This window comes from Uloborus diversus, chromosome 5 (assembly GCF_026930045.1).
Source record: "Uloborus diversus isolate 005 chromosome 5, Udiv.v.3.1, whole genome shotgun sequence".
In the NCBI taxonomy this organism is placed as follows: domain Eukaryota; kingdom Metazoa; phylum Arthropoda; class Arachnida; order Araneae; family Uloboridae; genus Uloborus; species Uloborus diversus.
Window position 1 is genome coordinate 95986208 of NC_072735.1, and position 119217 is coordinate 96105424.

Here is a 119217-nt window from a genome sequence, read left to right on the forward strand (position 1 = left end):
CAATGTTTAAACATTTTATTATTTTTCACACTTGACTAATTAAATTTCAAGAATTTTGTCCCATTCCTCCCTCCTGGGTGGGAGGCATAGGCGGATTTAGGACTGAGTTCCTGGGGGGGCAGCATTTTTTTTTTTTGGAGCAACATTTTTAATTGCCCTCCCCCCTCTCCCATGTTTTGTCTGTTTTCTGTGATGCATAAGGCCATTCTTTACTTTTTATGTGTCGTTTTCATTACTGTATGTAATCATGCTGTCCTTTTTGAATTGACCTTAAAAGAGAGGGGGCTGGTATTAAGAGAGTGACGTAGGGCTCCCTTTTAAGTAGGATATAGACTATCTCTAATTTAGGGGGCCCGGGGGTTACTCCCCCGGAGGAAATTATATAAAATGGACATAAAATGCTGCATTTTGAAGTCTGATAAGGGTTTTTTTAAAGTTTTGCGCTTTAAAAGTGCTTTATGATGCAAGTTAAGACTTTAAAAGAAATGGTGCACAGATTTAGAAAATAGGTATCAAGAGAGTAACATACCACCCATTGGAACAATTCTTAATTTATACACTTGATAAGAAATAAAATTGAAGCACACTTTGCTAAGGAGTTTCAAAGACTTGTCTAATTATTTTCAAGGTTTGGTTGGTTAGATTGGTTTTTTGTTTCACTGTTACATACATTCGTTGAGTATGGTGTTAACTGTTACATTTGATAGTATTTTGCTGTACAAAAACCTTTTAGCTATGTACTTCTTTTGCAATAGCATACATTTCAAATCAACCAATTTCATTTGAACGTGGGAATCCAGTAGGTTCTTCAAAATCTTTCGTCTGTAACAACCCAAAACATCTAGTTTTTGAAATCACGCAAATTGAAAAACATTCTGAAAAGAGGGAAAACAAATCATAACGAGTAGATCGAGTCAATTATTATAAGTGTTGCAGTAGAATGCATAGCTCGTTTAACCTATATTTTCATTCATATACTTGCCCAAATGGTTTTCAGTCCAAAATAGTGAATGTAGACACATTTTCAGTACCCTAGTGACAGCTGTACTATTTGTATTTAATGTTCGGTTTTTTCTTTTTCTTTTCTCCCTTCAGAAAAGTTTTTTTGTTGTAAGATTTTGGAAGATAAGTTGTTACTATATAAACTCCTCCCAAAACTGGGGGACATTGCCCCCCCTTCCCCCCCCCCCCCTATAAATCCACCCATGCTCTTCTGAGCTATTCAAAACGGAAAAAATGCTGATTTTTTTTCTTAATTTTTGGAAGATGTGTTGCTACTACATAAACTCCTCCCAAAACTGAGGGCATTGCCCCCTTTGCCCCCCCCATAAAGCCACCCATGCTCTTCTGAACTATTCGAAAACGAAAAAATGATTTTTTTTTAAAAGTTTTGGAAGATGTGTTGTTACTACATAAAATCCTCCCAAAACTGGAGGGGCATTGCCCCCCTCTGCACCCCCATAAATCCGCCCATGGTGGGAGGAGTGGGACACATTTGAAAATTACAGAAAAATTAGCGAATGTCATAATTAGAAAGGTCCACATTAAAAGAAAAGCAAGACTGTGCTCTACTAGTCCCACCAACCAATTGTGGTGGCGGTAATTTCATGATATATCTGTTTTATCTATAATGCAACAGTCATCCTGTTGAGGAAAATTAAACTTTCATGTCCTTTCTCATAAATTTTGCATTGTAGCTTTAAGTATCATAAATGTTCTCCACCCTTGCAACATAGTTGGAGGGGGGGGGGGTAAGCAATTTGCTTATTTTTGCTGACAAGGGAAGGGGGGATGTTTGAGTGATACTTACGTAAAACATTTTCACAAATCTTAAATTGTAAGAAAAAAGAAACTAGAAAAAAATTTAAAATGGCTAAATTCTTTTAAAATTGTGATGTAAGAATTTTTCTTAAATAAGGAAATTAAACAAGCAGTTTTTTTTTTTAAATTAAGTCTCAATTTTTTTAAATTGAATTTTTACTGTTAAGAAAAGTGGGGGGGGGGGGGGTGCATTTGCTTATGTTATTATTAAGGGGGGTTTGCGATTTGCTTATTTCTGCTCTGGAGGAGAGGTCAAAAATTGATAAAAACATGCTTACGTAATATTTGAACAGCCCCTTTACAGAAGGGACATATTTATGGGGTATGTCCCATTCCTCCCTTTTCGGAGTGTCCCATTCCTCCCTCTACACATTGCTTCTAAAAAATAACTTGTCACATAAACCATGCTGGTTTTAGGCTTAATTAAATTGCAGATAAGCATACATTATATACTTAAGATTACAATGATAATATATTATGTTAGTTTTACAAATTACATAAATAAAGAAATAAAACTAAAAATAGATTAGAAACTTACTTTGGAGGTGAGAAATTTAACTTTTTCCAACTATTAACTGAAACTTCCTGCTGGATAAAATGCAAGTATGAAACAAAAAGAAGCTATAAACAGGCCCTCTAGTGGTCAAACTGACAATAAAATAAAGTGATTTATTTTGCCATAATTTTAACTGTCCCACTCCTCCCACTATCCCATTCCTCTCTCCTCTCCCCTGTGGGCTTGACAGGAACTTTTCAGGACTTCTTGGGAACGTCTTCCCAAATCCTTACAATTGGTCATTCATCAGTTTCTCTTTCATCTGTCAATGATGATGTCTTTTTCTGTCAATGTTAGGCAATCAAGCAAAGCACATTGCCGCCTCAAAACCGTATTTTAGCAGAAAAAGTACAATGATATAAAAAGTATAACTAAGTTTCGCGCAACAAAAAGCTTTTGGTTTTTTTTTATACTTTCATGAGAAAATAGTGAATGACTGAAAAAAGATTTTGTCAAAAGAAAACCGAATTCGCATTTGTGTTTCAGTGATTCTTTAAACACTCTTGAATTTACACATATTGCATTCATTTTTTACTGCATAACATCTAATCTAAACCCTGGTGAATAAGATTTTTTTTTTTTTTTGTATGTTTTCAAAATAATTTCTCGCATAGTTTCATCTTAAATGTATGTTTATATGTTTACAACTGAGCTTATCTCTAATTAATGACTATGTATGAAAGTAAAAAGTTTGCATTGATAGATTTTATAAAATGTGTTTATGTTTTATTGTATCAAGGAATTAACGCAAATTTTGAAATGTAATTACCTTTTTATGCCACATTTTCAAAGTGAGAAAAATTACACTTCACTGCTGCATTAAAACTGTGATGCATAAATATTATTATAAAATACTCATTTATGCAAAAAAAAAAACAAACTGTATGACTAAAAAGTGTGGAACTCATAGCAAAACATGTTATGCCCAATCTTATTTTTTCTGAGTGTTAAGTTGAAACCTTTTAGCACTTGTAAAAGTGCAATTTCTTTACTAAGTGATTGATTCAAGAATGAAATTAATGCATATATGCAACTAGCTTATCAAATGATCATAAAATTGATCCTGTACACTGTAAAAACGATTCAGAAACGTTCCTGGAAAATAATGGGCAGCTGATGTGCCCAATTTCTGTCAGTAACATATCTTGTAAAAACCAGGAACGTTATCCGCTAAAATTCAGTAACCCTCCTGATATTATCCTGGAAGCTTCCTGAAAAAAATCCGAAATCTTCCTGTTTGAAGCCAGTCGTGTATCTGGAACTTTAAAGTAAACATAGGTACGCATAATATAGTAGCGACGTAACTTCCTGATTTATCAAGAAAGTTCCAATTGCAACAATGCAAACATGGCCAAACATAAGAAAGAATTGCAAGCAAGTATCATGAATTTTACTCGCCTGCAATTCTTGCAAAGCTACGCAGACCATAGAGGGGAACCCAAGTTTTGGGTGCTGTTCAACATTTACGGTGCCCAAAAACTGTGCGGGCAATCGACGGCACCCAACTTTCTCAGCACCCAATGTTCTCGGCGCCCAATATTCCCGGCGCCCAATATGCTCGGCACCCAATCTTCCTAGAACGACCCGGGGGATCAACTTTCTCTGGATGATACCATTGGTATACAAAGAGACATCGATGCTATCATTGACGACATTCCCCCCTCAATGACAATGTACCCCAATTTGTAGCTGTCAGTCTATCAAATGGTGCGCTGGTTATCCATTGCATCAGTGACTTCACTGAAGTATGGGTACAGTCACACTTCAATGGGACACTGTGGGTGACTCTGAACTTGAAGTGTTGCCCTTTAAAGATCTCCTCTACACCTTGGAGCAGGACAAAGTCCTTAATCGACTTGCTTGATTCAATCCTGGCCTCAATACAAGTGGTTGGAAAGCAAGGGACAAGACGGTTGTGAAAGACACCTATATCAGGTGGATCTTTGAGGTGGACTCTGGTTCAGCTGAGTTCATCAAGAAGACAAACCTTGAATTGCTTGTTGGGGATTTTGGCAAGGGTCTGTAAGATCCTGCACGATCCCAACACACAAAATTCTCTTTGTGCAGAAACTGCCTCATCCAAGGACTCTGATGCTTAATTGGAGCAAAAGGACAATATGGAGGCTGCTGAAACTCTTGCTGGCGGCCATGATCTGGATTCTGCAGCGATGGAAGGGGTGAAAACATCAGTGGTTGGAACACCATCCGGATCCACTCCTACTGTAAGTATTCAGAGCAAAAACAATGTTCCTAACGCTCCTAAATCCATTACCAGTTTGATTTCGAACTTTTTGGAAAACCTTGACGTTTCAGATGTAGATTCCGACGTCACGCTAACAGATGTGACCCCCTTACAGAATACTTATCCAAACAAGGAAGCTGCCCTGCAGCGGGTCCCCGCTCTCTGTGATGGCGGTTCCTGGGATTATTGTTGTGCAGCTAAACCTTCATCATTGCCAGTTTGCTACTGATCTTCTCAGTAAAGACTTGGTCGTAGGAAGGATTAATATTGCCCTAGTACAGGAACCCTGGGAAAATCCTCAGTGTGGGTAGCTGTGGAAATCTCTTCTGTGATCTAACTTGTAGTGGACCGAAAGCCTGCTTAGTTGTTAACAAGCGTTTGAATGCTCTCCTGCCTACTGGAGTTTCTTGAGGGTGATAACATCGCTATCAGAGTATTTAAACATGGTGCTTCGGCATGTTTCATATCGGCTTATCTACCCTATGAGGATGAGATTCCTTTAGCAACGTCAGCCAGGAATTTTGTGAAATTTTGTGTGCATGCCAGGCTGAAGTTCATTATTGACTGTGACGCTAACGCTCACCACATTGTATGGGGAAGCAGTGATTACAACAAGAGAGGTTAGGACTTTTTAGAGTACTTGTTGTGTAACAACCTATTTGACCATAAACTAATCCTTATGTCTTTTTCAGGTCCTGCACTAAGCAAACTGCAGGAGGAATGGAATCCCAAACGAACATCTTGGGATTCCTATTGGGAAGACATGAGAGTCTCCCTAGCAGGTAAGAAAGTTAAACGTACTTCGTTGATAGACTTGGAACTAGCTGTTGATTCATTTAAACAATTTATACTCCAATCTTGTCAACATAATTGCAATTCAATCTCCACTAGTTTACCACTATAGTTTCTGAGTGGTGTAAAGATATTAGTGGGTTAAGAAATAATTGCAGGAAGCTTTTTAATAAGGCCAAAAAACGGGCAATTGGTCTTCGTACCATGAAGCTCGCAATAATTACAATAAGGCAATGAAAGGAAGTCAACAGGAAACCTGGAGATAGTTCTGTAGCCATTTGGACAGCGTTTCTCATGTAGCTAAACTCACGAAAATACTCTCTAGAGACAATTTTTGTCAACTGAGTTCCATTGAAAAGGAAAATGGTTCCTTTACTGATGACAGGGAAAGCACAATAACAGAAATGTTTTGGGTACACTTTCCTGGCTCTATTATTAAAGATGATGAAAGTCATCATGATATTCCGCTAAACTTCATACGTGGAAATAAGGAAAGGTGGAAACTTGAGGGTGAAATTGTGACCCCTGTCAGGATTACAAGGGCCATTAATTCATTCAAGCCATTTAAATCTGCTGAACCTGATGATATTATACCAGTTCTCCTATAAAAAGGTATGGATATTATTACACCACATCTCTGTAGGACAGGGCCGAATTTAGCTCCATGTCGTCCCTAGGCAGATCTGAAATCTGCCGCCCCGTCCACCATAAGAGAAGCAAAAACTGAAAAACAAGCAAAAAAGTGCTCCCGAAATTTAAACTGTCGAGCTTATGAAGAAATGATGACGTTTCACATTCAGGAGCGCCCCTGATGGGAAATCACTGTGAGCTCTCAAAAAATACCTTATTTAGCTTTTTGCTGTCGATTCGGAAAATTTGGAGATAACATTGCAAAATATTCTCTTTTTAATTTTTTAAAATTCTTTTTTTAATAATACCTAACGTTCCTTCTCATTAGATGTTATGTACGTATGTATGATATGCGTGTAAACTCGTGTGTTTTATCATTCGGTAAAATTAAAATTTTCCATCTTCCAAAAGTTTTAGTTCGATGCGCCTCTGTTTATATTTACGCTGATCAACCATGATTGAAAAACATTTGATTTTCATAGGATGTGTGAAATAATCATAATTAAATTTCAAGAAAAAATTTTCTCTGTGAAAAATAAAAATATGCTAATGTTTTACTTTCAAGAATAAAAAAATCATTAAAAAAGTGTGGATAAAGCAAAATTTGCCGTCCCTGAAAGGAGGGATTCAGGGACTCTCTTACATCAAATTTTTCAAACTTATAGTCCCAAAATCACTATATTGGACGATCTTCAAAAATATTGGAGAAAGAGGGGGCGGAACGCTGGCTCTCCCCGAAATTGAAGCTTTGAAGATTTTGAAATTGAAGATTGAAATTGATCCCTCAAAGGGCACTCAATACAGCCTAAAGAAGTGTTTTAAATATTTCAGCATCAAAAAATTTTCGGAAGAAAACTCCCGAACCATTTCCTCTAAGTTCACCACAAACGCCCTTAGTTTGAGTTTTTAAGGTTTCAGTTTCTCAACTTTTTTCAAGGAACAGTACCCCCTTTGCCTATGTACATGACTTATGACCTAAAAGTTTTAATACTTCAATTTTGGAAACTTTTGACAGAAGCTTCCAACTCCCTTCCCACTTAAGTCATCCAATGATAGACCAAAAAAAGAGTTCTTAAAACTTCAGAAAAGAAAGTTTTTCGGGCTTTGCGGCCGAATATCCCCCTCTCCTTGTGTGAAGCAGGCACACTAAAGGCAGTGTAAATTTGTTTAAAATTCATTTTTCTATTGAAAGAGCAACTCCACTTCCCACATCGCCAAAGACAATCCAAAGTTTTAAGACTTAAATTTCAAAAATGTTTCGAGAACGATTCCCGAGTTCCCTAACTCTTAACTCACACAAAAATAGCCAAAATAGTATTTCACTACTTCAGCATGGAGAAATTTTTGACCCCCCCCCCACTTCCCGAACTCTTTCCCTAATTTCGCTAAATTTGACTTAAATTTGCGGTTCCCCTTTTCATCATCTAAGTTTTAAGAATTTTAATTTCTAAAACTTATTGAGAGAAAGCCTTCAAATTCCCTCTTTTTAAGTCCCCCTAAGATTACCTAAAGCAGAATTCTGAATACTTCAGCTTGAGAGGGATCCCTAACCCCACCTTCTGCCTTTATGTTCATTAAAGATGGTCTAAAGTTGTGCTTTTAAAACTCCAGTTTCGAAATTTCGCCTAAAGAGAGCCCCCTCCCCCCTTGACATTGCCAAAGACAGCCTAAACGCTTTAAGACTTCAGTCACAAACATTTTTCGGGAGAAGGTCCCAAATACCATTTGTATTAATTCATTTAAGTATAGCCTCAAATAGTTATAATACATCAACTGCAAAACATTTTCAGGTTAGAACCCTCCACTTTTTACATCATTAAAGACAGCCTAAACATTTTTGACTTTTTTTTTCAGAGTTTGCAGAGGAGAAATCCCGAATCACTCCTAGCTTCAAAAATGGCTTACAATTAAGTTTTTCGATTTTTTATTCTGGGGCGCTGGAGTGCCTCCTCCTCCCCCCCTCCTTAGATTCTCCAAAATATAAATGTTTTAAGACTTCAGTATCATGGGATTTTCGAACTTACCCTCTTTGCAGGAGCAGCGTTTTTTTCGCAAACTCGTGCCGCCGTTATTATTATTTTTTGTCTCCTTTCTCTCTCTCCGCTCCCGCCCCCCCCCCTATATTTCCATTCTAGCGAGTGTTAGATTGAAAGTCATTGGAATTTAGTGATTTTTTAAATCTTAGAATATTTTACCAGAAACATGTCAAAAATGCAGAAACAGTTGCCCATCGGTGTTTCAAACCAGCTTGACCTCCGATTCTTTCCAGAATTCCCAATCTCACTAAAATCTTCAAAATCCCTGACAGTTCCATTTTACCTGGTATGTGGACGCCCTTTGATGTAGCGTAAACATTTCATCCCGTCAGCAATCATTCTCTACCGGTGAATGGTCACCAACTCTAAAACAATTTAAGAGCGCAGATAATTTTCATTTATGCGTGTAAAGTTTCCAAAAAAAAAAAAAAAACGCAAATGAGAAAAAAACGAAAGGATGATCGAAAATAGCAAATGAAAAATCGTAACGAAAGGCGATCAATCCGAAACGTTGGCGAGAATAGCGAGAAACTCCGCGGTCTGCAATGCAGTGAGTTGAAAATAACAGAGCTACCTAAAAAAAGTCAAACGGCACGAGTCTAAAAGCCACTCCTCCAAAAGCACGTTGCAAACAAAACAAGTCTATGGCGGAAAACCGGGAGAATGTTGATGTAAATTCGTGGTTATGGAAAGGTCCACTTATATTATAGCATATTTTTCAAACACTCAATTTTTTTAAAAGTAAAACTGAAGGACAGTAATCGAATTTCTTTCCGTGTCTACCTCCGTCTAGGAAATTTTGTCCAAGACGGAAATCCGTCCTGAGACGGAAGTGTCTTGCACCCATGCCACAAGGCACTGGTAAGAATAGCTGGCAGTAATAAGGTTTCCCTACACTGAGTTCCTGGTCACCGTGACATTGTAGGCAATGAATTGGTAGATCAATTAGCAAAGCAGGGTTCCGATTTACCATTTGTGGGACCCGAGCCTTCCAACTGTCTGCCCTACAATGCAGTAAGGTTTACTGCAAAGAACCTACTTATGGGTGAATCCTGTGGTCGGTGGCTGTAATTCAACTATCAAACACAGACCAAGACAATCAAGCAGCAGCCTCCCTGGTTTAGATCCAGAGAACTGCTTAATTTGAGTAGAAATGAGATCAAAAGGTCTGTTGGTTTACTAACTAGACACTGCTCTCTTAATAGCCATCTTAATCTGATGGGTGTTACTGACGATTCATCGTGTAGAGGATGCCATATGGCTGATGAAAGCTCAATTCATGTGCTGGGTGAATGTGACTTCTACTCTGTGCAGAAATTTAAGCACTTAGGACACCACTGCGTGGATCCCGGGGAACTGCCTAATATATCGATTAGGCAACTGCTGAAATTTGTTCCAGTTATTGGGTTTTACTAGTGGTCAAAGTGATGACAGTACAATAGACCAGTGTTCTCAGTGCTTGCATTCGTTTCACAAGCGCCCCCTTTATATAACTTCATACTTCATATCTATAAAATTTAATGTACTTCAACAAAACAATAACCTGAATATTAGGGGGGTTTTTTTTGTTTGTTTATATGTTCTATTTAAGATTTTAATATTTCATTTTATATATTTTTTGAATGTTCTTTAATTTGAAGCAAAATTCGTTGGATGGAAAACTGGATATTATGCAAATAGAACTATTTTGCACAAAAACGATAGAAAGTGTCAGAAAAGTCCAGTTACAATGAGTCTATCTGAATGAGGGTAAAAAGTAAAAATTTGATGCACTTGTTTTGATCATTTCAATGTGACTCGATGTGTGCTTAATTTCAAGGCTAACACACATCTGCAAAAACTAATAAATATGTTCATTCCCGCCAGTAAACCTGATGTTAACCCTTCCATCTCATTGGTGGTCAGACAGTATGTGCTGTGTATTAGCCAATATAGGTTAAGTATTTGGAATGCAGAGGGCTCTCTTTATCTAAACACTCCCTAATGTGAACACCCAGATATTTTGAGCACATTTTGATGGTCCCGGCAAAACACCAAAGACCTAACGTAGGATGCACTCTGAACATCCTATACATAAACACTTCAGTATGAGCACTAAATTTAGAACCCTGTGGATTATTACCTCTCTATACACTGAACAAGTTCACAATCTGAATTCAAGAAGTCCCATTACTCAAATTGAAAAAAAAATCCTAAACGGTTCTCAAGTTTTTTGTGTGCATAAATTTATTTTTTCTCGGAATCTCGCTTTCTCCTCAAGCATGGGGAGGGGTCAGAATTCATTAGAAATACATAGAAGAAAGTTTCGTGATGGCCACAAGATACTAGTTTCGAGATGTAGAGATGAGATTTTTGTATAAAAATCAAACACTGTAGTTCCGCTGCTCAAAAGCCAATGAGTTTTATGGATTTTGGAAGAAATTCAAAGAAACAAAGCAAAGCGTTTGCGATAAAAATGGTTTTAAAAAAATCAATGAAAGGGTAATGACGTGGGCTGGTAGCGTGATGGTAAGGGGCAGGCCTTTTACACCTAGGACCCGGGCTCTAGCCTGCTTAAGGTGGCCAGTCTGTGAATTTTTGAGACGCAGAAAATTATCAGCACCCATGCCGTATGATTATGCGGCATATAAAAGATCCCTTGGGTATTCATTTGGCTTAGAATTCCCTTGGCAAAAATTTAAATCCCTTTTGCAATTTCACATCAACATGAGCCCAGGTGTCTCCATCAGGTGGAAACTGGGCGTCAAAAACTACCTGTGTCATGCATCAGCGCCTTAATGGCGCATGAAAGACTTATGCCTTGTCGGGGAGCGCACTATGTCTGGTTACGGCCAAATGGCCTCTTAGACAGCCCCACTACGAAAGAAAATAAATAAATGATATGGAATGTAGTATCTTTACGATACTTCCGGGATTCATGCAGGATTTACCTAGTAACCAATAACCTGGCATAAACCAAGGGAAAAAGAAAGAGGTTGCAAAAGTCACTTAATCATTAGCAAAGATTAAGACACTCAATGCAAGACACACAATTAGTAATGCAAAAAGAATTTTTTGTAGAATTTCACATTATTACCAATTAAACAGCAGGGTGCACTGAAGTGTTTGTGTTGTTTGGTAGGGGAGAGGGGTAGGGGGTGGGTGATTGAGAGAAAGAGAAGAAAAACAAAGCATATCAGAAAAAATAAAAGGAAAAGAAGAGGGAAGACAGAAACCAAATGGACGATACCACTGACGTTTGAACAGATCTATATCTGTTCAGCGGCTAATCGAGTGGGACAGTGAGTAGGCAATGGGTGCCACAGGAATCAGGTTGATATCCGAATCCACGGTGCATAGAGTCAAAAGTGGATGGAGCTGTTTCTGAAGGACGAGAGGGGCCCCTGGCTTAACAGTCAGTTCCCGGACATGTCCTATATGGTGGTGCAAGGTGCGGGTCCCTTATTGTGTACCAGGACTATGGTATTAAAACACGAAAAAGTACAAGAACTCTGGTATATAATCAAAGCAATCTCATTTAGGACTTTCAATCCTTTGATAATGAAGAAAAATGAATTAACACTTGTTGAAAGAGTAAACAAAAGAGTCGCAATCAGTAGTTGCAGAATCAATTTATATTTTAAATTATCACTTAACAACAAGACATTAGTAAACAACTCAAATTGCAAATGAGAGAGAAGTTTGAACACAAAAGCAACCGACTGTCTGTTGTAAAAATTTAAGGCTACTGTTAATCAAGTCAATAATGGAATGTGTCAGTATTATAAGTAACAAAATTGGTTCAAATGATTTTTGGGCTGGTTTTCATACCTTTTCAGCCGTCCTTTTCACCTCCTTTTTTTTTTTAACCTTTCAGTTGGTTTTCATACTTTTCCTACTCACGAAGATGTTTCTGATTCCCCTTTGGTTGTTATCAAGGGGGCCCATATGCAAAATTGTAAGGGGGGGGGGGCTCAGATATTTTCCCCATGGTTTAACAGGATATTTTCCCCATGGAAACTGATTTTAGTGCAGATTAGAGTGATTAAAATTTGATGTTTTTAATAACTTATTCATTAACGGCTGAAGAAGAAATGTTTTCACATTTTTGCAAAGAAAAAAGTACTAAAAGCAAGGAAGTTCTAATTTCAAAGGGGGGGGGGGAGCTTGAGCCCTCCCTTGCCCCCTATATTGGCGCCCTTGGTTGTTATGCCACCTTAGTCACATAAATAATTGGAAGTTCATTGTATTTCAAAGCAAGGTTTCAAAACGTTAATGCTTTGACTTTAATATTGCACCTCTACTCCAGCTATATTTTCCCTACAAATATCTAACTACAGCTTTAGAGTTGTGAGTAAAGCACAGCAAGAATGTATATAGAAATTTATTTTGGGGGTAGCCCAGGTCAGAAATAATAACAATTTTCCAAATTTGTTTTATTTTGGGAGGAGACCGAACCCCTTCAGCTTCCTCCTTAAACATGCCTTTGACACAGTGTTATTTAGTGATAGTAGAAGGCAATCATAAAAACAAACTTATTTTTCCTCACATAAGGAATATTAACTAATTAAATGTGCACAGAATACTTTTCAGCACTAATGATGTAAAAATATCTTTTAATATCTCAAAAAAATTGGCAAAATTATACTTACATTTCATACACTAAAAATATACATATTTTACAGATATATACATATCATTCAGGAATTGTTGAGAGATGAATTGCTGTTCAGATATATAAATGTTGATACAGCATTGCAACATTCATAAATTTATATTCATCTATCTGTACAATTAACTTTCTCTAGAATTTACAAATAACTTATTCTTCTTGCAAAGAAAACATTAGAACAAGAAGGAAAGTCTGTCAATTTAAATTCTTTCACTAATTAAAGGACACTTTCAAAATCCTAAAATAATAACTTACAAAATTTACTTTTCTTTAAAGAAAGTTTTTCGGTTTCAACACAAAGCACATGGGTAAAGTGGAACGATCACTTAGCATGGTATAAAATGTTATCAGAAATGTAATGTCACTAAATTATGATATTACATTAGCAATACATATTTACATACATATATATATATATATATATTACTAATGCTCATTTTGATAAATTAAAATCAGCCTCGAACTTGGATATTAAAAACATTTCCAAAAAGAGATCAATTAAAATATTTGCAAAGGCTTTAGGATATTTTCAAGACATAACTTTATCAATAAAATTTAACATAAATATACTTTTTAACACACAAAAACAATCTCTTTTTGTCGCTTATATAATAGATAAAAAATGGGTAAAACCAAAAAATTGAATTTTATAAACGTCGATTCCTTTTCCGTATTAAATAAATCAACCACTGCACAATAAAAGGCCATGCTAAAATGATTAGAGCTGCTTTTGGTGAAATTCCAAACAATGACCAAGGGCTGCGGTTTCTTGCAATCTAAAAATGAGAAGTCAAAAATAAGCAAAAAAGAAAATACAATAAAAACAAGGTGAAGGGAGGAATTCAAATAAAAGCAGTGCTTTTTAACTTGACTGCAAACTTCTAATTTAAAACAAAGGAGAGAGCACAATTAGAGAACTCTTCTTTTGAGACATTTTTTGAATGCATCTTTTTCATAAAATACTTTTTTTAAGAGCATGTAATACACTCCAACCCTGTCATCTGGGTGATCAGATTTTAAAAACATAGTGAAAATAGGCAGTTTTGTATGCATTTGGTTGTTTTTTCCCTATAAAATGTATTGAACACAAAAGTCTCTCAAATCCCCCCCCCCCATGAGAATAAGATCAATTCAATATGACTTAAAAGTTAAAATAAAATATAAAGTGAAGCACCGTTTGTACGCTTCTCTTTTATACGTTTTTATCAATTATACGTTTTTTAAATTGGTCCCGGCAGAGCCTAATACACATTAACCTATACCTATTATACATTTTGTCATTTGTACTCTTTTTTTAATGCAGTCCCTTCAAAAATGTATAAATGGTGCTTCACTGTATTGATCCTCTGCTGTTGGATATGAATATCGAGTCACAAACGATAAATATTGCACAAAAATAGAAAGTAGAACTAAATGTAAGACCAAGTACCTAAATGAGAGCTTATGACCAGAAAGAATTGACCATAGTGAGAGCTTGGTTTACCATTTGGCATGGTCAAGGGGCCCCAAAAATGATAGACTACATAGAAAATTAAAACAAAATAGGGTTTTTATTTGTTTATAAAAATCATGAGCAATATATTTAAAGTGTATAGCAAGGTAACTTTTAGCACAAAAACAGCCTTTTTTGCTATTTATCATCTTTTAAGGTGATACCTTGGTTTTATTCTATGGCAGAAGGATGAAAGTTCATTCATGTCCACCAGCAGTGGAAAAGTTATTCTGAGAGAGACTAACACTGTACAACTGTGCACTTCTTTTTCATCATATGCAATGATGAAAAAGGAGTGTGATTGCAACTTCACAGCCCTTTCTTCAATAAAAATTATTCAATGGACCCCCACAGATGTGTCTGTTTTGCAGGCCTAAAATTTCTAACTCGGGCCCTGCTCATAGTCAAGAGGCAAAGTGTAAAAAAAAAAAAAAAATTCTCAGAAATTTAATTCCTATGAGTTTAATTAATGCCATGAGCAAAACCTCATAACCTGTTTACTAGTAAAGAAGCGCGTTTTTCACACTATGAATTTAGTATTTTTTACGCTTTTATTCATGGTTTGTGTTGCCTAAATATTAATCATGAAAAATAAATGCCATAAAAGGGCAGTTTTCTTGGTTCTTAATTGATATTTTCACTGTCTGAAGCTCTACAGGGATGACACTGGGTGAAATGCCTTTCCTTGAGTTGCTCAAATCAGATGATACTCGTCTTGAATTCTCAAGCAAATGTCTCAGACAGATCCACATACTGTCGCCTCAGAACAGTATGATATTGTTCTGTAGTTTCTGGGCTTAGATGTCTTACTGTCTCTGCTCTGAGGCGGCGATATATACACAAATAACGTGACATAATATGCCCAACTTTGAAGTCAACCTTCAAAGTTTTTATAAAAGCATTTGTACACAATAATAAAAATAATACTTTTACATAAATTTACCTGCATTGTAGCTGGATTCCCTAATCTCTGAGCAATTATTGTTTCTAAAGATTCCAAACGCACAATTACTTGTTCCATTGCATTATGTAAGCGAATAATGGCCATTGCCAGTTGTTCATTGGCATCAAATGCAAGCTCAGGAGGTAAGTTACCACCACTTCTTCTGCTACCACCAGATCCACTTACATTATTGTTTGAAGAATACTGTAAGGGATTGTCAGAATCTAAAAGAAATATTGCAGATTTTAACATAATTTTTATAATGTAATATAAAATTAAATTTCTTTCAGTTAACATACTGTTTAAATTTTGAACTTCAAGCATTTATCTCACTATAAATCAGGGATCAGAGTGGAATAATAAAACACTATAGGTTATAGGAACATTTTATACAAAGATGGGACAAAAAAAAAAAAAAAAAAAAAATAATAATAATAATAAAAGTAAATAATTTATTTTCCACATCATTTTCTTTCCTGTAGAACTTTAATAATTTGTAGTTTACAATTGGCAACTAACAAATTTAATCTATTTCAAACTTTCTAGATTTAGTATTTATTTTTAAAAAAAGAAAAATACTAATCAATAAACTTTAAAAGGCATTTTTCATATAGTTCCATTCTGAGCAACATCAATGCTCTTGAAAAAATACTTTTTTTTTTTGTTTAAAAACCTTAATCTTTTTCAATTTTTGAAGAGAAATAAAGAAAGTTATCATCTTCAGTCATTATAATCATAGATTTCAGCCCATATTTACAGCAAGCTTTCCTTTAAAAAGAAGAATAAAAAAGGATGCTTACTTCTTGCTTGTCGTGACGATCTACTGCCACGGTTACCAGAAGGACCAGCAGCAGGTGAATTGGTATCGACTGCTCCAACTCTTTGTTCACCGCCACCTCTGACGCTGATAATATTTGATCCTTTCACTTCAGATACAGGATTATTATTTCCAGCATATGAATTTGAAGAAGTCTTCAGAGTCTCATCAGTATCACTCTAATAATATTAAAAAAAAGTTAATAAAGAAAAAAATAGACTTAGAAGTGAAAATATTGTAATTATAAAATATTTTCTATCAAACACTTTTGTTGGATCACTCAAAAGTTTCTAAAAAGAAACATTACACAGTTACAAAAAAAAAAAAAAAATAAAACTCTCGGGAAAGGGAAGGTCAAAGTAGCAAGGATTGCATAGAAAATAATATTCAAGCACTTCTGCAGTTATAAAACAGTTCAGACTTGTTTCAGATCTAATGTATGTAAGATATTACAAAGTCTTACTGTAAAAGCATTTATTTTTGCGAGCTCGTCAAAATTGCGAAAGTTTAAGTCACGCAAAATATTTCTACGTGGTGGATTTTTCCTATTGGCTATGTTCATATGAAATTCGCTAAACTTTCAGCACACGAAATCACTGATATTTTTATTTTTTTAAGTGCTTTTCTAGTACCTTGCAACCACACGCAAACCACATATATATATTTTTTTTATATCAAATAAAAATACCACGAAACTAGGGGCAAATGTCAAAGCTTTTAATTTCAGAAAACTTTGCTCTGCACATTGAACAGATACAATTCAAAATTAATCATTAGACGTTTTAGAAGTCAATATTTTAAGACATTTTTTTCTTTAAATTTAAGTTCTTTTTCAACCATAAAAAACTTCTTTTGGAGGAATATGTGCTGTTCACAGAAAATGACTCTAAATTAAGCATTAAAATCAGAAATAATAATAACAATAAAAATAAAATAGATTTTTTTTTTCAATTATATAAAAAAAAATAATGATAAAAAACGGATGAGCTTTTACAGAACAAACAATTTCTTTAAAAAAAATTCCGTTAAAATATTAATAAATTCAAAGATGCGTGCAAGTAGTAATAAAAAATCTGTGTTAAAGGTTTAGAAGGTATTTAAGAAGCATCACTTACAGAAGTACATAGACTTTATCAATGCTCTAAAAGTACTTGCTTCACAATCACACATTGAATAATGAAAAAAATGATAACAGATTCAACTACTTTGACGTTTTTTAAATGTTAAAAACAAAATATCTTTATTAAGTACTTAGTTTCAAAGATTATGAAGCATTAATTTAATGCTTCTTCATATAACATTATTATTAAAAATAATAATTACTTCATCAACTCTTTCAAGAGTGTCTGAAAATTCCTCACTATCACTTTCATTACTGCCATTCATGTTGTGTCCATTAACAGCAGAAGGATACTTGTCTGAAACATGAAATATTATTACATTTAGAGATGAAAACAGTCGGGAAAAAAACGAAAAAAATGTGTATTTCTGTCAAGCAGAAAAAGAAGATATGTGGATAGCATATATTTTTTAATGCTTAACCCTGTATATGTTACAAGAAATGCAGAGCTATTAAGAAACCCAAAATTTATTCATAAAAAAATCAAATTTTCCATTTTTTCCAATTTTTCCAGAAAAAACCCGGTAAAAAAACGTTTTTTTTTTCCACCACTTCAAAATTTCTGGAAATTTTACATCTCTAATTACATTTAAAATTATTGTCAATCAGAATGCAATTGATTTTATTGAAAATGAGGCATAACTTTTAACTTGTTTAGATAATTTCTTAACTTCTGACCCAGACACAATCTCGGTTAGGTTATTAACCATTCTTACATTAAAAGAAATATTTCATGTGTTATCACAATTCAAAATTACACATAATGTAAAGTTGTGAGAAAAATATGATTCTGTATATCAACTAGATCAACAAGAGCATCACGAAACATCTAACCAGATTGCAAACTTAATTGATAAAATATGAGTAAGATTTAAAGAAACAATTTTTATAAACAAGTTATCATTAGTATATATGGCAACTTGTTTGGTGATTAATAAACAAAAAAGCTAATTGATAACACAATTTATTTTGTTATTTCACCCTTTTAAATAAACTATATTTTACTTTCAAATCATTATATGGAGATAAGTATCAAAAACTTTATTTGGTAATGCTAGGTCTTTCAAAATAACCGTTTACACTTCAAAACCCTTAAATACAATACTAACTTTCTTCAATGATGATATCAATACTGGATAATATAAAACAAGTAAATTTATTGCCTGAAAGTAATGTACCCCCCCCCCTTTATTTTTTTAAAATACTGTACCCCAAAATGACTCTGGAAACTTTTGTAAGAGCATTTAACATTTTAAATTAAACACCCCCTCAGTTTTATATACTATGCATCAATATGGTTTCCATCAGAGATAATGGTATTTAGCAATAATGACCAGAAAAATCAATACAAAAATCTGAAATGTAGCAATTCTGTAACTAAAAAGAACTTAAGTTGGAATTCTACAACTTCAGATGTTTTCACCCAGCTAATATACAGTAACAGTAATATACAGTACACCCTTAACACCGTTTTTATGTTGAACTTTGTGACAGTAACTGTGTGATTACTATTAATGCATTTAACTCAAATTTACAAAATAATGTGAGGCTTAGTTTGGATAATAATAATTTGCATTAACAAAGTCCGGACACTTTTCATGATGTACTACTATAATGTTTGGTCGATTGAATTTTGGCTAGAAACAATTTGGCTATTTTTATATTTTATACAACTTAATATAATGTTTAAACAAGGCATTTATATTTTGATGGAACTAATTATTACAATTTGAATACCAAATTAATATTTTAAAAAATGCTTTGATAAATGAATACTTTTATAGAAATGGATCAAAAACTTCGCTACAGAATGACTATTTAAGAAGTACACCGCTATGCTTTTGCACAAGCTCTGTAGTTGGTTAAAAAAGTTTCTGAGAACGCGCCTTTTTACTTTGTAGGAGTCATGGTTGAAAAAAATTTGTTTGCCAAAAAAGTTCAGCTGAGATTACTTACACCGTCTCGGTACCTTACTCATGCCATATACTAAGTTCAATGCCGTACTGCCACAAATTCATAAACGTGCACACCTTATATTAAGAGGGGTTTGATTTCAGCATTCTTCTTCCTCTTTTTTTTTTTTTTTGGAATGTCCACATTAAAATTAACTTGGTATTAAAATTCAAAGTATTTTATAAACATTATATACTAGGGGTCATTAAATAGCGAGACAGAGGCTATAAAACAGATTTTCTTACATACTAGCTGCGTGCCCGGCGTTGCACGGGCTACCTAAAAAATGTAAGAGCAGTCAAGTTGATGCTTTTGTAGTACACTGACACTAGTTTCTAACGCATTAAGGAATAAATAAATGCGCGTAAAGCAAGGTTTGCAAAACACCAGTAAAACATATTTTTGCCAAAACACCTCATCAACGTTAATAATCGTTATCAATGATACAAGTTATGAGTACATTTTCAGTCAGCACAAAAGGGGAAAATATATGCATTATCAACTATAATCTTTACTCACGTTAAACTGAATTACATCTGATAGACTATATCGGAAATATTTATGCACAATAACAATCCGCTTTTTACATAAAATAGTCCACTACCCGGCGTTGCCTGGGTGTTTATTAATGCAACATACCACTCAGATAAATATTTGGATGGATTCTATCCACATGGTCGTACAAGAATTACATCAATCCGTTTTCCAGGTACAAACCCTCAAAGAACTCAAATAACTTGTAAATCACTCATTTACTTTACGACGTGCACGGTCCTCCTCGAAAATGAAAGTTATGTCATGTGACACGTATTTAACAATCAGGCTTGAACAAAAAAAAAAAAACCAGCAAAATTTTGCTGCAGATTACGGCAAAATAATCGAAAAGTAAACAACTTAAACACCCTGATTACAGGAAAAGCCTTAAAACAAAAGCCTAATTTTATTTCTTTATATTCGAGAAAAAGAAATGGCAACAGATCTTTCATCTCAATGATTTTCTTCACGCTGTAAATTTTAATAAAAGCATTCATCCGGAAAGTTGAGTTGAAGCACTGAATAATAATTTGAATGGAGGAAAGCCTTCGAAAAATATGGATTTTATTTTGAAATCTAAGAGTCATAATTAATAATTTTTAATTGATATCTCCGCTAATTATTATCGGAGGATTATGTTAAATAGCCAAACATGAAGACGGGAAGATGACGAATCCATCGATACCTGGTTCGATGGTCAGTTCACTGTCGTTCGGGAGAAGAAGCTTGGACATAGATAGATAGATAGATACTCAGATTTTATATGTATAAGATTCTTCAAAAATTCTGACCAAAATTGTTCAAAAACTTATCTCACTGGGAAAGTAGTCCCATAATTCACTGCTCATAAAAGATCTTTGGCTGCTGCTGGCACCAATTACGCTCGCATTCCTTTACTTCATTGTCCGAATGAAATTGTTGTCCCCGAAGTACCTTCTTGAGTTCCCCAAAGATGTGGGATCACATGGGATAGGTCTGGACTATAAGGTGGGTAGTTCAAGATTTCCCACTTAAATTTCCGTAAAAGTTATTTTTTTGCATTGGCTGTCTGTGGTCTACTGTTGTTGTGCAACAGGATAACAGCACGCGAAAGTTTACCAGAACCACACACAGCCAATGCAAACAGCGACTTTTACAGAAATTTAAATGGGAAATCTTGAACCACCCCCCTTATAGTCCAGATCTATCCCCATGTGATCCCACATCTTTGGGGAACTCAAGAAGGCACTTCGAGGACAACGATTTTATTTGGACGATGAAGTAAAGGAGTGCGAGCATAATTGGTGCCAGCAGCAGCCAAAGGACTTTTATGAGCGCAGAATTTTAGGACTAATTTCCCAGTGGGATAAGATTAAACGATTTGGGTCAGCATTTTTGAAGAATCTTATATAATTAAAAACTGAGTGTATGTACCTATGTATCTATGTCCAAGTTTCTTCTCCCGAATGACAGTGAACTGACCATTGAACCAGGTATTGATGGATTTGTAATCTTCCCCTCTTTATGTTTGGCTATTTAACATAATTCTCTGATAATAATTAGCGGAGGTATCATTTGAAAACTATTAATTATGGCACTAAGATTTCGACATAAAATCCCTATTTTTCGAAAGCTTTTCTCCATTAAAATTATTATTCAGTGCTTCATCACAACTTTCCGCAACAATGCTTTTATTAAAATTTATAGCGTGAAGAAAATCATTGAGACGAAAGATCTGTTGCCAATTTTTGTCTCGAATATGAGCAAATAAAATTCTGGGTTTCGTTTTTAAGGCTTCTCCTGTAATCGGGGGATTTAAAATGTTTCCTTTTTTGGTTATTTTTCCGCAATCTGTCGCAAAATTTTACTGTTTTTTTTTTGTTTTCGTTTTGTTTAATTAATTCTGATAGCTGAACATGCGTCACTTGACATAACTTTTATTTTCGAGGTAGACCATGCAAAGCCGGCCGACGTAGCTAGTATCAAATAAAATTTTTTTTATAGCCTCTGTCTCGTTAGTTATTAACTGCCCTTAAAACAAACCTTCATCATCAGATTCTTCATTTTTATAGCCTTTCAAAGGTTTACTAGGAGAGGTAACATTTTTCCTTTCATTAAGATCTGAAAGAAAAAGTTTGGCCATTTTTCATTAAAAGAAATTTAAGGAATGTATCAAATAATGATACAATCAACTAATGGTACAACATTTCATTTAAAGTATACATCATTTTAAAAAGAAGAAAGTTAAAAAGAAGAAAATGTATGTAATCTGGAAATTACTTTTTAAATTTGCTATTTTTAAAATGTTATTTTATGATACAAAATAGTGTATTAAGTACAAACAGAAACACATGTGGATATAATGTACAACTTAAAAAAGAGAAAAGAAATAACAGGGTAATTTAGAAAGTTATTTACTGGAAACTTCAAATAACTCTCCTCAATAGTTTTCATTCTAAGTTGTATTCAGCTGAATAGTTCTTTTTCTATGTATTGGCATAGACATATTTTAAACTCATAATAAGGCACCTAGGAGATTCCATGGCGATTTTGAATCGATTTTTCTCATAATTTTCTGAGTATTGCGTCGTATTACTTTAACCACGTAAGGTACTAGGGGTCCTCTTTCACCACAAAAAGAATTGACACAAATCTCCGACCCGACGGTCATGCCGTCTCCTTGTTAGACAATAAGTTTTACAGCAGCAAAAGATTTCTATTTTCTGATTTTAATGAAAACCAAGTTTTTAGCTACTAAAGAAATATAACATAAAGTATAAATGATGCTCTTCGGATTAAGCGGAACCTCGAACTTTCGAGACTCTTTTGTATTTCCATAAATGTGAGCCTGGTTTTTGATGTAATGTGCACAAATCATATACACTTTGGCCCCCTGGAAAAATTTCAAAATTATGGCCTTGGATGGAAATACTGAAAGTTTACTTGAAAATAAAAAATAATTATTCACTTTCACATGAAAAACAATTTAAACATGTGATTTTAGCAAACAAGGTCGTATGACTGAAAATGACACACCCTTTTTGTCACATCTTAAGTCATGAATTATCATCCCTTGCACTGGGTTCACTCAATCATTCTCCATATCATTAATGTATTTCCATTTCTTTTTACTCTCAAATTTAATTTTCTGTGCTTTATGATTTGTTTCTAATTTCTTCCTTTCTTCTCTTTCTCCCCTTGACTTTTTTTTTTTATTTCACTTAAGTTCACATTAAAAAAAATTATTTGGCAGAAATTCCTTTTTTTTTTCAACTTGACTTTTACACTCAACTTCACTTTCGCAAATAGAAACACTACCAAGTTTTATTAATTTTTCAACAGGGGACTTTTTTGAACTTTTGGAAAGTAAGTGACCATGACGATTTTCTACAATATTACTACTAAATTGTAAAGTAGATTGATGTTACTTTTCTTACATGATATAAAAAGTAAGATATTTTAGATTTTCCCTTAAGGAAAAGTTATTAAATTTGGAATAAGAACAATGAAGTTATATCCAAATGGAAAAGAGCTAAAACCTTCAGATTTATCTCCAATAAGCTTGGCTTTTCCATTCAAAAGAGTTTTCTCTCTGTATTCTTTGGGAGCATAATGAATATAAGGTCCCATTATATGAATATAATCATCTAAAACTTTGGGATCTTCAAGTGGTGTTTCTTCTAATATCTAGTGGAAAAATATAAGAAGATTAAAAAGAGAAAACACAAGAACAATATACTTTTGATTTACTATACAGAAGTATGCATCTGAAATTTAACGTACATCTTTTGATTAAGAAGTAAAGAAAAAAAGAATGGGGTTGTTTCCTTCAGTCAAAAGTAGTACTTTTAGTCACTGAAACTGATAGAATAAGCTAAAAAAATAACATGGACCCAGAAAATTATTTCATTTTCCCAACAGTTATTTTTTAATTAATTTTGTAAAATGTTCGATTTTTCAAACAAGATGGGTCTAGATGACGTCACAAATGATGCTCTTTGGCACATTTTGTACCGCATTTCCACGTTATGATAATCAAGAAGTGAATTAAAATTGTGCTCTATGCTTGCTATCAACTATATTGTTGCCAATACACGTGAGTAAAGATGCGAATTAAATATTTTGCTCTGAGAATGGCAACACAGAATGGCATTTCAGCATTTGTAATGTCATCGGCAAGAAATGTAAACAATAAAAGATCATTGATTTAAGTAATCTTTGAAAAATATTAAACTTAAACAAATTATTTAAAAAATGGTTAGATCCTCTGTTTTTAAGCATGTTCTTTCAGAAAAAAATACTTTTTTAAAATATTGGAAATGACCCTATTGCTATATTAAGTTCTTTGAATGTGATATTCTAACTGTAGAGACAATACACTTGTTATTTGTCAAAAATAGGTTTTTGTACATTAAAAAAAAAAGTAAGTACAAAAAGAAGCTGAAAAAATTAAATTTGAAGGGCTTGGGGCAAAAATGTGATATGCCACATGATATGAATTCTTCAGCAGGCCAATTTCCAACTTATAAAAAATATTTGCAGAACCTTTCAAAAGTCATGGTTCAGACTGCTCCATTGAAATTTTTAGGGAAAGGGATGTTTTGAGGAATATTTTTTTCCATTCGGGGGGGGGGGGCTCTTGCTTTTAGGGGGAGTCTACGACTTTTAAGAGGGGATGCGCCCTTGCAAAAGTATTATACAGTCTATATTCTGCAATACTAAAACTTGATATGTTTTTCCCAAAATGACATAATCCATTGTCATATTTATTTCAATTTTAGTTATGAGAAACAAAAATTTTGATCAAAAAGTCACTCGTTGTGGCTTGCCACATTTCTGCAACAAGCCCTTCATTTAATTGAAAAATTATTTTAAATAGACTGAAAAACTGAATTGAGAGAGAAAAAAAATTCTTTCACAAACATAAAATATTTGGAATGAATCAAATAATGGAAAAGTTTCACCATCTAGGAAACAGCAATTTTTCTGGCGTAAAAAAAGATTCAATACAGCTGAGCACTTACATGACTCTACTTTCTATCATATGACATTTGTTACAAGGTAGTTATCAGTTCACTTGAATAAAAAATGTTAATGATAAACTTTTTCTAGAAGAAAAATATCATTTAGAAAGGGACAAGTAATAGACAACAAGTTAATAGACCTAGCACTGAAGTTATGGTCAAAGTTCTGTTTCTTGAAATTCATTTTGTTGGGGAAATGGATAAATAATGGATAAATTTATTTTAAGCGGAAAGCAGATGGAGAACTTTGAAATTCTTTTGGATAAATTAATTTGTAAACAAATTATTTACAAAATATGAATGGAAACTTTAGATATTTTTAAAGTTTTCCATTTTATTTTATTAATTTTTTCACATGGTTTCGTATACTTTTCATTTATGGAATTTTTAGAGTCATCTAGATCAGAGATTCTCTACCAGTGGTTCAGCGGACCCGTAACGGTCAGTAAAAAAATTTGACCGGTTCCAGATATTTTTGCTCTTTTAGGATAAATTTTTTTTTTTTTTTACAATATTCAAAATACTGACATTTCTTTTGTGAATTTTGTGACTAACTTTTAAAAATTAAACAGAAAAGATTAATTTTCTCAAATGCTTACTGTCTTATGTACTTCTTACAATAATTGGCTATTATCTTTAATTTTAAAAGTTTTGTGACAGTTCTTTAATATGAAGTAAAGTTTTACTTGTTTATACATTTATCTATGTGTAAACTTTGTAAAACAGAGCAAAAACCTTCATCGGCACGCTAACTTGTTGCACAATGGTCCATGAGTTGAAAATTTATTTTCTGCATAATTAATTTTTTTGCCAAAAAAAGGGGAGGGGGGGGACACCCCCAGTCTGATTTTTTTTCCATTTGTTTTTGATGCTCTATGAGTCAATTAAAAAAATAAATAAATAAAGGAAAAATCTTATTGGTCCCGGAAATTTTTTTAAAAAGTTTTGCCAGTCTGCGGGTGAAAAAAAGTTGAGAAATGCTAATCTAGATAAAATATTACATACATAATTTTAAAAAATAAAAGAAAATAAGCTAATTTTAACAAAATAAAAATGTATGATTAAAATAACGAAAATGAAATTACCCGAACAAATTCTTGAACATAATTCGTCATAGCTTCCTCTTTTGACATATTTCCTAATCTGTTCCAAGCATCCCTGTAATATTTAGAATCACTCTTCAGAATCTTCTAACACAAGTGGTGCATTATACAGTAACCCCTCGTTATATCGCGCTTTTCGGGGGACAAAGAAAAAGAGCGATATATCTGAAAGCGCGATATAACAGAGGTCATTAAAAATAGTTATAAGTCCAATACATAAATAAAATAGCATTCGTTCTTTTTGACATGATTTTCTAATGGTTTCGATGTAGTTCACGAATGTACTATCACACCTATTGAAATTTAAGTAAATTTTCACCGTCAGAAAGTTAAAAACATCAAATGGTGGAATGAAGACGATCTTTTTTGAGCTGGCGGGAGATAAGAGTGAGCATTCTCCAATACCCTCTTATTCCCAATAGACTTTCTAATCCGTTTGACTTGCTGTAGAAAGGATGTGAAAAGTAAAAGTAACCCCATTGTTTACAGAAAACTCTTTTGCCCATCCATATCATTCTTTTTTTTTTTGATACAAATCCCGGTTTGTGCAACCAAGCACAAATCTTTTCTGTACTAAATGAAGGGCGTATGTGCTCTTCTACATGGGCTAGTATGACACCTGCTTGATGTCTCTCACTGTAAAGGCAATGTATCAGTACAAAAGAAGATGTCAAGTAGTTTACAGACTGATATATACTGCGCGGGTACGTACATTTGGATAACAGGTATTGCTGCCGCTTTTCCAGTGGATTCTGAAGAACAGCTTCTTTCTGTTTATTGACAAAATAAAGAAGAAAGAGCCCTTATCTGAGCAATACCATATGTTTTCAGAAATGGTTTCAAACTTAAAGTGAAGTTTTTTTTCTTAGACTTTAATATTTCGGGAGACAGCAGAAAAGAGCAATATATCCGAATGAGCGATATAACGAGGCGCGATATAACGAGGGGCTACTGTACTTATATTTTTGCCATCAATTTATAATAATAATAAAAATAAATGATTTAATAGCTATAAGTGAGGATGAGGACATATTAATGCATAAACAATAAATTTTTGTTACAGAAAAAATCATTAGTATTCATTTGTCTTTCCTTTCCAGTCATCTAATATAAAATTTAGTCGATGTTGGCTTTCATTGCACACAATAATGTAAAAATTATATATTTTGATGCTCAAAAATAAATAATTTAACTAATTACTCAATTAATTAATTAATTAACTTTAAAAAAATTTACAAATTAAAATAAAATCCTAAGTCTGATGATCATTTCTGGTCATGTTTTTGAAACACAGACACTCATTATTATGTCCTTGTCCATTTTTACCATGTAATGTTTAAAAAAAATTGTATTAAAAATGTGTGCACATGAAACACCAAGAAATATTTTTTTCCCTTTTGAACAAAGACTAATTCTCTAGCAAAGTGACTCAATAGTGTAAGTGAACTCAAGTAAAAATTTTGGAAGACTGGGGAATTTTCGGAAAGTATGGTGAAGTTCTACCCCCCCCCCTAAAAACTCATTCAATATGCATACAAAAATAATTGAAATCCTTGGGGAGGGGGGGAAACATTCCCCAAAAAAAATTTTTTTCTTTACAAATAATCTTTCAATTATAAAATGTTTGTCAACTCAAAATTTTCGGAAACAGCAAGCCAAAATTTTTGGAATTTGCACATTACAAACACTTCATGTAACATAGACATTTTAAATATCAATGTCATTTAACAGTATGTTTGATAAATGATAATCCAGTTATAATTTTCTAGACAAGGTGAAAGAGACGTGCATGAATACAAAATATATTATCAATAAGCTATTAGATAAATAATGGAATCCAGAATACCATACTTTGCATTTGTTGCCTAAAAAGTAGTGATCAGTGGCGTTTTGCTTGCCATTCAAAGTTTAAATGGAAGTTACAAAAATAAAAAAATCGAAAATTAAATATGCAGATACGTTGCTGCACAAGCTACATTTTAATTATTATTTCATTTTGAGGCAAAAAATCATAAAATTTTTATTAAATTTAAGTATGTGTGATACTTATCACCCTTTCTTCCATTGAGTGAATAGTTAGAATGCATACCTTGTCATCGCTTGGCTCATAGTGAATCATAAAAATAGTGGTTTAATGACATTTTACGAATGAAAATTAAAACTGCAAAGGAGGTAATACATGAATTTCAAAATTTATGTGTCAACTATATCCCTTTACCATGCGTTACGTCAGCTATTAAAAAAAAAAAATTGAAGGGGGGGGGGATACAGTTGAATTCTAGAGTTTTATTTATTTTCTATGGGAGAAACCCCTAAATTTTGAAGGGAGGTATAGCCCTAAATACCCCCCCCCCCTAAATATGTTCCAACATCAATCAAATTCTGTTAACATGCACTGAAGGCAACAAACTTTAGCCAAGAGTCAAACATCTGAAGATTTTTACAAGAAACCAAATACGGCAACCCTTTCATTATCAAGAGCACACAAAATTTGTGTGATTGGAATACTATACAGTCCTGATTACATCCCTTTGCGTCGAGTATGCTTTTGTAACCATAAGCTGTTTCAAGTAGTGTTTGTGCATCGCACGTGCGATACAGGATAAAGAGCTTTAGATACCAACAGTACTTTAGCTATGTATTAGTTTAGTATATGCAATGTACCAGACAGTCCGGTTGTTACATCTAGAGACTGCAGGTATGGTCTTATTAGAACTCTTCAGTCTGGGTTAGTGAATAACCAAGCTAGAGGTTGGTATATTGTATGTAGTTCTGCCTTAACCCTCTGGCTTAGGGGCAGCAACTTACTGCTAAATAAGTTACCGCAACTAGTTAATATTAAGCTTAATTTTATTTTAAATATTTTGAACAATTAGTCAAGTACATGCAGGGCAAAGTGGATAGGGCATAGTAAAATACTTTATTTTGTTTACTCACTCAATCATTTAGGAAATCACTTTGTATTCATTTAAAAACTAATTCATTTACATTCCTTCATTTAGTAATTTAATTATTTATTCATTCTTTGATCTCTTTTCTTATTCATTCACTCACTTATTTTTGTTCATATTATTTATTTAATTTTTCCTTTATTGTTTCAATATCTTCTCATTTATTCATTCAACCTTTCATTTATTGATTCATTTGAACAAAAATATTTTTTTTTATAACCGAATAGAAAATATTTCATTAGAAAAATATTTTATTCTTCTTTTTGCCCATGAAAAAAAAAGTGAAAGTTTCCCACGTTTTTTTTTTTTTTTTTTTTTTTTTTTGGAGGCGCAAATTTACTGTCAAAAGTATTTTTAAAAAAATACTGTTTCGATGCAAGCTTTACTATAAAATACATTGTTCTTTCTTTATGTACTGCAATTTTCAAAACGAATTTATTTGTTCATTTTGAAAAAGCTACATCATCTAAACTATCTCACATTTCCCCAAATTCCTCTACTTTGATCAATTTACCGAACGATTTTAACAAAAATTAATATTAATATTTTAGTATAAATAATGAAAACAAGAGTGCGAAGATATCACTAAAGTTCGCAATACCATTTAGCTCGGTTTACTACATCCCAGAAGCTGGGCTTCGGCAATTCACATGGTCCATCTGTTGCTTGCTTAAAATATGAATAAAATTTAAGCTTCAGTTCATTTGATGGTTGAAAGGATCCTGGAAGAAAACAATGACACATAATATTAGGGTGCTGATAAACTACAAAAATAAATGATCAAAGACAAATAAACTGTTAGAATTTTGTAATATTTTTAATAGACACGTGAATGATAAGGAATTGTACAAATAAAACTGAATAAAAGCGCAATAACCATTATAATAAATTGATCTTTTTAAATGATTTATCTTTATGAAAAAAAAAAACATTTTTTAAAATATGCAGTAAGATCAAGGTAATACTTAAATTTAAAAAAAAAGTGATTTAGAAGCTAGCTGAGTATTCTTGAGCAGAGCTACAGGCTGCAATTCAACTCACTTACTTAATAAAAGTTAGGTTAATACTAGGTCGAAAGGTTTAAAGTTGCTAACTCCAACTCAAAAATTAAAAAAAACCACCGACTGAGTCGCAACTGTAGAATCAAGAGGAAAAATTGAAAACTCTTTTAAATGCCTTATACTATTAAAAATCAATTTCAAGTATTTTATTTGCTAACTAATAGAAACTGGCAACAGATAAAAATTTTAAAACATAGCATTTTCTTTGTAGGCCCACGATGAATTCGGTGATCAATCGCGTGAATTAAGTCTTAAGCCCTGGTTTCCTAGAAGCGAATCGTCTTCCTTCTACGTCGCTCCTCGCCATGACGCTGAAATCAAAGTCAAGTGAATCCGGCGTGGCCATTCACGACGTCGATTTAGCTCGGGCGCGCATGCGCAGAAGAATCAAGTTTTCGCCTTGGCGAGGAGCGACGCCGGCGATCGGCGTGTTCGCTCCTAGGAAACCAAGGCTTAAGCCGTTATTTAAATCTACTTTAAAAAGACGTTATAATTCGAATTCTATGAAACATAGAAGTTCCAAACACATTTTATCAGACACGGAAAAAAACTCTCTTTATTTTGATATTAAATTTAAAATTTATTAAATATGTTTTCACTGCGAAAATAGCGAAAAACTTTTTAGAGGTTTTTAATTAATATCATCGTTAATTAATATCATCCAAAGACGCAACCCAGCTAAGAACACTCTCGATCAAATTTCCTTTCGAACAAAAAAAAGTTTTTCGAAATCGGTCCATCCGTTTAGGCGTTAGAGTGCCACAGACAAACACACAGATACACAGACACGTCAAACTTATAACCTCTTCCTTTGTGTGTCGGGGGTTAACAAACTCAGCTCTATGTTTCACTACATTGCATAGATGGTCAAAATTAGCAGTCGCCATTGGCTACAAGGCTATAAAATGAAAAAAATTCTGATCAAAAAATTATCTGTTAACCGCTATTCGATCACCTTCTCAAAACCTTGAAAATTTCATGAAAATGTAACATTCATGAACACTCCACACAAGGAATAGTATTAAATTAAAAATTTAAAGCCAGTTTATCTTATCAGTAGCTACGATGTCACAGACATGCACACAGATGCACGCGTAAAAGTTATAAATCCCTTCGTTTTTGCAACGGCGCGGTTCAAAAGAAAAAGAAAATCTTTCAATGCACAAGTACTATAGCACGTAAAATATCGAATAAGTAATAAGTGTTGCACTTTTTTTTTTTAATTTTTAGCTGATAAGACCTTATAACCGCCCCTCACCCCTCCCATAAGTCTCAACTTAGATTGTCATAGAGAATCGCAAACCAGGAATCTATCACAAACGCAAAAACGAATCCTTTACGAAAATCGATATCATAAAAACGAACCATATACTACATATGTATTACTCTGTAAAGTTGCCTGTAAATGTGACTTTCTTGTGACGGGACAGTGCTTACAGTGAAGTTGTTTCCCAGCAAAAACATGCAGATGATTATTCAAGCTGGGGGTCTTTCCCTCCTTTCCATCCAGAATTTTCAAAAAAGAAGCATTAATTTTAACAAAAATCTTTTACCAAGAGAGTGAATCGAGTGACCAAGGGCAGAAAATCGTTACATTTCTATTTAAAGTCCAGATTTTAGACCGTGAATTTCTAGTTCCACCTTTGTCCTTTTAACCGAAATAAATTCTTTCCTAGATATGTATAAGTATATGTACAGCGGAATCTTGCCGCTAGTGTCTGATAGTGAATATTTAAATCATATTTTTCCCCTTCTAGATGCAAATGTTGTAAATCATATTTACAGTTAAGAGTTTAAAAGTTTTTCATTTTTTAAAAAGTTTGTAATTATTCTTTTCTTTTTTTTTACGAGAAGAAAAAAGCAATAGCATGGATTTTCGTCAGTGAACATTTTTAAGCTAAAAATAAGCAAAAAAATGAGATTTTGAGATTCGATGAAAAGTGAGGTTCGTTCTTGGGCGGGGGTGAGGCAGTGCTTTGTTATAATTGAGGGGGTCCTCTATCACTTTTTTGGGGAGAGTGTGGAAGAGTGCATATTTGATATCAAGCGTTTTCGCTCTTTCGTCCTATTTGATACAGAGAATGGATTTTATCAGCTTTTTATTGCAAAGCATCTTAAATTACACAAAAAGCAGACCTGTCATGGATTTTAAGAACATAATGTAATTATGCATTTTGCTCGTATTTTGATGCGTTTTCCCAATGAAATGTATTAAACATATACCCTTTGCCCCCCCCCCCCCCGTGGAAAATTTTGGAATTATGTGACACATAAAAAGTTACTGGAAAAGACATTATTAAAAAAATGAATGTTATTATAAAACAATACACTGGACGAAATACATCATTAGTAATGATTCATTACTAAACAATTAAGGTAAAGAGATCAATAAGCAGAGTAAATGATTGTGATTTATATGCTGTTGGATTACAGTATTGCGACAACCTTGTTACGAAATAATTGCTCCCACCGATTCATATAAAAAAATCTTTTTTACAGAAGTTTCTAAGTTAAACTTAGTTGATCATACATGGGGGTCAGCAATAAAACTTAGGGAAGTAATGAAAATCTACAGCATTGTAACAATACACTCACGTACGAGCCATTGTCTTGGTTAGTTGTCAAAAATATTCATCTAGTGTGAGGATCAAGGTGGCTGTGTTCAAGGTCTCATTAAAATCAAACGACTGGAAAAGAAATACGTCTGCTTAGTTAAAAAAGTGTTTCGGAAATATTGGCAGAGAAAAGAACTAAAATTTCAATCATATAACAAATTACGTTTGTTTATCGTGACGTTTAAAACATTTAAATATAGATTGAAACTGGAAAAAGACACTAGTTTTTATGTAAAGAAATAACATCTTTTTGTTTTCTATCATAACATTCAATTCAATATACATTAAAATCAAATAAGTTGCTTCAAGGCAGCATTAGAAATTCAGGTTAAAAAACGAAAGTACATGAAACGATCATCAAATGAGAATTGAAAAATAAGTATATTAAGAAAAATTTTGATGAAATACTCAGCTTGAGAAAATGAAATAACCTACAAAGCACTAACGCACTCTCATTTACAGCTTCAACACACTCAAAAAATAATTTAAGAATTTGGATGAAGTTGTGAGCGCATTGAATGCTAACTTTTTCGTCCAAACATAAATTGAGAAGAATAATCTCACCTCCACATAAAAATTTGAACGTTACATCTTGTGTATGAAGGATGGATCCAGCCTCTGGTTCTAGTGGAGGTCATTAATACAACCCTATATCGGGGGGGGGGGATAAGTGTAACATTCGGGAACAAGTAGATGATCTGATTTTTTTCCCCGGTGAATTTCTAAAATTGAGGCCTTTAATGATCACGCCAATCGAAAGGAAGGCTTATGCAGCCTCCTAGCCTCCTCCCATTTCTCCTGCCCAAGATCCGCGCATGCTGCAGGTATTTTTTTCTTTCTTTCTTTCTTTTTTTTTTCTTCTGAAAAATTATTTCATAGGAATTACAAGGCATACCTAATATAAAACTTTTTTTTCTGGTGTAACTTAACGAAACCGCTACTTTGAGATATTCCACAGCCAACTTGAATTTTTCGAATGGATCCCTCCTACCTCCCATCATTTTGACTAAGATGGGTAACTTAATTTTTTTTGCATTATTCGCATATTAGTTCAATGCTTTTTATGTAGTTTTGTTTGGGCTTGTTCAATACAAATGAAATAGTTTAATCAGAAAACATTTTTATGATTAAACTGTCAAGCAAAGCGCAACAATCGCTTCTGTCCTATCCGAAGGGTTAGTACAGAAAATTCTAATCTTATATTTCAGCATCATCTGCGTAAACAATGATACTTGGCACGAAACTCAAGTTATATACTCAAAGCTGCCATCGGACAGATATAAGTAATGGAGTCTTCCAAAACGTTTAAAATCAATTTTAAACAAGCTGATGTGTCAAAAAATCAGTAATCCAACGTCATTAAGCACAAAAATTGCAAAAAAATTGCAGACACGTGTTTCGGTGTTACAAGGAACACCTTTTTCAATGCAAAGAGGTGTGAGCTTCTGGATGAAAAGTCATCCGAGAAAAGCCAAGAAAGCTTTTCTCGGATGACTTTTCATCCAGAAGCTCACACCTATTTGCATTGAAAAAGGTGTTCCTTGTAACACCGAAACACGTGTCTGCAATTTTTTTGCAATTTTTGTGCTTAATGACGTTGGATTACTGATTTTTTTAATCTTCAGCACAAAGGTATTTATTCGTTATTTAAGTTGATGTGTGCATCACATGACTTCCTTCTACTCCAATTTAATGCCATTTTCCCATAATTGATAATTTTAATGTGATTCAATAGTTTACTCTCTAAATATCACCAACAGTTGCCTAATTAAAACCAGATTAAAAAACAAAATTAAATCGCAAAATTTGTCGCCAAGTTGGCGACAAAACTTGGCGACCAAAAGACTGGCGATATATCGCCAAGTGTCCGCCAAATTGTAACACCACTTGAGTTTACATCGAAATTAACAATGATTTCCCCCCAAAAAGGGACAAAAGACCCCCTTAGACACACCCGAATGCAACCAAAAAGGGAGGTGCATAACTAGACCTCACTAGGAGTCTACGTACCAAAAATACAGCACATACAAACGTCAATACGTACAGTACATACAGACGGCACGAGAAAACACGTTGTAACTAACTCGGGAATCGTCAAAATGGATATTTCGCGTGTCTATACGTTCTTAGGCACTTATCTACGTGTGGTCGAGTCGAAAAAAAACTCAACATTAATTCGGGGGGGGGGGGGAGCAAAATGATAATTAACGCCGAATTTCGAGTTAAAATTTTTCGCGAATACAATACTTCCTTTTTTGTAAAAGGAAGTAAAAATTGCTGATATTTTGTATGACTAAGTGCAACATGCTACAAATAAGGGTATTTAATGATTTTAAAAACAAGATTTATGCATCACTTGCACTGCTAAATATAATTGCTATTACAGTTTCGAAACATATGGTTTACGAATTTTTTGTAGTCAAACGCTCAATTAAACAATAGAGCAACGTTCGTGCGATTGTAGTCGTAGTTGTTTACGATTTATTTTCATAAAATTTTTCCTCCCGTCCTTTAGAGAAGGAAGTCAAAAAACTTAACAACGATTACAGAGGCTGCAGTTTTTTGAAAACATTTTAAGTAAGTCAAAGAAGAACAAAGGATAGCGAAATTGTTCTTTTAGAACTTTCTAGTAGACATTATTTTTTGTGTGATAGTTAACAGAAAAAGAGCATAAAACTTGGCAATTGGTTCGGAGAGTTAAGAGCTGTTCAAGAGTAAGAATTACATTTTAATGAAATTAAACGGAAACCATTGATTGAAATCTTCTAAATACAGTAAATGTGGGACAGCATTATTTGTTGTGTGCACTGGCTCGATAAATCCCCCCCCCCCCCCCCCAGCTTGGGTAAAAAAAAAGTTGTGATGGTTTTCCAAAAAAAAAAAAAACATTTGTTTTTTTTACGCTCGAAAAGGGAAAACAACTTAACACAAGTGGGCTCTTTCAAAATCCTTACTCAAAATTTTAATTTGCGCATGTAAACTAATAAAGCAATTTAAACTCATCCATGATGCAAACATAATATATCATGAGTAAATAATTACCAAAAATATAGGACGAGACTAAACTACCCATTGGGAAAAAAAACACATTTTTTTTCTTTCACACCCCCCCCCCCCTTTACTTTTTTAAATAAATAAAACAACTTGCATTCAGGGAAACAAAAGCATGTAAAAAAGTATCGACCTGTGAAAAGCAATGCCCAACAGTCACAAGAAAACAAGTACTATTAACCTGCCCTGTTAATGGCAGAAGTGGTGCGGATAATAAAAATCGGGGATAAACCGCAAAAAGGCTAAAATGAGGGACTGATAAAGAAAAAATTGTTGTTCCTCAAAAACTTGGCTGTACTGATGCTGCATAACACTTTTTACAAACAGTGAAAATAAATACAGTACAATAAAAATGCTTTGTATTTTTACCCAACAGAGCTTAACATCAATAAAGAAGAAGTGTATGTACGACGAAGAAAGCGGAATAAATAAATGAATAAATAAAGCAAATCTTTATCTTTATCCTTACTAATAATAAAGCTCAAAGTCTCTCTGTCTGGAGGATGTCTGTAGGATGTCTGGGTCTCTGTGACGTGCATAGCGCCTAGACGGTTCAGCCAATTTTCATGAAATTTGGTAAAGTTAGTTTGTAGCATGGGGGAGTGCACCTCGAAGCGATTTTTCGAAAATTCGATGCGGTTCTTTTTCTATTCCAATTTTAAGAACATTTTCCGGAGCAAAATTATCATAAGATGGACGAGTAAATTACGAAATTATCATGACGTGGAATGGGAGAGCGAGTGAACATAGCCAATTGGCGAGAAATTCGTCATTCATTATTTGTAAATATACAGGCGAACCGAATGATATTTTAATTTTCAACTACGGGCAAAGCCGTGCGGGCACCACTAGTAAATAAATAAAACAAAAACAACTTAGTTTAAATTTATGATCTTCGAAAAAAAAAAAAAAAAAAAAAACACAGCCATTGGTGTTTCCTTTATGCTACGAAAATACATGTTCCTGGTCGTATAATGACTCGCGGAAAATCAATCGGGAGTTTACTGTACATAAAATTTTATCGTTTTTAACATTTTGTCACTCCCGCTATTTTCGTGTAAAGCTTAATATTTCGGGACAAAATTCTTAACTTTATTAGAAAGAGGTGGACAGAATATTTTTCCCTGCTATATGAATCTCCCTAGGCGCATCCTCGAAGGCTTAGCAACGCTCAGGAGCGTTGTATGACTTTGGGCTTTTCCTTCTAAAAGCAAAAAAATAGAATTAAAAAAAAAGAGCCAAAGTCTAGCACGTTCGACGGACTTGAAGAATTAAGAGAATTCTAAAAATAACAGCAAGAAGCCCCAATTTCCTCATTCAAGCAAGATCACCAAAGGTGTGATTATGGCTCCATCATCGAGGTAATAAATAAGTGAAATAATTGTGTAACTCTACTATAGTGCCTCTACGCACAAAGTGACTTTTCCGAATTCATTCTCTGTGACACTCATTATGAAGATAAACGCTTTTCAATGAAAACGACAAAAAACAAAGAAACCTTGTTGAATTAAAATGATGTATTGCAACACTTTCAATTAAAAAACGAAACAAAAAAAAAAAGAAAAAGAAAGAAGGAAGTTGTATTGTTTAAAATATCCAATCACTGATGCAACGTTTACACTGATTAAGAACCCGAATCTTAGCAGACACAAAATGACTTTCTTCGCTCGACCGAGAACTGTAAACACCGAAACTTGTTAAACGAGTAAGTTTGCCAAAGGCCATCACTAGTAATGTTTCCTGATGTGACAGTTTTTTTTTTCTTCTTGAGTTAAGGAAATGAGATCGCAAACGGAAAACTTGAATTTCTTATTGTGATAGCCATTAGAAAAAAAAATTACACACTGAATTTTTTTTTTTTTGGCAATTTAAGTACTCTCCTAAGAAGTGGCGTCACTACGATGGGGCGGGGAAGGGGGGAGGTCCAGGGATTGACACCCAAAGTTGAGTTGCAAATTTCTGAAAAATATGCAGCTAAAATGAATTTTTAAGACTACAATTTTGAAAAATTTTCGGGGGGAACACCCCGGTACCCCTTTTTTTTCCATCTCAAATCATGGAGTGAATACTATACTCAGGATTAGGTTCATATTGACAACACTTAGACTGAAAATTATGAATTTCATGCTTACGTAGAATAATAAAATGGTTTTTTCCGTTTGTGTGTGGGGGGGGGAGGTGACACCACAAATTAGCGGTACGCTACTACTCCTAAGTACTGCAGCAGTACTCTCCTTTAAGTGATTAGTAGTTGCAAGTGCGCGACTAATTAAAATACATTCTAACAGTCAAACCGCTTGAGCATTTGGTATTCACAAGAAAATTTCTGACACGAGAAAATATAACGAAGTAAAAAAAAAACGCTATCGGGGCTCAAGTTGTTGGGGAAGAAATCCAAATGAAAGTGTGAAGAAAGTGTATTTTAAGGACATAATTGCAGCCTAACTGAAGTCACTTGTCAAGTTTTCTATTTCATCCTTGAGAGACATATTCTCACGTTTTCCTCAATTAAGCTTCATTCAACAAGGCTGTATTGAACATGGGGCGCATGTACAATAAAGAAAGGTTATCAATGAGAAAACTTACACCCAGTTAAAACTATTTGCAGAGTGATAAAATTGTTAGTTCTGTTATAAATACATCAATTTTCTGTTGCGTGCAACCCATACTTTCGTTTTTTAAGCTCACAAGTATTTTGATAGCTATTAAAAACTCACAATCACAAATTTTCCAGACAATCTGTAAGAAATTCTGAAGTTTTATAGGGCTCTTAATTTAAATGAAGCTTAGAGAAATTATTTTATACTTTAAAGTTCATTTTTAAAAAATGGTACTTTAAAATTTTTTTATTTCATTAATTATTTTTTAATATTCAAAAGTAAACTTAATGAAAGTAAAGAAATTTGCATTGTTACGGCAAAATATTAGTAAGTATAAGAATGAAGAATGACTGGAACTTATCAGGGCTTAGCGCCAGATATGGCAAAAATGAAAGGGCGTTTTGTCAGCGTTTAAAAGTGCATCATTACGCACACTACCAATCGAGCTTTAAACAAAAGAAGTTTCAGTTTTGGTTCTATCAGCAACATGATTAACCGAACAGGCCGACTAGGCCATGGTCTAGGGACTCCAATTTTTAGAAAGGCCCCAAATGACTTAATATTTTCAAGTTCTAGTCTGCTATTTAAGGAGAGAAAAAAATAAAATTTATAGTCTTTCCTTCATTTATTCCCTTTCTTTTTGCTTATTAAAGGTGTGAAACTCTCTGCACCCCAACAAATATTTTGAGAGAGCATTTGGACCCTCCAACTCCCAAATAAAATCAAACCGCAGACGATTTGTAATTATGAGGATGAAAATTTTGCTCAGTAAATAAATATTAAAAACAACAACCGTCACGGTAATCTGAAAAATCAGAGCAACATCAACTTTGGTACAGGAAGGATAATAAGCAATTCGCGATTGCTTTTTTTTGGGGGGGGGGGGGGGAATGCTCCACACGAAATTTCCTTCCCGCCTGTTTTTCAGTTTCAATCTAAGCTTCTGATATATGTAAGGGGGGACAAAATTTTAAATGTCTTTGAAACTGGAGGTAAACCGGGGGGGGGGGGGCTCGAAGTAATTTTGTACCAAATTTCCAAACGTTACGAAGCCTCTGAGAAGCAGGCACGCCACAGTTATCCTAATTTCTTCGACTTTACTTTTTTAAACATAAGTTTAAAAAAGGTCAATACTGTACACAGCTCAATGCATCATCAAATAATTCTGATGTAAGAACCCTTCTGACATCAGATTATTATATGTAATATTTTTCATGGTAGAAACCTTGTAACGCTATGAGGTGCAAAGGAGGAGTTTTTAAACATGTAGAAATTTTATATTCCTACTAAAGTTGCGCTACTAATTAATAAAATGATTTATTTTGCATCCCATTTCCGACGTCGTCACTCAAAGTTACCCTCAATGGCAGGATAGCTTTGAACCAAGCTAATAATTAATTCTAAATGGATTTAATAATTATTATTTCTTAATTGTGGATAATTGTACAATAATTTCGGAATGTTTCCTCCGCAAAAAACCAACACATACATTAAACCTATAAAAATATCAGTCGCAAGTTTAAAATAGGAAAATTGAGACTTAAGTTACCGTAAATTAAGTTACCGTAAATGATTGACTGCAATGCTTTCTTAAATGATACGGAATTATGCTTTCAACGCACGGCTTAGCCTGGTTGGACGTCTAATTGAAAAACGTAGCAGAAATTTCTGAAGTAGGTGAACGGAGGAGTTCCTACATTGCTTCTGGACAAAACGTTACCTAAATACGTAGTTCGAAATAAATTCTTTCATAAGAAAGAATTATTACAGAGAACAAAAAGAGCTAATAATAACAGATTATATGCCACAGCCAAGTAAACGGAGGTATCTGCAGAAAAGATTTTTCGAGATATTTGATGGAATTTCATTGGAAACCAAATAAGCAAACTAGTACAATAAAGCTCGTACAATACTGCCGTGGGCAGGTAAACGGCAGTATCTGCAGAAATGAGATTTCGATTCAGTATTAACAATAGGGAAATGTTGTAATTAGCCGTTTTTTTCGCGATTTTTTTTTTCAGCGGAAACCAAATAAGCAAGTTTGTACAACAAAGTTAACGTACAAGAAATGAAAAAAAAATGCAAAAAAAAAATGAGAAATGAAAACTTTGAAGTTACTGCCCTTTGCCTGCTCACGGCAGAATAGATGATAACAAAAAAATGAAAAATTTCTAGTTACTGCCCCTTACCTGCCCTGGACAGTATGGTCACCGATGTCCACTTTATCGCTGTTATTTGACAAATGAGAAATTTGGAGTTTCAAACTACCTCCCCTCCTCTCCCCTCAGAAAAAAAAAATCTTCAAAAAAAACTTTGGTTTTGTACGTAATTTAACTTTTTTCCGTTGTTAAATCTGCTTCGAAACCTGCATAATATTTTACCCTGACATAACTAATTAGGCATCGCTGCAAAGTGATACGAGAAGATGGTGATGCGTGGAAGGTAAGTTTTAGGGAATAAAAATTTCCGCACGCAGTGTTGACCTGAAGGAAATTTCTTCCCGTTGGCATTAACCCGGATTCGGTACATACAGAAGACCATCTTAGTAAACGAGTTCATCCACAGGTTAAGAATTATTATACGCTTCACATTGAGGTAACAGCACACAATGTATCTAAAGCAGGGGTTTCCTAACGTTCCGATTCGCGGCGCCATTTGAAGAACTGAAAATTTCCCACGGGCCCCTAGTTTTTATCTGTTACAATAAATATTGAATAAAGTGGAAACTTCGCGGCACTCCTGGACACTCACTGCAGCACACCAGGGTTCGGCGGCACCCACTATGAGAAACATTGATCTAAAATATGAATTGATGTACTACTTTGGAAAATATTTCATTCAAGTTTAACCAAAAAAATTAAAAACAGGTATGTGTGAAATGCAACCCGTCAGTCATACCCAACATTCATAAGGGTAAATATGAAAGAACTATTTCAAACGGGCCGAGTTCATATTTTATTCCTAAGATCTGACGAAACCAGCTTCAACACAATTAAAAATGTATGCTATTTATTTGTATTTTTCTGTCTTCATTATTTCTTTGTTTCCAACGGTCCTCAACAATCCTCAACAATCTACGGGCTTACAGTATATAGTTGGGCAAACATAACCTGGCAGCGTCGTAATTCTGTGATTAATTAAGTCGTAATTTCTATGCCTTGTCAGGTTTGGTTTGCCCCCAACTATAGACAATCTTCTCACAATTTTAAATTTATATAATATAAAGGTTAGCCAGTTGTAGCCATCAAGAAACGTTATTCTTTTTAATAGTCACATGCATGTTAGGCACTTACACATTATCGCATCCACCAAAACTTGGCGTTCAGGCAGCGTAAACCGATTTTTGCACAAATTCTAGCATTACTTAATATAGTCTAACACTTCGTAAGTGAAACGTTAGATTTCCCTTTCTTGAATACGACAGGTGCTAAAACTTGATCAGAACTACTCTCCATCAAGTTACGCATGTGTATACCAATTTTTATTCGAATCATTGCGTTACTTCTTCAGATAAAACAGTTACGTTAATTGAGAAAAACATCTGACTACTCCAACCTCTACCCTACGACCCCAAAAGCGAATAAACGCCAATTCACATGGAAGATCCGGGGAAGTTGTTTTTGCACAGATTTATTTAAATGTTACAAAACTCTTTCAATCAGGGCATTATATTTGTAAAATGTATCCCCCCCTCCCAAAAAAAAAAGAATATTAGCAGTTGAAAAGTTATCGTTAAAAAAGAAAAAATATATATACAGGGTGTTAACATGCAAGGCCTTTATTTCCACAACCTGTCCTACATGTATAAATCCAATTGCAAAAATGTTCAAAATCAGGTGCTGATTTCAGATATTAAAAGTTTGAAGAAAAATAAAAATAACTCAAAAAATACAAAATTTAACTTTTTATACGGGCTCCAAGTCTCCTAACTTATATTCAGGGAAAAAATCATCAAAAAATAATTCCAACACAAAAAGTTTGACTTTGGTACGTTCAATATTCACCGAGGTATGAAACGCAGCGTTTAGTGACTTACACCTTTTTTAACTCCCCGTCAATAACACCTTTTGGGGGAAAATATAGCGGTTTACAAGAGTTTAAAATTACATAAGTGCATAGAGTGGGGTTTTTCAATTTGTTCGAGGCTTTGTAGTGTGGTTTTGATATCATGGCATAACGTTCGCATTTATTTTTGAATAGCAATTAAATATATATATACTTAAAGTCAGACCAAACAACGTAAGTAGAAGCACAAATTTGTAAATTACAGCAGACACTTGTTTCGGCGTTACAGGGAACGCCTTTTTCAATGCAAAAAATAATGAGCTTATGGATGAAAAGACATCCGACAAATGTCTTTTCATCCATAAGCTCATTATTTTTTGCATTGAAAAAGGCGTTCCCTGTAACGCCGAAACACGTGTCTGCTGTAATTTACAAATTTGTGCTTCTACTTACGTTGTTTGGTCTGACTTTACTATTCAGCACAAAGGTATTTATTTATCATATATATACTTGTTTTTTTAACTTCGACAGCCAGTCAGTCTTCTAAAGGGGCGATAAATTACAAAATCTCTGTATTGTCCCTAAAAACTTTAAACTCTTAATATCTCCTTGAGTTTTGGTCGCACAAATGTCAAGTTTTTTGTGTCAGTAACAGTTCTCAATAGAGATTATTTCTCTAAATATTAGTTAGGGGAACTAGGGCCCGTATAAAAAGTTAAAATTTGTATTTTTTTTTAACTCATTTTTATTTTTACTTCAGACTTTTAATATCTTAACTCAGCACCTGATTTTGAACATTTTTGCAATTGGAAGTATACATTTAGGACTAACGGTTGCGAAAATAAAGGTCTTGCAGGTTAAAACGGAGCACCCTGTATAGTAGAGTTGCGACATCGATAGCAAAACATCGATGTTTCCAAACATCGATGTTTTAAAACATCGATATTTTTATCAATGTATAACATACATTTTTGAATATACTACACTAATTTAAGCAATACAAAAGAATACGTACCCGACGAACACATTGAAAATACTGGACCTCAAATCATGATATAATTTAATAAGAATAATTACGCAACATCTTGGTATCATAATAGGACAGAAATTGATAATAAGACAAGCACTGATTAATACAACTAGTTATAGTAATAAGTAGAGACGTACCGAGTAGCATTTTGGCCGAGTAGCCGAGTACCGAGTACTCGGCTTTTCACTACTCGGCCGAGTACCGAGTTACCGAGTACTCAGCCTTTCACTACTCGGCCGAGTTACCAAGTACCAATTATATTTTAAGAAGAACCACCGACACACATGTGATGAAAATTTTGAACTTATTGGAATAGTAGTGATATGTGAGCTAAATAATGTAAAGACATTCGACAAAAAAATCTGACTTTTGTCAGATGCCTTTAAATCCACGAGCTCACATTTTGTGCATTGAAAAAGGAATTCTTTGTAACGCCAAAACACGTGTCTGCAGTGTTCCTGCACTGTGCTTTTAACGTTGTTTTATTTCCTTTTATTTTTTAAGCAAAGGTATTTTTATATTTTTTATAACTAATTTTTGTTTGTAGCAAAAATCCACTTTTTATATAAAAATTCCATATTTTCTACACTTACCTTTTTTTGCATAATTTTTTAATAAATAAGTTTTATTAACTTTGGGGACATTAAAATAAAGATTTATTCCATTAAAGCATTACAAACTTCATTATTCTTAAAATTTAAATTTGACTTATAAATTTTAATTGCAAATGATTGCAGAATATAATGCTTGCTCTTTTTTAATGAATTTTAGTATCTGTCTTGGACAATATTCAGCTTTTTGCAACTACTCGGTGTTGGCCGAGTATCTGATCAGAATTTGGCCGAGTACCGAGTACTCGGCAAACTGGCCGAGTAGGCCGAGTACCGAGTAGTTACCGAGTACTCGGTACGTCTCTAGTAATAAGGAAATATTTTCAAACTGAATGAAACTAAAAGTACATTTACATCAGATAAGAATCTAAGAAAAAATGTATCATATTACTTACCGTCAGTTGAATGAGAGAAAAAGCTGTGCTAATTATTTTAAAAATACAATATTCATTCTAACAATTATTTTTAAGAGCAAACAAATATGTGTTGTACTGTTAGTTAATAATTAAACACAAATTGTAAGCAATAGAGGGACGACTTGTTGGGGGAAGTTGATAAGTAACCCATTGAACTATAAGTTAGTTATATATAGTTCAATGAAGTAACCCCGAATATTGATGTTGACAGTTTGGAGAAAAAGAAATTTGTTTACTTGGTCCCCCAGAAGCGCATTTCTCTTTTCGCAGATTGTCCCACCAGTCAAAGAAATATCTCTTTCCGATGGAACAGAAGTTGCCATCACTATCAAATACTTTAAAGCAACTTTTACCAGCTCTGAATTTTTAAAGTTATAATTTTTACCGTAGTACCGTATATGATTTTCCTTTATTAGCTTTGAAATATACTCCAAGTTCTGGCACTAGACTACCAGTGTCAGGTTCTTCCAATAGCTTTGACATCTTCCTCACTCTCTAGTTAATCTTCTACTATTATCTTGTAGTGATTTTCCGAAAAATCATCCTCTACACAGAAAAATTGACCTTATGAAATGGGTGGAGAAAAATGATTTTTTTTTTTTGCAACTCCATGAGTAAACGTAATTACCTAGCAAGAAAATTGGAGCAAATTTAATGATAATTTCAATTAAAATGCAAAAACATCAACATCGATAAAACATCGAAACCAAAACATCGATTGTCCAAAAACATCGAAAGTAAAACATCGAGGTTAAAAACATCGATGTTTTAACAAAAACATGTCGCACCCCTACTGTATAGTGAAATCTTGTGATTTATTTATTTATTTTATTTATTTATTTATTCATTTTTGAAGTATTAATCAAGAGGTCTTTCTTATTTTGTTTAGTAAGAACATTTTAGTTCTTCATCTTCGCAACAAACAATGAGTTTTAATTTCTTTAACGAAATGTAAAAAACTTTTATAGAGTTCAATTACACCACCTTCCCGTTTGATGATAAAATGAGTACATATATATAGTGCTCTGTATTTTCTCTCATAAAATCAACCACTAAAATAAAATCGATTTAATGCCTTTATAGAAGGTCGGAAATGAGCTAAACTCAGGAAACTTACAGAAAAAACATCGAACAATATCGGAAAAAAGATTTAGTACTTTAAAGGAAGTTCCTTACTCTTCCAACAAATCCTTGTACTAGACAAAAAAAAAAAAAAAAAGATTCTGCAATATCAAAAATATTAGGATGAATAATTAACAAACTTTTTCCCTGACACGAAATTTCAGACTTCAACTGCACAGCACTCATAGCACGAAAAGAAAATCACATCTTTTATTAGAAACATCTAATGATCTGAATGTATTTTTCAAAAGATTGATACGTGTCGTATATATTGGCGAACTTCAAAGAGCAAATGAAACATCAATACATACGTACGTGCAGTATGAAAAAAATGTATTAATATGTGAAGAACAATGCTTCCAAAATGTCATAATGACGTATTGTACGAAAGAAACATACAGAACTCCGTGTAATAAACGTTTAATACGTGAGTGTTTCTCAAGGAATTCTTCTTACACATATGCTGATTTAATCATTAAAAAAAACATGGGGGAGAAAGCTTCAAACAAAGGAACATATTTTTTACTAAACGAAAATTTTCGAAAATACTAACGGTATTTTTCAAATAATTTTAAAAACTTGGTGTACTTCCTAATAGAGCACATTTTCTGCTAAGGGATCGTCCGCAAATGATGTTCCACTTTGAAAGGGAGGAGACGGGGGGGGGGGGGCTGTAGGTGAAATTGTGACAAGGAGAGGGATAACAAGAAGTGTGATATCACTTTTTTATTACAATATGCTAGTGAAAAACAGCATTACATGTGACACGAAATAGAGAGGGAGTGAGGTGAAGTGTGACACTTTGTGACAAAGGGAGAGGTGAACCAAATTCATTGAAATAAGTGTGATATCATTTAGGGACCGCTCCAAAGCTGAAATAGCGTCTTTTACATATGTCCCTCCCTCCTTTATCAAATGAAGTAATGCGTAAGTGCTGTAGCAGTGAGTTTTAAGATGTGAATAGGAAACATATTTGAGCCATAGAAGTTGTTTAAACGTGCAATACTAACACTATTATTATTTTATGCAGTAAACTCTTGATTATAAGTGGGCAGCTTATCCACGGTCAGGAATACTGCAATCTTTCATATTTTCAACAAAAAAAAAGAAAAGAAAAAAATTCTTAACGTAGCGTTGGGTGAAAGCTTGTCACCTCCTCCACGGTCAGAACGGCTCGTCGTTGCATGACACTGCAACGGTGTAATATGGCGGCAGGACGCAAATTTCGACAACTGCCTTCAAGTTTACTTAAAAACTAAAATGTTGTGTGAAATCATCCTCATATATATAATAGCCAGTGATCGAGTAACACGCGAGTTTCAACAATGAAATTCGCGCCACTGCATGATAATTTGACAATATGTTTTGGTCATGTTTAAAATGCAGGGAAAGGCTTTGTTGTGACAAGGCTGAACTCGATCCAGTCACTTAACTGTTTTACTGGTAAAACTCATTTCAGGGGAATGAAGAAACGAAAAAATGGTCAACAATGAACGCTACCTACTGGAGTTTAGGGTTCATCCACTGGACTTAGGGTTACAATTTCAACTATCAAAATATCACCTAACAGGCAATGGCTTCGTTCATATGTAGAAGCTATTTTCTAGTCTTTGCATATTCAATTTGAGACCTGTTTCGCGTCTGTCAGTTTCTGACTTAGTGTGCAATGCATCACGTCAGCATTGCGCTTGTGACCATATGTTCCCGTATGATTATAGCAAATTTAAACGCTTCCTATAACCCTTCAAATTTTTACCCATGAGTTTTGAAACACCCTGTATAAATAGAAGTAGTATTTAGTAACAACTGTACGAATCCATTCACGAAACAATCCTTAAAAATAACGCTGTAGATTTCATTAGTCACATGTAAAAGATTTTTCATATTAAGTCATTTTAACCACTCCTCATATATATAATAGCTGTTGCATTCTCATGGCTTATTGAAATTATACTAAAAACCTGTAGCTATACTTAAGATACTCGCAAAAGACTAGACTCCATAGTTATATGGCTAACAGGATAATAATTTTATTTACTCTTTCAACATTGCTAACTCTGCTCCCCAAATCATCCGAACAAGCAATTTTAAACCAAAGCTATTGTTAATAACAGGAAATATCCAACGTTGTTTAGCACAAATAAACAGATTTCAGAATACACGTGTTTCGAGGTTTCAATGAACCCCTTTTTCAATTCAATGGAGTGAGCTTCTAGATGTAAAGACACCCAGTAAAAGCAATGAAAATGGACAGCAGACAATTTAAATATCAAAATAAGCAATAACAAAAGCAAAACAAGACAAAACGGAACTCAAAGTCAAGATTTATTGCATGATTCCCTCCCAGAGAAAACCGTTAAGCAATTAATTTCAATAAAAAGACCCATAAAATACATGTTGCTGTCAAAATGAAACCGCTTATTAATAAATTAGCAATAAATTTATGTCCGAAAAAATTTTACTACGAATCAACTGCCACATTTAGCGAAAGGAAGAATAAACATGATTCAAGGAAACAGAAAGAGCTTGGAAAACAACAAAAAGTTAAACAAGTACAACATAAAACATGAAATGGAAACGTAAAGACAGAAAAAAAGTTCCAAAGAAAGACATTACCATAACCACCTACAACGCAAGGAAGAAAAAATATGAGATCAAAGAGGGACGAAAAAAGACTACCAATTAATGAATGGATGCCACACTGCAGAAAAATACGGAATGGATTTAAGATCGTTAACTAGATTAGAACGATTTTCTTCAGAATGTGGAAAGACTCCCAAAAATCAAAATCTGATGAATTTGGGCATTTTTGTATAATTTTAAATGAGTTAAAATCAAAGGAGTGATTTGAGTCTCAGCAGTGTTGAGCAATACTAGACTTATTGAATTGTTGTTTTCTCACATAATTTTTATGCTCTTTTAAACGAAATTTCAAAGAACGGCGGGTCTGTCCAATATAGGCAAGGCCGCAAATGCAATCAATTTTATAAATTCCACAATCATTAAGAGGATCAATAGAATCCTTAAGAGACGAGAATGAAAGTTTATTAATTGGTGAAAACACAACATGGAATTGGAAACGTTTAAGTATCTTAGCGATCTGAAAACTAACAGAAGGAAAGAATGGTAAAACGACCAAATTCTTAGTGATGTAAGTTCTTTTTAACATTATTTTCAGAACATTACTTTCGGATCTTTTAGAAAGCTTTTTATAAATGGAATCAATCAAAGTGAGCGGATAGTCTCTATCAATTGCCACAGCTCTAAGATAGTTAAGTTCAATATTAAGAAGTTCCTCTGAAGAACAAGTCTTTAAAGCACGATCAACAAGAGCATTAAAGGCAGAATATTTTTGATTAGGTGGATGAGACGATAGTCTATGAGGAGGTAAAGAAACAGCAAAAGGTTTGCGATAAACAGTAGTTTCAAAACCAGACTCAGTTCGAGAAACGAGAACACCGATAAAGGGAAGGCAGTTATTTTGTTCTAGTTCATACGAGAACTGAATATGAGAATCTATAGAGTTTAAAATAATCAAAACCTCATCAACATTAAGATCATTATGGTTCATAAGAACAAAACAGTCATCAACATAGCGAACATAAAATTGAAACTGTAATTTTTGGAACAACTTAACTTCAAAGTAATGCATGTAAATATCACTAAGAATGGGGCTAAGTGGGTTTCCCATAGCCAGACCATCAACCATAGTATAAAATCTGCCATTAAAAACAAAAGAACATTGTTTTAAACAAATCCGAGTAAGAAAAATTAACTCATCAATTTCCTTAGAAGTAAAATGAAATTCAGAAAGTCTACTCTTAAGGTATAACAATGAATCTTCGACCGGTACGTACCGGTCGAAGGTGCCCCCTTAAGATATTTAATAGCATTTGAGAGCCAGCATGACAGTTCTTCACATGTCCCGTCATTATGAGTCTTTTTACTGCTTATAAGCCGCTAACGATTTCAGATGCCTTATATTCTCATCATTAAAATATGCCATCTGGATAGTCTTCAAAATTATCTTTTTAGCTTCAGCGACTCCTTGATATGATAACTTGCCATTCATCCTGTCGCGGACGCCAAATGTTGCATTTTCATGCCTTAATGAAATTATAATAAAAACCTGTAGCTATACTTAAAAATACTTGCAAAAGAGCAAATAAAATTATTATCCTGTTAACTTTATAACTATGGAGTTTAGTCTTTTGCAAGTATTTTTAAGTATAGCTACAGGTTTTTAGTATAATTTCATTAAGGCATAAGAATGCAACAATAGCGAATGATCGAGTAACTCTCCTTACATCACCAACAATGGAACGCGAGCGATAGCTTGCGACACGGCAATACTTCATTGTTGCATCGCTTAAAATTCAATAATTTTATTAAAAAATAGATAACATTTTTAATAGTGTAGCCAACAGAGCACTGAAAATGGCGCATTAAAAGCTTTCATAAGTGTTATAATTGGTGCCAGGTTGTGTGCATTAAAATATGCTCTAAAATGCCCAAAATAAGAACTAAAACTTACATACGATGAGCTAACAGGGTCGGATTTAGGGGAGGACAAGCGGGGCTACTGCCCCGGGGCCTCCACAACAAGGGGGCCCAAACAATAAAATTTTTACAAAATATCCTAACTTTCACGGGTCGAAAATATCGGATATATACATATATATCAAAATATTCGGATATATATCAAAGTATCGGATATTTTCGAAAATATGATGATCTTTTCGAACTTTGATTAGGGGCCTCCACTCCTTCGTTGCCCCGGGGCCTCCACACTTCCAAATCCGGCCCTGTGAGCTAATAATATAAACATATTTTTTTACTAATGGGGAGTGAAACTGAACCTGGTAAAAAAAAACGAGCTGATGTGCGAGTGCATCACATGACTTCCTTTTACACCAATTTAATGATATTAGTAGTGCCTTGGAGTAAGCAAAGAAACACTTTAAATATTTCTGCCCCAAGTTCGTTGCGAACTGAAGCAAAAAAAAAAAAAACGTTTTAAACATATTAATTTTTCCAATATTGGACATTTTAATGTGATTCATTGGTTAACTCTCTAAATATCGCCAATAGTGTCCAAACTGAAACCAAATTAAAAAAAAAAAAGAAATTAATTTGAATTCTGAAATTTTGAATTCAAATTATGTTTTTCGCAATCACGAGTTGCGACAGTGCCCTAATCATTGGGGGCTATTGTTTCTAGAAACAGCTCCTGTCCCCCCAAGCCTACCCCTCCTCCTGGGCGGTTACGTATGTATAGTTGTGTGTGTGTGTGTGTGTGTTTGCAGGCGTGTGTGTATGTGTAGGCGCGCGTGCGTGCATGTGTATGCTTGTGTGTGTGCGTAGATCTGTGTGTATGCACGTAGGCGTGTGTGTATGTGTGTAAAGGATTGTGTGTATGTGTGTGTTTGTGTGCGCGCGTGTGTGTAGGACATGGACGCCATCGACCAGGAGAAACGGATTCCAGGAGGCAGTGCTCGCAGTCGCGCCTGCAGAGGCCGGTGGGCGGTGGTGCTGATGTCCCTGGTCCAAGCTGAAAAAGGAACCAAACGCCAAGGACGGTCTAATGAAAACAATAAGCAATCGTGATTGCTCGAAAAAAAAAAAAACGCCATTTCGTCGCCAAGTTGGCAAAAAAACTTGGTGAACAAAAGTTTGGCGATAGGTCGCTAAGTGTTTGCCAAATTATAACACCACTTGAGTTGCATTGATATTCACAATGATTTTCCCCCAAAAAGATGCAAAGAACCCCTAAGGAACATCCGAATGCAACCAAAAGGGGAGGTGCACAACTAGACCCCACTAGGAGTCTATGTACCAAATTTCAACTTTCTTGGACATACCATTTTTGAGTTATGCGAGATACATACTCACATACAGACGTCACGAGAAAACACGTTGTAATTAATTCGGGGATCATCAAAATGGGTATTTTGGGTGTCTATACGTTCTTAGACATTTATCCACGTGTGGTCGGATTGAAAAAAAAAACTCAACATTCATTCGGGGGCGAGCAAGTGGAAATTAAGGCCTATTTTTGGGTCAAAATTTTTTCGGTACTTCGTAAAAAGAAGTAAAAAGATTGGAATGTCTATTATTGCATTTTGCAAGGCCCCTCAAATCCCAAGAAAAACGGAGAACGTGGCAGCAATGTATTACACAACATTAGAGATTCATTTTTCTGATTTGGTATGGTGCGAAACATTTTATTTTAACTTCCGAAAAAACTTGAATTCCACTGAATATCCACTCAATATGGAGGAGAGGTCATAAAGAGGTAACTGGCCTGGCAAGAGATGGAATATCAGATTCTCTGCAATGTGTTTATCATTTCAAACAACGAATTTTTTTTTTTTTTTTTTTTTAATCGAATGCATGAAGAAAAACTGCTGAGGGGAAACTATCAACTGACTGGCTATCATTATCAATATCTGATAACTCATATAATTACGAAATATGTTGGCAGTTGCAAGACGACTAAACAAATCTGCACTAACGATGCTGTAGATAATCGTGTTTCTCGAAAATGACTAAAATGAGCTTTCAAAACAAGCTTAGTTTTTTCTGTTCATAATCGAAAAACAAACACAAGAACTTGATGCCTCGAACATAGGCTGCTGGGTGCACCAAAAAAGTGGGTGGGGTCAAAAGAAGTGTGTTGGGTTAGGGAGCGCGGTCCCTCAAGCTGCTTCTTTTTTTTTTTTTTTTTTTAATTGAGCTACATTAAAGACTCTTACAATTACTGATTCTATGACCACCAAAAAATGTGGAACATGGCCTTAAAATTTGGGACGGATGGTCAACGTATACTTTCCCTTTTCAATTTAAAACTCCATTTTTATGAAAAAAGATGAGAAAGTCCAACTCTTTGGGGTTTTAGTTTTCCTTTCCGTAAAATAAATCAATCCACCCGAAAAAAATCATTTTTCAGTCTATCATTAACTTTTCACTCTAAAAGTAAGGGGGTCCTTTGCTTTTGAAAGTGAGGAGGTAGTCGCCCCCCCCCCCCTTTCCCGTACGCGCCTATGGCCTCGAATAAAAACGTAAATGTGAGAAATAAACAAAACAAATATACAGTGGACGCCGGTTAATTGAATCAACCGCTTTAATGAAATCAAATTGTCAAAAACAGAATAAAATCAAGCTTTATTGAATCAGCCGCTTTATAGAATCAAAACTGTTTAGAACAAACGTGATTTCATATAAGCGGCGGCTACTATACTCCAAAGAAAGTTTCGATTTAGCGAGCGAATGTTTTCCACATCTCAAAGAATCATTTTAAATCATACGATAAATGAAAAATAAAATTAAAAAAGATATCCTTTTCTATCGGAGTGTTCAAAAAACTCAAAAGTTTTTTTTTGAAAAAGGAAAAAAAGTTTTTTTTTTTAATTTTTAACGACTTTAAAACTTTAGTTTGAAATTAATTTACATATATGAATATAACTAAACCTGAAATTGATATTTTTTAAAAATAACAAAACTAATACATGGATGCCTCAATTGCCAAATCGGTTAACTCCACTTAAAAAAAAAAAAATAATAATTTGAATTCTGAAATTTTGAATTCAAATTATATTTTTCGCAATCACGAACTGAGACAGGACCCTACTCATTGCAGTTATTGTTTCTAGAAACGGCTCCTGTCTCCCCCCCAAGCCTGCCTCCCCTCCTGGGCGGTTACGTGTGCATAGTTGTGTGTGTAAGTGTCGCTTGTGTGTGTGCGTAGACCTGTGTGTATGCACGTAGGCGCGGTGTGTGAGTGTATGTGTGTGAAGTCGTGTGTGGTGTATGGTGTGTGAGCGTGCGTGTGTGTAGGACATGGACGCCTCCGACAAGGAGAAGCGGATAGCTCAGTACCGGAGCAGCCGCGCCGCCTGCAGAGGACGGTGGGCGGTGGTGCTGCAGAGGTTTCTGGTTCAAGCTGAAAAAGGAACCACAACATCATGGGATGGTCAAGTGAGGACAATAAGCAATCGTGATTGCTCAAAAAAAAAAACTCATTTCTGCTTTAATAATGCTTTATCAATGCTCAGCATGTGAATTTATATTAAAGTTTTGGTTCAGTACACTTCTGACCATGTGTTGACTGAAAATGTAACACGAGGTCCATTTTACTCCTGTGGATATATAACACCATCTTCTTCATAACTATTCTCTACTTTTTGTTTTATGGAGTTAGTCGATTTGGCAAGTGAAGCATCCATAGTTCAAATATTACTTCACCAAAAAACCTTCATAAACCAAAATCAATTTAATACAAAAGCATATGATTCAAATCAAATTCAATATAAATGATATTGTAGTACACTACAAATACGAATAAAAATATTTTTGGAAAAAAAAAAAAAAAAAAAAGAACTGACTTCAAAACTGCAGAACAAAATTTCTCTAAAAAATGAAAAATAATTTTATTGTTTGATCATCATCGATAGTACTTCTAAGCATGAGTTTTGAAGTTGGTGAAAAAACGAAAAGTAAAACCCTGTGTTCATATTTATCGGAATACATACTCAAAGTTAGGAAAGAAATTTTATACCGTTACACAAAAATACGCTGTCATCAATGTATAATGCATGCGAGTGGTATTGAAGCACATGAGTTCGTTTAAATTTATAAGTGTAGTTGAATCATGGCAACTAGAGACGTACCGAGTAGCACTTAGCCCGAGTACCGAGTACTCGGCCTTTCACTACTCGGCCGAGTACCGAGTATCAGTTATGTTTTAAGTAAAACCATCGGCACACACGTGATGAATTTTGAACACATTGGAAAAATAGTATAGACCTCCATGTCCATTCAAAGTTTTTTAAAACAAAATTCTAGCGGAAATTTAACTAATTATTGCTTAAAAATTTTTATTTAGGTCAAAAAAGTTTACAAAAATGCTATTTTTAAAATTAAAAGTAAACAAATAAATGAAAGGTATGACTAATCAAGTTGGAATTAAAACAAATTATATCAATCTATTATAGTGCTAGTCCGCCAAACATAAACAATTTTATAAAGCAAATAAAACAATGTTAAAAGCACAAATGTGCAGGAACACTGCTGACACGTGTTTCTGCATTACAAGGAACGTCTTTTTCAGTGCATAAAATGAGAGCTAATGAATGTAAAGACTCATCCGACAAAAAAAAAAAAAAAAAAAAAAAAAAAAAAAAATCCGACTTTTGTCGGATGTTTTTAAATTCAAAGCTCACATTTTGTGCATTTTAAAAGGCATTCCTTGTAAGCCAAAATACGTGCCTGCTGTGTTTCCTGAACATTTATTCTTTTAACATTGTTTTATTTGTTTTTATTTTTTAAACTAAGGTATTTTTATCTTTCGTATATATAATTTTTGTTTGAATCAAAAATCCGCTTTAATAATACAAAAAAATTTTGGCCCATTTTTAATAAGTTTAATTAACTCTTGTGGACATTAAAATAAAGATTTATTGAATCATAACAAACTTCATTTTTCTCAAAATTATAATTGGACTTGCAAATTTGAATTGTAAATGACTGCGCTATATCATATGCTTACCCTTTTTTACTAATTGTAAAATCTGTCTTGAACAGTATTCAATTTTTTACAACTACTCGGTATTGGCCGAGTACCTGATCAAACTCTTCTCGGCCAATTTGCCGAGTACTCGGTACTCGCCAAATTGGCCGAGTAACGAGTAGTTACCAAGTCCTCGGTACGTCTCTAATGACAACGAATAATGTTATCTATCGTGTTGGTACCAACTTCAAAAACTATGTTTTAAATATCCACCATATTTATAAAAATAATAAAAGTATTATGGATGGTATTCAAAGAATAAAATTATTTTTCACTTTTTAGAACAATTTTGATCTGTAATTTTGAAGTCGTTTTTTTTTTTTCTTTCACTCTTTTTAGTGCAGATGTATTTCAAAAACGAGCTGATGTGTGCATCTTTTAGTTAAAAGAAGCAGCTGCAGCTGTCAAGTCAAGACCGAAGACAATTTAAAATAACAAGGAAATCGAACTAAAAAAAGAACACAAAGAATAAATTGCTTGAACGGATATTTCACCGGGAAAACATTCATGGATAATCCAGGAAAATGAATACAATGGAAATTTCTTAAAACGACTAAGCGTGCGACAATCTTTGGTGTATGATTGGAAGGGGGGCGGAGGGAAAGAGAGAAAGAAAATGTTAAATTATTGTACTTTTGTTTTCTTTGTACACGATGTCAGCGGCTAATAAGGCCTACCAAATTTGATTGTAGGCCTTATTATACTCCTTTGTTTTTGCAACAATGTTTTTCAGTTTTACATCTTATTTCAAATCTTTCTCAATATATAATGGACGACTATTTACTAATTGGTTCAGTGCTATTGTAGTACCCCAAGCAGGCCTTCTGAAACGTTTTACCACATGGTTTACGGTTCTAGTTCGGACGACGAAAAAGACCATGTGCAGCTTGCTCCGTTAAAAAGTACACCATTTCAAGTTTCAAAAGTTTATGCCTACAACAGAGAAAATTATGAAAAGAAAAACACCAATTGTTAGAAGAAAAGCCATTAATTATCGGAGAAACCCAGTCATCAAAGATCGCTTGTGAGAAGATAAAATGAATGACGTGAGACTATATCTAAGATGCGGCAAGTGGTATCATAAGGAATGCGTCGGTGTGACAGTCTTATGACAAAGATAATTTTTAGTGCCCTGACGGTTGTTGAACAAAGAATTTTTTTTTTTTTTCATTTTGAAGAGTTTAAGCATGATTAATACATATTCATTACAATTGATCTCAATAATCAATGTTAAAAGCCTTTTTTGATTCCTTAAGAGTGTTAAAGTTATTAGGTCTTATTATCCTACCATAGTATAATAAGGCCTAATGAGAAAGTTTTAAAAAAATGTTTCATTTCATGCTTGTTTTCGGCAAAACTGGTGATTTTTTGTTAATTTCTTATAGTAATTGATCTGTATGTTTAATTAATATTACAATTTGTTGATTCGGATACATAGTCTTTATTTTATTGCAAATCTCCTTTAGGTAGGCCTTATTACCCGCACCTACCTTACATCTAAAATTTCAAGTTGGTCAAACAAAATATTCATGCACCACAAAGCGGTCAAAGTTCGAGTTTGGCGGTCACAAAAATGCATTTTTTCTTCTTGACGAATACATAAATTTTTAATAACTTTTCGAATCGGCTAAGTTGAATAAAAGTACGCAATGGGGTGAAATAACATAATGTAAAATTACATCACAGTCTGATAAAATTTTCATGCGCCGCATAAGCGGTCCGAAATTTGCAAACCAAGCCCTAAAATCTTTTCATCACGAATGAAAAAAAAAATCTTATTTTTTGAAATCGACCACAGGTAGAAAACTTTCTTCATACAGTTAAAACTATTCATACCTGCCACGGAAAGCAATTTATCACGTGATTCGCTATTTACCAATTTCATTTTCATTAAAATGATATATGTTGAGCCACAGCAAAGTGATATTAATAAACCATCTTTATTACTCAATTGAAAAATACATAACAAAGGGAATAAACCATCAAACATTGGTTGGAATAAAACATCCAAACAAAAAGCTTAGATGGAACAAAACCCTCAGAAACAAAGATTAAATATACAGTCTGTATTAATTAATATTCATGTTCCTATTCCTGTCTGTACTTTTAAGGCTAGAGTATAAATTACAATCCATCACTTATCAGGGTTGGCAAGTTTCTGCCGAGGTGGTTAAAACCACTGGTAGAAACCGGTTAAAACCGGCATGGCAAAAACCACTTTCTGCCACTTTGCGGAAGAAACTGGCAAAAACTCGAAAATAATAATAATAATAATAATTCTTGATATACAACAGAAAATGCATGGAAAAAATAATTAATTGTTAACCAAAGTACTGTAATTTTATTACAAAATTATCACAGTTCAAAATCAAAAGTTAAATTGTTTGGACCCTGAAATTGCCTCTTGGTTTCAAAAATCTAAACAGGTTCTCAATTTACTACGCACAAATGAGAAAGTTTAGAATGTTCTTAAAACAGAAGAGCTAGCAGGCAATGCATCAAGGGCAAGCAATGTTCGTGAAACTTTCATCTATTGTATATCTATTGTATAACTGATCCACCATGTAGTAACTGGGGTTGTGGTAAAAATTTGACTGGAAAAACAAGTTTTGAAAAATGGGGCCAATTTGTTTTGCAAAGCTGTGACATTAGGTACAAAATTTAGGCAAGAAAAATTCTGGCACTTTCTTCTTGAAGCACATGACATGATAATTTCAATCACAAACAATTTAGAAGAAGCATATAAGTGAGCAAATTACAGTCAGTAATGTTTGTTTAATTCTGTATGTTACTCCTCTTTCCTAAGCACCCCTGTATGATTTTTTATCCTTTATTAAATTAATCCAAATACTACGATCCTCTGCAATAGGAAAGTTCCCTTTCTGAACTAAATCAAAGGCACTAGCATGGGATTTCATTTTTTAAAATGATGAAATGATGTTTAATTTTTTAGTTTACTCTTTATGCAGTTCGCAAGCTTCAGGTTTCCGACCCCTGCTCTAGGGTGCAGTTCAAAGTTGAATCCTATGGATTTCTAACTGTTGAAAGTCATTGTATTTATGCTTTTAAAAATTGTCAGAGTAATGTCCCTTTACACCATTTGATGCCAGGCGTTGATGTTTAAAGTGCAAGAATGTCAGAATATCGAACATTTGGTTCATTATCTCAAAAATTATTTAGCAATAAAACTCTAATTCTAGTTTAAGACTATCAAATTTTTGTAAACAGCACATGGTCATTTTGACGTAAACTGAGGTGTTATATGAGTTTCTAGCTACAAGTAAGCTTTGGAATACTATTAGTCGATCGAGTTACTAGGCCTGGGAGATGTAGGAATTTCTACATCGCGATGTAGCGATGCATCACGACGTAAGGTTTTATTTTTTAAACTAGCTTGTTTAAGCTTTACAAAATATAGGTATACAAGGTATAAAAATTATTTATCATGTCAAATGCGAATTAACAGATTTCAACACCAGAGTGCTAAAAGCGCAAGTTAGCGAAAGATATGGAAGACAAGTTTTGAGATTACAATGAGCCTGTTTTTTCAATGCAAAAAGATGTAAGTAAACGGATGCAAAGCCATGCATTCCATTCAAAAGCTCACATATTCCTGCATTAAAAATAGGTTCCCTGCAATCAGTAGCGCGAGAGGGGGGGGGCACACCGGGTGACACTCAAAGAGGATTTCATAGTTCATAAAAAAGTTTAATACTTTAATTTTGAAAATGTCCACGAATTTCTCTTAAATTATGTTTAATCCAACAAGTTTGACAAAAATAAAGTGCCCAATATTTCAGGGGGAGGGGAGGTTACTTATATCATCTAGGAGGACAAATATTTCATAAATTGGATTCGCAGTTTATGTTTGTCTTCCTAACTTTTGTTACGCCACAAAAATAGAACCGAGTTGTTTCTAAAATTTATATGAATTTCATATTCACATAAAATAAAACATTTACAAAGTTTTTTTTCGGGGTGGAGTGTGGGGGGGGGGCGGTGACAATACGAGTTACCGACCCTTGTGACATCTGTGTTAGGAACTCCACTTCTTGGAACACCAAAATACATGTTGCATTTTTTGTTGCTATTTTGCTCTTAAACTTTTGCTCTTCTTTTTTTCTGGCAAGTGACTATATTCTTACGCGTTCGATGCAACTTCAAACTTTCTTTGAATGACGACACAGTTCTTGAGAAAAGCACATGAGATTTATTTACAGCTATGTACAGGAAACGTAGTTACAACTGCTAAATCAATCATCAGCAATTAAGCAAATATCAATTAACACCGTAAACTCAACGACGGCACACGTATTTACATCCAAATACCCCATACGCAAAAAAAAACATGCTCAAAGGCTTCACAAAACAGAGCTTCACAACAGAACATGCTCTCCAGCGCACAGCTGATAAGATTCACAAGCAAAAAACTAACTCTCATTCAAATGCCACACAGCTTTATACTCAGCAAAGAAATATCCAGAAAATCTTAGTTCGTTTTACCAGTTTCTCATATTTTCTTTTTATTCCATTCACAAATCTTATCGTTCAGAAACAGAGGGACCCTATACTTCATTCGAATGTAAGGGGGTTGTGTATTCATTACAAGAAACTATTTACAGGTAACGTTACTAAGACAATTTTAGATGAAAGATAATGGAATAAACGCCAAATTTAGCCAGATTACAATAAATTAATCATAAACATAATTACTATTTACAGAATGTGTAACAATATGATAAACTTACTATTTATTAACATATCCTTCCTCTGTAACTAAGAACACCTGTGCAATTCTTACATGTTTCGCGAAAAATGAAGGTCTAACTCTTCGCACCTTCATTTTTAAACCGGATTGGATTGACACACTGCCATTTAACATGAGTGTGAAAAAATTAGAGATTAAAATGGTAGCAACCCTGCACTGGTGTCAGTATATTGGAGAAGTATCGATGCATCGGTTTAGAGAAAAATTCTAAACCAGTTTAACGACATATGATGCACACCGGTTTTTGGCGATACATCTAAGCATCGTCCAGCCTTACGAGATACTTATAAGAAAATTTGAAAGTATTATCGATCCTGTCATACAAAGAAACAGCTTCTTGGCACGTCAAGAAAATATTTCTTGACACACAATGATTGGAGACGAAAGATATGACGTACGGCAACTTGCTCCAAAAAGAATAATGGTAGCAAGAGAACTAACAAAATCCTTCTAGTCTGTGAGAAAATTAATAACCCCGGCCCTTAACTTTGATGCAAATGGCAACAAAAACTTTGTTAACTGGCAAGAAATTGAAAACTATGAGCCACCTATTACGAAAAACATTGCAGATTCTGAAATTTTAAATGCAATATCGGAGCAGGAATGCAAGCTCAACATTCCATTCCTAACTTTTCATATCATACTCAAGCATCAGAGCGAGATGTTAAAACTGTAACAGAATCAGCAAGTAAAGTCTGTGGAGACGAACATTGACATGGCTTCATTCCAGGATTCAGTCACAACAAAATATGAATACTTTCAATATTAAATCAGATTTCTCTGTTTAATTTACTGAAAGATTTTCTGTTTGAATCTGTATAGATCTTTCTCTCTCTTTTCCTTTTTTTAAGAATTTTATTTTACTGATCAGAACAGTGATTTATTCATAAATTGTTCTTTACTGAAATAATGCAAAGAAATATTTATTTTTTTTGGGCTTTTACCTGTACTCCTGTACATACATTTATCTGAAATCTAAATATAACAGGTCATAACGGTTACGTGTATATTTATAATGCAACTTGTCTTACATTCAAAATTTTGCATGTAAAAAAAAAAAAAATTCTTTTTGTTACTATATCTATATATATAAAAATGAATGTTTGTCTGTATGTCATCCATGAACTCAAAAACTACCCGGCAGATTTGGCTGAAACTTTCACCGTTTGTTATTTTTGGTACTGGGAATGTTTATAGACCAGTTCGAAAAACATCCGATCGATAGTTCCTTTTTTATTCCAATTTAAGTCACAATCCATTGGATAAATACGAATAAAATTATCGGCTGCAGAAATTAATTCGCGTGAAAGATCTCATTCGCAACTCCAGAGCTCGAATACGCTACCTTGCGGATATTTACAAAACTGCCGGAAAAACTAAAACATTGCGTTCCACGGGTTCATTTTGGGCAAAACAAACAATTTGTTATGTGTATTTTTTTTAGTTGCGTAATTCATCATTTGGAATCGTCATTCGCAACAGCGTAACATCAAAAATATCTGATATAAACTGTAAGTACACATTTTATTTATCTTGTTCTGAGTGAATTTGAATAAGTATCAGTTTTTCAATTCGATGAAAAAAAGCGGACTTAACAAAATTGACTGGACACTAGGGCCATGCTGAAAAAATACTCTTTTCCTTAACCTAATTCCACATTAATAACCTTTAATCCCATTTAAATAACCTTTGTTACTACAGCATCCAACTGAAATGGACAGTATGCAAATAAATTTTCTTGAAAATATTTATCGCTGGATTGAAAAATCCAGAAAGAACGTTAAGAATTTGAACAATAAAAAATAAAAGTTTGGAATTTTTATCGCTAAAATATCGCGCCAACTTGACTTTATTGCTCTGCAAAAGCTGTCATTATCGGTGTAAGAGTTTCGCCAAAAATCTGTTTATAGGGTTATGGTTTTAAAATTGTGTGAAAAAATAATGTATCTTGAGAAGATTTCGCATATCAGTTAAATCATTTCCATGACGAATGAATTAAATGCATGATAATTTCTTTTGATATCCAATCATATAGTCATAGAAATAAATTATCTAGTGTTAAATGTTACTCTTGACAGTCTGTCACGTATGTGCACTATGTGACAAAAATGTCAACAAATGCCGGAAATGTCACAAAAATGTCAACAAATGACGGAAATGTCACGAAACTGGACATAATATGTACTAATGTTTAGAAAAAACGGTACAAAATGAAAATGCTGTTCGAAGCAAACCAAAAATTTATGAATTCCGAATTCAACATCGTGAAAATGGCGGCTTCAGAACAACTTACTGTGTGTTCTGCATTAATTTTTTACTTTGGTAATACTTTTTGATTTCGAAACTCTTTCTACATGAGTCAGAATAATCAAGAGACTTTGAAAAATCTTTTCAAATGAATAAAGAACAAAAAATCATACATGTGAAAGAAAATTTCTGTCATTTCCTAAGTTTAGAAGCAATTTATACGTTACAGCGTGCGTTTGTTTTAGTTTTTTCATCCGCCATTAGACAGTGACTGCAGCGCCCCCTATAGTTTGTTGGAGTTGCGAATTGATAAGAAGATAGGTGTTGCCATTTTTCTTGAGTTTGAAGAAATAAATTCTTTCTTTATTGTGTTATGGCTTTTCATGCAACGGGGGGGATTTAAAACTTTTTCTATTTGATATTTTTAGCGATTGATTGATCTTGCAAACTGCGTGAGTACAAAATTTGAGTATCGTCACGGCTTCACTTGATACCTGGACCATAGACTAATGATAAGAGTAGACCGAGCTATGACAACCCTTTTACTGCTCATAAACCAAACCATGTGATTGGTGGATATCCTAGCAACAGCGGGCGTTGATCGTAGCAGACGATCAACGACCGCTAGAAATAAAATAAATAGAATTGATGGAACACGGAAGAATGAGCTTTTATGGTGTCCGATTTGTAGATTTCTTGTTCAAAGTTGTAAATATTTTGTTAATATAGTGAGTTTTTCGTATAGATAGAACTCTGCATTTTCTTTAGTCAATTTCAATAACTCTCTAAGCAATTCAAGATGCAAGCGCCCAAAAAGACTCGGCAAACGGTATGATTTTTACCTACAATTTCAACTTAAGATACTGATTAGTACATTTTTGCGTTACCGAAAAACGTTTACGACATTAAAAATAAACAAACAATTAAATAATGCATAACTAAAAGAAAAACAGTTCAATCTCTGCACCTAGAAAAAAATTATAATGAAAACACATTACGTCATAAAATACATGTCGAGTGCCAAACTATAGATAATGTTGCCATCTAGCAACCATGCTGCCAAAGTTTTCGCCAAGCCTTCCACCAGTCACATGATGTATCCATGAACCAATTTTTTTCATCAGCAAATCTGGGAAAGCTCGGTCTACTCTTATTATTAGTCTATGACCTGGACCGATTATTATGAAAATTGCTATATATATGTATTTTTCCACGGAGAAGGTGCATAATATGCTCATTGAAGCCACTCGCCACCAGGTGGCACTGCAGAGTAGCAACTTCTGCCCCGTTCAACCGATTGTCATGAAAATCAGTATAGTGATGTATTTTTTTTGTTGGCGTAGCAACGCGCGTCGGGTACAGCTAGTACTAGATATTTTTAATCATCTTAGTTTTTGTTTGAAGAACGTATTTATTGGCAACTTTTCTGTCCGGGGTCGGTTTAAAAAGTTACAAAAATAATGCCATCTTGTGATGAAATTTTTTTAAAACAATTTCTTTTCACTATGAGAATTTTAAGAAAACATGAGATTTTATTGGACTGATATTACGATCAACTCTCAATAGCTCGAAGTCCCAAGGGACCAGCTAAAACGTTTGAGTTACAAGAAGTTTACACAACAGTCTCAAGAGTTGGGACCAGATGAAAACATCGAGAAGAAGCAATATTTGAGTTACAGTTGGACCCCGATTTAACGAACTCACCAGGACAGAAACTTTTATGTTTTACATCGGGGTGTGAATTTTTTCTTTTTAAAAAAAGCATGTTTACCTTACCTTACCTAAAATCCCTATAACTTTTTGGTTATTTTTATTAATAAACGAACAATATTACTATGATGAACATAATTTTCATTGAAAATATCGTAGTTGAAAAAATAAATATCGAAAATATCATATTTTCAAAATTAATATCGGATATATATTGCGATATATATCGACTGATATATATCGGCGAACCCTGATTTTAAGCACTTTGCTATTATTTTCGTTTTATTAATATATTATTATTTTACATTATTATTATTGTTATTATTCAATGGGGGGGGGAGCATTGTCAATATCGCCTAGGGCGGCAGAGCTACTACAGCGGGCCCTGCCCAAGGTCAAAGTATTCAATCTTAGGATGAGCTTCCTAAGATTGCTTCTGTGTCTGTAAAGTTGTTTATTTTACCTAGCTTGAATTTTCCTTCACTCATTTCATGCCACGTAAAATAAACAACCCTACAGGCAAAGAGGAAGCCGTCATTTTTCTTTTACTCATCTCAGCATGCTGTTTATCAGGATTTCAAGAAAGAATCTTTGCTTTTTAAATTAATGCTGAAAAAGTCTTAAAAGTTATCACTTGGCACTTTTAATTTAATTGCTAAAATTGAATTTTGACTTAAAATCAAATATCTTTTTTTGCCATGGTATTATTTGCTGTCACTTCAGATTACACGAAGGGTTTTTTTTTTTTTCTTCAGCCTTTAAAACTCTTTTATTTCAAAACCATATACATATACATTTTGAAATTAATAATTGTTTTTGCATTTCAACGTTTGTTACCAAAATAATCTAAGATTTTTTTTTGACAACTAATGAAATCATTTAAAATTGAGTTGTGTACATAAGTAGATATTTTTATTATTTTTTAATAGTTAAAATGCTGTATTCATTCATTAAAACCTAAGTTCTTGACAAGAGAATAGCTCAATCTGACTGGTTGTTGAAAGACTTCAATTTGTTTTATATAAATATGTCTATTCTGCTGTATGCAGGTAAAGGGCAGAAACTGAACATTTTTCATTTTCTTTTAAATTTTTGTCATCTATGGTACGTTTACTTTTATTGTACATACAGTCGACTCCCGCTACAATGCGATCCAACTAATGCGAAATGGCTATAACGCGAGATTTTCAGGAGCAAAGAATTTTAGAGCTAAAGCGAATTTTTTGCTCTCCACATGAAAATATTTAGAAAGGAATTGTGATGCTGAGTTTCGGCTTTGCTATTAATTACTAAACATCGACTTTGTGTCATCCTTTCAGCACTTTCACTGACTGCGCAAGTTCCTACACCGCATTATAAATGTAGCTTTATTAATGTGTATAATCACCACTCCTCATTTTTCACTTATTTATTCTAAATAAAAAAGGTGATGAAATAGTGTAGCACCTAGGCACGCTGTTTCAGCTGAAGTTTAAAGATGGAACAAAAAGCGAAAGTTTGCGACAGTTTAAGAAAAGATTCTTGATACCCTTGAACAATTAGAAAGTTGGTCGAAGGTAGCATGGCAGTTAGGTATGAGGGAATCTTTCATACGTATAATTAAAAGTCTAGAGAATGCAATCCGTATAAGTCCAGACCTTAGTTTTAATATGAAGCTCCCAGAGTAGTGTTTCAGCAAATTGCAAACAATGTGAAATTGGAATCTGCTCTTGTATTGTTGATTACAGAGACTCTGAAAGAGGGGTGTCACCATAGATGTAAATTTAAGTTATAAATGTAACTTATTGTTACAGTGCAGTGTTTGAATAATGCAGCTTTTTCAAAAATACGGTTAAAATTCAGCTCTTTATGTAAGAAACGGTAATACATTGATAAAAATTGTGTAAAACAGTTTAAAAGGTGTTTAAAAATGCCTAAAATGATTGGGTATGTTAGTAAAAAAAGTCATATACACAACACTTTTCCACAACGCAAAATTTTGACTTACGCGAGGAGTCTTGGAACGCATCCCTCATGTAAGTTGGGATCCAACTGTACTCGCTTATTTGGTTTCCGTTGAAAAGGGGGGGGAAAAACATCGAATTCCAATATTTTCCTATTGTTAGTACTGAATCCACCACACATTTCTTCAAATACCTTGAAAACTAATTTCTGCAGGTACTGTTGTTTACCTGCACACGGCAGCATTATTTACATTAGTAAAACTACATTACTTCAATACTTTAACTATCACTTCTTTGTTATTATTGCAGCAACAACTATACCACTTGAAAATTCAGTTCAAGATTACTTCCTTTTCAACTTTTTAGTTTTATCATGATTAGATGTGTATTTAAGAGTGGTTTTAATAATTTCTTAGAATTCCTATGTTTACTGTCCTGGACGTAAAGTATTTGTTTTAGATTTCCTACAATATTTCTTTGTCAATAATTTAGTATATAATTTTTATTAATAAAAAAAAGGAGCATCTTTTCAAAATATATCTTTAATTAACAGCTTAAACCGTTTTAAACACTGCATTTTATTTAATATGCAATGCTTTTCAAGTAGGGCAGAGAAAGAAATTTAACCCGATTTACGTTACCATTATTATTGGTAACGTAAATCAGGGAAATTTGGTGAACATAATCAGAGAAAACAGGGAAAAGTCAGAAAACTTTTTTTTCCAGTTCCCGTCACCAGCCTGTATCTACCTTCTTGCTCCTGACAGCTTTTCGGATAAGCTGTTCCAATTCCCTGCAACCCTACTAAAAAATATTCTTTCCTAATTTGTATGGCAATAACATGTCCGTAAAAACATGCTGTGTACATAAGTTATGAAATGTTTAATTTTTATGTAATATTTAGTTATGTAATGAATGACATTAACATATCCATAAAAAACATGCAGTGTACATCAATATTTTACTATGACCTGACATAAATAAAAACTGGAAAAATATAACAATAAAAATGTTTCTAAGTAAAATTTATTGAAGGATGCAGAATATAGAAAAAGAATTTTCAGAACAATACGTAAAATGCATATTGAGAAATTCTAATATCATATTCAAAACACATAGATTGAAAAATATTTGATATTTTTCAAATGCTTCATCAGTAAGCTGCTTGTTATTAGAATTTAAGCTTTCATAGGCAATTATTAATTTTGAAGCAGTTTTTAGTCCAAGCTAAGTTTGCTTTGTATTATGACGGAATTTGAAAAAAAAAAAAAAATTGTACTTGCTGATGAGGGTCTGCATTGAAAAAGTTGACATGCAAAACTTTAAATACTTTCTGAATCACTGTACCTCTTCAGTGATTCCCACGATTCTGCTGGTGAGATTATCTTTACGATTGCCTCAGAAAAATAGGAGTATACGTTGGTTGCATCAAAGGAAATTCTCATGGGTTTCAAAAGAGTAATTAGATGTTTATATCTAATTGAATATTATTAATAATATTCTTTAACCCGATATTATATTCTTTATGTTGGTATCTATTTCGTCTTTGTGTTTATCGATAATTTTCAAGAAAATATCTTGGTGATTCTCCAAGCATTTAATGTGACTGTTCGTTGAGTTTTAATTAATAAGTAAATTTTTTTTATTGTAATATATAATATAGTAATTATACTCAATAGCTCTTTCAATTTGTTAAACTTTATTTCTTTTAAATAAAATATAATCTAAAGTTAGTTGCACCAATGTGTAATTAACAGTAATATTTGGTTTATTAGATACTGAAGAGTACAGTCATCCTATTTTAATTTAACGATTAACTGACTATTGTTAATTTATTAGCATTATTTACTAATTTTATTACATCATGACAATAATTTTATCTATCAAATGCAAGAAAAATCTGTTGATTTACAATTTAATTCAATATCTTCTGTGGTCCTAGACTTTTTACAAGAAAGTGGACAAAAGCTTGCAAGATTTCTGAAATGTTCAACCGAGACACCGGAATGCCCCCCCCCCCCCCGCCGTTTCCCCAGAGTCGATAGCATCCAAATCTGTACACACCCCTGGCTGATTTTTTGAGCGTTTTATAGGGCAGTTTATTCTTAATGCTATGAATAAATAGTTATTAATTATGCACCTGAAACAGAGGTAATAAAAGATAGCATAAACAGATAAAATTGTAACATTTCACTTCTGAGCTTACGAGATTAAAAAAATTTAAAGTTTATTTTAGTTAGAAAAAACTTTGAACGAGGAATAAAGAATTGAACAACATTTTGATATACATACTTTTCATTTTATAGGACTTTTTTTATAGTCCTTTTTGGTTTAAATCTTAAGTTGAAAAAATCATAACAAGCTAATCCGGTATTAATTTTACAAGTCAATGTTACAAATAATAAAGTAACTATCCTAAATAATCTTTTACAGTTAATTATTTTTAGACATTTTTGGTCATTTAAATCAAATTTATCTTTTTTAAGATGTGAAGTAAACCGAGCGGGACACCGGGATTTTGTTTGAAAACCGAGACTGCCCTGGTCAAACCACGACACCTGGTAAGCCTACTCTTAGGACAATTCCATGATAAGGTCAACCAGATAATCAAATTTTCAAAATTAAAATTTCTAAACAAATAAGGTATCATTTTAAAGATAAAGAGTTGTATATTATGAAAGGCCTGTCTAAAATTTGACAACTTCAGTTATACATAAGTTACAGGAGGTTTAACTAAGGTCAACATCTGGAGTATTTTCAAACCATATTTGGCGACTCTTAAAGACTTTTTTCCCAAAAATACATACTGATGTTAAGAATTGAGATGAATAACCATTTAAATATACAATGTGTTGCTGGTGATGTTGCAAAAATTTCTCAAAATATAATTCATTTTGGTTTGTAATAGAATTCCTCTGGGACAGTCTTGCATAATATAGACGAACGCGCGAACGGCGTTCGCAGAAAATTTTTTACTCTGCAGAAATTTTTTTTCAACTTGGTAATGTTGATTTAATTTTTTTTTTTTTTTAAGGGGAATTTTTAAGAAAATCCCAGAGTTTATTTCTGTTAAAGCCTTTCTCCAAAAGCCTCTTAAAGCACATGTGTAAAAAAAATAATGGTTTTGGCAGTTTTCTTCAGTTGGTGAAAAATAAGCAAACTGTATGTTATTGTAAAAAAAAATGAATTTAAGCACCTTTTTTTTTTTTGTCTCTTTCATATTTGAATATAAATTTAATATTTTATTCAAGGATGAGTTAGGCAAAATAATTATTTGCAGAAAATTTTCCATTTAGGATTTGTGTTCACAGAAAGCTTTTCATTTTATCTAAGTCTGCTCTGGGGTAGATTAAGTGTTTTACATCCAACACCAAAATGTGCAATTATGCTGAGTCAATAATTTTAAAGCTACATACATGTATTTTTGGGTACAAAGTAAGATTTTCAATCTCACTGATGCAACCTATTTTCATTTCTTAACAAGTGAATATTTTTTATTAAAATCTAGGTGTCGGATGTAAAAATGTTTTCATGTCTGACACTGTTACATTCCTTTAAACAGCATATGTTTTCAACTGTTTTCCTCTTTTTTTTTTGGTCTTTCATTTCAAAGTTAAAGTGAAACATGCATAAAAAACAACTTAGTGAATTTACTGCATTTATACATATAGGGTTGATTGGGGTAAGTAGGACCACTTTTAAAAACAGTTCGTTTTTGAAAAATTATACAAAAATTTTGAATTATTCTTAAGAATTATGTTTTTTTAAAAAATCAAATGGATGTCCCACTTACCCCATAGTAAGGGGTAAGTGGATCACCTCCCTTTTAATTAAATTTAAATGAAGCATATCTAAAAAATGGATAAGGGAGTCTTAATTGCAGGGGTGATTGTAACTCCATGAAAAAATACCTGCACTTTTTTTTCCAAGAAGAAAAAGTGTTTTGATTGGCATATATATATACACATTACGTGTATGTACCCATCATAATATGTATATAAATAATTTAGATACATAGTTATTTGTTGGGGCTAAAACTCGAAGTTTTAATTTTGTAGAAGAATGTTGCATTGCAATAATGCCTTCACACCATCATTAGCATATGTAAAGGGCTTGTTGCAAGAAACACAAAACCAAAATCCAGTCCTATCAGTTTTTTAACACTATATTTCCATCTTTTCATTGTAGGAATCCACTCTGTTTAACCATTGCCAATTAAACTTGTTCTTCTGTCCTGCATCGACGGAGCCAATATCTTCAGATTTATCCAGATACCTCATTTTTTAAAAGAGAACATGCAATGTTCAAATGAATAAATTTATCAAACAAAAAAGTAGCGAAATGAAAAGTAAGAGTTAACTAGTAAAATTTAATTGAGCAAACTAATTTATATTTACGAGGAGCATATTAATAACGATAAAGCATAGTTAAAATTAGTTCAATAACAACAGAACACACGCAGATAAAGATCATAAACCAGAATATAAAATAAAGAAAATATTTGAATACGATCAATTCCTCCAACTGCCATAAAGAACAAAGACAGGAGTCGAAGCTCTTATCACTTTTCTCTTCCTACCTTCCCCCAGTTCACAAAACATGACAGTAGCTTACGCTTTATATTTATACCAAATGTCTTCAATTTGGATTTTTTCGTTTCATTAAACATCGCCCTAAATTTTACTAAAGTGGGTTTTTCTGAAAATATAGAAGTTTCGGTATTTTTGAAGATGAAGGTACCGGAATTCAAGATGAAAATACCGGAAATCCGCCGGTAAAATACCGGAACACAATCACCCCTGTAATTGATTAAGTATGAAAATTTTTTGGTGTGAAATACATTTTTGCAAATGCCTCCATTTATGACATAATTTACTGCCTTTTAAATCTGTTTCAAGGAAAATTTTAAAACGAAAACCAAAGTTATTTCATTTGTGAAATTATTTGAAAGGTATAGATTTTAATTTTACAGATAAAGGTGCGTTGAATGAACATAATACAGTTGATTAAAATCAATTTTGGCAAATTAGCCAAAACTATAAGTTGAAAAAGAAATTGGAAACTCATAATCACTGCGTCTATGTAAAATTGGCTAAGGAAGAACCATTATCAATATTAGACCTACATAAATCTTAATGGTTTTTTTTCACATAAGTTTCACAAATAACTAATCACCAGCTTTAGCAGTTTTTATAGCTGAACTATCAATTCCTACTAAAGCATCATAGTTATCTTGCATTTCACTAATACAAATGTTTCATCAGAGTTTCTTTTGCTTTAAAAATCCTCACTGGTGGTGGGGGGGGGCACTTTTAGCCAAATATTACGGGGTAAATGAGAGCCCTCTTCTAAAATAGTTATTGATAATATTTTATTCAAAAATTCTGGTTGTAATATGCACTTTAAGTTAAACTGTGCATGAAGGTTTAATGATCATAAAATAATAATAAATGCTAACCAGGAAACACTGAAAAATGAGGCCAAAAAATGTTTTTCAGAATTTTTTTCTTTTTTTTTTTGACTAAGTTCTCTGACCTAGAAAAAAAAATTCCACGAAACCCAAATATATGCAAAACCAATCACTGTGATGAACCACGACATGATCAATGTAAAAAACTATAAAAATCATATGCATATTTCAATTTTAGGGGGGTGACTCACTTACCCCAATCAACCCTACTTCTGAATTACCTGGTAAATTTTGCTTCAGTATATTTAACCTGTAATTTATATATATCTTATATCTTTAAACGAGCAATTCTTGTGGGTATGTATGTATATATATTTATATTTCGTATCTCAGCAATGGCTCTCACGATTTGAATGAAATTTTGGATTTAATTATAGTTTTGTATTCTAAGTTCAATCTACATCAGTGTTTTTTCCGTAAAAACGCGATTTCTTACAAAAAACTCATTTTTAAAAATGAAGTCTGCTTAAGTTAAGCGTTGAAAAAAATGATGAATTGACACATAAGGCAGACGATTTGCAACCACAGCAATGAAAATCAGTCGTTTGAAAATATCAAACTTGCTTAAGGTTTATGATAGGCATTTCTTTAGCGAAACTATTGTTTGAGTATATTATTTTATTTTTTACACTTTAAATAGTTTTATATATATTTAAAATTGGGACAAAATCGTGAATCGCAACATACTATGGAAGGAAGTATGAGGTTTAAGAATCAAATTCACCATAGTAAAATTGACTTCAAGTTTAAATTCTTATAATTAATGACAGGAAAATTTTATGGTGGAAACAAAAATGCAACAGATAGTTTAAAACAAAATGTTGATTTGATTGCATTCAGAATCTTGTTTATTTGGTACTTTAGTGTTATAAGTAGGTCGTGATGCATTTTCAATCCTACCTTTTTTTTTCACATTTACTGTCATCATCTTTGGTCTAAGAAACTACTTTTTTTGGAGAAACCGTACGTTAAATGTCTATATGCAACCAGCTCAGAGTTTCCCTAAGTGGATGTCTGTGGGAGAGAGGAGTCCTATATTCAGTAGTAGGCTTCTAATGGCTGAAAAGATTATAATTCTGATGAAGTGTTTATACGTATATCTTACATCTCTCGTTTTTCGCAAGCAGATGCAACGATTGGCGAGAACAGAAATATTTCGTGAACGTTTTGCTTTTCAAGCATATTTAAAAAAGTATTTTGAACCTTAGGCAAACACGATTTTAAGAAAGAAAAAAAAAATCTTTTCCAAGTCGAGCGATGCTCAGTCATCCAGGTACTTTATAACTTTAACCATTGTTATGTATTTACATTCAAGAGCAATAGTTTATGTCCAAAATGAACAATTTACGCTCGATGCCGAAAATTTACGTTCGACACCAGAATAAAAATAATTTTTAAATAATTTAATTCTTCATAATATCATTTTCAAACTGTGAAATATGCTTCAATCTAGGGATGCACCGGGTAGTGATTTTTCCGGATACCGGATATCCGATGCCCCCTTACCTGCCGGATTCGGATATCTGGCATTTCGATTGCATTGCATGTTTGCATATTTTTCTACAACGCCGTTTCAAAACAATAAATCAAAACTTGTTCCACATATCATTTCTTTAAAAACATGTTAAGTACATTCAAATGTACTTTTTTAGAGCCTCTATATTTTAATTTAGGAATTATGCTACATATAAAATGAAACATTAAAATATTGTTTTATTTCGACAAATTTTTTCGAAAGAGACAAACTTTCGGCAAAAATTAATTCTGTATGTAATGTACACATGGTTTAAACTTTTAATGATTCATAGTTGAAATCTTAAAGGTCATATAATGAGTCGTATTTGTTATTAGATTTGCATGACGTGTAGAAATATTTTTAAACTTCATCATAAAGTAATACATTTTCTTGTTTCCAATTTAGAAATAACAAAAAATAAAACTTTGCATTGAAATCATTTTTATTACAGATAATACACGTGTAAAATTTTTCTAACATACAAGTTAAAAAAGAAAATATTAAAACAGGGCCAGTTTGACTCAAAAAATAAATAAATAAACTTAAATAATCAGCTTAAAATTTTACTTTAATTCCAGAAATAAAGGTACATTTTCTCTAAAGATGCAAATTAGCATCTTAAATACAGGGGTGCCCCCCCCTAAGAGCAAGGGCCCACCCCCTAAAAACGATAAATACCCCCCTCAAATAGAAAGCCCCCCAAAAGAAAATACCCCTAAAACACCCCCCTAGGTGGGCAACCCAGTTAACAAATTAATAAACTTATGCTAAAATAATCAACTGAAAATTTTACTTTAATTCCAAGCATCGACTACGTCATTGGTCACTACATATTGATTTCTTGATGGTTCTTCATCCTTTTAGTATCACTGAAAACGGAAGTTTCCACACCGTACTACTCTAAACATTGCTTTGTTTCAATGCAACTATTCCGCATTTTTCATTAATTTCTTTCATTCTTCGTTTTAATGTTCATGAGATATAATGGCACCAAAGCGTGCATTATTAAATTATTAATACACTGTAACTATATTATTGTTTTATTTACATGTCTCTCTGCCATTGAATATTAATTTTGTACATCGTAACAGAGTTTTATGTTGAATAATACAGCTTTTTTATGCAAGAAACGGTAAAATATAGTTAAGAAATGGTTCAAAATAGTGTGAGAGGTGTTTACAAATGCCTAAAATTTTTTAGTGTGTTTCTAAAAATCCGAATTCATACGTTTTTCTACTACGCTAAATTTCAACTTTGCGAGAGGAGTAGTGGAATGCATTCCTCCCGCAAGTCGGAACAGACCCCCCCCCCCCCCCAAAAAAAAAAATCAATGGCATATAACGACCGGATCTAAGTGGGTACCACTGCAAAATAAGAGAAACACAATGAATTTAGATGATGTTCTTTTGGATATCGCCACAATCAATAATTCAAATGCATCAAGGTTTGCAATTTTTCTTTCTTTTCATCCTTGTCAAATGATTTTCAACACATTAAAAAATTGAAAAGTGCTCTTAGCAGAAAAATACATACATATAAGCCAAAAAATTATTGAATTGAGTTTTCTAACACAATAATATACTGTACATCAGCTTTTGCACGATCCTCATCAGATAAGCAAAAACCATCATAGTCAAACATAATAATGATAAATTAGGAGAGCTTGAAATATTAGTTCTCCTTAAGATCTCAAAAATAACGTTGAAACAATGGAATACGATACCTGATCTAGGTAAATTCTTAATAAGCTCAACTGCGGCATGGAATTTTTCTTCTGTAGTTGCAACTTCCATTGCTGTCAAATTATTTAACATATGATGCCGTTTTTTAAGGCTCCTTACATACTGCAAAAAACTATCATAAGCTTGTGAAACTAAAGTAGTGTCTACAATGCAAGAATTGCTATATTTCTAGCTTAGATTCCCTGACGATTTTTGCAACACTGCCTCTAGCTGTTGCTATCTAAATTGTGTTATGGTTGTGATGTCAAGGTTTGCACCAAAATTGTTGCCACCGAACATTTCAATCGCGAAAAGTGTGATGCCCTCTGTCAATTTCTTTGAAGAGGAGAGCCCTTAACAGTTAAGACTCATCATTAGTCTCTTAACTGGTAATTTGACGGACGTAACTGCAAACTTTGTTTACATTTCACGCATTTTACTTGCCGGGTTTGTTCGAGTGACGGATTTGAATTGTATGAATATGTAATTTTGAATATGTAATTTTGTGGAGTAGCTACTTTTGCGATATGTCATTTTTTTTGAAAAGCTCGCAAAGCGGATCCAATTTGCGTCTGAATTGTTCCTTGTTATTAAAAAGGTATAGAGATGCAAAATTTCAAAAAATTTTAAAACCAAGGAAAAAAAAGTTTTTCCTGGTAAAAATGATTTTTTACGAATTAAAATGAAGTTTAATAGATATCTTTTCATACAAACTTGATATTTCATAAATATTTGAAAATATACGGTGTGTAAATTTTTTTCCTTACTATGCACAAAACATTTACTATTTAAAGAGCTTTTCTGTTTTCTATTAGATTTAATTTGCCAAATATAATCCAAATCAGTGAAATCATCATTAAGTAGTTAATTTTGTGTAGGGTATCATTTTAATAATTATCAAATCAATTTTAAACAGGATGTTGTTGTTTTTTTCTTTTATGAAATATTTGTTATATGCATTTTCATACTCGTGTACACTACACACAGTAAAGCTTGTCTATAACTATACTGTTGGGACCTAAAATTAATTGTTATAGACAAGTTATTGTCTCTAACAATTTTAAAACACATCTGTTAAAAAATAGTGTATATAAAAAATGTATGATGAAAGTTCAACAAGGATTGTACTCATTACTGCAAACACACTGTGGGCAAATTATGGAAACAGATTAACTGAAACAGAGCAAACTAGGTTATATCAAAAACATATAGGGCAAGGGAGGGGAATTTTTTTGAACTAAACTGGTCTGATTACTCATTTAAGTGTGCAAATAGTGCAGATCTAATAATCAGTAAATAATGTAGATTTAAAGCACTAAGTACAGTACCAGACTAACTGGGATCAAAGGCTAGCCGGATGATCAAAAATCCAGATAATCAGGGTTGAATGAATAATAAGAAGATCCTTAATTAAGCCGGGCCTGATTAACCCTTCAAGCGGCCGTGACGTAAAATTCCTTCACCCAGCGATGTATTGAAGAGCGACCGTGTCGCAAATTTTGGCCTTGAATATTCTGCTTCAAGAACGGCTGCGGCGTAAAATTCTATGGAAGAATATTCATGGCGAAATTTTTCGACACGGCCGCTCTTCGATACATTGCTGGGTGAAGGAATTTTACGTCACGGCCGCTTGAAGGGTTAACGCACGGTCCGGCGGGTCCGCGGACCTGGGCACCACAAATTTAGGGGCACCAAAATAGCCTAGCCTAAATTCACTTACTTACTTCCCTTTTTTTTTCGCTCATTTTATTTTTTCTCAACTTTAAGGGAGAGATGGATCAAAATTTTTTAAACATCAGCTCAAAAACTCATACAGTTAAAAAAATTTCCCGTAAAGAAGTCGTTGTCCCTTAGCTCTGGAATTTCAAAAAATTACTCGGATGACATTTTCTAGAAGAATCCGAATGTGAATTCACCCCTGCAGCTTCTTCTTACCTTGCCTATCAACAGCTGTTCCAGTGAACGTTCTTTTTCATTTGTGAAAAGACTCAAAAATCATTTGAGAAGCTGCACTTCTCAGTATAATTTGTAGGCGATTTCCTTATTGACCATTGAAAATTCTGTGACATCAAACATAGATTTTAATTATTTGGTCGACACATTTGCCTCTCTTAAAGCTAGAAAGAAGCCTTTTTAAGCTTGATGTCGCAGAATTAGTAAGTTTTTTTTTTTTTTTTTTTTTTTTTGCAGTTTTAAATTGTTTTTTAACTCTTTTTCGCCTTAAGAGGCAATTTTAACTGTGAGTAGTTTGGTGACTATCAAGTGTTTGGTATTCAAATCCCAGGTTTCCTTTTAAATGTAGTAATGTTCCTTTAAATTGTAGTTTCTATTATATTAGGTTTCTAGTATGAAACATTGACTTTAAAATTGTGCGGATTTTCTCATGGTTGTGGGGTGGGGGGGGGGGGGCAACAACTTCAACTCAGGACCTGTGCACCAGTTTGGCTTGATCGGGCCCTGTAATTAAGCAGACTTACCGTACTTTATAAGGAAAACCATATTTTGCAGCTAAATTACATAGAATTGTATAAAAGACATTATAAAAGATATATCAAAAACAAAAAAAAAGTCAGTGAAATTTTGTAGCAGATTGCGGAAAATCCCCCAAAAAGTAAACATTTTAAATCCCCCGATTACAGGAAAATCCTCAAAACAAAAACAAGAATTTTACCTATTCATATTCGAGAACAAAAATGGCAACAAATGTTTCATCTCAATGATTTTCTTCACGCTATACATTTTAATAAAAGCATTGAGTTGCAGAAAGTTGAGATGAAGCACTGAATAATAATTTCTTTGGAGAAAAGCCTTCGAAAATAGGGATTTTATGTCTAAATCTAAGTGTCATAATTAATAGTTTTTAATTGATATCTCCGCTAATTATATGAGTTACAGTACATAAAAACACCCCTCCATATCAAGTGTATCACAATATATATTGAATTTTATTTATGTACTAGTGGTACCCGCACGGCTTTGCCCATAGTAGAAAATTTAAAGGTCATTTGGTTCGTCTGTATATTTACAAATAATGGATGATGTATTTCTCGCCAATTTGCTATATATTCATTTGCTTGCCCATGTTATGGTTCCACGCTATGATAATTTCGTCATTTACTCGTCCACGTTGTGATAATTTGCTCGGTAAAATTTTCTTAAAATTGGAATAGAAAAAGAATAAAATTGAATTTACGAAAAATCGCTTCGAGGTGCACACCCCCATGCTACAAACTAATAATGTACCAAATTTTCATGAAAATTAGTCGAATGGTCTAGGCGCTATGCTCGCCACAGAGATCCTGACAGAAATCCAGACAGAGATTTTCAGGTTTATTATTAGTAAAGATTATTATTTTTAAATTTGATCCAAGTAGTTTGAATTTTATGTAATACATGAAAGTATAATAATAATTTAATAATAGGTTATTTAGTCACATTTTGCAGTTTTAAGCTTTTGTAACTAATGTAAAACAAAAATTAGAAACATATACAAAATAGGCAAGAGTTTTTTCTTTTTTTAATTTTTACTATTGGAGTAAGGAGCATTGTTATGCTATTAAAGATTTTAACAAATGATAATCTTGATATACTTGAACAATCACATTCAATTGATTAATTCCATATTACCTTTGTAAAGTATATTTGTGGCAGAAGAGATGCAAGTGGACTTTTTTAATTTCGAGAAAAACACATCTGAAATTCAGATTCCAATTTGGCTTTCATTGAAATTTTTTTTTTAATCATGCTTTATATCAGAATCTACTAGTACTATCCCTAGTACCAGTGCAAAGACGAGGTTCTCCTGCCGTTTGTACAGGTCTTGAAATTAAAAAATTTTCTCACTTACATCTCTTTGCTTTTCACTGCCTCATTTATACTTTATGTATATACAAGTAGAACTTAAAAAATGATCTGTTTGTTAAAAAGAATTTAGAAAATATATAATAAATTTGAAACTCAACCATCAAATTTGAACACCAGTGTTTTGAGGTTTTGGTTAACTATAGTAGTCATTGAAAACATTCAAAATGTTAATAAACCTAGTTTTTTTCATGCTTCATTTTATCCGCATATTTTAAATCTAATATGATGTTCTTCCAACAAGTGAAGAGAAAAAGTGCTCTGACAAGGAGATGGAACGTGCTTCACAACTATTCTTTCCCTGGTACTCCTGCTCCTATGTAAGCTTGCTTGTTGAGTAGACCATTTGCAATCCCCAATCCCCTTTCTGCTGACTGTCAGCCTTTTATATTTAATGAATGAAAAAGGTTTAGTCTTGAAAATATTTTTAAAATAGGTTTGTAATGCATTTTTAAGACATTGCATTGCTTTTATAGAGGTGAAATGAATAATTAAAGCTTTTAGTCTTTAAAGAATTCAGATTTAAATCCAATGAATCCAATTTATTTATTAAAATTATTCTTAAGAATCAAAATAATTACAAATTCAAATTATTCATAAACATTTCAGTAATTCAAAACTTCAAATTTTAAGTCACTCGATATTGAGATTTACTGAATTTTTACATGACTTTCTAACAATTTCAATAGTTTTCTCGAAACCTCCACATGTCCATTAGCTATAGCGACTTGCAATAATGTATTCCCTTGACTATTACGAGTGCTTGTTATAGCTAAAAGGTTATCCTGATTTACTACCCGTAGCTTGTTTATAATTTCAACATTACCTTTCTCTGCATCTTCAAACAAGTCTTCAACTAACTTCAGGAGGTTAACAATTTCCTGATCTCTGGAAAGATCAATAGGTGTTCTGCCTTCCTTATTCTCAATGTTATAGATTGCACCATATTTTAATAAAGACTGAACAATTTTTGAGTATCCATTTATAGATGCAACATGTATGGCTGTATTACCCCCGGAAGTAGTTTTAGCATTAACAAAGTAATTTAATTTGCTGCGACTGATATGTTGTAACAAACCCTTCACAATTTCTATATAACCTTTGGAAGTAGCAGTGTGTAATGGTGTATTGCCTTTATTGGTAACTTGAGTAATATCAGCTCCGTTTTTCAGCAATATGTTTACCATACTCAAGTGTCCATTGTTGGCAGCATAATGTAATGAAGTTCTGCCATCATTATCTTTGACATTGACATCAAGTCCACTTTTTAATAGATGCTCAACAGTTTGTATATCACCTTCACTCGCAGCAATATTTATATTTTTCTGATTATACAGGATATTCTTCAATTCTTCTCTACCCTCAATCTTGAACATAAAATTGAGCATTTCTGTCTTTTTTATAATATCCAAAACACTTTGATGACTTGGTCCAAAAACAGCTTTTATCTGATCAAAACATTCTCTATATGCTTTAAGCGCACTAATCCATTTGCCTTGAGCAAAAAATACATTTGCTGTGTTATATTCAGTACTCAACGTATCAGGATGATTTGACCCCAATGCAGATTTCTGGAGATTAAAAACTTCTTGAAAAGTTTTCAAAGATTCATGATATTTCTTTTGACTGAAAAGTACTCCCCCAATGTTATGTAATGTTCTCAAGGTATCTGCATGATTAATACCTAAAATCTTCTTCTTCTTTTCAAAAACTTCTTTATAGATTTTCAATGCCTCTTCATATTCACCCTTACTAGACAGTACCATTGCTATGTTATTTTGAGCACGTACAGTGACTGGATCATTTGCACCTAACACTTTTTTTTTTCTCTCAAAAAATGTTCTATTGATACTTAACGCTTCTTCATAGTTTCCTTGCTTATCTAATACCAATGCCATGTGAAACTGGGTTTCTAAAGTATCTGAATGATTTAGCCCTAATATTTCACTCTGCTTCTGGTAAACTTCTTGAAAAATATTTAAAGCTTCTTCATCATTTCCCTGTCTGTGCCGTATTAAAGCAATTGTACTTCTTGTATCTAAAGTATTCTTATCATTAAATCCCAGTATTTCTTTCTGTTTCAGAAAAATTTCTTCAGATAAATTTAAAGCTTCTTGGTAAACTCCTTGTGCATACAATGTTCTAGCTATGTATGTCTGAATGTCTAAAGTACCAGGATTATCTTCTCCTAAAATTTCTTTTCGTCTTTCAAGTGCACTTTTAAAAATATTTAAAGCCTTTTGGTAATTTCCTTGATTTAAGAGTACTATAGCTGCAATAATCTGTTCAGATATGCCACTTTGAAATATATGTTTCAACTGCTCAACTTTTGAAAATTTGCTATGTATTGCAACAACTACTAATGTTTTGCTCTCCCTATTACGAGCATTCATCACTGCTTTGAATGTATCGACATCCTTTATCTGATTTAAGTCATTAATAACTTGAGTATTACCTTCTTTAACTTTTTTAAATGACTTTAATTAGCTTAAATAAATTAGTTATATCTCTATCCACAGCAAGGTCTGATGGTGTTTTACCACTGTCAGAAGCAGTATTATATATTGCACCATGAGACAGGAGAGCTTTTACAGTTTTTAAATGTGAGAACTTAACAGCATAATGAGTAGGAGTAAATCCCTTGCAACCAACAGTGTTAGGATTGGCTTTATTCTGTAATAAAGTCTTGACAATTTTATCATAGCCTTTCCGTGCAGCATAATGTAACGCTGTTTCACCATCCATGTTTTTTGCATTGACAAATGCTCCAGCTCTAATTTCATTTTTAACCTCTGAAGTACTATTACATTTTACAGATTCAAATAATTTTTCAGTTGATGCTAATAAAATGATAACATCTTTATTGTAAGTCATTTCTATTGGTCTTCTATTAAATAGGTCAACAGCATTATAAAAAGCACCGTTTTTTAACAAAACTTCAATAATATCCTTGTAACTAAAGAAAACGGCAAAATGTATAGGGCTTAAACCACTAGTATCTTTTGCATTAACATTGGCACCTCGTGCTATCAAGTATTTCACAACTTCTAAACAACCCTTTATTGCAGCATAATGCAGTAATGTCTGATTATCATTACCAAGTTCATTAACACTTAACCCTTTATTAAGGAAAAAATCTACAGTCTCTATATAACCTTCTCTGGCAGCAATATGTATAGGTTTTGAGCCAGAGGCATTTTTAGCATTAACATTAGAACCTTCATCTACTAGATATTTTACCATTTCTAAGCTACTTCCCTGTGAAGCAATGTGCAATACTGTCCAACCTCCATTGCCTTGAGCATTCATATCTACTTTTTCATGTTGCTGTAACATTTTAACTATTTGCAAATGACCATATGAAACTGCTAATTCAAAAGGTGTTCTGTTCTCATTGTCTTTTTTGATTTTTGCTCCATATTTTAACAGAATGTCAACAACACTTTTATGGCCAGATCCTGCAGCTCTATGAAGTGGCGCACATTCAATGTTTACAGCATTAACATCAGCTCCGTTCATCAGCAAAAGTTTAACAATTTCTACATGACCTTCTGCTGCTGCAAGATGTAATGGTGTTGTTTTTTCAATATCTAGAGCATCAACATGAGCTCCTTCAGTTATTAAGGCATTAACTATCTCTTTGTGACCTCTTGAAGCAGCAAAATGCAATAAAGTTAAGTTTTTATCAAATTTCATATTAATGCAAGCTTTGTTTTTCAACAAAATTTCTACAATATCTTTAAAACCTGCAATAACTGCTAGTTCTATAGGTTTGTTACCAATTGCATTAACATCAGCTCCATTTGAAACAAGAATTTCAACAATTTCTTTCATGTTACATTTAATAGCACAGAGCAATGGTGTTAGATTGCTACTGTTGATGTTTACATCAGCTCCATTGGCAACCAGAATCTCAACAATTTCTTTATAGCCTGCTTCAGCAGCTACATGTAATGGTGTACTATCTGCAATACCTTTTGCATCAACTTCAGCTTCGTTCTTCAGTAAAAGAGAAACAGCATCTTTGTGGCCTTCTACAACAGCTGCATGTAGTGGTGTAAGACCATTATTAGCTTTAGTATTTACATCAGCTTTATTTTTTATTAGGGAAACAATAGCATCTCCATGGCCCTTTAGAGCAGCTAATTGTAATGGTGTCATGCCATCACTGTTTCTAGCATTGACTTCAGCTTTATTTTTTATCAGGAGATCAATGACATCTTTACTACCATTCTGGGCAGCTGCATGTAGTGCTGTTCTACCATTTATGTCTTTCGCATTAACTTCAACTTTATTTCTAACAAGTAAATCAATGATATTTTTGTGTCCTTTCAGAGCTGTAATATGTAAAGGTGTAAGATCATTAAAAGCTCTGGAATTAATATCTGCCCCATTTTTTATTAGAAGTTCAGCAATGTCTTGATGATCTCTTTCTGCTGCAATGAATAATGGTGTAGAATTAATTTTATCTTTTGCATGAATGTTAACACCATGTTCAAGGAGAAGAATAGATATTCCCAGGTTACCACTCTTTGCTGCAACATGCAATGGAGTCATACCTGTAACAGTGCAAACTCCAGCATTGGCCTTATTTTCCAGTAAAATTTTAACAATTTCCTCTTGTCCATATTTTGCTGCATAGTGTAAAGGTGTATTATTGCAGGTTTTGTCAACAGCATCGACATTAGCTCCATGTTTCAATAAAACTTTAGTTATCTTTTCATGACCACTTTCCACTGCATAATGTAATGAGGTACAACCATTTATGACAGTAGCACTAACATTAGCCCCTTTTAGAATTAAAGCATCTACTATTTCCAAGTGGCCATTAAATGCTGCAGCATGTAATGCTGTCCAATCTCTGTCATTTCTAGCATTGACATCTGCCTCATTTTGAAGTAAGAAATTAACTAACTCGAGGTTACCTCTTTCTGCAGCTTCATGTAATGGAGTAAAGCCACCTGTAGCCTCGTTAATACTGACACTTGCATCTTTTTGCAGAAGAATCTTAGCAACATTAAGATGATGATTTATAATTGCATAATATACAGGCGAAAGACCCCTTAAATCATGAGCAATAGTATTTGCTCCATTTTGCAATAAAACTTCAACAGTATCGATGTGACCGTTTTTCGCGGCTATGTGTAGTGGTGTTTTGCAATAATTATCTAAATCATCGACATGTAAACCCACTTTTTGCACAAAAAATGTCACAATATTTTTTCTTCCATATGCAGCAGCAACATGCAATGGGCTTTGACCCGTAATGTCCTTAACATTTGCATCTAAATTTTGTTCAAGAACAAATTTTATAGTTTCAAGACTAGATCCTTTAGCAGCAAAATGTAATGCTGTAGATAAGTTTATACTACGAGCGTTGATGTCTGCTCCATTTTTGAGATAAAATTTCAAAAGTTTAAGGTTTCCTTCTTCCAATGCCATAAACATTTTTCCTTGATTAATAATAGTAATAAGGCCTTGATCATATTTATCTTTCAACTTGGAAGGATCATTTCTTACCAGCTTGCCAACTTTTTTCTTACTTTTCATTATATTTATTGAAGCAAGTTTTTTAGCATTTAAGATAACTGCTATTGAGGAATTGGATAACAATAAATCAACCAAAGTATTATCATGTGCTAAGTGATTACGCAAACATTTTCCAGTTAGTAAAGGAGTGTTATCGTCTAGAAAAAGTAGATTGTTTTCTAGAAACTTTTTTGAGCTATCCAAAATTGACATAATATCTAGAACTAGCATTTCTACTACTGCTTGTAATTTCTTATTACTTTTATAGGAAGTGAGTTTTTCAATACATTTATCACTTAATGCATTATTCCTTAAAATACCTTTCAGTTCAGATATCTTCAGTGACAGCTGGTTGTCATATTTGTTTCCTGTTGTATTGCAAGCATTCCTTTGTTTATGTATAGGAATGAAAGAACCTTTTTCATTTAACTTTTCCCTTAATTCCTCAATCCATTTGATTTCATCTGTTCCAAATTCAACAGTTACAAAAATCTTTAAAATTATTTTTTTTACTTTGTCAAAATTGTCTTCATCTTGTGTTCTTAATTTAACACTATCAGAAATTTTCTTTAATAGAGCAGAAATTTCTTTAAGACTGTGAGATTCTGTTTTATGAATGTTTTCCAATGCTTTATTAGCGTGGAATTTCAGTCCTGTAACATAATTGTGATCAATAACGGTATCATTAAAGCCAAAACATAAACTCTTTAATAATGCAAATCCTGTCATATAATCGGTGCTAATATTTTCTGATTGATTTTTTATGCTATTAATTATATTATTCATCTCATTAAATAACTTTTGCTCACAAATTGTCTTTTCAGTTATAGCATTATTTAGTTCCGCAATGAGCTTTTCAAGATTTTCATGTTCCATTGTTACAAAATTTGTTGGGATTACTCTGTCTAATTCAGTATTACTAAGTGCTTCAGTCACTTCTTTTATCCCTTCTAAATTCTCACTATTAACAATTTTTTTAAATAACACTTTAATTGTTTTAATTTTGTTCTCATAAAGAATATTAGTAATCACATCACCAACTTTCTTAGTGTCATTTTGAACACCAATAAAAAAATTAACATCTGTATTTTCTTCAATCTCTGTTCTCTTAGAGAGTGAATTAGCGTGTGATAGAGAATTACGTAAATCTGAAACAACTTCTCTTGTATTCTTTGGCAATGAGAGTAGAAGAAGCTCACTTGTAGTGGTAGATAATTTAGGAGACTCTAGAGTGTTTTTTAAATATTCACCAATAACTTGCAAAACTCTTGTAATAATTATCTGTCCTTCTTTTCCTTTGGGATTAGCTGATGACGCCAACTTTATGTAATCATTTATTTTTTCTAAGGAATAAATATCTCTAATTTGTTGATAATCATTATACAATTCTTCAAACGGAGGGTAATTGCTAATGATTTTTGAAACAACTGCCTTACGTTTTAGTTTTGGAAGATCATTAAGTTTACCAATGTCCAAACCTTCTAAAGTGTCCTTTTCATTTTCAAGCTCCTTTGCAAAATTTCCTAAGTGCTTTAATATCTTGTCTTTATTTAAAGTAATCTGGTAAAATAGATTTATTTCTTGCAGCTTTGTGAAAGAAAAAATAAAACTAACTAAGCAAAACTCCATTTCTTCCCAAGGCAGTCTAATGTAGGTGGATTTACACTGCCTCTTTAATATATGAATATTTTGTGCAATAAACTTTGCAATGAATAAAAACTTTTCATCTACTTTTTCTGTGTTAGAGTATTCTACTTTTAACACGTTGATTTTTTGAAGTACTATATCAATTCGTTCTCTGATGTAATTAAAATAATCCTTCCCAATCTGATCTTGTCTAGAATCATCAGAAAAAAACCGGAGGTTAATTAGCTTATTTTCAACAGATATTTCCATCTCTTCTGACAGTGGTACATTCTTTAGTTTTAATTCCTCGTAAGCACGTGAGAGGATTTCATCTAGTTCCCTGAAATTAAAATCAAAATAACCGCCAGGCCATTTATTCATGAGTATATCCAGAAGCTCAACATTGCCAGAACGTATAGCATAGTAGAATGCATTATGGCACGCTTCATCCTCATTATCTGGCAATGCTGTAGTTCCTTTGATGTCAACTGATAAGTTACTGAGAATTTTACTATTGCTGTCAAGTATATACTCTAAACATTTTAGCCTATTATGTTTACTAGCTAAGATAACTAAGTTAGTACTCTTAAAAAGATTGTTAGTATTATCATAATAGTCTCTTAAAGTTCCTTGATCTTCTGTATCACTAATGTAATTAATAAAGTTGTTTAGTTTTTTTAAATAATCAATATTACCTTTTGATACAGCTTCGTGAAGTTCAGCTAAAATCAGAACATAAAGTTCCTTAGATCTTTCTTTTCTGCAATAGTGTTTTTTATATTCTGTAATAAACTCTTCAGGTGTGTAAGAGCGTGATAGAAAGAGTTTATCTTCTTGATAAGAATTGGTTTTATTTTCAGATACAGGCATAATCCTTCTCTGACACAGCAATATTAGAATGGCAAAATTAATTTAATTGCATAAATTAAATGATCAGTTTTCATGAATAAAATATTCTGGTAAACATTTATGTAATGTTTTAGGATTGCATTATGAGTACTCACAATGTTCCGTTTCAGGCACGAAAAACAGGAAGGTTTTAATACTGTTTTGAAACACCAATAAAATAATTCGGTAAATAATTCAACAGAAACTGTACTGATGATCACTCAACGTTCACCAAAACATTCAACTAAGAGAACCGCGTACTAATGGCGCTTAGTTTCGATTTCGAATTGGTGCGAGAACTAATCGGAGGAAAGATGAGTTGATTCACTACTGATTCAGTTCGCAAAAAGGAAAAATACAGAAACAATAAGAGATCTCAAGAAAAGGTACGGTATTTTTGAGTAAAAAACTAGGTAGAGAAAGGAGATAAAAGCTAATTAATCAGCAGTCAAAAAAGAATTCATTTAAAGTTGGAATTTTGTATCAAATGTTAACTTTAACTGCTACTAACGGTAGTTGGCAAAACCAAACCAAAACTTGTCGCTTTTTTTTTGCAAGGCCGTGAACTCTAGTACGGGGATGGTATAACGCATTTACTTTAGTGATGTTCCGGATATCCGTATCCGCGGATATCCGAGGGAAAATAAAGATTTGTATCCGTATCCGTTACTTTTTTGACGGATCTCTAACGGATCATTTCTATTCGAAATTTTTTTTAATATTTGAATAAAAGACTCTTAAATTCCATTTAAATTAGGTTTTATTCCCTATTTAAATTGTAATATATCATTTCAGAAGCCAATCTGTACTCCCCCCCCCCTTTCTTGCAAAAAGGAAGGGGAAATAAGTTTTAACAGTATATCAGTGTGTCTTTTGGTGGCATCGTAGCTCCTAAACAGATGAACCGATTTTGGTAGTTCATTTTTCGTTCAAAAGTTGACTTGATCGAAAGTGTTCTTAGCTTGGCCTCGCTTTTGTAGAACTTTAATTACCGGAGATATTAATTAAAACCGATCTAACGTTTTCACAATTATGGTAGTAAAAATTTACCGTACATTAAAAATGTTGGCCTAATTGAGAGAACGAAGTTTTCTGCGTCTGATATTTATTTGAAACTTCTAAATTATTATTCAGTAGGAGCTATAATCTTGTTAAGTAAATTTTAAATGCAATTCTAAGTCTTTATACGCGTGATTGGTAGCGATTTCATAGTCGGAAGATAAGGAAAAAAAGCTCAATGATTTAAAATTTTTACTTGCTGTCAGTTCATATTCGTTAACAAATGCTGAACCGCGAAATTCATCTTAATATGAGCTCGGCTCTCTGGCACATGTTTTGTTTTTTTAATTTTTAATTTAATATTAGTTTTTGTTATTGATTAGTGGTTTCTGTTATTCTTCATTTTTGTTTTTCTCGGCATCCTTCAAAAAAAAGTGAGACTAAATTCTCTATTTACTGTTTGTAAAGGTGTTCCCGACTCTGTATTACTGTATTTCGTCGGTCGGAGAAGTTCGGTGGAATGGGTCAGTGCTGCGTTTATGCTGAAATAAAATGGGAAAAATTATTTCTAGCCTGTCCAGTAGCAGCTTTACACTCTTGCTCCTGTATCCTACATCTACCGAGTAAGCTAGAAATAATTTTTCACATTCCATCCAAGCATTAATGCAGCGCTGACCCATTCCTTCCAACTCTCCCTCAATTTTAACGGAATTTTTTTTTAAGAGTAAATCATATTCTTGAATATATTTTTGCCGCAGTTGACATTTTTTGAAGAAACTGCCGTTATTCTGACGGGAATACCTTCCGTAACAAATTTTACATTCGGATAATTGAATTGGGTAAAAAAAAATTTTGAGATCCGTATCCGCGGATCTTGACACTAATGACCCGTATCCGCGGATCTACTTTTTTAACGATCCGGCACATTACTAGTATATGCGTCTATTTGTGGCATTGTAGCACCTAAACAGATAAATCGATTTTGGTAGGTCTTCTCTTTTCGTTCAAAAGATGACTTGAAAGAAAGTGTGCTTAGATTAGCCTCGTTTTTGTAGAACTTTAATTATCGGAGTGCCGGAGATATTAATTAAAAGCCGCTTTAACGTTTTTCACAATTATGGTAGTAAAAACTTACCCGTACGTTAAAAATATTGGAGCTAATTGAAAGAAAGAAGTTTTCTGCGTTTTATATTCATTTGGAACTTCCAAGTTATATATACAGTAGGAGCTATAATCTTGTTAAGTAAGTTCTAAATGAAATTCTAAGACTTAATACGCATATTTAATAGCGATTTCATAATCGGAAAACAAGACAAAAAAGCTCAATGATTTAAAATTTCTATCTGCTGTCAGTTCATATTTGTTAACACTGTGTGTTCTGACCCGCGAAATTCATCTTCATATGAGGTCGGCCCTAGGGGACATGTTTTTTTTTTCTTTAAATTTAATATTTGTTTTTGTTATGCATTTGGGGTTTGTGTTATTTTTCATTTTGGTTTTTCTCGGCATCCTTCAAAAAAAGTAATACTAAATTCTCTATTTACTGATTTTAAAGGTGTTCCCGGCTCTGTTATTTCGTCGGTCCGGGTAAGTTGGTTGGAGTGGGTTAGCGCTGCATTTATACTGAAAAAAAAATGCGAACAAAATATTTCTAGCATGTCCAGAAGCAGCTCACTCTTGCTCCTGTATCCGACATATAACGAGCAAGCTAAAAATAATTTTTCACATTCTATTTTAAGCATAAATGCAAAGCTGACTCATTCCTTCCAACTCTCCCTCAATTTTAACGGAGATTTCTTTAAACAGCAAATCATAGTCTTGATTATATTTAGTGCCATTACCCTGACGGGATACCTTCCTTGGCAAATTTTACACTTGGGTAGTTGATTTTGGGAATTTTTTTTTTTTTTTTGAGATCCGTATCCGCGGATCTACTTTTTTAACGATCCGGCACATCACTACACATCAGCTCGTTTTATCAAAGAGTCTCAGTCTCTTGTTGTAGAAAAGGCAATTTTGTTTTCCTTTACTTTTTTATATTATTACCTATTATTTATATGTTTGCATTAAATGAAATCTGCATACAATAATTTAAGACAAATTTATGATATTGCCTTGAAAAAAATTTTTTGTCTTGAAAAGTGCTTGAATTTTTTTCTCCCTATAAAGGGTATGAACCCTGATGAATCAAACTTTTATGTCTGTCAAAACATGAAAACAGGACTGATTAATCAAGGGTAGATCAAGGAATTCTTTAAATGTGGGGCAAAATTTCGTTTATAGAACATCAATTTTGGAAAAATTTCTTTCTAAGAACTGCAGTTTCGAAAAATTAGCAGAAGGGAGTGCTTGCACCCTATTCTTTCCTCTAACGGTCTAACGTTACCAACGATGGTTTAAAATCGCATTTTTCAATTTTGATTCAATTTTGTAAAATGTTGCAAGCTCCCAAACGTCTTCTCCCCATAACACCCCGATGATAAAATTCAGTTTTTAGAGCCCCAATTTCAAAAATTTGGGAGTGGAGAGTTCCAAACCTCCTCCCTTCTCTAACGTCATCAAATATGGCTAGCAATTGCGTTTTTAAGACTTCAATTCTGAAACATTTCCAGTTGAGAGCTTCCTTAAATTAATCGAAAATTGTCTTAAAAACACTTTTGGAACTTTAGTGTCCAATAATTTGAGGGTGATAACTTACCAAAATAGCATTCTCGGCTCCACATCAGGAAGTAAAATCCTATTGTAATGCATCAGGCCATAATTTTTCCTTTAAGATGGACAGCGAGACGGATTGCTTGTTTAGATGAGCATTAAAATTTCCTCGCCACCATCATAAGATATAATGAAAAGTTCAATTTTATTTTTTTGGTTGGAGACTCCCCCCCCCCATTTGGATAATTTTTGATTGCTAGAGCTCGGCGCCTCTCTGACTCTGGCGCCGTCGTGCATCGCACGATCTCGCACATAGGGACGGCGCGGCCCAGCCCATAATGGGGTGTTAAAAGGAAATGAATTATGGGAAGTCTAAAGATAGCTTTATTTCCTTTCCAATATTTTCTATTGCAAGCAGAAAAATCCTTCATTTCTTAATTGACAAAAATTAATACAATAAAATTTTCCGTCAGGAAAAAGACGACAGTCGACAGGTGCCTTTTGGAGCTGCGCACCGGGCATTTGCCCAAATGCCCGCATAGCCAGTCCGACCCTGCTGTGAAGGTAACTCAAGAGCGCCAAAAATACTTCCCTTTTCCATAAATTACTCCCCATTTAAAAAAAAAAAAAAAAAAAAAAAAAAACGTTTTTTTTTTTTTTTTTTGGAAAAGTGTGATATTACACTTCCCCCTCCCCGTACAATGCGATAAAGTTGAATTGAGAAAAGTCCCTCCCCAAGGTCTGTCATTTGAGGATTTTCTAGAAGGGGGGGGGGGGGGGTTAAAGGGTAGTACATACTCAATGAATTTTGTACGGAAAAAATAGCATTAATGAATAAATACTGAAAATATTTCATACATACTTGAAAATAAAAGCTCTAGACTAATAATTCTGGGCTACCAAACTAACAAAAAAAAAAAAAAAAGGTTGCCACCAGGCCCGTCATTTCGCATCTTTCCAGGGCATATACTCAATGTAAATTATATTGAGAAACAACAGAAACCACAACCACTCATATGCAAATACAATAATTCCTCAAAGCCCGGAGAGGGGGGGGCTTGCAATTCCCCCCCTCTGACACCCTAAAAATGGGCCTGGTAGTCATTAAAAACGAGCTGATGTGTGCATCACATGACTTCCTTTTACTCCAATTTAATGTCATTTCCCCATTATTGGCAATTTTAATGTGATTCAATAGTTTACTCTCTAAATATCATTAACAGTGGTCAAATTGAAACAAAATTAAAAAAAAAAAATCGCCAAATTTGTCGCCAAGTTGGAGACAAAACATGGCAACCAAAAGACTGGCGATACATCGAATATCGCGAAGTATCCGACAACTTATAACACCACTTGAGTTTACATCGAAATTAACAATGATCGCCCCCCCCCTAGGGTGCGTCTTATTTTTAAAGGTGTTATTTTTTCATGAGGCACCCTCTCATTTTGTTCCTTTGGATGAAAAAAAGTTCTCATATTTGAAAAATAAAAATTGAATAATATTTAGAAGGTGCTACCACTGCTGCAAAAATTGTCAAATCTCTCTCTTTTTATTTTTTTTTAATTTATTTATTTAGTCTGGATAATAAGTAGCAATCAGTGAAAAGTTTGTATTGTCACAAAGAGAAAATTACAATATTGCTGAATGTAAAAGACCGAAAGTGTAAACCTGTGATATAAATGGCATTACCGAACTTTCGGTTGTTTTTTTGACATTATTACATAAAATGACAACCATGAAATGCTTATTATTTTCTTGTATATATTAGAAATAGGTATTTGTGTTATGTTAAACCCAACCAACCTAATTTCATGTTGATTAAAAATGTAACAAGATATATTAGGGAGTTGATTTTTACACCATTTTTTCACAATGAGTGTAATTTTAATCACTTGTAGCACCCCCTAAATTATGATCAAACTCTATGAAACTTTTATGTGTGTATTTTTTCATCAAAAGGAAACAATTAAAGGGGTGCCCCATTGGAAATTCAAAACTTTTTTAAAAAGTGCCTTATAAGACACACCCTACCCCCCCCCCCCCAAAAAAAAGAGGCAAAAGACCCCTTTAGAAACACCCGAATTCAACCAAAAGGGGAGGTGCACAACTAGACCCCACTAGGAGTCTACGTACCAAATTTCTAGGATATACCGTTCTTGACTTATGCGACATATGTACGTACATACAGTCGTCACGAGAAAACTCGTTGTAATTAATCCGGGAATCGTCAAAATGGATATTTCGCGTGTCTATACGTTCTTAGGCACTTATCCACGTGTGGTCGAGTCGAAAGGAAAAAAAAAAAAAAAACTCAACATTCATTCGGGGGTGAGCAAAATGGAAATTAAGGTCGATTTGTGAGCGAAAATTTTTTTGCGAATGCAATACTTCCTTTTTACTTTCTTCTATATTTAATATATAGAAGAAAGTATTGGATTCGTGCAAATTTTCGAATTTCGAAGGATTCGAACGTTTTGAGGTGTGCTGAGTCCATTTCGACCATTTTTGGAAAATGTCTGTGTGTGTCCGTGTGTGTGTCACGTCTGTGTGTGACCAGCTTTTTGTGGCCGCTCTATACAGCAAAAACTACCGCATGAAATCGAACGAAAATTGGTTCACATATGTGCCCCTATGTAAACTTGTGCCCATTGGTTTTCGGCGCGAATTCCTCGAAGGGGGGTGGAGCAATGGGACGTTTCTGGAGTTATGCGTGACTGCTATTACCCAAGAAGTAACTGGCGGACTCAAACAAAATTTGGTCCATATGTTGCTCTTAACAGGAGTAGGTGGTGATTCAATTTGGGTGTCAATAGCTCAAACGGGGGGTGAGTTATAGAACGTTTTTTGTCGTCAATTGTGACTGCTGTATCTCAAGAAATAACGAACAGAATCAAACAAAAAAAATTATCGACAAGTAGCCCTTAGAGGGATAAGAGCTGATTTAATTTTGGTGTCAAGAGCTAAAAATGGGAATGACACAATCGAACGTTCTTTTTTTCCATTGTGAGTACCGCATCTCCAGAAGGAATGCAACGTTTTGGATGAAATTTGGAATAAATGTGAATCCATATGTAAACAGGCGTTGGTTCAAGTTTGGCGCCAATCGCTCCAAGAGGTAGTGATTTTTTTTTTTTTTTTTTGTTTTTGTTTTGTGAATAAAAATAGCTTTATTAATGCAACAATAGGAAAGATAAATTGCAATAAACTGTCGTCTGCGTATATCTCGTGATTTTAATTGTATGGAAATGATCGGAAACATTATCTCACAATGATTTAAAATTTTTAACTGTTGCCATGTTATGTTTGTTAACAAATAAAATATTTGTTATTAATCATGGCCCCACTGAATACTTAACGGCCGTGGCAATCGCTGAAACTCATGGCAACAAAGAGGGCGCCACTGGCTACCCCTGTTTTTGTTTCCACTTGGCGTGATTGTTAGCGCTGGCGCTTTGGCATCTCTGAATACGTGATTTCTCGACTTATTATCGGGCGTACGTCATTTGAAGAAAATTTTAATTTCAAAAGAAGGAATGAAGAGAAAAAGTGCTGAATAAACATTGTATTACAAAGGTGAAGAGCATTTCTTATTTATATTTTAATATCATATCAAAAATTACGCGTAATAAAAAAATTTTAACTAAACACAGAAAACATGATTTTTTTTTTAATATTAATGCGTAATTCTTAATATATTTTTTAAACTTTTTTTTTTTTTGAAAGCTTTGCAAATAATTTTCAAATTTTTTATTGAAAATCCCCTGGGGTTTCCTTTTTGAATACAACAGTTCTAAGATTGATGATATATGGCAGGCAGCCCTCATTTCTAATTTTACATGCTCATTTACGTGCGAATTTTTTCTGCTCAATAAATTACATCAAAAAAAAAAAAAAAACATACTCCGCAATCTGTAAATACATTCATTTCTCAAAACTTGAGAGGGTCATTCATTGCCCCTTTTGACCATGATGGGGATTAGAGGGGGGGGGGGGGGGTATAGGAATTTACGTTAACAATTGCCATTCTTTTCGCTCGTAATGTAGTGTATATTTTACAACGAATATAATTTAATTAAAAATGTACGCTTGGGAACAGGCCCGACAATTAAAAATTTGCGGGGGGAGGGGTGCACAGGTTTTGTGTTCGAGAAAAAAACAACAAAATGCGAGCAAAATGCCTAATTTTAGTATGTTTGTAAAATTTAGGGGTGTCATAATTGCCCCCTCCCCCCCCCCTTCCGTGATATCCCCACTTGACAGGCCCGGTTAGGAATATTCTTTTTCAAATGAAGAAGAACAATAGAAAAGTTAAAAATATGATGGCAATTTAAGAAAATGAATCATTAACATAATTTTAAAAACATTTAAAATCAGAGTGTAACTAATACATGGTTCTACGACGGGTCCGTGATTCTCGCACCAATATTTTACGGACACCAAAATAATATCATTTATCTTTTTCCCTTTCCATTTTTAGCACATCTCATGTTATAATAACTTTAGTGTAAATTTTAGTAGTATATTAGTGCACAATACGCATGAGATGCACAAACGTTTAGTGCACAAGAGCTATTTCGAAAAAGTGCAATGTTTTTTCCTTACAAAAGGAAATTCATAGCATAATCAAAAAATAAATAAAAATAACATGGAGCTAGAAAAAACTTTCATTTTCCCGAAGCTTAGTTTTTAAGTAATTTTTTTAAATGTCCGATTTTGAAAATAAGGCGTGGTCTTTATGACGTCACAAATGATGTACTTTGGCGCATCTGTGTACCGCGTTTCTACGTTATGATGATCAAGAAGCGAATTACGTATTGCACTCTACGCTTACTATCAGTCATATAGTTGCCAACACCTGTGAGTAAAGAAACTAATTGAATATTGTGCTCTGTGAGTGGCATCAGTGAGTGGCATTTCATCGGCAGAAGCGTAAACAATGAAAGCGCACCGATTCATGCATTTTTTTTAAATATTAAACTTAGTCAAGTTATTTTAAAAAATGGTCAGATCCTATGATTTTAAAAATGTTCTTTAAAAATAAAAAAAAAACCTTAAAATTTCGGAAACGACCCTGTTGCTTCACACGCTTTGAGCATTAAAAAAATGTATATATATACACCCAATCCTCTTTTTATGCGGTGAATAGGGACCGAATAAAAAAATCGTGTAAAAAAATGCTTGAAACTTCACCAGTAGCTTTAAAAAGTTTTCGCAACTGAGTTAAAAAATATTTTTTTATGCTGTGGATAGGGACTGCATAAAAAAAGTCCGACTTTCCTGAATTAAGAAATTTTTGGAAAGTCACAGTGACTTCCCATCGGATGCCCCTGTCGACCCTTGAGGATACTACCACGCACTCGTTTGATAAATAATTTTCGCTCGTTTTATAGATAATTTTTATAAACTACACAAAAAAAAAGTTCGCACAAAAACAGGTTTGAGTGTACTGTACCACACATATAGGAAGGCGCATAGACCGGAGAGCGTTCACTTTAGCTCAGGTTCTATCCCCACCCCCAGGCTCCCACCTTACCTATAGCATCCCAGGTGCTATTACTTCAATATATTTTTCAATTGTTATAAAGTGTTCACGCAGTAAATAATTTTTATGATAAAGGTCAGATTCGGCCATAAAATATTTATCTTATTTACGGCTTCGTATTACCTATTCTAGAAAATCAACAGTCATATTATGACGGGTGCAAATTTCTTGGTCATTTCCCTTTCATTCCATTTGTAGAAACAAGAAACCCAACGAGTAGGATCCTATCGCAATTCACGATCGTGAATAACTTAATTCGAACTCAAGCAGCCAAAATTCAAATTATTATTATTTTTTAAAATTTATTTTTAACATTTAACAAATACATGCAATAGGGAAAGAAACTCCTCAAATATCTACACATGAATTTGTGAAAATAATTTTTTTAAAAAAAGGGGGAACAGATTATTTTACAAAATATCAACACTGTTGATATTTTGTAAAATCCTAGCAGAGGAGAGTTCCGTACAAAATTTATTTTCTCCTTGCAAAAGCAAAACAATGATATGATTTTTTTTACTTGCCATTTTTAAGATATTTTTAAACATACATTCGATTTGCAATAGCTCGAATGTAAAAAGACCGACGGAAAACTTCGACTTATGGAAAGTTTGACTTAACGATAGTTTTGGTTTTTGATATTTTAATATTAAAAACCATCCAATACTTTAATTAATATGTACATATAACAGACAAAATTAGAGAACTTAAGTTTTTTAGCACAATATGCACAGTTTAATCAAATGTATTGATAGAAAAAAATCAAATGCATGCTGGAACTGCTTGAATAGAGCTGATTCTACTTCAGGAAATGTGCACTTCTTCATTCGTTTCAAATTCGGATTGCAAGTGAAGGTAAAATAATTATTCTCCCATAGTCACTTCATTCTTTCTTTTTATTTTTTTTTTTTTTTTCGTTCTTTCGAAATAAATTTCGAGTAATCTTGGAAAAAACTTCGAGTTGAAAGAAGTTAACTTCGAGTTATTTAGAATAATTAGAATTGAATTAAAAACAAAAAAGTCGGGACTTGATAAAAACTTCGAGTTATAGTAATATTTCAGTTACCGGACTTCGAGTTATCGAAAATCGACTGTATTTTTAAGAAATCTAAAATAGTTAGCGATCCTGTAAACATTGAGTTCTAGTCATAAAAAACTATTTTCTACACTTGAAAAATGAATGAGAAAGGAGCTTTGAACTAGAAACCTTGAAAGAAATTTGATCGCCAAGTTTGCGAAAATTAGGATATGAATTTTCTGTTGGAAAAATAAAATACACACACACAGTAGACCGTCAAGAATCCGCATACAAATTTTTGTATCTTGTTCTAATTGTATAGCATTAGGAGCAGCTCTAAATATCTAGCATTTCTTAAAATAAAAAAAGGGTGGGGAGGGGGGTAATTTTCCGTTATAGGTTTTAAGCTGGCGGTTAGTTTCAATTTTATTTATTGTCAGGGACTATTTCAAGTTACATATAAAGTACTTATTTGGCAATACCATAAACTATTTTGTCTTTTTAAAGACTTATAAGCGAAGCAAGCCTAAAAACAAGATCAAAAAGTCCATTAAAATAAAAAAATAATCCTCTGAATAATTAAGTTTCTCCATTAAGCGTAAAATAATCCAACAAATGAAGCACAAACTATAAATGAGCTTGTAAAATTAAATTAAAAGAAATTGCCAAACCAACTTTAGATGCTGCATTTACGCATTGAATAATCAGCTGAATAACATTACTGATTCGATTCGAATTGGTTGATTCGGCATATTTCTGAGCATCTTGCGAAATATTGATGTTTGTTTACCGTTTCATTTATTAATTAAAATAAACAAGCTTTGAAACTTGTCGTTGATTGGTTGGTGCAACCGTGGCTTGTGGCGCCTTCTTGCGGTCAGAATGGGCAAATATGAAGTTTTGAAGTTTTTCCATCTAGTGTGGCCATATTCAAGTGCAGAAATAGTTGCCCCGGTTTAACACAGGAAAGTCAAAAATTGTCAAGGCCTGGTAAGCGCCAGCGCATTCAGTGGGGCCATGTATTAATTCAAGCGAGTCTTTTAAAATTAACTTTCAATTTTCGCTCTTTGCTTTGATTTTGCGATAATTCAGACATTGGGATGGTCGTCAAGTTTTTGCATGTGTAATTTTGTTTTTGTTGGGCATATTGCTTCCTCGTCAAGCATGGGGAGGGTTCAGAATTATAAGAAAGATTTAGAAGAAAGTTTCGTGATGACCACAACATACTAGTTTGTAAAAGGAAGTAAAAAAGCTTGTAGCACAAAAAGTAAATAACTTATTTAATAAAAATGAAAAATACTTAAGTTACGTTAATTACGTTACGTTAAATTGCACAAATTGCAGGTTACAGCAAATGTTTCGACATTACAAGCAGGGGCGCCGACTTTGGGGGTGCCGCAGTAATATGCTAATTTTGTGTGTTAAAGCGTTGTTGATTACCATTTACTTTTGAGATTTTTTTGGAATAGATCTACTGATAAATCTAATAATTCTTTTGGCTTTGTTACTAGCAATGCTGCACTGTTGACTAAACTGGAAATACTAATTCATTAAGTCAAACAATATCCAAGAACATTTTTTACCTGACTAATGACCGATGAATAGAGTACATTCCTAACCCAAAGTAAAACTTTTTGTCCTATTCCTAAAGCAGCTAATTTGCTCAGACGAGCAACAAACGGTACCTTATCAAAAGTTTTTGAATTCTAATCATCAGATTACCGCAATTACAGGGATCGAGGTTGGTATTAAAAATAATTAGGACACTTCTGATTAAATATTAAGACAACAAATGTCAAGAGCTTTATGAAACAAACATTATTTTGAACATTTGCTTTGTTTTTGTTAACTTTGTTACGAACTGCATGCCCCCCCCCCTCCCTTTTTATGAAAGGAATATTGTCAGAGATTTTTAAGTTTTTCTTATCACGGATGTGCCAGCTGCTTCAAAAGACCGCCAAATGGACTTTTCTGTGCCAAAAGTACAATTTTGCATTGAATGTTGCAGTTCCTTCGATATATTTGGCAGTTTTTGAAAACTATAATTAAGTCATTCAGAGATTGTTTTTACGGTTTTTTGATTTGGTCCCAAATTTTTGCGCATTTCTAAATCCGATTGCATCTGCTTTTTAAAAACTCGATCGTTTTAATTTTTTAAGTGATTATGTTCCTTTGACTTGAAACATTTTGTGTTGATCATTATTTTCAACCTTTCTTATCTTTTGTTTTCAGAATATAAGTACTTGTAAGTTCGTCTTCTTGTCGCGCCCACTCGAAAATATCAATCCATTTGCATCCAAATTGATGTAAACAAAAGCCATCTGTAAATATTAATATTGCTCACCAGTTTTTAATCTTGGGTTTCTTTCTGTTTTAGGACAGAATTTTGGTTGGCGCACTTAAGATAGCAAAAATTGGGAACTCTAATGCTCTGGTAATGAATATGCAAACATTTCAAGTTTCTTAGATTCAGGCACTTTCTCCATATTCTTAATCTGTCTTAAAATTTATATTTATATTTTTCTTTTCTCACATTTTTAATATTTTTTTTCATGTATATTTTCAAATTCCTTTTCTCATGACATCATTTCTCAAAACCATTTTCTTTTTTTCGTAAGTTCATTATTAATTTTGTGATTAAATATCAAACAACTACGGTATTACTCCGCATTATCTGGCATGCCGGAAAAAAGCGAGGTTGACCAACCATCATGCTGGGAAATTCAAATTTTCCGGCATGTCGGATAATTCGAGGTTTATTTTGCAACAAAACAAAAGTAAATTTCCCATTCAATTCGACCTGTCAGAAAGCTAACCAATGTAAGGGGGAAAAAAATATGTCCCAAAAGTAACCTTCTTTCAAAAAAAAAAAGTGTATTGCATATAATATGTGCTTGTTATTTATGGTAAGTCATTATTAATGGATTTAATTATATGTCAATAAAGTAATCAATTCAGAAGCAATCATCATTGCTGCGATTTTTTCATAATTTTTTTAAAGAAATTGTTTTAGGCTCCTTTTAGAGAGGTAAGTTCAATTTTTATTTAATTCTTTAGCACTGGTTTAGGGCAGTAGCTTACTGCTTGAATGTTTACTTAGTTTTAATTTAATTTTCATAAAATTATTTGTTATCTTACTACTATTATATATGCGAAAGTTTGTCTGTATGGATGTATGGATGTTTGTTACTCTTTCACGCAAAAACTACTGAACGGATTTTGATGAAACTTTACAATAATATAGCTTATGCATCAGAATAACACATAGGGTAGTTTTCGTCCCGTTATGGGGGGCAAAACTCCCCTTAGGGGAGCAATAAAATACAATTTTCGTATAAATTCTCTAATATAGGGATGGAAAAATACTTGCACATATTTACATTATATGTCCACCGAAAGCTCTGATTTTTCTGCTGAAGATGGCACTTATTCGAAATTTCTAAGTAGAATAAAAAACGAGTTATGAGCTTTTTAGTTCCATGTTCGAAGGCTTTCCTAAACTCAATACAGTATTTAGTGTATCATCTCAACTCCCTGTCGATAGCGACTATTGTTGTACTGTTGACTACATAGATTAATAATAAGAGTAGACCGAGCTTTTTCATTCTTGCTGATGAAGAAAGTTGATTCATAGATGTATCACGTGACTAGTGGAAGGGCTTGGCGAAGACTTTGGCAGCATGGTTGCTAGATGGCAGCATTATCTATAGTTTGACACTCGACATGTATTTTAAGACAATGTGTTTTCATTAAAAAAAAATTTCCAAGTGCAGAGATTGAACTATTTTTTTTAGTTATGCATTATTTTGACACTAGTAATAGTTTTTGGTCACAGTTTTCAGTAACTTTTGTTTCATTCGGAACTACTACGTCAGCGTTGGCGTAAACGTAATGGCGTAAACGTTTTGCGTTAACGCAAAAATGTACTAATCGGTATCTTGAATTGAAATTGTGGGTAAAAATCTTACCGTTTGCCGATTCTTTTTGGGCGCTTGAATATTTAATTGCTTAGAGAGTTATTGAAATTGACTAAAGAAAATGCACAATACTATCTAAACGAAAAACTCACTATATTAACAAAATATTTACAACTTTGAATAACAAATTTACAAATCGGACTCCATAAAAGATCATTCTTCCGTGTTCCATCAATTTTATTTATTTTATTTCGATCGTCTGCTACGATCAACGCCCGCTGTTGCTAGGATATCCACCAGTCACATGGTTTAGTTTATGAGCAGCAAAAGGGTTGCCATAGCTCGGTCTATTCTTATTATTAGTTTATGGTTGACTATCTTTGCTTTTCGTGACTGTTCAAGGCTTTTCTCAAGTCAAATCTTGAAGTAAGATTTTTGCACAAGATTGGCAAGATTTTTTCAATGTCGCTGTTTCTGAAGCCGAAGACTACGTCATAATGTTTCTCAGTTTTCACCATGTAAACAAAATATCGCCAATCAAAGAATCTTTAAAAAAACTTTTTTTACTGTGTTAAATAATACAGCAACTAAATTAGGCAAATCCATAAACAGTACAAAAACTTCCATTAATTTTTCCTTTTTGCACAATTTCAAACAATCGCCAAATTTTGCTACTTATTTTGGAAACATTTCGAATGAAACTCTTTAGCGCCATTTTATGGTGACCAAAAGTATCTCAGCACCTGGCGATAATATCTTTGTAACGAAAATTAATATATCGTTTTTACAAAGTAAGGAAAGAAGGAGGGAGCATCATCGAAGATATCCCAAAACGATTCCCGCAAATTCGGTAAAATCGCACCAAGAGCCCACAATGATTGAAATTTCCCAAAATAACTAAAGCAAGTATAAGGGGATAACGAGCAACGTCAATAGCAATACAGAGAAGGTTTTAGACTCCATGTTAAAAAAAAAAGTTTCAACAGATTAATCTTTTTAAACATGAGAAGAATAATTTCATGTTTTGGAAATTTGTATATGCTTAAATATAGTGCTTTCGTTTCTAAATCAATACTATTTTGTTCTTTATACTTATTGCTATTTTACTTTTATGGGTAAGGAAGAAACTCTACTTTTAATCATGTCAAAAAAATGTGTTTTAAATTCTTTCACTTAAACCAGAAAAAAAAAAAGCAAGTAACGATTTTTTCTCATAATTATTACTGACCCAGGCAACGCCGGGTATTTTTGCTAGTTAAACAATATTTTTCTTGTTAACATACCAAATGACATTAAACTGTTTATTAATACTAATACGATATGCATAGAACTCCATTAATTTTTTTTCCTAACCTTGATTTTTCCGGCATGCCGGAAAGGACCAGGCAAGTGTTATTGAAAATCTGGTGAACCCCGAATTTTGCGGCATGCCGGATAATGCCGTATAATACGGTAAACGTATTATTGTTGCCTTTGTTTGATCTTCAGATTTGTTAATCAAGTAGTTCAGTATATAAACATATATGCCACAATAGTAAGAAGAAGAATAACAGTAATAAGGTCAATTATAAGTAAATAACTTATACATACCAAAAAAAAGATTAATTAATAGCTCTTTAAACTCACTTATAACTTGTTGATGTAAAGTTTTTAAATTTTACCATTCCTTTTTGCTTAAAAAAAAAAAAAAAAAAACTTTTTGAATATGTTTTTGAGTTACATGTAATTGCATATCTTTTGTCGTTTACATGTATATAAAAGCAAACAAATTTTAAAAATAGCACTAATATTATCAAAGCACTATAACTTAAATGTGCACTAAAGCAGTGATGTATAAGTCACAGATGTTTCGTGTGTGAAATATATCAGGGTTCGAAAATTATATTATCCAAGAGAGCATTTTCCCGCTGCTGATTGCTCCAATGAGCGTTTTCTCCCTTATAAGATCTCAATTTGTTAATTATGCTTAGTGTTACTGATGTTCTGGGCTCTCTGTCGAATGTCTTTGCACTTTTCTTACGGCTTTGCCTTCTCATGATGGTTTGTTTATTTACATAGGCCTAACCCGTGCTATGACGATTATTAAGTATTGGACTGTACAGTTTAATATTATAAAATCTATCTATGAATTTCCTATCTGAGACCAGGTAAAAGAGGTATCCTCTCTACTCCTAATGCGCGCCATCCGAATGAAGAATGAAGTCCGGGGCATGTAAAAATTCCGCGATCAGTAATGAATCTATTACCCTTACATGAACTTTTTTGTACTATTTAAACTTTTTTTATGTTTTATATTGAAATAATTCTCGATTCAAATACAAAAACTTTTAACTTAGTTTTTTGTCTGATTAATGCTATATGAATGACTAATTCAAATATTTTTGTTATAATACAATAAAAAAACTGAGCATGTAAAAATTTTATTCAGGTATGTATTTTTTAGACAAACACATCAAATTTTAAAGATTTTTCCAGCCCTGAAATATACATAGTTGCTCCAAATTTGCGATTTTACTGCTCCAAATTTGCAATTTTACTGCTCCAAATTCGCCATTTTACTACTCCAAGCACACCATTTTCCTGCTCCCAAGATTGCTCCAAAAGCGAGTTTTGGTCGGTACATCCGTTATCATAAAATACAGTGAAACTTCAATAAGTCGAACTTCGATGAGCCAAAATGAATCTTTATTCCCGTCCAACTGAATGGAAAATTAATGTTAATTATTTTCGTTAACCAAATTTTATTTCATGACCCTTGTTATATTTTCCTTGCTAACATAATTTTATAAGACAAATTCTGTTTTCCCCCTCAAATAGTATGAAAAAAAGAAAAGCATCTGGACGAAGTGAACCTAATAAATAAATGACATAAATTTAGAAATTGAGTGAAACTTTTTTACAAGAAAATGAACATTCAATCAGAGACTTTATGGATTTTGTTGTAGTTGATGACGAAATTTAGGTCACAGATACTCAACTGATGAACATATTTTATCATGCATAGGTAAAAATAATGAAAACGTTTCTGGTGTTGAGGAAAAGGGAGAATTTGAGCAACAGGTAAAATTACCTTCTATTAGAAGAGCAGAGGTATTGGACAATTTCATATATTCGCGTCCGAATGTTCCCAACTCCTTGCTTACCGTTTTTTAAAAGATAAAATATCTTTTTATATATACTAGGGGGCTTTGCACCCTACTTGCTGGTGCCCCCCCCCCCCGTAGATTGCTTCGCAAACTTATTTGATTCGCAAAGATTTAAATCATCAGTTAAAAAGAATCAGATTAAGATTGCGTTACGAGTTCCTTTATTTAGGAACAAAAAGCACCCCTTTCCCGGGTTTTAAACTAACTTGTTCTAACTTGCAGAGCTATAAATAAGAAGGGGCTCCTGAGCATTGCAAAACTAAACGACAGTTCTGTGCTTTTGAAAAGTCTCTTTCAAATTCGTGGTCTCTAGTAATATATTTTGCTCTTTAGCTAAGGGCTTGAATTGAGTTGAGCCTAGGATTTTCCGTTGAAATAGAAACCCTTATATATGAATTACACCGCCAACTCAGTCATTTCATCCAAGGACTGCAGTTTTGTGCTTATTAGCATTCATCAGCACGGAATATAAAGTGCCTGAGCTGTTTTAATCCATAGAGAAAGTTAGAACAAACTTTATTTGATGCAAAAAAAAAACCTTGCGAACGACATAGAATGTTAAGGGGTGTGGGAAATCTTTCATCCCTTTAATACGTAATTCACCTGAAATTTTAGCTTAAAAAATCAATTATAAAAAAACTAATTCGAAATTTAAAATAAAAACCCCTAGGGCTCAAAGTAATTTTGCTCCATATTTCAAGGCTGTTGGTGCTATGGAATCTCCTGGCCCGCCAAAGACTTCTTTTCAATTTCTTTGAAGCTACTTTTTTTCAATATATAGAGATAAGTAAAAACTCATATTTCAGCATGAAAACTTAATTTGTTTTCCATCCCTACAAACTTTTGAATTTATATAATAATTTTATTACTTGTTCATAATGTCAAGTACATATTTAAAACTACTTGATACATTATTATACTAATTTTTGCTCATATTATAAATTTGATGAGTTTCAGTGGTAGTATTTTATTTTATTTTATATTATTTGTTTTCTATGAGCCGAATTTTTAATAAGTTCAATTTTTTTTTTCGCTTTCCCTGCAATTTCGACTTATCAATGTTTCATTGTACAGGCACATTGCAAAATTTCCCTTTCCCCCTTTTCAAGGTTTAAGTGAATAATTTTCTCTTCTCAAATAAAAATGTCATACATGAAGCTGTCTTGCTTTGTCAAATTGAAATTCTTGGATGTAGATTAAGAATAACGATCACCAGTTTTGAACCCCATTTGCTGTGTCTTCCATCTCCTGTGCAATTCAAACTTGATGAATTATCATCATAGGCGCAGAACTCTTCCTAGGGGTAGAAATCTATTTCTGTTCTTAAGAGAAAAAAAAATTCCCTTACAGGGTTCGTACGCTCCTTCAAAACTCCTCCAATACTCCTTCATTTAGGAAATTTCTTTGAAGGGCCCTTCAAACTCCTTCATTTTGGTTTGAACTCCTTCAAAACTCCTTCATTTTGGTTTGAACTCCTTCTGTTTTAGTTCAAGACTCCATACCCTTGACAGTAACTTAAAACACTTCGATCGACAACTTAACTTCATCACAAGGGTGAAGGTATAAGGGCTACTTTAATGTAGTAATTCCGTGTATTTATTTATTTATTTATTTTTATTATAAATATGTGATTTACAAATTGATCGTTGAAGTTATAAAAGTTAAAGGCGAAAATATCATTAGATGACTAAGACATTTCATAAATAAAGTAAACCATCCTTAAATGGTACTTGGCTCTGCTTTTCTTTTCACCACGCTCTCAGCTGCAAGAGTCAGTTTGTCTAATTATTATTTCAATATTTAACTAGTATGTTGTGGGCATCACGAAACTTTCTTCTATACTTTTCTTTTTTTATCTGATCCCTCAACATGCTTGACGAGGAAGCAATATTCCCAACAAAAACAAAATTACACATGCAAAAACTGAAAGTTATTTTAAAAGCCTTGCTTGAATTAATTACAAATATTTTATTTGTTAACAACCATAAGATGGCAACAGTTAAAAATTTTAAATCATTGAGATAATATTTCCGATCATTTCCATACAATTAAAATCACGAGAAATACGCAGACGACAATCTATTACGATTTATCTTTCTTATTGTTGCATTAATAAAGCTATTTTTTTTTCGCAAAAAAAAAAAAAAAAAAAAAAAAAAAACACCTTGGAGCGATTGGTGTCAAAATTGAACCAAAGCCTGTTTACATATGGATTCACATACATTCTAAATTTCAACCAGAACGTAGCATTACTTCTTGAGATAGGGCACTCACAATGGAAAGAAAGAACGGGCGATTACGCTACTCCCTTTTTAGCTGTTGACACCAAAATAAAATCAGCTTTTATACCCTTTAAGGGCTACTTGCCGATAAATTTTTCTTTCATTCCGTTCATTATTTCTTGAGATACAGCAGTCACAATTGACGACAAAAAACGTTCTATAGCTCAACCCCCGTTTGAGTTATTGACACCAAAATTGAATCAGCACCTGTTCCTGTTACTGGCAACATATGGACCAAATTTTGTTTGAGTCCGCCAGTTACTTCTTGGGTAATAGCAGTCACGCATAACTCCAGAAACGTCCCATTGCTCCACCCCCCTTCGAGGAATTCGCGCCGAAAACCAATGGGCACAAGTTTACATAGGGGCACATATGTGTACCAATTTTCGTTCGATTTCATGCGGTAGTTTTTGCTGTAGAGCGGCCACAAAAAACTGGTCACACACAGACGTGACACACACACATACACACACACAGACAGACAGACATTTTCCAAAAATAGTCGAAATGGACTCAGCACACCTCAAAGCGTTCGAATCCGTCAAAATTCGAAAATTTGCACGAATCCAATACTTTCTTCTATATATTAGGTATAGAAGAAAGTAAAAATACATGAGCAGACGTACTATATTAAGTGAATGTGTTAAAAAAACAATTGTTTAGCAAATCGCAGTTATGATATTGTAAAATGGGTCATCCACATGTGATGTCATGCCTTGAGAGGGAGATGGGTTCATGAAATTGTGACAAGGAAAAGAGAGATGGTGACAAAAAGTAGCATCACGCATTTATTATAACAATACGAGCTGCGTCGCCCGTTTGCACGATCTACCTCGAAAATAAAAGTTATATCAAGTGACGCATCTTCACCAATCAGGCTTGAAAAAAAAAAAAAAAAAAAAAACGTAAAATTTGCGGCAGATTGCGGGAAAATAATCAAAAAGATTTTAAATCCCCCGATTAAAGGAAAAGCTTCAAAACGAAAACTAGAATTTTTTTTATTCATATTCGAGAAAAAAATGGCAACAGATCTTTCTTCTCAATGATTTTCTTCACGCTACAAATTTATAATAAATGCATTGTTGTGGAAAGTTGAGTTGAAGCACTAAATAATAATTTAACTGGAGAAAAGCCTTCGAAAATTAAGAATTTTATGTAGAAATCTAGGCATCATAATCAATAGTTTTTAATTAATATCTCCTAATTATTATCGTGAGATTATGTTAAATAGCCAAACATAAAGACGGGGAAATCATAAATCTATCGATAGTGGTTCGATGGTCAGTTTACTTTCGTTCAGGAGAAGTAACTTGGACATACATGATTACATAGATACATATGTTCAGTTTTTAATTATATAAGACTAGCGAAAATACCCGGCGTTGCCTGGGTTAGCAATAATTATGAGAAACAATCGTTACTTGCATTTGTTTTCTGTTTTAAGTGAAAGAACTTAAAAACACACCTTTGTAACGTGATTTAAAATCTAGCTTCTTCCTTACTCATAAAACTAAAGTAGCAGTAATTAAAAAGAGCAAAATAGTATTCATTTAGAAACGAAAACACGAAATTTAAGCGTATACAAATGTGAAGAATTTCCTAAATATGAAATTAAACTTCACATGTTTAAAAAGATTTATCAGTTAATATTTATTTTTTTTTTACATTGAGTCTTACCTTCTCTGTATGTCTATTGAAGAACGAACTGTTTAAAAAATGTAGCCGCGCGCCCGTGATCCCCTTAAACTTGCTTTAGTTATTTTGGAAAATTTCAATTATTGTGGGTTCTTGGTGCGATATAAAATATTATCGAATTTGCAGAAATCGTTTTGGGATATCTTGGATAATGCTCCCCCTCCTTACTTTGTAAAACGGTACATTACTAATTTTTGTTAAAGAGATATTGTCGCTATATGCTAAAATACTTTTGGTCAAAATAAAATGGCGCTAAACAATTTCATCCGTAATGTTTCCAAAATAAGTAGCAAAATTTGGCGCTGGTTTGAATTTGTGCGCAAAGTCACATTAATGGAAGTTTTTGTGCTTTTTATGGATTTGCCTAATTTAGTTGCTGGATTATTTTACAGTAAAAAAAGTTTTTAAAGATTCTTTGATTGGCGATATTTTTTTTTACATTCTGAAAGCTGACAAACATTATTACATAGTCTTTGTCTTCAAAAACCGCGATAGTTGAAGAAACTGCCAAATGCATCCGCTACTAAAATCTTTCTACATAAATTTTGGCGAGGTTTCTGCTGTTAGATTGGATAATGATTTAGTGTCCAATCAGTACAAATAATTATAAAAAAACCCCAGTAATTACAATTGAAGTTCCGTTTAAATGGAAAATAATCAGCCAAATCTAGTTATTATTAGCCAATCTTGGGAAAAAAACGTTATTTTAAGATTTGACTTGAGAAAAGCCTCAAACAGTCAGACGAAACACAAAAATATTCAACAATTCTAGCTTTGAACTTGGAGTTGAGATGATACACTAAAAATGAATTGTATTGAGGAAAGCCTTCGAACATGGAACAAAAAAAGCCCATAACTCGTTTTTCATACAACTTAGAACTTTCTAACAGATGCCATCTTCAGCAGAAAAATAAACGCTTTCGATGGACACATAATTTTAATATGTGCACGTATTTTTTAATCGTCATATTGGGGCATTTATGCGAAAATTTGGACAAATTAGAATAAAAAAGGAACTATCGATCGGATTTTTATCGAACTGATCTACAAACCTCCCCAGTACCAAAAAGAACAAACGGTGAAAGTTTCAGCCAAATCTGCCGGGTAGTTTCTGAGATCTTAGGGAACAAATTTACCAAAGTCCATTTTTATATATATAGATGTTTATAAAAAATATTACATGGAACCATGGGTGCAAGTTTGGTGGTGTGTTCAAGACGGAAAATATTTTCAGCCCCCCGCCTCAAGCATGCGTGCTTAAGGAAAAATTTTTGTGTGTATTTGTTGTAGATTTTAACAATGCCAGTTTTGGAATCTGATTTCAGTTTTAAACTTTTGACTTTTCTAATAACACGAATTTAGTTTAGATTGTAATATTTAAGCGTTTTGATATTGTAATTCCAAAAACCTAAAAGCCGCCAATAACGGGGACTCTTGGAGATTTTCTCTAGAATTTTTTTCAAATTGAAGTCCAAAAAACGCAATAGTAGGCCATTTCGATAAAGTTCAGGGAAAGGAGGGGTTCAGGGACTCTCTAACAACTTTTTCAAACTGATTGCCTCAAAATCACAATATTAGGCGACCTTCAAAAATATTAGAGGGGGGGGGGGGGCTCTCTGGACTCTTCTCGAAATTGAAGCTTTAAAAACGAAATTATACTCCATCTTTCATAACGTTTATACGCTTTTTGAATGCATTATCGAAGGGATGGAGTTCAGGAACTCTCCTTCGGCAATATTTCGAAATTGAAGTTCCAAAAACGCAATTTTAGACGATGTTGGAAAAGGGCTAAAAGCGTTCGGGGCTCCCCGCCGTTAGTGTTTTGCCAATCGCAAACATTTTTATTGCAGCAATAAAATCGTTTGGGACATAAGATTTTTCACTTTTGCAACATAAATCAATTCTGATCGGAAAGTCTACCCAAGTTAGTGCCAATTTAACCAGAAACGAAGGAAAGGTGGGTAAGGGTATGGGCGACTAATGATAATAAACTGGCACCATTCCCCCATAGTCTTCATTTGGAAAAAAATTATTTCGTAAGATAGCAGGTGGTGAAATTAGCCATAAAAAAAACCACTTCAGTGAAGTAGATACATTTTTTAAACGAGGTATGCTTTCTAATATTCATTAATTTAAAAAAATCAATAGGGGAACTGAATCCTCACCCCAGGGAGGGCCGCCGACTCACATCCCTCTTAAATCACTCAAATATAGCCTAAAGTGGCATTTTAAATATTTCAGCTTCGAAAAATTTTCGGAAGAGAACTCCCGAACCCCTTCTTCTGAATTTACCACAAATATCCTAAATTTGAGTTTTAAGAGGCTTCAGTTTCTAATACTTTTTTTTTCTAGAAACAGTACCCCCCCCCTTACCTATATACATGACTTATGATCGCCTAAAAGTTTTAATATTTTAATTTCGGAAACTTTTTGAAAGAAGCTTCCAACTCCCTTCCCCCTTAAGTTATCTAAAGATATCCCAAAACAGAGCTCTTAAAATTTCAGAAACAGAAATATTTCGGGCTGGGCGGCGGAATACCAACCCCCCCTCTTTGTGTTTATTAAGCAGTATAAGTTTGTGTTTAAGATTTATTTTTCTATTGAAAGAGCAACTCCCCTCCCTACATCACCAGAGACAACCCGAAGTTTTAATACTTCAATTTCGAAAATGTTCCGAGAAAGACCCCCGAATTCCCTAACTCTTAACTCACTCAAAAATAGCCAAATTAACAGTTTAATACTTCAGCATGGAGAAATTTTTGAGGAAGAAACTCCCCCCCCCCCCCGAACTTCTTCCCCCAAGTTCACTAAATTTGACTTAAATTTGCGATTTCCCCTATTCATCACAGAAGTTTAAAAAATTTAAGTTCTAAAACTTATTGAGAGAAGGCCTTCGAATTCCTTTCTTAGTCCCCAAAGATAACCTAAAGCTGAGTTCTGAATACTTCAGCTTCGAATTTTTTTCGGGGAAGGGGAACCCCGAATCCCAAGACGGTCTAAAGTTGCGCTTTTAACACTCCAGTTTCGGAATTTCGCCTAAACAGAGCCCCCTCCCCCTTGACATTGCCAAAGACAGTCTAAACGTTTTAAGACTTCAATTACTAACACTTTTCGGGAAAGGATCCCAAATTCCCTTTCTCCTATGAAACTTAAGTATAGCCTCAAACAGTTTTTAATATATCAGCTACAAAACATTTTCCGTTTAGAACACCAAAACCATCTCAGCAATTCACCAAAGATTGCCTAAATTAGTGTTTTTTAAGACTCCAATTTCCGATTTTTTTTTAAAACCTCCCCACACCATTAAAGACAGCCTCAACATTTTTGACTTTTAAATTTTTAAGAGTTTGCAGTGGGAAAATCCCGAACCACTCCTAGCTTCAAAAACGACTTTCAATTCAGTTTTTTGATATTTTATTCTGGATCCCTTGAGTAGCCACCACCTCCCTCGTTTTAGATTGTCCAAAAATACAAACGTTTTAAGACCTCAGTATCGTGGGCTAATTTGCGGACTCACTCTCTTTGCAAGAGCAGAGTTTTTTCGCAAATTCGTGATGCCGTTATTTTTCTCGTTTCCTTTTCTTTCTCTCGCCCCCCCCCCTCCCCTCATATTTCCATTCTAGCGAGTGTTAGATTGGAAGACATTAGAATTTAGTGCTTTCTCAAGTCCAAGAATATTTTACCAGAAACATGTTGAAAATGCAGGAATACTTGCCCATCGGTGTTTCAAAACAAGCTCGAAAATTTCTCCCGAGTCTTTCCAAAATTCCCATTTTCACTAAAATCTTTAATGTCCCTGATAGTTGCCGTTTTGCCTGGTGTGTGGACGCACTATGTTGTAGCGTAAACATTTCACCCGTCAGCAATCACTCTCAATCGGGGGTTTAGATTCAACTCTAAGATATTTTTTGAAAAAAAAAAAAAAAAAAAAAAAAAAAAAAACGAAAGGATGATCGAAAATGGAAAGAGAAAAGGCTAAATTTTCAAATAGAGACGATTAATTAGATAAATCAGGGAGAATAATGAGCAACTTCGCGGTCTGCAATGCAGTGAGTTGGAAATAATGGAGCGAGTCTAAAAGCCACTCCTTCCAAAAGTACGTTGCAAACAAAACAAGCCCATGGTTGAAAGTCGAGAGAGTGTCGATGTAAATTCGTAGTTATGGAACGGTTCAGTAATTAAAGCATATTTTTTAAACACTCAATTTTTCTTTTTTAAGTAAAAACTGAAGGAAAGTCATCGAATTTCTTTCCGTCCCGACCTCCGTCTCGGAAATTTTCTCCAGGACGGAAATCCGTCCTGAGACGGAAGGTCTTGCACCCATGCATGGAACAAGAGCAGAAGTAAGATGCAGTGTGACACTTTGTGACAAGAAGGAAGAGGGTGAAATATTTGAAAAAAAAAAAAAAAGTGCAACATCATTTGATGACAGCTCTTTAGTACTCCTTCAAAATCTCATTTTCTCCTTCAAAACTCCTTCATTTTATTTCTGAATTTGAGTACGAACCTTGCCTTAAAATCTTACACATGCTTACTTTATTTAGACCACTTTCCGATAAAAACTAATAATGTAAAAATAAAGCTAAGAAACAAATGATACAAAAAATAAATAAAACAAGTTCATTTAATAAATATTTGGAAAAAAAAATGTTGCCGATCTCATCCCCCAAATAATTTTGGGCAATACATTTTACAATTTGAATTTCCAAATTTGTCACTGAATAGATATTTTCAAAAATATCTTTATTCTTTTTAAACTTATGTACACACACTTTAATACTTTTGCTTTTCAAATTATTTTCCTTCCCCATTTTTCTTTTTTTTTTTTGTTTTGGATAGTATATGTAGCAACAGCTCTCATATGCCAATACTTTTCTCCACGTCATTCATTTTGCTACAGTGTCATGAAATTACAATCCTGTTGTCATAAAGAATCTTGTATGAAGTTGTCATTAATAATAATAAAGTGGCTTATTTGAAGATTCAGTAAACTGCATATGATGCATTTAGATGCTGGTTAAAAATTCATGGATTTAACTCTTATAGGTGCAGTTTCTTGGCAGACAAATTAATTTTACCACTTATAACTGCACAAGGACAATATCTGTACAATTTCAGTTAAACTTTCTCTTTCTGCAAAAAATGAGGTGTAAAATAACAAAAATTTTAGGATATTGAAAACAAAGTTAAAATTTTACTAATTTTAGGACACTTCAAAAAAATGTAGGTATTTTAGGATAATAAGGACAACTCCTATCCCTGCAATTGGACACAACTCCCAATTAACTGAATAAGAAAATTAATACACATAACTGAAATAGGTATATGGTGCCTTTTGGTGTTCCTAGTCGTAAAAACATACATAAAGTTAAAATTCAAACAAAATAATTACATTTGCACATTTTTTTTTTTGTTTTATTTGTGGCTCTGGGAAAAAGTAGTCACTTTTCTCTCTTTTTGCCAGCTGTTATGCTAAAGTTTTTTTCTTAAATCAAAATGTTGTTTTGAGGGATGTAGCCAGCTAAGTGGAAACCTACAAAGCTGAAACATTAATACATGGCACCAGAACTCAAGATAATGGGAGGTTCTAGGCCGAAGTTTTTTGGAGCCCACTGTGGCCGAACCTTACAATTTTAGCCATTTCCTTCAGCAATTTTAGCGCCCCTAAAAAGCAGATGCACTATGCCTCTGCCTAGTTATACGAGGCTTGTCCGTAAAATAAGTTCCACGGGCTGCCGCTGGCGCTAGGATCGTTTCTATGCGCGGCCAGGCAACAGAGGCTGGTTGTTTGGTTCCCCCACTCCAATCCCTCACCAAGCCAGCGTCGCTGCGACGTTTAGTCTTGGCTCAGCAGCCGTCAGCGATGGAGCTTCCTCTTGCGCCTCCCGCCAGCTGCGAGTTGCGGTCTGTTATTCATTTCCTGGCCGCTAAGAAATTGGCGAAGGTAATTCACGAAGAACTTTGTCAAGTGTATGTAGAAGAGTGTATGAGCTCCGGGATGGTGCGCAGATGGGTCAGGGACTTTAAAAATGGCCGAACAGACGTCCACGACGAAGCCCGTGCGGGGTGGCCAACAATTGCCAAAGTCAAAGCGGCAATGCTTGAAGATCGACAGATTACAGTTCAGGAGCTGTGCGAAAAGATTCCGGAGGTCAGTAAAACCACAATTGACAAGATTTTGACTGAACATTTAGGCTATTCAAAGGTCTGCGCAAGATGGGTACCAAAAATGCTCACTGAATGGGAAACAGGGTTGCCACGGAAGTTCAAGAATGAAATTCCCTGACATTTCCAGGTTTTCCAGGTGGTTTTGAGAAAAATTCCAGGTTATTGATCTCCACCTTCATTTTGCAACATTAATATATACATCTCAAATTTTGATAAAACTTACCTCATTTTCAAACTTTACAAACAATAGTTACCAAATTTAATTTACTCAAGCTGAAATAATCAAAAATATGTACTAAGGGTGGCTCTTTTTTTTTTCTTTCAGCTCGAGTCCAAGACACCCCTTATCTTTTTTTTAACCTACTAATAGTATTGTGCTGTAAAAGTTTTAGCTTCTTACTCAAATTTTAAGAGGGTGCTCAATGACCCCTTAATTTAACATTAGCTCTAGCATAGAAAAAGTCACAAATTTAGAAACATTTAATTTCCTCAGCTGTTTTTTTTTATGTAAGTAATATTTTATTGCAATGAATATGCATATAACTCGTGTAGATTATAGTATGTAACATTGTTTTTTCAGTTCAATGTATTTTTTTAACCCCCTCCTCATACTTATGAAGTTTGAGGGAGGGGGTCGAGCACCCTCTTTCAGTTGGAATAGGAAATTAAAATTCTTTCAGTTATTTACTATCCACAAGTCTAAAAACATTGAGTGGTGTCCTGTTTTCTAGGAGAAACCTTTTTTTAAAGTGTATTTTTGAACTACCCTAAAGTACTAACACAAGTGAAGCAAATGACTGTAATAAACAATTAATGTAAATGTTGCATATCTAATTTTCAATAGCGAGGAGCCACTGCCTTACATCAAGTGAAAGAACAGCAAAATTAACAATTGTGACATCTGTATCACAAAAATAAAGTTAATTGCTAAAATAATCTGAACAAAAAACTTATGAAACCTAAACTTTTTCTATTATTGCCTTCTACCCCTCCAATCCATTGAACTCAAAGCGCTTTTAGACTTTGGCCTGTAAAAAAATCATGCATCTTTTAGCTTCACATATTTCCCATGTTTGTTGCTCATAAAACAGGAGTGCTCCCCTCCCCAATATTTCTGAAGGCCTTAGCGCTTTTTTTTTTAAATTTTTAACACTCTTTTTTTATTTATTTTTTTTAGCTATTTATTTATTTTTAATTAGTATTGTTTTGAAAGAAAAGTGTGCTCGCTCCCCAATAAAATACACACTCACAGATGAAAATAATAAAGTAAAATAATATAAGTAAATAATTTGAATAAAAATAAAGTAAAATAAATAATTAAAAAATCCCCCCCCCCCCAAAAAAAAATTTTTTTTGATGGCGCAACTTGCGACATAATCACTCCTGTGGGCACCCTGTCATAAAGTTAAATTTTGAGCATTGATCAGAAACTTCTGATGTGCAGAATTTTTTTTAAATCGGATTACTTTTATTTAGAAAGAAAGAAGCGCATTGGAAGTCTTTAAAGATCACTACCAAAATACTAAAAGATTAGCGATACTTCTGTAAAAAAGAAACTTTCTAAGTTTAAAATTGTCTAATGAACTAAATTTAAAAAACAAAATTGTTTAGAATAATACGATTTCCTTAATTAATTTAAAGAAGTAATATAAAATATGAAAAGATTATTGCAGCTCATCAAAAACTTCAGTCGCACTCGCAGACAAAACAATGTACTGTGCATCATAACAACTTCAGAACTGCTGACGTAAACAAGCAGCGTTTAAACAGAGCCCGCTCAAAGGAGGAAGAAAAGAAGTACCTTCTGCGCATGTCCGCCACGGACTGCTATGGCGTAGCCTACGAGAATCTGTGCTGTTGCTTCAAAAAGAGCAGCGTTTCATCCTCGTAGGCTACGGCTATGGCGCACGCAGCAATGGCAGAGAGTTGATAAAAAGAACTGCTGCAGGGGGAAGAAGAAAGAGGGGAATGACAAAACCAGGAATGGGAAGGGAATGGCGGCGAAAAAAACAAAGCTGAAAGTTTTTTTTTTGACGTCACGGGCTGCGCAAGAACGATAGGAAATATGCAATTTTTCATTTTCCCTGACATTTCCCTGATTTTCAGCCATTTTCATTTTCCCTGACAATTCCAGGTTTTCCCGGTGCGTGGCAACCCTGGGAAATGGTGTCTCACCCACCCTACAGCCCAGACTTAGCACCAAGTGACTTCCATTTCTTCCCCGAGTTGAAGAAAGACCTTGGTGGAACCCAATTCCAGACAGATGAAGAGGTACAAAATGCGGTTGTTAGTTTTCTACATGGACAGGCGGCAGAGTTCTATGACTCTGGTCTGAAGAAGTGGGTGCCTCGAATGCAGAAGTGCATAGAACACAACGGCAATTATGTAGAAAAATAAAAGAAAGACTGAACTTTCCAAAAATGTACTTTTCTTTGCAATTAAACCAGTTTTTTGATGTGAAAAAAATTCGTAGAACTTATTTTACGGATACGCCTCGTACTATTCAGTAATCAATCTTCGCATTGAACTTCAATAATCATTGGGGGAAAAATCTATGCAATAACTGGATGTATTTCTGTGATTGTGGAAATTCAGGATTGGGGACATCAGGAGTTGATTTCTTTAGTGGAGACCAAACATAAAAACTGGTCAAGACTTCTAGAAGCTTAACATCAAAAATAGAAAAAGAATTAAATTTATTTTAGAAAGTGAAGTTAATTTCATTGCCTATTTCAGAAACAGAACGCCATTTTTTGCCTTAAATGAGCTATTAAAGAATGACACACAATGGAAACTTATGTATCAGTTATTTTTATTTTGTTTGCAAAGTACAATTAAATGCAAAATATAAATTTAATATATTTAAAATCAACAAGCATTTCCTTTAGTAAAGAAACCAAACGAAAAAAGTCTAAATTTCAGTAATTCATAGCAAAATTGTTTTGAATTATTTAAATTATGAAAGAATACTGAAAGACAAAATAGCAAAAGCAATCATTGTAGATTAAAAAAAAAAAACTGTATGCAGCAGTTTTTATTATTTCACTATCTTTATTTTTTACGGCCACCTCTCTCTTTCACTTGCAAAGACACAATCGAGTTTGGTGATATGTTGTAATATGCTAAGGAATTTGAGTCCTTAATGAACATGCCCTGAAATAAAAGAAAATTGTATACCTTTTAGTTACTTTCATAAAGTAAGTAAATATTACACAAATAAACATTACATATTTAAGAAAAATTATTAGAAAATCACGACAACATGTATAGTAACCACAGAGTAACTAGCAAAATGGTAAAAGTTTAAAATTATTTAATTAGCTCCTTCGCACAAAGGGGAAACATCAAGACTGATTACATAAAATTTCTGTAATTTGTAAAATCCACAAATGTAAAACATATGTTTTCTATGATAACTTCGCAGAGAAAACACAGCTTGCTAAGCAAACTTAATAAAACACTAAACAGATTTTTTTGTGGGAAATTTTAACTAAATTAAACAATTACATATCACTTCAGATTATAAATTAGAAACAATAAAATGGTAAAATTTTCTGGAACAGAAGGTCTAAAACAAAGACATAAAAATCAGATTACAAATAAAAATTTTATTTCAACACAAACTGCATATTTCGGACAATCAGTATTATTTGGTGTATGAGATAATGTTTGTGTTATCTGTATTGGCAACAGCGAATGTGTTAGTATGATTCAGTGAAGAACTGTATGGTTATTGTATTGGTCATATGTAATCTTTTGCCCCCCAACGTATAACATGCCTCAAATTGAAACAGAAGGCTTTTTTTAAAAAATCAAATAACAAAGATGCTTCCGTTTGGCAGTTGATTCAGTTTTTTTATTTAATTGGTGTCTTAGGCGTTTTTTAAGTTCTGTATGGATTTGTAGCAGGTGACGTGGTCTTGGAGAATAATATGCATTGTTAAAAGTATACTTGGTTCGGGTAATATTAAAAGTGCTAATTAATATTGCTTTTTTTATGAGCAAATAATGCAATTTAGGCTTTTTATACTTTTAAAACCCATTCTGTTATTGCCAATTTAGGCTTAACTCCTAGTTTAGTCAGAAATTGGATATTTCAAATCTTCCTTGTGTTTAAATCTTAAGACATAATTCAAGGTTGAAATTGAAAAACAATTTTTTTATTTATGCAAGAAATCACTACGGTTTGACAGTCTATTCGTTTATATTCTGCATTTAAGCTAGAATTAATTACTCAGGCCTTCCGCAAATGCGTACTGTGCAAGATGGCAGTCTCAAGAATTGATAAAAATCTTGAGACAGCAATGTATTTAAATATTTATTCAAATTTCTAGACTGAATACTTAAAAACTGCTTTAAAGTGCATCATCCGAGATTTCAAACTACTTATATACCAAATTTCAAGTCTGTAAGTGCTATAGATTTGTCTGAATATAGCACAGACAGATAGATAGATACACAGGCAAATATTTTGGGATTACATTACAAGGAGCACTTTTTTTTAAATGTTACTCATACATTATGTTTCTGAAGAAGGAAAATGTTATCTTCTTAAATGGTCATATTTTAGATAGCATTTTGCTAGTATTTCATATAAATTATACTGTTATAAAATTGGATAAACTTTTTTTTTTTTTTTTACATTACATTTTTACAGTAAATTTGAGTAATAAAAATATGCATGATTTGGAATTAATTTTGCTCTATGAAAAGTAAAAACAGCGAAGTAGCAGTTTGGTACAATGTTTAAATAAAGATTCAGATTAAAATGATTTTTGAAAAACACAGGCTTTTCATCAACTCCCCCCCCCCCCCAAAAAAAAACCTGGGTATTTGATCAAAAACTCAGGTAGGCTGGGCTTTTTCAAAAAAAAAAAAAAAATATTCTGGGTTTTCTCAAACCCTGGCATAAGTACATAAATACGTGCACAAGAGCAAACAAAAATGTAAACAAATGAACATACCTCAAGTTGTAGTTTTTGTTTCCCAGGTGGCATAGCGAGAGATTCATGAATTTTTGCTTTAATCACAGAAACCTATGTGGATGACAAATTATGAATAAATGAATGCACAAACCATGAATAAACGAAATTAGAAATCCATTTTTGAGTTAACTTGTACATCCTTGTCTAACACTTAAATGCACACACTGTTATATTCATATTAGCTAACTGTGAAAACTTTAACGTAGCACTACACTTCTACAACAGCAATCAAGTGATTTAACATATTTGAAAGTTTGGAAGATAAATTACTCTAAACTAACAATTATAAAATTTTAAACTGTAGTAGCAGAACATGAAAATGTTAAAATACATTTTAAGTAGAAAGTGTTGCAGTCACGAAAAGGTCATAGCCTTCAACAAAAAATACTATAATTTGACTTTAAAAAATATAAATAGTCTTGTAAAGAACCATTGATGAGGTACTTAATCTTAAATACTGCATTCTAGTTAACTAGTTTATGTGAAATAAAGAGCAGTTGTGGGTAAATATATATTTGATGAACTTCACTTAATATTTAAATAATTCTTCTTTAATTACTTAGCATTGATATCCAGGAAAAGAAGAAAATAGTAAAAGTAGTAGAAGAAATTAGTAAAGAATGTTGGTATAGGTAACTGCTAAACAATAAATGGAAGCAAGTAGACTTTTAAGTTAGGCCACACAGAAATTTATTTTTATATCTAAAACTTGTGCACTTAATTAAAAGTTACTTGTAACGAAATTTTTGAAACAATTTTTTGTGTCTCAAGAATAAATTTCTACTCGATTGCTCATCATTAGGATAGATA

The 119217-nt window shown here is 33.4% G+C and overlaps 2 protein-coding genes across 2 annotated transcripts; both read right to left on the reverse strand.

Annotated features, from left to right (window-relative positions):
- Positions 1-12665: 12665 nt before the first annotated feature.
- LOC129222086 (acyl-CoA-binding domain-containing protein 5-like) lies at positions 12666-74339 on the reverse strand. The gene is made up of 9 exons (XM_054856517.1): positions 74101-74339; positions 29246-29366; positions 25676-25748; positions 23106-23253; positions 21610-21687; positions 17304-17398; positions 15964-16159; positions 15164-15387; positions 12666-13504 (listed from the first exon to the last, which is right to left on the reverse strand). Exons 1-9 carry the CDS (start codon positions 74189-74191, stop codon positions 13376-13378), a joined length of 1155 nt encoding a protein of 384 aa, XP_054712492.1. The 5' UTR covers positions 74192-74339; the 3' UTR covers positions 12666-13375.
- Positions 74340-76520: 2181 nt separating this feature from the next.
- Positions 76521-85384, reverse strand: LOC129223028 (serine/threonine-protein phosphatase 6 regulatory ankyrin repeat subunit B-like). Its single transcript, XM_054857592.1, has 3 exons — positions 81115-85384; positions 79059-79454; positions 76521-76555 (listed from the first exon to the last, which is right to left on the reverse strand). The coding sequence occupies exons 1-3, from the start codon at positions 85382-85384 to the stop codon at positions 76521-76523; spliced, it is 4701 nt and encodes a 1566-aa protein (XP_054713567.1).
- Between the last annotated feature and the right edge of the window lie 33833 nt (positions 85385-119217).

Excerpts from the sequence above, each read along its gene's own strand:
- LOC129222086 (XM_054856517.1), bottom strand. The coding sequence starts at position 74,191 with ATGTTAAATAATTTGACAGCAATGGAAGTTGCAACTACAGAAGAAAAA. Across the intron at positions 25,749-29,245 it reads GTAGTAAACCGAGCTAAATG|GGATGCTTGGAACAGATTAG; the intron begins GTATTGCGAACT and ends TAAATATTACAG. Across the intron at positions 15,388-15,963 it reads ATCGTCACGACAAGCAAGAA|ATTCTGACAATCCCTTACAG; the intron begins GTAAGCATCCTT and ends TATTTCTTTTAG.
- LOC129223028 (XM_054857592.1), bottom strand. The coding sequence starts at position 85,384 with ATGGAAATATCTGTTGAAAATAAGCTAATTAACCTCCGGTTTTTTTCT. Across the intron at positions 79,455-81,114 it reads ACATATTGCTGCCAGAGAAG|GCAAATGGATTAGTGCGCTT; the intron begins GTTATATAGAGA and ends TTTTTGCTCAAG. Across the intron at positions 76,556-79,058 it reads ACACACTGCTACTTCCAAAG|GGCCCGATCAAGCCAAACTG; the intron begins GTTATATAGAAA and ends GCTTAATTACAG.